Below are 144,179 nucleotides of genomic sequence, written 5' to 3' on the forward strand. Positions count from 1 at the left end.
ACTGCTCTCAAATAAATAACTGGAGAATGGACAGTAGCCCCCTCTTCATATCATAATACCAAACTGCGATCGTCAACCCGCGTGCCAAGCGTGGTGATTATGGTTTATCACCTCACAGATATATCTGGGGGAGTTCTATGCCTAGTATTGGGCGTCTATGGGCTGAAACGACAGGTACATTGATATACAAGGTCAATATAAAATACTCGCGTAAAAAGTAATCTTTGTATAAACTGATCACACTTAAGTATGAAATATTTCTATTGGTATGTGATAGAATAATAACTTCTGGCTGTAGAAGTTTTACAGGGAATAGATAGTAAAAGCAATATAATAAAGTTTCATGAGATATCTCAGAATTTCCTTTTCTTAGTTTTAAATCTAAAATTAATAATTTATTATTAAATAAATGTTATTATAGCACTAAAGAGATTTTAGTTGATCGAAATGTATGGAACTTGGTTTCTTCACTCATTTGCTGGGTTAACAGCATTAAATTTCATTTAAAACGAGCTACTGATATTTTAATCCGCTTTTCTCAGCAGATCAACTTTTTGAGTCAGTGATATATACATATATATATATACACACACATATATATGTATGTGTGTGTATGTAGTTGCCAAACAATAAAGGCGACGGTCCCGAACACAAGTCTTTATTGTAAGCGTAAGCATTTTTTCATCTATATTTCTCGTACGTTTATAAACTCGTAAGTAATAAGTAAATAAAAACTTAAAATTTATTTAAACTTTAACCAATATGTTTACATTTATACATATATATATAAATACACGGTACATATACAAATTTTTTTTTAATTTTTTCTGTTTGATTTTTCAGATTAATCAAAGGAATATTCTCGTGCTCTCTCTTATCTTTTAAAAAACAATTTCGTTCCAAATTACTGAGTACATACAAGCCAATTTAAACCATAATATAAATATATAAACAAACATAATATAGATGTATAAACCGTAGTCTTTGATCCCTGTCTAGTAATGTTTTTATTTTTATTTGTTTTTTTCATTGTTTGACCATAAATCATTATGTGTTCTCAATGAGATAGTTATAAAGTAACAACTGTAACTAATTTTATATTTCTAAGCTTCTAAGTTTGTACTTTCTTACTGCCTTTTGTAACTGTCTGTCTCCTATAAAGTAAATAAATAGAAAATAAATAAATAATTGATGGACTGACTTTGTCATTACATATACAGGCAGGTAGCTCATGTAATAAGAAGTAACTTGGCTACTTTTTATTTTAGAAAAATTACTGAACAAAAAAAAAAAAACTAGATATAGTAATATGTATCTATGTGTAATAATTGACAGTTCAAAAGCATGTAAATGAATACTTCAATAAAGACATTTTTAATTTCGATGTAAAAGGTTACTCTAAGAAAAACTGCGGTGTCGACCAAAATTTTTATTTAAAGTATTAAGTTGTAAATTTTTTTCAGCGCTTGTAATATTAGGCAAACTTGCATGTATATGGAATAGAATACTTTAATGTGAAACAAATGAATGTAACAATTAATTACAACGGTGTTTCTAAACAAAGGATTGCGGTGTCGTCCGGTAGTAGAGACGAACAAGTGCGGACTTCTTAAACGTCACGCGTTTTGTGTATTTTGTACTTGAATCCTAATTGGTGTACGTACATTGTATATCTACTGAAAATATTTACGATCTTTTATATTCTTCACTTATATACACACATAAAAAGTATTTTTTAATTTAGTTTTTTTTTTTTTGGTTTAAAATTTTTTAAAACAAAAGTTGCCTAATTTACTCCTTATTTCATCAGCTACCTGTCAGTATAAGTCTTGTCTAAATCGGTTCAGCCATTTCCGAGATTAGCCGGAACAAACAGACAGACAGGAAGACTATAATTTATGTATGTAATTTTGGTATATGTACTGTATATATATTCATATGTAGTAAATAGCGTAAAATTTATGTTACAAATAGATACTTCGATTTTATTTATTTGTGTAGATGTAAATATTAGATGTTTATTTAATATATTTATATAAACAGCTTATGTGGAAATTTAAATATAAATGTTATAGTATGTTTATGAATAATTATAGTACGATTATTTACCCTCTCAATTTAATTTAACATTTTAATTAATTTTTTGTTTTTTATTAACTTGTTTCACCAACCTTTAATAATTTATTTCTGCATCGCCTATCGGTTTACTAGTAGAGAATGACTTTGGCATTGAATTTACTGTTACATATAAAAGTATTTTAAATAAATAAATATTTACGTCAAAGAGGTGAGGTTTTCAAAGTCGTTACATCTGTACGGGCAGTTTTAGCAGACTCGTTAAGGCTGTAACATTTTTTCTCTCAGTGTTTAGGGCTTTGTTAATTAAAAATCTGTCTAACGGTGTGACGTCAAATTTCGAAGCCTTTTTTCGTAAAACTAATTATTTAAATATCTTTACGATTTAATAGACACTTAGAGTAAAATATTCAACTGTATTATAAATCTTTTAGAGTTTCTTGAAAAGTAAATCAGAAAGGAAGACATGGCCTAATCGTAGCAGTTCACGCGGAAAATGACAGCGAAAGTTTTCCACTCAGCTTCGCCGGGTGAAGGGTTGCTCGTAAATCGACGGCAGGTGCTTTCAAAGTTTTTAACAGACGAACTTATTGAATGCGTAATCCTCTTTTATTACTTTCGTGTTATAAAAGGTCTAGGTAATTGTCCGGCGGCGCCCTCCGCCAATTGATTATTAATCTCTACTTATTTTCTCTCTCTTATTTTCACTTCTCTATTTTTATCAGCTGACAATGGAACTGGAAAGTTTTTCGCTAAGGTTCGAATTTTAAACAGAGGTATATTTAACCGCGTATTTTACATTTATTTAGAAAGAGTACATTATTGGAAATACCCGTAGATCTAGACAACCTACCTCATGGGTGGATTTTGTGATCAAGAAGTAAGGTGAAATCTAATATATAAAATTCTCGTGTCACGGTGTTCGAACTTGAACTCCTCTGAAACGGCTTGTCTGATTTTTACCAAATTTAATATGCGTATTCAGTAGGTCTGAGAATCGGCTACTATCTATTTTCTATACCCCTAAGTGATAAAGGTTGTTCACACTTAAAATTTTTTTTTTCAACAAAATTTTTTGTTTTTATTTTTTTATGATACAGCATACAAGAATACATACAACCATAAATTTTCACCCCTCTACGATCAACCCTTATTTTTTATTTGTAAATTAAAATATCAATTTTTTTTTGCAAAACAACGTTTGCGGGATTAGCTAGTTGTCATATAAAATTCCCGGGCATTAGGAGGGCCGGTACTTTTTTATCTTATATTGGTAGGACTGTTTATAACATTTGCCAAGAATCTGTTTATCAAAAGCTGGAATATCATGTTTTTATATAAATAAGAACATTACTATTTAGTAATACACCAGATGATTGGTTAGAAGTTTAAAAGCTGCAAAAACTGAATGTATAAATAATTTGCCTGCAAATATTTTATAGTTTTTACATACATTTCCAATCAACATGTATAAAGTTATTACCATGACATATATTGCGATTAAAAAGTGAGATGAAATAGTAATTTTAAACTCCGGGACATTAAGAAGACATGTAGGTTTTTTCCAAGGTTGGTAGAACTGTCTATAACATTTTCCAAGCATCTGTTTGTCAAAAGTTTGAATATTATTCGACTCAACCTACACCATTTTGAATTTTTTGTGTCTTATGCGTCAAGTGTCGATTATTCGGTGTCATACTGTATTTATCCTTTGCACCTTTTTTACCAAAAACTGTACTGATATCGTTCCTAGTGCCCCGAGGTAAGTCAGTTCGTTCAAGCTGATCTACCTTTTATAATGACATTAAGAAATCTAATTATTATATAAACATTAGTATTAATATATAAACATTAGTAGAAAGATAATTTTTGAATGCTGGTAATTGTTCTTATTGGAAGTTTATGAGACCGATTTCTGCCTAGCCATGGACGTCCTATGGCTAATTTATATTTTCTTTGTAAGTAAAAACTGATTAATACTACGTATTATAATTTTACGTTATAAAAATTTGAACAAAAAGAATAATTTGAACGTAGTTTATTCTCTCTTCATTTTTGCGTTCAAATCATTGGAAAACGTTTACCTCACCTGTCGTTCGCTTTGTTTGTCGGGGGGGCAACCGGGTGGCGATTGGGGGGGATAGCGGAAAAATGAGCGAGCGGTCCAATCAATGGGGGGGAATAAGAAAAAAACGATCGGATTCGCATCACGTGCGAACGTCCGGCAAAAAAATGTAGGTGTTTCCCTCCGCCCGTGTGTGTTTGCGAAATTACGGCCGCCGCGGCTGTTTTGGTCCGGACTTTTATTGATGTGTCCGGTTATTTGGTTTTGTTCGAGCGTTTAACGCGGATGCGAATCGTTGTTAACGGAACTAATATAAGAGAGGCCTCCGGCATTTTTTTCTCTATTGTAATAATCATAGATATACAACATATTTAGTATAGTTGGAAAAACTACAAAGGGTTAAATGTATAGTTTGTCAACAAAATGTTTTAAAGTTATTAGATCTATTTCCGATCGTTTTATGTAAAGTGATGCTTTTGAAATATGTTATATTAAATTAAACTCACACGTACAAATTCTGCAGGGCCAGATAGTAAAAAATAATTAATTTTTATAGTTAGTAATACGCATTTTAAAAGGTTTTATTTTTATGTTATTCTTTTTTTGTAATGATTGATTTTTGGATGGAGTGTTCATCACATTGATTTACAGAAAATGAGCTATATATCGACCTATTTAAAGTCTTTACGTATGTAACAAATAATCCGATACATGAATGTTATTGGTTTCAAATTATAAGACAGTTTTTTTTTTAATTATAAAGGAATTGGAAAGATGTACAATGTAAATACTATGGTTAAAATGATTAATTTTAGCTGTATTAAAAGGTACAGTTGAGATTCTAGAATATGTTTAAAGACACGGCGGTCGGATTTGCATTTGGGAGGTCCGTCGCGACTGCTAGCGGTGTAGAGCGGCGATGTGTAGCTGCAATTCTCAAAGGATAAAATTTTAATTAAAACCCTCTCCATTGGAGTTATTACTCTGGCCGGATTCAAAGTTCCGTGGAGTCGCTGATATTTGCGCCCTCGTTTAGTATTCTATCCGCGCCGGCAAGTAATACTAGCCGTCTTAGTGCTTTAAAACGTTGGACCTTTTTTAAAAGAATTACACCCTTAGACTGGACCTCTATTTAGAACTGTTCATATCATTTCACACTTTTAGTCTACTGTCTTAGTGCTTTAAAATGATAGACCTTTTAATAAAGAATTATTAAACATGTAGACTGGACCTTGTTTTAAAATTATTTGTTGACGCAACAACTAGCATATACTACAGATTTCTGCTTGCTACAAAACTAGTAGCGTTCTTATTTATATATTTTTCTCTATCTAACACCTTGCAGAAACGCTACGTGTGGTTGCAAAGTAGTGATTAAAGATAAAAGAAAATTATTTATTCAAAATTGGAACTTTTAACAGAACTGTTATTGATTGTCAACTTATTATTATCATTTTTTAAACTTATTTTGACTCCACTCTCCTTCGCAAGATGTTACAGTTATGGTGCAGAAGCAAAGAGAATATCTACAGCCTTTCTTTCTAAATCCTTTTATAAAGTTTAACAATACAGATTTCTACATATATACTTAATCAGATACAGCCTAAATTAAATCAAAATAACATCATCAATGCCAAGGATTCTTGTAATTTAAATATTCGTTTATTGAATAATAAGCTTTTTCCATCAATTTACGTTTGGAATTTTGTAAATGGTAGTCCAATTACGTTTCGCGGAATTTAATTGAATTAACAATTTATTACTAATGAATTAGAAACTTTTTGCAGTCGAAACTTTGGTACAGACAGTTTTTTTCGATACCTAGTCAATACACTATGGATATGATATGTAAACGTACAAAATGATATTACAAATATATTGTGGGACTTTGGGAAAATATTATTTGATTGTGATTGCTTGTATAAATAAAGTTAGTTCTAGGATTCGTTAACATAGTTCGAAATTCAATATGCACTTTGCACTCGAGTTTTACTTTTAACTTTAAGAAACAATCATTTAAATATTCGTATTATTTTCGCTATTAGGTCATTTATAGAGGTCACTTATTTACATCCAAATATGTGAAGACTTTATTTATTCATGTTGTAGTCACTTTAAAATCATTAATGATATAAACTATACTTTAACTAAAATACACGGTTATGAGGGTTCAAAACGGTTTTGATCTGGGCAGAAACCACAACAGACCTTTTTTTTGTTATCTCTCACGAGTCTTTGTTCCAGCTCAAAGACACCTACTATAAGGCATAGCCCCCCTTCCAAAGTTATCTATAGGGGGATAATACACAATAGCAACGCTTGGCAAGCGAATTGACAATTGCATATCAAAACTTGTTTGTAAGTGGCAATTCTATATAATTAATGCACAAAGTGTGATTTATATAAGATTTTATTCCTGGAATCGAATCCGCGACTTACTATCACAAGTCTCGGTCTTCTACCGCTGGTAACCAGTGCTATAGTATCCTTAAATGATCTACTTAATAAAGAAGTAAGAGTAATTCTTTCCTATGCTTTATTAACAATTAATCATTGACACTGTAGTAAGAATTTTTTACTAGTTTTAAGAAAAGGACTAATATTTAACCACTTCCGCACATGCAGTAGTAGTCGTACAACAAAGTGCGCCGCTCGTCAGCCCGCTGATAAATGCGTATGCGGCAAACAATGCGAATCATACAAATGCCATCGCCAAATCACTCAACACGTGTTTCACCCCTCCACGGGGCATCTTCAGGAGTTTTGTTACACCGATTAGTGCCAAACACAGAGTCACTAATGCAGCAGGCTGGCGGGCGGTGTACTTTGTTGCACGACTACTACTGCATGTACGGAAGTGGCTAAATATTGGTCCTTTTCTTATTTAAGATGGACTTCCGCAAGGTAACGCCTGATTCCATTAAATAAATAAGATTGTATTCCGGGAATCGAAACCGCGACCTGATGATCCCCAATCTTAGTCTTCTACCTATGGGCTACCTGGGAGTAATCTATCTAAAGATATTCACAAAAGAGAACCTTGTGTTTGTTTTATAGTCTATAGTAAGGTATAATAAATCAGTTTCTAATGATCCTTTATGTACTTCGGTGTTTTAGTAGGCCGTATGGAAGCCACGATCGTGTTTTGAAGTGATGAATTCCTTAGTAAAATAAAAAAAAATTAAGACTAATTGAAGGTGAGTCCAGTGGTTTTGTGTACAACTAGACGTAGGGAACACGATAAGCAAGTGCAGGCGTGTCGTAGTGCGTTCACCTGCGTCGGACGGCGCCGCGGAAATCGGAAACAAATCATTTGCTCCCCTGAGTCCGATATAAGGGCCCGGTCGCACTGTGAGTTTCAACAATTGATTTTATTTCGATCCGTAAAAAAATGATTTTGTCAGTAGATAAGAAAGTAATTTGTAAACATTTGTATGTTTAGATATGATTGTTGTAAGATTGGTGTTCCAAAAAAAATTGCGATATTTATACATTTATTTGACAATTGTACTTTAAAATTAAATCATAAAAGACAGCTATACTTGTAAGCTATAACATATATTTTTACGTTAGTAAATTATTAAGCCTATAGACACTTACTGTAAAGCATAGACCTCTCTTAAAGGTCTAGATTTGACTATGATGTTGGACCACCTAACAGGGGGCCTACGCCACGTCTACCTCCATGCATCTAAGTTCGCCATTATGTATTTAAGTTTTCAGACTTCAAAAAATTTAATTAATTAGGCTAAGATAAAACTAATTCATTCAAAATTGGAACTTTTATCAGCACCGTTATTGAACGTCAACTTTTTTTAACTCTATTTTATATCTGTCTCTACTCTACTTCGCAAGTTGTTATAGTTGTGGAGAAGAAGCAGAAAAAATCTTATAACAACAAATCTTTTATAAAAAGAATTAACAATATTGAAAATTAATATAGATTTTAAGAAAGACTGGTAAAAATCGATGAAACTGTTAAAGGAACATCGAAATATTAAATTAAATTGGGTCTCTCGTGATACTCTATGCTTTTAATGTTCAAGTGATCATTATCAATGACCCAAAGACGAAAATGGTATGAAATAATAAATGGAATATTTTTACTGTGTTATATTTATGAGTGGCGTTCAAACCGTCAAGTGCGGTCCGCCCTATCGATATAAAAGCTCGTCACGTAGCTCATGGCAGAAGGTAGAGCGGCCAATAAAAATGTATAGAGGGATTTGTACGGGGAATAAAGTCGGCGGTCGCCGAAACATCGACAATTACTCCATTTTTATCGATTGACAACTTTTCACGCACTATGAAACACTATCGTGGAATACTTAGATTAGTTAGATTTATTCTTCTACTTTTTTCATCTGATAGAGGCATACTGCAAGGAATAGGCCTCTCCAAGGATCAACGATGATCGGTCTTGATCGCGTCTACCTGCTCGTGGTCGCCACTCAACAACCTGTCGAACTCAATGACCATCGGCTGCATGAGCGATGCGCTCCGCCCACTGTCAGGTAACCTTCGTTCTTCTGCGGATCTTCTCCTTTCTGATTCTCGCAGCAATACTCAGAGCATAGCCATCTTCATTGCTTTCTGAATGTCTTTGAGCGTTATAAGGCCTGGTCAAAAATCTTCGTCTTTAAACATTGCAGTATTTTGGACAAGAAGTTTCGAAGATTCTCGAACGGTGCCCACCACTGGATATGGTTGCAAACACTCATTGTAACAATAGAACCAAGTTTTGTCATCTGTAACATGTCAAATTTCGAGAATTGACAAGATTACATGTATCATGGTGGTATTTAAATGTCATTTTGTTAAATTCACAACACTGTTACGTAATTTTTAATTAGCTATATTTTTCTTAAAATAGACGACACAATGGTGATATGTGAAATGATTACAAAGGCGTTCTATTATCGAATTTAAAAATAATTTTATAGTTGCAATTATATTTTCTAGTCAGTTCTAAAAACTTTCAGTTTTATTTACGTAATTTATAATGCTAAGAATATATTACATACATACATACATACTTACACATACTATCTTTATTATATATATTTTGATATGATTATAATGAAACGACATTTTGAAAGTTTCAGATAATTGTCGAACTAATCCGCTTCGATTTATTGTATTTATTGTTTATGTGAATTACAAGGTAAATATATATTAATTCAGTTGTACATTTTTGCTTTGTCGGCTTTCCGTGACGTCAGATTAAGGGGGGGTTGTGTTCGTTAGGGGCATGAGCGCTCAGGTGATGCGGCGTCCAATTTACAGGATTATTTATTTAATCGTATAGCGGACTCGTGTCGTATTAATTCACCCTAAACAATACAGAGCCGATGTAACATCCGTTCATTAAGAGCATTTAAAAATAATAATAAAGGAGAAGTCTATGTCCAGAAGTGGAAATAGAAATGTCCAGAAGTGGGAAATCTTACGACTGAATTGATGATAATGATCAAGTAACGTGAGTGCTTGTGATGAAGATCTACGACCAACGCGTGTTACCAATGATGACTTGGTGACGCGGCGTTTGTACATTGTGTCTTAATCTAGGCTTTTTATACGGTATTGTAAATAAATAAAAATAACTTACTTAGGCAAGTGGTTTGGCAAGTTAGCTACGAAGTGAACAAAACGAATTGCAACATAATATATATATATATATATATATATATACTGTTATTCGCTATATATATGTATATATATATATATATATATATATATATATATATACTGTTATTCGCTATATATATATATATATATATATATATAGCGAATAACTTCCACCTACAAGGTGAACAGACTGATGAATTTGATGTTAATATCGTAGAAAGATGCTGTACGCAGGCTTATAACTGGTCCTATTGGAAATCTATAAATAAGGTCTATGTCCAGCTGTGGGCGCCCTACCCAATAATGACGATGATGTGATATTTTTCAAAATTTGCCACATTTAATTATGAAAGAAATAACTTAACTCAACTCAACCAAACTCAACTCAACTCATATGTACGAAATATTTACGATTGTATTTGATTGGTACAGAAAAGTATGATAGAGTCTTATTAATTCACAGTATCAGTCTCGAAGAAGAATGCGCGCAGGAGGAACATTTTTAAATTAAGAACTGTTTTGATATCTATAGTCATAAGCCAGATGTTTCCTCTTACGTGCGATCACTTCTCTCTTCTTATTTAATTAATTTTGATGTGGTCTGATCTTTATGCAATGTCATATAAACTTTTAATTTTGTCACCTATAAAGGAACACAACAGAACCTTTATTTATACGGTAACATTGAATTTAATTTTAATTAACGTGTACTGCAAGTGCACCTGAATAAAATAATAAATGATTGGTTTATTGTTGTTTAATTGCATGCTAAAATCTCAACAGGCAGACATCTAACATGACTCTTTAGTTTCAGCCTACGCTAAAAACGCATCTCTTGGCTAAAAATTACATAAGATGGTTCTAGATGAGTATGAGAGCGTTTTTCAGGGCAGCAGCGGAAAAGATCATTAAATAAATATCTATTTTGTGAACAACCTACGCTTTTACAATACTGCTCTCATATAATGTTTCTAAATTATGTAGTAAAGTGACCAAGACTAGCTTTGGGTTTGCAAACCTTGAGAGAGGAGACCATTGTGATTCTTCACCTACCTAAAAGAATATCCAACCAATGAACACGTTACTGTGATATATTTTATCATCATCATCCTAATGTCAACCAGTTGATGCTCAAAGCAAGATATGAACCTCCCACAAAGATCGACATGATGATCAGTATGCTCTACCCGCATCTAACGACATTTCTTGACCTTGATAATATCGTTCGTCTACCTAGTAAGGGTCTACCTACATTGTCTACCGTGGTCATGATTTGGGCAACCTTTCGGTTCCAATGTGCAACATCCACTGCAACCGCAGACGAGCAATTCTTCGAACTCCTTCCGTGATGTGAATTCTCTGTAATGTTTGGTTTAAAGCCAGCAAAAGTAAATTTAGTGGGTAGGATTTCCACAACCCAATCTTCTCCCCAGACAGAGTAACTTCTGCACAAAAGATTTGCAAATAAAAAAGCAGTCAATCAAAACACGTAAAACTAATGTATAAATCATATTGAATGCCATTGAACTCGCATTATCACAATAATAACTGCTATAGAGGTATAATGATTCGACATTTTGAAGGTATTCCATTTTCAAAACCTTATCAATCAGCTGAGTCGGATTCGAAGGGCTGATCTTATAAACCAAATTAACTTTTCCACCTTCAATATTCTTATGTTTATTAAAATAAGGTGGAAATTTCCGTGGCAAAAGCAGTTTATACTTGGCGCTTGGTTGTCAGTACAATTCGGTATGAATAGCCAAGTTGAATCAATCAACGTCTCCGCAATATCTTCGTATCCTCGATCCCTGATGCGGGCGGATAATCCATGCACCTTGAAAGGTGCCACGGTTATCATTGTATGTATTTTTGGTTTGGCAAGTTATACAGGGTGATTGGTTATGTGTCAAAGCATGAAATGAATGAATGTATATCTATCAGTCACATAATTTATGGTTCACCCGGCCTAAAAAGAGTTTCCGAAATTCCTATTAATACATTTTAAAATTAATTACTTTCTGTTCCTATTTACTTTGCTCTGCTCTATCGTATTCTAATAAAAAAGTGATATATAATCAGAGTGATCACTTTATACAGGTTGATTGGAATTGGGTACTAAGACTTTAACGAGTTTTTATTATAGTTGGACGCGGTCAACTGATAAAGCAATGGTAATGGACAAAATAAACTGGACGGAGTTGGTAAAAATGAAGCTATCCAGAAGAAGAAAGGTGAAATATTTATTGGAATCAGGCGTTATTTTGCCGAAGTCCATCCTAAGTAAAAAAAGGACCAATATATAGCTACTTCCGCTATGTAGCAGTAGTCGTGAAATAAAGTGCGCTATATATGCGCATGCGATAATCCACAGAGTCTGTGTTTGGCACTAATCGGTGTAACATAACTCCTGAAGATGCCCCGTGGAGTGGTGAAAAACGTGTTGAGTGATTTAACGGTGGCAGTTGTGTAATTCGCATTGTTTGCTGCATGGGCATTTATCAGCGGACTCGTGGGCGGTGCACTTTGTTGCACGACTACCACTGCATGTGCGGAAGTGGCTAAATTTTGGTCCTTTTCTTACTTAGAAAGATGAAAGTTAATACACCGAAAAAACGATAATAAATTGTTGTGTCAAGTAAGGGTAAAGGGCTCGCTTTAAACCAACTTGATGATGTGAGAAAAAATCACGCTGTGAGTGTAGGTTGAAGTGGCAAAAAGAAATACATAAAGCGTGCATATGACCGATGGTGGTTTAAAATTCTGAACATTCAACGACGGATGGACAAACGTCCTTGTTCAGTATTTAATGGAATCAGGCGTTACCTTGCGGAAGTCCATCCTAAGTAAGAAAAGGACCAATATTTAACCACTTCCGCACATGCAGTAGTAGTCGTGCAACAAAGTGCACCGTCCACCCGCTGATAAATGCGTATGCGGCAAACAATGCGAATTACACAACTGCCACCGTTAAATCACTCAACACGTGTTTCATCCCGCCACGGGGCATCTTCAGGAGTTATGTTACACCGATTAGTGTCAAACACAGAGTCCTTGTTCAGGTCGTGGGAAGACGCTGAATGAAGGCGTCATCATGCCGGTCTTATAGGAACTCTAAAGAAAAAGCCATTTTAATTTGATTTATGGTCTTGACGAACGGAGATCATATCTAATTGTTTAGGGAGAATTTATACCACCGCAGTGAATGTTCTGCGACCGAAATTATGATGAAGACTTTACTTAAAAACTTTTAAGTGAACATGCTTGGCAGAAACCATCTTTAAATCAACCACAACAAATGAACAGCATCGACATTGCAACACAAACTAACCACGATTCTTCAGCATCTAGTTAATCCAGGCAGATGTAATTAGATCACACGCTCATTCCGCCACCGACCGAAGCAAGTCTGTCGCAGCCTACTGAATTATTCATGACGCGATAAGCACTGCCTCAGGTAAAGTTTCTTAGATACACTTGTTTACATTTCATCTAATTGTTCCTTTAACACCTCGGAATGTTTTCCAATGTACCTATATTACTTTTTAGATATAAATAGATTTGTTTGTTTATTTATTAAAAAGTGTTATATAACAAATACAGAGTTCATAGACATTGGCCAAACCATACAGCTATTCAGCTCAATGAACAAAGGTCCACTGGTGCTTTTAGGTTCTCCTGTGGAGACCATCCACTAGTAAGACAGGCACCAGTAAGGCAGTACAGAGTGGTGTACAACCACAAGGTGAGCAGACGATATTGTTAAAGTAGTTAGAGGAAGCAGGATGGAGGACTCTTCCAACTGGTCGTATTATTTTAATGGCTTCCGTTATGGAGGTTTCTCTTTCTCCTATTTTATTTTTTGATCATGGATATATTTACAATAATTTTTTCACATACTTTCCTATTTTCAACCACTATCTCTTATCTTTCACAATTTCTCTCTTTCTTCCTTCTTCCATTACCGATCCTATTGGACTTCTATTGGGAGGCCCATGTCAAGTTGAAAACTTATGAAAATGATGATGGTGATGATAGTATTTTTAAGGTAACTTAACATCAATGTAGAAGTAAAAGGCGGTTTTATCGTATTCGAACTTTTTTGGTACAGGAAAACTGAAAGAATTTTTTTTAAATATAGACCACTGTTGACTGATCCGGTATTTAAGATACGATATTGATACGTGTAAAGAATGATGATATAGCTACTAATGTAACATTAACTGATGATATCTACTTCTTATTTTTAGCCGATGCTGTGATGACTGGTCCAGCGCTGTCCGTTTCCAGAACATTTTGTTATTTTAACTGTCTTCGTTCCACCTGGTGAGGAACCTACCCACGCTACCAGCTCGTGGTCGACAATAGAGAACCTTTCGGACCCAATGGCCATCGATTCGACGAGCGATGTGCCTTATCTACTGCCACTTCAGATGAGCAATTTTTCGAGAGTTGGTGATCTTGGTTCTTTTGCAGATCTCTTTATTTCTGATACGATGGTATATAACTAACACAGTTTATAATATCATTTAAATATTGCTATTTATAGATATGGCAGATTATATTTACGTAGAAATAATCACAAACGTAGGTAGAAGTTGTCGCGAAAATTTAAAGGTTAACAGACGAACTTGGATACTTCTGTCCACGATTTCCCGGAAAGATAACACGGAAACGTATTTTATTACGTCTCCCAAAGTCTTTCAGTGGAGTGATCATCAAAACTTTCGTGAAACTCGGGGAAAATTTTAAAAAGAAGTATGCTCAATTAATTAAACATGAAGTATAAAAATCTGCAGACGAATAAGAGGAAAAAGTAGCGGTCAATGTAAAACAGAAAGGTTATTGTAATTGAATCGATTGGTTTCCGCGAGACTGAAGCTGTTAGGTCCTCAAACGGGGCCCGGACATCTCGCCGCAATATAAATGTAAATGTACTGGAGGTGTGGTCAAAGATTATGAGATTTGTAGACTAGCAAATAAGTAGAAAAAGTTTTTAATTTTTATATACGTACAACTTATTTTTTTGTACACCTTCATATCTCTACCGTTGTACCTTTACAGTGCCAGAGACTATTTATATATAAAATATTTTTTTTTTGCTTTTTTTACGTGTAGAGCAATGGTCTATGCCATAAAGAATTGTAATTGCCTGGCACTGGCAGTAAAATTATGCACTCAAATAAGGTCGAATGGTAGTAAAACTACTTTCTCAGATTCCCTAAGGTATACCACCACCAGACACTATTGAAAACCAGTTTTTGGATAGTAAAAACTAATATCTCTAATGATGACTATTGCCATATCATTAAAGATATAGATAATTTGGTTTTTAGGTTAAAAGAATGTATTTTCATAAAATTTATACATATTGGGGGGACCGGAAAGTAATGTCGTTTTTGCTGACATGTTTTACAGAAAAACTGATTAATTTTTACCGCTCAGGCATTAAAATTTGTGTACTAGACGGCAAAAGGTTGTAGATAACGAAGGTGAATATATTGTTGATGAGAAATAAAAACTTGTTAAAAAGTTAGCCTTGTTAATTTAACTTAAGAAAGGAACATTACTTTCTTGTCTCTCTAATAGGTACTTAAAATAAGAAATATTATATTATATTCCTTGTTTTAGTCCATTGACACCCACAGAAATTTTTAGGCCTCTTTCAAAGATACATATGGGAGGATATACCATAATCATCATCGCTTAATATCAGGCAGGACAGACGTCAAATGTTTCGCACATAAAGGGAAAAAAAACCTATATTTCAACAGTGGGACACAAGACTGAGATTGTCGCGGACTCTTCACGGATCACGACGTGTTTGAGACTTTTTTGGTAATGACTTTATTATAAGGCAGATTCTATGAAATTGAGCTCTTCTAGAGTTATTCATATGACGTATATAAATAATCTATAAATTGATAAATGGAAAATAATTTTTATTAATGTCTCTCTGAGGCCAGTTGAAAATAACATTTATTCATTTCGTGTCCAGTCTACCTTACATCTACTAATCTATGACGACACATGTCCGCGAGTTACGTTCAGAATCACGAGAGATCTCATGCATAAAGGAAGTTGGCCTCGCCGCGCGCCGCCACCTGCCTGCCGTCCGACTGAATATTTCATCACCACTCGACTTCCGAACATCCTGTATATTTTATACGCTAGCCTATAGATTGCATGTGAGTTTTCAATAGTAAGTAATTTTCAATTAAATAAATTAAAAAAAAAAACGACGGTGCGACGCCTCTTGTATTGTTTTGACTAATTGATATTTATTCGGTTTACGAGGAAATTTGTGAAAATTTTCTAGCTGAATCGATATGAGAGAGAGAGAGATCGGTTAATAAATGAATAAATGAAATAAATGTTTCGGTTGGCGCGCCGAGAGACTTAAGCGAGCAAGAGGAGATAAAAGACTACCAGGGCGATCACATACTTTCTGGTCTGATCAAGTGAAATTAATAAATGAATTTTCCATTGTTACAGCCGTGCGGAAAGTATAGGATAGGATAGTATGGAAGAAACTTGTCTTCGATTTTGTTAAGCCGTTTGAAGACCGGCAAAACCTTCAGTACAAATAGGTTAGAATGGAAAGTACTTCTAGTCAAAAGTCTTCGATTCCGTCAAGGCGTTTGAAGACTGACAAGATCTTCAGTACTGATAGCATAGTATGGAAAATGCTTTTCTTTGATTCCATTAAGCTGTTAGAACACAGACAAAACCTTCCGTACTGTTAGGATAGTATGGAATGTGCTTTCCTTTGATTCCGTCAAGCTGTAGAAGACAGACAAGACCTTAAGTACTTTTAGGATAGTTTGGAAAGTGCTTTTCTTTGATTCCGTCAAGCTGTTAGAACACAGACAAAACCTTCCGTACTGTTAGGTTAGTATGGAAAGTGCTTTTTATTTATTCCGTCAAGCTGTACAAGACAGACAAGACCCTAAGTACTTTTAGGATAGTATAGAAAGAACTTGTTTTCAATTCTTTCAAAGCGTGGGGAAACGTATCCGACCTTCTGTAACGAAGGGATGATTAAGGTTTTATTAATGTAGGCTTTGTTTAATTATGAAGAATTTGTGATATTTGTGTGTTGCTTTAAATGAGGTAATTTATTTTAAATTTATTTACCTTTAAACATATTTTAGAATATCTACTGTGCCTTTTATAACCGCTAAAATTAATAATTTTAACCATAGCATTTACAGAGTGTGTGAGTACAATATACCATAATTAAAAAATAAATTCTTGAAATAGGTCGATTAATGGCTAATTAGGCTTTGTACTGATGTTAGCTTTTGACCTATCCCATTTCTTCAAAATAATAAATAAATGTAACATATTTCATAGCGTAATCACTATTATTACTTTTAATACTAGAGCAATTGAAAATAGGTTGATAATTTGCGGACAAATGTGCTATAAAAACACCTCTCAAAGCTTAAATTTTTACAACTATATCCAATCAACGTATGTGCGTTATCATATATCTTAGAGTTGATGAATTATTAATTATAAATTTATATAAAATCTCATCGGTACAAGAAAGAAAATGAACCCCGCTAAGACATTTTAAAGTTTCAAACCTTGTTTTTAATTCGAACGCCGTCCCAGACCCCACCTGACCCGAGGAACTTCTGCCCACTTTTAATAAATACTTTATTCGATCGTCCAACTTTGTGAGTTTCCATGATTTTTATATTGCAAAGTTTCTTGCCCATTACCTATGCATTGTATCTCCGAGGCGCCGTATATACTTGTTACGTTTTATGTTCGGAATGAGATGTCTGTTCGTCGAAGTTTTCTTGAACTTTATTTTTGTTTGTAATTTTATATATTCATTTGTTTTATATATTTTTTTATATCACTGTTAATATTATTTTAATCTCAAATATTTTTGGGACACGTTCTTTTAACAAAATGCAAACAAGTGTGATGTAGTTACCTATATCAAAACGATTTCATCTAAATAACTAGCTTCCTGAACAAACTTCAAACAGTTTAAATGTGTTCATGATTAACAAGATTTATTTATTAATTTAGTACACTGCAAATTTTAAGACTAAAATAACTTTTTTTATTTTGATTGACGTGAAATATATAACTTGGAATGAGTGTTATAATATATGCTGTTGTTTGTATGACACTTATTAAATATAACACGTTGGATGCAGGCTGCTTCCTATTGGTCCTATAAGAAAACTATGGAGAAGGCTTTTGTCCAGCTGTGGAAGTCATAAATGACCATCAATAAATTAGTATAAAAAATTGTTTTGAAAACGAATGTTTTATATTCTATTGACATATTCAAGATTGCGTTCGCTGGATGCTAGCAGTACAAGACAGGTCATCGTGGCGATCATTGGTTGAGGCCTATCCGTGCACGTGGGACGATTGAAATGAATATAATAGTTAAAGATTAAAAGGAGTATTGTATTTTTTAATTTGGCCCTCGTTTTTAGAAACCTCTCGTTTTCCCTACAAGTAGAATAGGGACTTTGTTTGATTTATGGCGTTTTCAATTAACCAATTCGACCAATGCTTATTATGTCGCATTGCGTCATCTTTTATTCCTATGTCTCCAAGATGGGGCAGATGGCGTCCACAGTACATCGCCATCCTGAGCGGTCTTGAGCCTCGCGCTTTACTTCGCTCCACGTCATTCCAACTGCCTTTGGGCGGCTACGGCTTCACCTTCGTAGTAGTCGCGTAGCGAAGTAGTAATTTATTCAGATGACACATGGGCGGTAAAAATTTCTAAATTTCACTCCGCCCCCTGATCTGGCCTAAGTACCTTACTTTTTATAATTTCTCTTTCTTCTTTCCCTTTCTTATTTCCTTTTTTAGTAGACTGTATATCTTATTTTCAGGTCCTGAACTTCTGTTCTAATTGTCGAGATTTTCACGTTTTTGTATATATATGCCAATTTCAGGCGATCTGGATACAGTTGTGATCTTTCCATTCATCATTATTTTAAAAGCTTTCTCAGTACTCTCGATTACGTGGAACGGAGTATGGATGATGAGCTTCTCGAACCGTGTCGTCTGTTACGAAGACGTGACTTGTATTTGCAAGATCTTTAAAAATTGCGAAGTGTTTATATATTCAAAAGATATGTAGGTTGTCCACAGATTGAATGTTTTTTTCATTTTACTTTCTTCTTTCATGCTTCTTAAGTTCTTTTATGATTCTTCTATCTCTCCTCACAATATCTCTCATTCTTATCATTTCTTTCAAACATCGTCGTCCATCCCTCGTCTCCATTCCCATGTTGTTACTTATTTTATTATGACAGTACATTATCATTACTTAACCTATTTTCTAGTTTAATTTCTTTCTCGTAAAAAGAGTATGGAAAGTTGATGGTATATCTTCAGTAATTTTAGAGGCGATACTAGAACGGTTATAGGCTCTGACAAGGTTATCAGCAATAGGTTAGACTAAACATCGCGAACAGGCGCAGAGCGTGCTCATCTGAAATGAATCTTTTAATATCGGCAGCGTCGGGCAGAGCTCAAATATTGGTAGCACACGTAACAAAAGGTCGATCGCTTTATTGAAATCCGCAGTTCGGAGCTCGCTCGGCCCGATCATACCTAATAACGCCGCCATTCGCTAACTATGGAGTCGGCTTTGTTATAAATCCTTAATTAACGCTTATTAACAACATAGAAGAGATGTTCTCGGATCTCAGCTGCGAGTTACAATTAGAGATGAGAATATTTGTAATACCTGTCCCTGACGTAGTTCGAAACTTATTCTCTGAAGTGGCTGAGGGCGGGTATCATTGCATTTGGTTTCCGAGTGGCAAACATTGTATTATAATTATAATATGTATTAAACCTTATTTATTATAAGTATATATATTATATACATATGTATGTATGTTTAAGTATGTATACCCATGTATGTTTATGTTCGTTTGTTTGTAAATATGTATTTTTTGTACACGTAAACTACCCATTATTAGTACTTCTATATTTTCCATAGTATGGTTGTCTGTAAGAGATTGCCTTGTGTGATAAGACCGCCCATTGTACTCTTTTGTAAATTATTATAAAACTTATTAAATGTATCTTAACGTGTACAATAAAGAATATTAAATAAATAAATAAAACGAACACAAGCCGGTAGAAAAGTTGTAGACACGCCCCAAGATGTAGTCAAGTTGCTGAATGAGCATCGGCTATTTTGGCTATTTTACGATAGGAGTACACCTTGCAGTGAACTTCTATCATCTGATACGATGACGGTGATGAATATCATGATATGCACTGATCAGCAGGAGTCCAGGCATCCAGCGTCTTCTGGTCTTAACAAAGTCGTCTGGACGCCATGATTGGACGTTTTACGCTGCGATCGCCGGTTTGTGATCCCCACTCAATTTTAAGTCCAAAGTGGTCGTCTGTTCTATGCGCTATATAGTTCATTGCTTTATTCAGCTTGCCAGTTATTGGTATATTTTATTTACAGTCACTTTAAATCTTTACCCTAGAATGGCAGAGACCTGGTACTACTTGATTATAGTTTTTATTTCTTTCTTAATTTCCTTTTTACTATATCAAATTAAATCTAGCTCTTATGATTGTTATATGTGGATTTTAATTTTAATGTTATAACTATACATGCATGCCATCTATAAGGTTTATAGATTTAGCATGATGGCTTGCTTGCCTTGTTGTTTTCTGCTGTTTCATTTGTCTCCTTATTTTTTCAGCCGATGAACGCCCAGAGCAAGGTATAGGCCACCCCCCAAAGATTGCTTTAATGCTCGATGCCGCGCCGCCCGTATCCAGCGACCCTTGTCACGTATACCAGCTCGCGGTCTTCATTCTTTCGGCCCCATCAACATTGTAAAAGGTATCAAATACAAAAAGAAATGTGATTGAAAATGTTTCTTCCTTAACACGTTCACTGTGGCTTGAGGCCGATTCAGCCTCATGGTAGACTTTGCACTGGTGCGGCGCGTAAAACTCGTGTTTTCTCTCTAGTGCGGCGGCTGTTTACACTCAACCGTATGAGATATGACAAAGGCAAATATAGCTTTCTTTAGGTCTGCGAAGCATTGACTCAATATTGTAAAAAAAATGATTGAAACATGAGGCAGAAAAGGCCTCAACCGCATTACTAGGAAGTTCAGCTTGAGGCTGATTCGACCTCAGCCGCACCAGCTGAAAGTTCTTCAAAATTGGGCCTGCAGTGAACGTGTTAACTTAAAAATACTCAATGAAAAATCTTTTTTGGACACCGTGATTTATTAAGATAGTTAGGTAAGACTATAAAAGACGCGAAAGGTATCTATGATAGGCAATGGTCAAACTAGTCTGTTATAATAAATATAAATATTCCATCTCCACAGTTAGCAAGCCGTCGACTTATCGTTAGAAAAAAAGTAACATGGGTACCAGGAAATGAAACAAAGGTGGGAGGCGGTGTCATCGGCGCTGGCGGCGCTCATCGCGGCCCCGACGGGGAACACCCGCAATATCGAACATTTGCTTTCAAATTACAGAAACACCAGCCAGTTAGCAATCAGCTACCGACACGCCTAAACATACCTTTTTATACATAAATACAATATTTATTTAAAGCAAATTTACTGTGAAAAGGAAAATTAAAACATGACGTCTTAATTCAAGTGAAAAAATTTAAATATTCTAATTAAAAATAATTACTTTGATCATATTTTTAATTCGTGTTACTAAGCATTCCTCTACCTCTTAATAAGCCGATTGTAAAAGCTTTAAAAACATAGCAGACATTTGTACTAATTTTAAAAAAAAGTTACAATTCGAAAATCAAAAATCGATATAATTATTTTAATTACTAGGTATAATATATTAAAGTGAAAATAACGAAGAAGCTTGTAAAACATTGTATATATAAACAAACATCAAAATTAGCGACAAAGATGGCCACATAAAATGGCGACACGTTCCCGCCACAATTCTAGCGAGCAACTAAAATTAAACATGGCGGCAATAAAATGAGCTGAATTCGCGAATTCCGAATGCAACGGCCACGATAATTTCCGAGAGGGGCACGGCTGCATAAATACGATGCACACTTTTCACCCGCGCTTTCCACGTGGAAATTGCTTACGAATTTCCAAAATTCTATTTCCACTAAATATTCGCTTTTGACTTCAAGACATTAAATCCAGCCATTGTGGTTATGGAGGGAAATTGATTTCGTACTATATTGATACAGCATAATATAAATAAGGATTTGATAAAAGAAATATGTACCGGATATACTATGATATATAGAAATAAAGCTTATTAAAGTAAAAAGTTTCGTCTCATGCCTTGCAAAAATAAAAAAAATACAGTATTATACACATATGTGAAAGTGGTTCCAATTAATGACGCAGTTTGTTCTAGACTCTATATAGGGCGTATCTGAAAACCCTAGGCTTTTTTAGCTAGAGAGTGCGATTGTAGAGAAATGAATAATTGATTTTTTTCTATTAAATCGAGCTCTACTGGAATATATTATAACATACATAAGTGGACATTATAAAAATGTTAATTTATTATTTCAAAAGTACCAGCAAAGTCGACACAATTTTGTTATAAAAATAACCCATTAAAGTTCCATATACTAATTCATAAGATGTGCCAATAACGTCATGTCTTCAAAAAATAAATACTTATGTAACGTTACAAATTGTTTGGTTTTACCACAAGAGCTTTTCATCTAAAGCCATCAGGAATTTATAAAAGAGATTCCTAAACGAAACGTAATCGTTTTTAGCGTACGTAATAAATCACCGGCGCATCGCCGTGCGTCGAGCACAAGCGAGATCTCTCCATTCGGCTGAGTTAACAGGCGCATTATGCCCCGTTTACAGGGAAAACGGCCCGCTCGCAATAACTCATTCCCTTCGCTGTATTAATGATGGACATCTGCCTGACTTACCTTGCCTGTACCTTACATGGCGTAATTCATAAGCGACAGCGGTTAACTAAATCGCCCTTTTACATTCTACTAGAACCAACATTATTTAACATTATTTCCATCGTAGAATGGCCACAGTTGGACATAGGCACACAGATTTCCAGTAAGACCCTTTGCCATCATCACCTACATCTCCATCACCACTCCAGAACCTTCAGGCTTCAGAACACATCAGTTCTGCTCGCTATATGGTCACTTCTGCTTGAACTTGCACATCCACGGAACTTTACCTGTTACTTCCGTTCTTCTGTAGATCTCCTCATTCGATATGGGAAATACCAAGCACAGCCTGTTTTTAAGACTTTAGGTTAGTATCAAGAAGAATATCATACATCTTCTCGAACTGTATCCCGTCTTGTCGTGAAGGAGGCTTAGCAGTCGTTTTATTACCAATGGTAAAGCTAAAAGGTTCTATAAGGCTGCACCGAGGTGCAGGGTGACCGCAGGCGGCAGCTTTCAGTGAGTTCAAAAAGCAGTTGTGCTGTGAAGCAGAGGTAGTGTCGATCTCTGCTTTCGAAACTTAAAAACTAGGTCGCTGAAGGAGATTAGTGTAGGTTTAGAGGTTAGTCTGTTGCAAATTAAAGTTTACAGTATAAAATACGATATGATTTGGAATTATACAAGAGATAGTTACGAAAAGCGATTTAAAGACAAGATTGTCAATTATATGGGTATATTTTTGAATTGTCAATAGATTTACTGCTGTATCATCAGATCTAGAAGATTCTAGAGCCGAACTTTGTTAATAGAAAAGTCAAAGACCAGACCAGAGACAGAGAGCTGGTCCTGTACATGGGTAATTGTTTTCTGGGTTCCTTTTGCTTTTGACTGATTGATGGACAGGAAGTCCATTGACCATAGGGTAAGTAGGTATTTTCCTGTCTGTCTTTACTAAGGGGAAGAAGATGAGATTTTTTCTTAAAGACAGGGTATATCGCAATTAAAAGAATACAGAAATAATTGCAATTTGGACGAAAACATACGCTGAAATAAGATTTTTTTTAAATTAAAATCCCGGTAAACTATATGTAATTATTATTTATTAATAAACTATTTATTAATTATTTATCTTATCATCAATTTGTTCTAGAACATTATGTTAGAATGAAGATAGAGAAAAGGATTGGTTATAGAGAGCTGATAAAAGGGCTTCAGATTTACTGTATCATTGTAAAAACAAAAATTTGTATCGCTCGTCTCCTAACATATAAAAATCTAAATACATTAAGAAATTATACACGATATTTAACCGTGTCGTGAGTGCATTAGAGCTCATTTTTAAATAGATTACACCGTCTGTTGCTCTTAAAGGCCGTTGAAGGGCCCCACTCAATTCGTTGCAATTTTTCTTTGTCACGGGGAGACGGATTTAGGCGGCGTTCCTTTCCAAAGGAAATTTTATTAAGTGGCGTTCAAGGTATTCTTTACTCATGATTAATGATACGTGAGCTTAATTGAGCCAATCCGTGATCGGTCGTGGCGTGTGGGAAGACCTTTTGATAGAATTGAAATAAATGTATATACATCTTTATTCTAGACCGAAGATATAAATAAGGTTGCTGGATGTAGACTACTTAATCCTGTTTATCGTCAAGATTGGCGCCTATCAGCTTTTTCTTCTTTCATTTCTCCTGAATTCTACAGACATTAGCATCCAGACCTTTATTTTTACATTCACGATTATTTCTTGCTCGCTTTTCTGCGTGTTAGTATAAATACTAAGTCTAATAAGTCTCTTAAAGTATTTCTTAACTTAAATCATAGGTTCTTAAATCATTGAATCGCTCTGAGCTACTAAAATTGACGCAGTCCTGAGGGGTCCGCCAGTGAAGACGAGTTGAAGCCTGATTTTTTCGTTTTGAAATGCCTGTCTTGACCCTGGTTCTCATATACGACCTTTTCGTATTTGGAAGCCGCCTATGTGCATTCCAAATAGTCCACCTCCTCTGTCTTATCGTACCCTACCGCTATTGCATCCACATTCATCACTGTGGTGTCTAACGGCTTATATAATGGTGATGATGACCTTCATACTAGTAAATAATACTTGGATGTGGTGTAAAGACCAGTAATTTTACTAGTTCCTTTTAATTCTTCTTCTAGTAGTAGTAGTAGACCGTGATATCCTTTTCGTCTGCCATCTCTTTCTCTCCGAGGCAATTCACATAAACAGATTCCTAGGCTACTTTGTCAAGGTCCGCACTTGACCCGTCCATCGCAAAGCTGAGCGATTTACGGCTCCCTGAACCAGTCAATCTTCCGTGGAAAAAATCTTTATTCGTATCATCATCTTTCTTTAGATTTTTAAACTTGTTACATTATTCAAAACTTAAGTTTGTAGCCACAGCAACTAGCTACATAGATAACTGAGCGCTTCAAACTAGAAGTGCAATTATATCTTTCCCTGTCACACACATCTTCCGTCGCCCTCACACAAACGACACATATGATTGGTTGAAAAGTAAGGATTGTGATTGGTTGTGTAAATAAAATTAGTTCTACGGTTCGTTAACGTAGTTGTATGGTTTGGTATAAGTATAGGGTTTTGGCAAATAATTTCAGTCTTTTCTCTGTTTATCTGTGCTCGTGTTTTACTTACAACTTCAACAGAGAGTCTCCTAAAAGTTCACTTCTTGGATAAATGTTTCTACGTGAATTTCCACACTCTTTCATTGAGTACTAGCTTTCGTCTTTATTTTTTTTTCTCACATACAATAACTAAAATAACTTATTTGCTTGTCATTTGAATTTGAAATATTACTTCCAGAAGAGATTTTGGCAATTTTTCCTTTTTTTAAAGCGAAATATTTTGGAAGACATTTATTTTGAAATAGGACTAAAAAGAGATTTTTCTCTGACTCTTTTTTTGTTTTTTTTTTTTACCTGTCTTTGTAGACTAGTTACTCTAATCAGTGTAACGAATCGGGAAGAGATTTATTGAGAGGTAGAGTTCAACTAGAGTTTCTCTTAATATTACGAAAAGTCTCTCCTATCTCCTATCACCTTGGTCCTTACAGTTTTAACAATAGATGGATAGTCATTTATTTACCACCACATTTTAACATATAAAACAATAACAAAAATGGAAATAAACAAAAAAATACATTTAAACAAAACACAACAAAAATAAACAATTACTTAAATAATATTAATATAGGTGTATTTGATGTATATCGCAGTATGTTATTTAATACGGAAAATTATATTTGTTACAAAAATATTTAAATTTCTTAATATTATATTAATAAATGAATTAATCTAAGGCATATCTAATGATAATAAATAATATAAGTGATATATAGTAATGTTAAAAATATTTTAAAAACCTAACCTTAAAAATGTAAAAGTTTTTCCGAATTATTAATTATACAAGTACGGCCCTGCGCAGGTTACGGAAACGGTTAATAGTGGACCCGGATTAGCCCGAAGAGTAATGCCGTTGAGAAACTTGCAGACGTATACAAATGTCCAAAGAATATTGGTTAGTAGGCTAACAGGGGGCTTTGTGGAAGGGTCCGGTGTTTTACATCACATACAGAAGCTTTTTGTGTTATAAATTGACTTAAAAAGTACTTGTTACACCTGGTACGAATGGCATTCCATATTAATTCAAATTATTTTTATCTGTAGATCATTTATAGTTTACTTGATTTAATGGATGTTTAAATCAAATTGCGTTTTGCTGTGATGAAAATTTTCAACGTGAAATGAAGTTAGGAAGGTTTTGAACGCGTATTGATATAGCAAACTCATTATCGTTGACAGTTCACAAAGATATCTATAGAAAGATATTCTAAAATCGGCTTGCTTTATTGGTGGGTTGGAGATCGGAATATTTCGGTTTTATGGTTCGTAGAGGACGCTGCTGATCATCGTCTGGAAATCTATTTGTGATCAGTGGCAATCTCGTATTATTAATGTAAGGGATACTTTATCCCTTACATTAATAATACGCGAAATATACTGCGGCTGAAAGGTCGTGGGCTACATCAACACGAAATCCGAAATAGAAGTATGTATTTATTTAAAATTAGCCCATATTTATACCGATTTAAAACAATGTTCAATCATATTTAATGGAATCAGGCGTTACCTTTCGGAAGTCCATCCTAAGTAAAAAAAGGACCAATATTTAGCCACTTCCGCACATGCAGTTTAGTGCACGCATTAGTGCCAAACACAGAGATCACAGACACTGTGTTTGGCACTAATCGGTGTAACATAACTCCTGAAGATGCCCCGTGGAGGGGTGAAACACGTGTTGAGTAATTTGGCGTTGACGGTTGTGTGATTCGCATTGTTTGCCGCATACGCATTCATCAGCGTGCTGGCGGGCGGTGCACTTTGTTGCACGGCTACCACTGCATGTGCGGAAGTGGCTAAATATTGGTCCTTTTCTTACTAATGTTCAATCAATAAAAATCGACAGCCAATCACAAGAAGAGAGGTATATAGTATATTGAAGAGCGCTCTATTTCGCCCGATTTATATAAAGAATTATATTTCTATGGAGTTCCCATTTTCTATCACCACTGACGGTGATGTAATGGTGCTCTTATAAATGTATAAAGTGTGAATTATGTAGGACTGTATCCCGGGAATCGAACACACGACTTATAATCGTAAGTCTCAGTCTATAACCGCTGAGCTACCGTCGCTCAATATTCAAGATGCGGTGTAAAAATAAAGTTCTAGCTTATTGTGTCTCTCCCAATTTCATTGACGGTGTCGAAATAAAAATGCCGTCTCGTTAGAACCGCGTCTGGTGAGACAGGTGAGGTCTTGAATAGACAATTAATTTTATTTACAGCAGCCTTGTTTGTCGCCGCTGCCTCGCAACGGGAATACGAAATTAGCTGTTAAGGTAAAATTCTTAATTTTCCACAGACTTTCGCGGCTGAATTAGTAATTGGCCGTGCGATGGGGGAGTGCGCCGGTAAACTTGGGTCTCGGCTGCGTTATTAGAATTATAAAGCCAACAAATGACTCGCTTGATGCGGTGCGAAACAAATTTCTGATTCTCTCTAGAGAAAAGTAATCTTAAAATTCTGAAAAATTGTAAATTGTGTTCTACACAATGATTTTTAACTCTTTTTAAATAAAATACAGTCATTTAAAACAATTGACTATCAACTTTTGACGACTACTAAAAGTTATGAATGATATATCGTCAGAATTTCGCCCCAAGACGTCGACTCCTGGGCATAAATTTTCCCTATAGATTTATAATAAGTCTAATCAAAAGCGACCAATGACATATAACTAAACTATGCATCAAAATATCAAAAATTATTATCATTATAACCAAAAGAATTAAAAAAAAAGTAAATGTAGAAACAGTGGGAATCCACACTTAGTTACATATTGTAGTAAAATTTAATCCATCAGCAATGATTTTTATTTACTGCATGCAATCTGGGATTTAGGGAGAAAAAATGAATTTACATAAAAATAAAAAAGGAATATATATAAATACATTTAAAAAACTTTAAAGTTAAACAGTTTTTTGATACCCATAGTGTGGTGGTTATGGAAAAATATGTACCTAGTCCGCCATATTGGAACGGCGTCCATCTTGAATTTAAAATTTTAATATAATCATCGTGTTTTACTAGTGTAGCTCTTTCATTTGATACCCACTGAGGGGGTTAAGGGAAAATATGTAATCCGCCATTTTGTATCGGCGGCCATCATAGATATATAATGTTATTATATTGTATTGTCATCTAAATTAAATGTGTTTACTAAATTTCAGATCAATATGACAACGGGAAGGTGCTAATATTTCAATTTCTAATTTTGACCCAAATAAATAAACAAATAAATTCCGTACGGGTCGAACTAAATAAAACCGTTTAATAAATGAAAATATATAATTTTCGCCTTTTGATTATAAGTTTCAGGTAAAAATATAAATATTTTTGTCTGTAAATTGTAATAAATAAAGTTTATATTGAAATTCAAAGCTCAGTTTTATGATTTTACTTCGACACGGCGATGGGATGTTCCTGTAGCGAGTGGTATATTTGTAAGATCCTTTATACGCAGTGGTCCTGTGTTTTGGTATCACTAAAGGTTTCGTTGCACGTATACTTTATGACTATCTTAGAATGTCGGCATCTCGGTCAAATAACATGTGTCATATGTGTATTATGAAATATGTATATGTAATGCCCTTGCCTTGGAGTTCACTTCTATCAGATGAAAAGACGACGACCATGAGTTTGCTATATAAGTACGTATCTCAAAACCTCGCAACTTCATTTCAAGTTGAAAATTTTCCTTACAGGGAGCGCAAAATGATCTAAGCTTATATTAAATCAAGTAGTATCTATAAATGATCTACGCATGACTACACTTGGCAGGCATTACTACACGCAGAGAACACTACTGCCTATACTATAGAAACTTGTTTATAAGCAGAGGAAATTCTATGTAATTAATGCATGAAGTGTGAATTATATAACATTGTATCTCGGAAATCGAACTTGCGAACTTTGATTGCAAGTCTCAATCTTCTATTGCCGGGCTAACACTGCACAATATATAGAAAACTATATTCAAAATTCAATAGTTTAAAAACTAAAAATAAAAATGATCAGAAAAAATTTCTTTTAAAAATTAGATGACTACGTATTAAAATAAATTATTGTTTGCTATCTGTTTCTATAAATTTTGTACTGAAAGAAATAACCAGCATCTCGTATTCATATATAAAAAATAAATTAATATATCAATGAGATATATCACTTTATATTTGTAAATGAAAACAGATATAAATTTTTTAAATCTTTTTGCTGAATAAGAGGCTATTCATTTAGTCGTTAAAAGTTTTAACATCTATAACCAATTACCCTGTTTGAGACATTCTCTAAAAAAATACTTGGTGTATATGAGGACCAATGTACTTTATAATATGATAGTTCTCAATTAATGATGTCATCAAAAGAAAAAAGTACATATTTTTAAAGTTATTTAAATATACAGAGTTATTAGATATAATACAATGAAATTTCCTAATTTTTTTTTAATATCATAAGGATATATCGCAATTCGAGTAGAGCAATGTCTACTAAATCCTATCTCCTATCACCCCCCTCCATCCAAACCAGCATATGTCTATCGGACTCAATTTAATGATCCATCATGAAGATGTATCGGTCGCGCTCTCCTTAATCCCGGTCCGCCCACCTGTGGGATTACCGCGGACTTGCCCGGGACGATCATCCCGTGTCACATCGCTTACCCGGACTGTAATCAAAGGTGAGCTTAGCCGGACTTATTCTTTGATAAGAATTTCCGGTCGTACGTCTGATATTTCGGAGTTAATCTTCGAAAATTTATCACGTGAAAACAATATCAAATATAATTGCAATTCTTAAGTTATTTTAAAAGAATATAAGAAAGTAAACTAGATTATATATCGAATTACACATGACATCCGTAGATCGTTCGTACAACTGACAGCCGTTGAGGAATGCTGAGGGGTCAGAGCTTTGATGTGAATTCAAATCAACGAGGAGATACTCAGAAGAACCAGGGGTATTTATGTAACTAGAACAATTGTCCTTTTCTTACTTAGGATGGACTTCCGCAAAGTAACGCCTGAATCTATTAGATATCGAACTTTTGCTCGCCTAGTGGGCGGGGAATATCGCTCGTGCAACAGAAACCCGAAGATTTCTGAGTAGCCACCAGGAGCCGGTAGACGTGGTCCGACCAGGTCTTCCACTAAGAGGATCAAAGACTTAATCAAGGTTGCAAAAAGTCTCTGGTTATGAGTGTACTAAAACTGGTCATCACCGTATTTTGGGGGGAACCCAAGGGTTGCAGTCAGTTGACATGATGATAAACGCAGCGTGAGTAGACCATCCACTACGTAGATGGATGACATTGTCAAGGTTGCGGCAAGTTACTTGATGAAGGCAGCACAAGATCCATATGCCTTGTAGTAGGCGTCTCCCTAAATATCATCTTCACCATTCATAATCATCACAGCTACATTATCTCTTTCCTCATATTTATTATAGGAGATGTTAGAAGGTCTGTAACGACATTTGCAAAAACTTAATACTTTTCCATATTTTTAAAATTTAAGTTGAAATAAAAATTATAAATTTTATGAAAAAAAAATATGTCATCAAAAGTCCAACGCGAAGTGAAATTTCGCCACAAATTGGACACTTAAAAAACTTCACCTGAAAGCACGAATTCCCGGTTTTTAATGAAAGAAATAATTTCAATTTTCAGAAGTCGCGTAACTTCGGGTCGGAGCCTCGGCTGACGTCATTACCTTCGCATATTTGAGCGGTCCTTTGAAAATATTACCCATCCCGTGTACTTTTATTTTCTTTTCAAAGAATAATCATTTTATTGGAAACAATTCTTTTAAAGTCATTACTTACACATCTACGGGGCTTGTCTTTTATTTGTAAGGAAGTTATACTCTACTACGAGTATATGTAACTTCAGTTTATCTGGAAGTTTCGATTGATTTGATTGATGCTACGCGGGGTTAAAACACTGCGTTATTTTGTCTCTAAAACTGCGACAAAGCGCTTTTGCGCTGCAAGTTTCAATATGTCTTTGTTGCTCCGTAGTTGTACATAAACGGATTCTGGCCACACAAGTACATCGTATTTTATCACCCATTATTGCCAGCCATCGAGTCCTGACCGAGCAGTGGTAGCTCAGCGGTAGTAAACTGAAACTTGCGATCGTACGTCGCGGTTCGATTCCCGGGATACAATCTTATATAATTCAAACGTTGCTTTAATTATGTGTCCCCTGCGTACCATTACACAACACTGCAATCGATAACCCGGCTGCCAAGAGTGGTGATAATGATATATCCACCCGTAAATATCTTTGGGGGAGGCCTATACCTTGTAATAACGAAACGGGTATAATATTGCACATAATTATTGAAAACATATTTACTAATAATTTAAACTTGTTAATAAAATACGACGAAAGCTGTCTATAATATATATACATATTTAAAACTGAAGAGTTTCATAAGGAATGTATTGTTATATAGATTTTATAACGTTAGTTGTGTACTAAAAATATAATTAAAAAAGCCTCGTGTACCTCTATATGAATTGTTCATTTTTTAATTAATATCTATGGTTTACAATAAAGTGTAAATAAATAAATAAAATAAAAATAAACTTAAGTGATGGTCGAATCGCTATCAGATGCGAATATTACAAATGAGCAAAAATATAGCAATTTCGGGACAAACTGAAGTTGTTTCCAATCTCACCGTGCAGGTGCCAATGTACGCGTTTCATCGAAATTTCGGAGAGAACTCCAAAACTTCTGACACGTCCGCCCCCGGCTGACGGATGATAAAGACGATGTTGCTTCCCGCACCGAAATACCTCGCTTTTTACCAATTTTTTAATCAATAACGCGAAGGAAAGTTTTTTTGTACCGTTCTAAACTTATTTACGCGTCAACTAACATTAGATACCTTCTGCAGTATTCTACGGAAGCGCTTTCACTTTAAAGTTTAGTGGACTGTAACGTGAAATATGGTAAGAAAAGGACCAATATTTAGCCACTTCCGCACATGCAGTGGTAGTCGTGCAATAAAATGCATCGCCCGCCAACCCGCTGATAAATGCGTATGCGGCAAACAATGCGAATCACACAACCGCCACCGCCAAATTACTCAACACGTGTTTCACCCCTCCACGGGGCATCTTCAGGAGTTATGTTACACCGTTTAGTGCCAAACACAGAGAAGTGAGAGAGCTAAATATTGGTCCTTTTCTTACTTAGGATGGACTTCCGCGAGGTAACGCCTGATTCCATTAAATATGTGAAATATGGTGTTAACAATTAAAAGAAAGTCACTTTTAAGTTAAACGGTTTTTTGATACCATATTGTGGTGGTTGTGGAAAAATATGTCCTAGTCCGCCATATTGGAACGGCGTCCATCTTGAATTTTAAATTTTGACATAATCATCGTGTTTTACTAGTGTAGCCCTTTCATTTAATACCCATATTGAGGGGGATAAGGAAAAATATGTAATCCGCCATTTTGTATCGGCGGCCATCTTAGATTTATAATTTTATTGATTTTATATATTGTATTGTCATCTAAATTAAATGTGTGTACTAAATTTCAGATCAATCTGACAACGGGAAGGTGCTTAAATTTCAATTTCTAATTTTGATCCAAACATATTCTGTACGGGTCGAACTAAATAAAACCGTTTAAAAACAAAACATGCAAAGATGAAACGTGACAGTGACATAATCAATTACGTATGGAGGCATTTACAAAACTTATCTATTTACTTAACCGTTGGCAGTTGATCCGTCCCTATCCATTACCTATATCTCGAGCTGCCGTACTCCGTAAGTCTAAAATCGTGTAGGATCCGGTTCGAGCCGCACTGAACCGGAATAATCCGCTTCACCTGATCCGGTGCGAGGCGGACGGGGCTTGCGGTGCCGTCGGTGCTTTGCGCCGAGCGGACAAAGTTCTACGTAACTATTGTTTGCAAACTTAGCTCCCTTCTTTGGATAATCCAAACGCATTGTTTAACGTTATACGTAGGTTAACTCGAATGTCTTAAGTTACCAGTGTTTGTGTTTTGCTTGGGTCAAGTTGAATTCTCGAACGGCTAAAAACGAAACCATTTCTTATCTAACAATTACGTAGACATTATTTTTTCAAAATTAGCTTATACAATGGCCTTCATAAATAATTATCGTATCATAATTTCAAAATCGACTCCTCGGTTTTTCCAGATACGCTACCTTCACTTGTACTAGTAACTTCAAAATCAACAACAGCAAGCGGACTTAATGGTATGACTACCCCTTCTCCTTATTCTTCTTAAATCTAAGTAAAGCATATAGCTTTACAGTCATATTGTATGGAATAGACTAATTCATTTATATAGTAAACGAAATTGAGAATATCACAGCATGCAAATCAAAGTTACGGATGTATGGAGTTGCAGTTGCTTTAAACGAGTCCTATTTGGAGTAGGAGAATGTAGAATCTTGTAACATATTGATACTACTATAGAAGGTAAGAAGAACTGGGAATATAAAGACTATACTATTTAATAAATTCGTAGAAGCAAGATAGATAGCAACAAATGTCAGCTATAGACATAAGATAATCACAAAAATTAGTGTTCCTATCATAATATCGCATCATATAAGAAAAAGAAACACCAGTCGTTGAAAACGACGAACAAAGGTTTATTAAAAACTAAAAGTTATTTCTGTAAATAATTTAAGATATTTTATACATTTTTAAAACAAGGAATTTAAGCAGAAATCAATTTAGTGAACATTTTTTTATACTATGCGTTTTAAACTATTAATATCAAGTACATGTTGGTGGTATTAAATAATTTATTAAGGTTTGGTATTTATTTAATATGAAAAAAATACTGCATTTGTGAAACCATTGATTTTTAAATAATGTGTACTATACATTAATTAAAAGTACATGAGCAATACATTCACTCTTTTAAAACTTTTGTATCTATAACCAATCACCCTGTATAGAAGTCACTATGGATAAATAAAAAAAAAAATAATCGGAGATCTCCTAAAAATTGTGATAATCTCTTTCTGTAGAAAAAAAAAATAATTTATTACATACATAAATGGAGCTCTAATAGCATCCTCTAGTTTAAAATAAAGTCATTATGTGTGATCGTTGTTGGAGCCACTTTTGTGACTAAAGAGACATTATTCCAAATAAAATAGAATTCCATAAAAACACAACTTCACGTACAATTGAATAAAATACAATAAAAATTATGAATAGCTCTTAACTAGATAAAGCAAAGGAAGGAATTTTTTTTTTCAAAATCAAAGGGGTGTCCCCCGTACCTGAGTAATTAATGCAAACGAATGCAAGCCAATTAATTAAGAGCAGTCGGTCTGCGTTCGGAAATCTACTGGCGTCGCTGAAAACTGCGGACGTAAAGGTGGGTACACACTAGAGCTGTGGCTGGAATTATTTGTGTAAAAAATCTTTCGAGCAACTAAAATAAGAAATTGTATTTTACGAGGACATGTGTACTATAAAATAATCTCTTTTATTTAGATTTTATGTGAAACGTTATGCTTCTTGTTATTAACCGTCTTTAAAATATTTTGGATGTTCAAAAGAAAGAAGACGAAAGTTCAAAGAAAAAGTAGACAGAGCTTAAAAAGGACAATATGTAATGATAAAAACCATAGAGGAGAGAATATACATGGTTAAGATCGGGGGAAGTCTAGGATGCTTGCGCAAGACCGGTCATTGCTTTGCAGAGAGAGTTTATCGACAAAAAGAAGAAGAAGAAGAAGGGTACTATAATAATACACTGTGCAAGTATGTACTTGATACATTTATAACACAAACATGAATAAGTGATAAATGGTTATCAATATCGTGCGGTTCTATTTGAGATGCGAAGGAAACGCAGCATTCCTCTCCTGTGACTTAGCTTCCAAGGTTGTATATCTTGGAAATAAGGAGCTTTCTTCTTTTTATTTACAGGCAATGAACGCCCACTGCAAGGCATATGCCACCAGCGACTTCCCGCAACCTTAACTATACTGTCGGTCACCCAGTCGGGAGTCTACCCACGCAGTGCTTGGCATTCGAGAACCTTTCGCCCCCAATGTCCATTGGTTGCATGAGCATTGATTTTGGTTCTTCGTCGGATCTACTTATTTCTAATTCGATCTCGTAACGAAACGCTGAGCAAAGCCATCTCCATTGATATCTGGTCGACCTTGAGCCTTCTTATGAGGTTCATCGTCAGTGACCACGTCTCGGATCCGTAATTCATCACCAGCAACACACATTAACATCACGAGGTGCTTTATCCAACCTTTATTGTGTCTTTAAGAAAATTTTAATTATTTTTAAATTCTTCACTCGCCCCAATGTGTGGTAGCCCTTATTCAACTAATTAATATTGCAGAATCTCATCTTACAACGGCTGGATTTCGTAAAGATTAAGGTGTTTTGTAACTCAATTTTTCGTCCGCTTTGACTTATTTACGAAACGTAAAGATTAAAGCGAATTAGCTTTTTTAATTTTGTTAATTATAATTCTTTCTTTAAAGTCTAAAACTTTTCGTTACTACATTGCTTTTACTTCCCGTTGAAAGCTTTCTGCATGGGCCCTATTATTGGACAAATGTCAGTTTTATCACAGAATATTTTAATTATTCCCTGCCATTGATACCTTTCACGGCTTTTATAGTCTTTAAGAACAACTTGAATTGAATAATAATATTTTTGTACACTCCCATTGATGAAAATTGTGCGCGAAACTTTTTCATATTAAAAGCTTTTTTGGTGTCTAAAGTCATAAGTCTGACGTTTCTTCTTACTTCCTATTTCTTCTTTTTCTTTGTACTTGTTGTTCTTTCTTTAAATTGTAATAGATTATAAAGAGAAATCACATACGAATCGCTAATGTACAAAATCTAATATATAAAATTCTCGTGTCACGGTGTTCGAACTTGAACTCCTCTGAAACGGCCTAACCGATTTTTACCAAATTTTATATGCATATTTAGTAGGTTTGAGAATCGGCTACTATCTATTTTTCATACCCCTAAGTGATAAGGGTTGTTCACCCTCAAAATTTTTTTTTTATTTTTTTGACGAAATTTTTTGTTTTTATTTTTTTATGATACAACATACAAAAATGCATACAACCCTAAATTTTCACCCCTCTACGATTAACCCTTATTTTTAAATTGAAAATTAAAAATATTTTTTTTGCCAAACAACGTTTGCGGGATCAGCTAGTAATATATAAAACAAGGTTTCATTTTAAACATGTCCGTGTAGATAAAGCAATAAATCTCTCCATGTACAGACAAAGGGATGCCAAAGTCACGATATATTTATATACACCACGGGAACAAACGGTAAGACAAAGGACGTATATTATTCAAGGTACAGAAAGGTATCATCTCGGCTCGCAGCCTCCGAAAATGGCCGTAACGCGGGACATTAGTTTTCGGAATAAGAGTGAAATTGTGTGTTTAGAGACAATCTGAAGCCGCTCGGGTCCAGCGACTCCGTGGCATTTGTCACATTCCTTAGCGCAGTTCTAGTGTTGTACTCTACCTTATCGATAAACTGATTATTTTTCTATTTAAATACTAGCTGATCCCGAAAACGTTGATTTGCAAAAAAAAAATTTTAATTTTCAATTTAAAAATAAGGGTTGATCGTAGAGGGGTGAAAATTTAGGGTTGTATGTATTTTTGTATGTTGTGTCATGAAAAAATAAAAACAAAAAATTTCGTCAAAAGAAAAAGAAAATTAAGGGTGAACAACCCTTATCACTTAGGGGTATGAAAAATAGATAGTAGCCGATTCTCAGACCTACTAAATACGCATATAAAATTTGGTAAAAATTGGTCAAGTCGTTTCAGAGGAGTTCAAGTTCGAACACTGTGACACGAGAATTTTATATATTAGATAGAACACATAGTAATATTACTGCAAAATTGGGACATATGTCCCATTTAAAGAAACGTCAAATTTTAGATATGTAATTTTATATCCTACAGTTCAAAACAGATTTTTAATATTTAGAATGCAATATGACTGTTTTTGAAGACATTAGATCACTGATTTACGTAAAGTATCGAAAAGGGGAATCCCGCAGAAAAATGTAAGGTGTATAAAAGTAAAGATATATATACCTATTTAGTTGATATACTTAGTTCAAGCTTATTAAAATACACGCTATATATTAATATGAACCTGCTATTTTAACTGAAATAATGAGACTTCACAAGCCCAGCGGTGGGAGATAGAGTTCAGTAGAGTGCTCGGAGGATTCCCCGAGTGCCTTCATAGGTTTGGTTAGGTTGTCTTAAATAGAGTTCCTCGTTTACCTGTGACCCTGCAGTAGACAAGATCGTGGTGCAACTGACCGCCGGCTGTCAGGAAAGAATAGAGTAGGGCAACATCATCATGCTGGTAGAAGACGAAGCAAGACGCCGTATCTTCTTCGAGCACTGAAGAAGTAAGTCCTAGTTGGGAAAGAGTAGAAAGTGGTACATATGGTGAGAGTACGGGAGGTAGAACTAAACAAAATAAAAAAGAAAAAATTAAAAAAAAAACTGAAATAAAAATTTTAAAAGTAGTATTCTGGACGGGAAGGCGATATAAGAAAGGAAAATAAAGTATAAAAAGGAATGATAGATTATGTGACGAATAAAAGATAGATATAAGGATGAAATTTAAAAGGAAAAAAGATGAGGATAAAAATAAAATTGTTAAGTGGAAAATTTACTAAGAAAAATAATGTCCCCATGTACCTAAAAGGTGGGATGTACGGGAGGCCCCCACTTAAAAAATGGAGATAGCAGAAGCGGGTAGCGTAATGGCTGTCTTAAATATTTTCTCTATAGGTCGAGACATATTATTTTTATTTAAATAACAGCGCATATTCGCACAAATGATGAAGTGCACATTAAATAATATCGATAAAACATATCGATAGTTTATTAGCCGCACGTCACACATTGAGTTATGCAGTCGGGGCTCCAGCGAATATCGATGAATTATTGTGCTATTTACATCACATCACTAGCCCGAGCAAGCCAACGTATTCCGGGAGTTTTACAAGTGGATATATATTCTGTAGGGTGATCTAGTGATGTGCAATTTCAATGCGCTTATGGAACATTCAGTTTGAAATTTTCATACTGATTCAGAGTTTTTAATGTTACAATCTAGTGACTCTCTCTAGTTCGATATACCAAAATATGATACAAAAGTGTTTAAGTATGTCTGAAGACGAAGGTATATGACTAATGTGTTGTTGGTGATGATATACGGATCCGAGATGCGATCACTTACGACGGACTTTATAAGAAAGCTGAAGGTCAGAGAGTAATGTAGTGTAGTGGGATCAAATCAAAAATCAAGAGACCCCCAGAAGAACCAAGATCACTGTCGTAGTGCGAAGAATTGCTTAACAGTAACAGTAGGTAGTGGTCGCTCATGCAACCGAAGGCTATTTGGGCTGATAGGTTTTCGAGTGGCAACAGCGACCAGGTAGATGCGACGTTGGTAAGCCTTCCACTCAGTGAACCCACGACATAGTTGAAGTCGCGGGATGTTCTTGGATGGAGGCAGTGAAAAACCGGACATTGTAGCGATCTTGGGGCGAGGTTCCCTTGCAGTGGGCGTCCATCTGCTGAAAAGAAGAAGAAGCAGATTAGAACAAACTTGCCAAACATCAGTTCAAGTATCAACTCTTACTTGTCTTTTCGTTATTTACATCCAATTTTTGGTATTTTGTATCTTATTTTTATATCTTAACTTATTTGTCAATGTTATCTGTAATGTTATTCACAATTTCTTTGCAAGACGTCTATTACTCAAATAGATTAAGGCATAGTTCCTCTTTATAGTTCTTAATGAAAATTTTCTATGTTTATACTCTAAGGCAGTGATTCACAAAGTGGTCTATATCGACCCCTGGGGGTCTATGACAACCTGCAAGGGGTCTACGTCAGCGAAAAAAAATTTGGGGGTCCATTAAATGAACTGATAGTACCTATTTACTTATATCATACTATCTTATAATATCAAAACATTTATATTATTTATTAAAGTACTTATGAAGTTTATATTTAATGTTATTTTATTTATAGTTTATTTTGGGTTTATTTAAAGTTACGTATATTTTACATAACAGATACAAAATTTTATTTTGAGTAGTTTTAATTTAAATTCAATTAATAAATGTATAAATTAACATGTGTTTTTACTTCAAGTTTTTAACACTAAACTTCACTTCAGTTAGATATTTAGTAGATTTAGTAGAGAAGAAATATAAAAAATATATTAAAGTTTTTATAAGACGTTGGACGTTCTAATTATAAAAGAAACAAAAAATAAATGGAGATATATCACGACGAGAAAAATTTCTCTTTTATATTTCGAACCCCTTATGCTGTTATCAGATGGCTATTCCACCTTGCAGTTTCGTTATCGGAAAGGATCATCTTGACACCCATCGGTCTCCATCACAATGTTTTTACGGAGGGACCCCCGTATACTTTGTTTTCTAAACAAATGCTATACATTGCAGGATATCGTAGCTATATGATGATATATATGTTACTAATAATTACTATGCAAGTCGTGCTATTATAAGCAGTAGAATTAATTCAGGAAAACAAACAAATAAATGAAAGATATTAAGACAGATCAAGAAATAGAGGGAAAATAATAATTATTATGTGAATATTAATAATAAAATATTGTCACTGTCCAACAATGTAAGGGAAAGTATGAGAGGCTCCAAAAATGAAACTATAAAATGTCATACTCTTGTGTTTGGTTCTAGATTTATTGTAATAACTTATGACGAAGAAATAATCTTAAAAGTGTTTTTTTTGATACAAATATGGTGTTAAAAACAAAGTTTGAATACAATAATATTTCAAAGAATTGTCTTGAGTTTATTTTAATAGGATAACAATGTCTAGAGAGATTCGAAGACTGGGGCGTTTCGTTGATCCTACGAAGTGGGTATTAATAACCAGAAATATTGCACTGTATATAAATATTATAAAACTAAAGTCTACCTTGATATATCTAAACTCGCTTTTTTGGAGGCTAAAATAGATGATGTCTGGTAAAAAGATTTGAAAAGTGAATGATTAGATTTTCTTTTTCATTTTAGCGTATAGATTTTCACTGTAAGCTTCAAAGGCTTCGACCTTATGCAAGTCATCTATCCATCTAGTGAGGAGTTGTCTCTTACTAATTCGCTGTCAATTAGTATCTGGCATAACACATCAAATAATCAACGGTTTCAGATATTATAGATATCGTAATAACAATACAGCAAGAAAAAGTGTTTTTTTTTTTAATTAGAATAACGTCTTTGTGCTACACAAATAAAATAATTTCAAAGTGATCACATTATACAGAGTGATTGAAATAAAGCGTAAAAGCTTTAATAGCTATAAATACATCCCCTTAATATTGCACTTATAACCAATCATCCTGTATATAAGTTACAACCTGAATTTTAGGTGGTCAGTATTAACGTTCTCCACCCTACTGGACAGAAGCTCACGTAGCCCATTACGTACAAACTAAACGATCACCGGACCTCATTACAGGCGTCTAAGACCTCCCCCGCCCTCCTCCCAGTGGGGAGGAGGAGGGGAAGACGGGCTAAGTGACTCCGAACGGAAATAAAGGTGCACGCGACTGGAGGTAATGTTAATTGAATTTCTGCAGACGCGTGACTAGTGATGTTCCACGTATCGATAATTTACAAATTAATAATTAATATTTAACTTTTATCGATATCAATATTATGATCGTGGGATTCCCACTAGTGTAGCCGAATAGATAATGAAAGATTTATTTATATGAATAATGAAAATTAATCCTATGGCTTTTCTTCACAACATATAGCTCCATAGATTCATAGTAAAATAATTTTTATCTCTGCCCATTACCAACCTAACACGATACAGTTCCCTTGGAGGAGTACAAAGGTTTTAGATTTTACGTTTATGTTCCGCTATACCCGAGTATGGAACAATCTGTCGGCTTCTTTGTTTGTTGAGAAATATTACCTAGGTCTATTGAAAGTCAATGAGATTAAGTAGAATTAAATTTTGTGTAGTACAGAATTCGAAATATTACTTATTATTTTAACTAGTTTAATAAAAAAAGAAAAAGTATTTACCAAGTCTGCGTGTTTATCTTCGATCACATCATCGCTTTCTTTGATTGGTATTAGGTTGGTGATCAAAGGCAGATTAGTAAGCGATAAATAAAAATATCTCCAGTGTCCGATTGCAAAGTATTTTTCAATTTCATTAAATACTTTTCATATTGGGCCTGGAAAGTAATGTCGTTTCTTTCGACATTTTTTACAGAAAACCTAATGATTTTACCTCTCCGGCATTGAAAGTTTGTATACTAGATACCACAAGGTTATTGATAAAGAAGCTGAATATATTGTTTTATTAGAAATAAAAAACATGCTGAAAACGGAGTCGTGTTAATTTAAATTAAGTAATCGATATGACTTTCCGGTCCCCTTAATATATAAATACACTATAAAATTATTACCTGTATATTAATATTCCAAAAAAAAAAAAACAAAAAGGCCCTTTTTAATAACACTAATAATTGGGTTCTTTATACATACACAACACAGCGTAAAAGCCTTTTTAGTGATAACGTTTACAAATGTACAAAGCTTTACCTCAATGTAAGTAAATCCAAGAACAGGAGACTCAGTTGGATTAATTTGTGGTCGACTTTTCAGCCCATAGACACCCACTGCAAGTCAGGCTTCCCCCAAAAATATCTATGGAGGGATATAATACAATCGCACTCGCTTGATAGTCGTGTTGGCGATTACTGTGTGGTATTATGGAATGCAGAGGACGCTGTTGCCAATTCTCTAGAAATTTGTTTTGTGAGCAGTCGCAATCTTATGTAATTAATGCATACTTTGTAAATTACATATAAGGTGAGCCCTAAATTTTTGCACTTTTGAAACAAAAGTACAGTAGAAATAAAAGTACAAATGCTATCTTGTTTATGATTTATTTACCGTAATTATCATTTATTAAAATTTATTTTTAAAAAATTATATCGTCGAGATGTGCTCCGTCTCGCCGTTGGCACTCCTGTAATCGACTACGTAAACCTTTTGTAGAAATTAAGTGTTGCTATTTGCAAAAATTTTGGCCCAACCTGTATAAGACTGTATCCTGGGAATCAAACCTACAACCTAGGATTATTATAAGTAAAATATCGATAGGTACATCACTAGAGACGGACTGCGAATGCTACCTCCGCTCGGCCGGCGCGCACGCGAGATTAAACGTCACCAACCGTCAGATATTTCCACCAGAGAGGAAACGAACTCCAGTAACATCAATTAACAACTCTACCAACACCTAATACAGTTCAAATTACCTTAACACCGTTATAAGCTCGAGTAAGTCTTAAACAGACACCTGCAGGGAACAACTTTTAAATAGGTAATATGACATCAGACCCAGTTTTAACGACCAATTCACTCGCAATGATATTTAGATGAGAATTTCGGCTTATTGTTGGAATTTAAATATAACTTCGCAATGGCTTTAATAAGTTTTAATTGTATTTTATTGTTTGTGTTACTGCATACAATATGCAGCAGAAACATAATGAGGAAAAAACATAAAAGTAAATATGAAACTAAACAAACTATTAGACTTATCTAAGTAAAAAAACTAAGCCAGAGTGATCACACATGCACACAAAAGCACACACATATATGTCACCCGATAGACGCCCAATGCACTAATTATATCACTATATATTAAGTAAGTAATTAGCAATTAGATATATCATTATAAAATAAATGAATTGGGATTTTTGAGCAGTGGTAGTCCAGTGGTAGAGAGCTGAGATATTTAATCGTAGATCACTGGTTTGATTCTCGGATTACAATCTTAAATAACTCATATTTCGTGCATTTATTAAACAGGATTGCTAAGGTTGACAAAAGAAGATTGCAGAGAATTGGCAGCAGTATCCTCTGCGTAATAAAGCACTACACTATGATTGGCAACCGCTTGCCAAGCGTAGCGATTGTGGTATTTCCTCATAGATATCTATGGAATAAGCTTATGCCTTGCAGTGGGCGTATATATGCTGAAAGGACTTTATTAATTATTATATATACTATTATAAAGAATTTGATACAACTAAAAATCCGAAACACATGTGAAATCCTCTAAGACCGACCAGGTGATTTATACCTGGGACTTATAGTGGAATGACAAGGCTTATGCAGCCTGGTTGTACTACTGTATATATAACCATAAGTTAAAGGTAACTAACTAACTATAATGTTAACTACTATGTTATGATTTGGTTAAAATGATCATTTAAAATAATTTAACTTAGTCTGCTCTAAGCACATCTCAAGTCAGGACGAATTTGGAATTCTGCTTGTTTTATTTTAAGTTGCGGCATTAAAAATCATGTAAATAATTAAATGAATACTGTAAAAACACTAATTAATTATTTGAAAGTGAACCTTAACAACACGTAGTGAAATTTCGATTAATCCTCTATGATTTATTTAGAAATATCTATCCAAAAATTATAACATAAATATATATGTTGTGATTTAACCACAGCGTTGGTCGAACTTTATTGTAAGTGTTAGGATCACCTGCTATTACGAACAGCGTACGTGACTTCCGATCGACACCTCTGCTTATGCCGGCGGGAATCGTCGTCTATGCCGTAGCGATAGAAAATAATCGACCTGAGAATACCTCCCTGCGGTACGCCTGAAAATAATTGAAAGAAGTGTATATGAATTTGTATTATGATTATACTGTTATTTATACTACGATTTTTTTTATTGTTTAATAAAAATAGGTGGCCATTCAAAGCAATAGACGGAGTAGTTTAACACGTTCACTGCGGCTTGAGGCCGATTCAGCCTCATGGTAGACTTTGCACTGGTGCGGCGCGTAAAACTTGTGTTTTCTCTCTAGTGCGGCGGCTGTTACTGTACACTCAACCGAAACATGAGGCAGAAAAGGCCTCAACCGCACTACTAGGAAGTTCAACTTGAGGCTGATTCGAACTCAGCCGCACCAGCTGAAAGATCTTCAAAATTGGGCCCGCAGTGAACGTGTTAAAGAAAAAGAAGTTTAAGGTCATGTGGTCGAATGTGGGTTAAGAATATTTTTCGCGGTATAAGTGGAGTGTATTAGTGGGGTGGTTATACATATTACGCGATACGAAAAATTATGTAGCTTCAGTTTGTTACAATAGGACACAGAGTAAAAGAAAGCCAGTGGCCAAGGAACTCACCATATCAGCATCGATTATTTATCCTCAGAGTCTTGAGAGTGACGCAGATCTTGATCTCCGTTGTAGTATTATCCGATACACTTTCAATGAACAGTTTATATCTATAATTTATCGTCTTATGTCTGTTACAACTAAAACACACACGGCGGGGATGCGGTCAGTAACAAGGTTTGCGAACAATGCTAAGCAGAAGCAAGTTTATTCACAAGGTTCACAGTTTTAACCTCTGCGTCAATGTTGCCACTTCACATCTTATTTTTTGTCTTGTTTCTTCGGCGTATTGATACGTGAGTGGAAAAAGGATAGGAATACAGGAAATGACAACTGACAGCTGCATTAGTTATTTAATAAATTTCGATTTTTTTATTGTAAATATATATCACGGCGTAAACATTATGTATGTTAATATGAACACGAAATTAACATGAATTGTATAATATAAAGGTCACTGATATGACAGGCTATGTTTAAATTTTGTTAGACTGTTAGATAGGATCAGAGTCAAGGCACACGGGCCCGAAATTTGCAAGCTAATAAATAAAAAAAGACGCAAGTGAATCTGAGGTAGCTCATTTGATATCTATTCGATATTCAGGTTAAGGCCGAAGGCTGACGGCTATCTCTATTCTTGTTCATGGATCGACAGCCTTGATTGAACGACTTGTTTAACATTGTCCATCATGCGGTGGTAGCGATATCACGTCACACGAACTCATGCGTGTACGGCATGGAGGAGGCTTAAGATGAGATCGCAAGGTCGATGCGGTGAATACGGCAACCGCCGCGCAGATACTAGCGCACAACCTGCGGGTGGCAATATAAAGCAGAGATGGGAAGGTGGTTGTGTGGTGGATGAACCGTAATGTTTAAATCTGGACATTGTCAGAGCGTCGTGCAAAAAAAAAGACACCGGTGGTTTAAGGGCCAAAGAAATATTTTAAACACAGTAAAGACTGTTACATGTAAAAACGTGAGCAAAAATTAAATATTAGAGGAGGAAATATTAGAGGTATATAAAAACAAAGGCACGGACGCTAATGTGAAATACTTTAAAACTTGTAATGTAAAAATTAGGACATATCCCATCGATTAATGACAACTACTATGTATTTAATGGAATCAGGCGTTACCTTGCGGAAGTCCATCCTAAGTAACTCTGTGTTTGGCACTAATCGGTGTAACGTAACTCCTGAAGATGCCCCGTGGAAGGGTGAAACACGTGTTGAGTGATTTGACGGTGGAAGTTGTGTAATTCGCATTGTTTGCCGCATGTGCATTTATCAGCGGGCTGGCGGGCGGTGGACTTTGTTGCACGACTACCATTGCATGTGCGGAAGTGGCAAAATATTGGTCCTTTTTTAAACTACTATGTAACTGCATTATAAATCTTATAGTATAGTGACTTTTGGTGCCACTTGTAAAAATAAACAGTTATGATGATTTTCTGTCAACAACCCTCGAACCTTTTTAAACATGTACTGCTTTACTAACTCTCTACCGCTGAGAGAAATGATCATACGAAACCTCCAGAAAAAGGTACAGTATGTCCTTTCATCTTTGCCTTGGTATTGTCGACGTTTCAGCCCATAGACCCCCACCGCAATGCATAGGCTTTCCATAAAGATATTTATAGGGAACATACCATATTCACCACTCTTGACAGGCGAGTTATTTGTTTACTTTTTTGGAGATAAACAGTAACAAAAGGCAGTAAGAAAGTACAAATTTAGAAAATTAGAAATATAAAATTAGTTGCAATTGTTACCTTATAACTATCTCACTAAGAATATTTAATGATTTATAGTCAAACAATGACAAAACAAATAAAAACACTACTAAACAGGGATCTAAGATCCAGTGCATTCTGCAGATCACACCGCAATAATTACGAGTCACAGCAAGCCGTCACGTTCCAATGAGGTTTAAATTGTATTGTGTGTACACAATAATTTCAAACGAAGTTGTCTTTTAAAAGATACGAAAGAACACGAAAATTTATCAATATCACTGATATATAAATTGTGGAGGTCACACATCTGTATAAGGGTGCACGTTTACCGATATTTGTCTTAGCCGTTGATAAAAAAGAGGAATCTAGAACGCGTTCTTGCTGCAGGATTTCGAATGTTTACCTCGGACAACAGTTCCGAACAGTTAACATTGCCACCACAAATATTTTTAAGTGTAGTGACGTCCATTAGAGAACGTCGATCCTTCAATGATAATATTTGGTATCTGTTTAAAAACATTTTATAAGAATCCCGGGTTGGTGATCATAGTGTGGTATTATGGTATACAGTGGACGCTACTGCTCATCCTCTTGAAACATATTTGTGAGCTGTGGAAATCCTATATAATTATTGCACATAGTGTGATCATACGCGCGATAATCTGTATGTTATAATTGTATATATTAGATCGTCTGTTTAGATGAAGGGAGGATAGAATGGTGTAAACAGAGAAATAATTTAATTTTAGAACTTTGAATTTGAAATTGAAACTCAAACATCGTTTAAAAATAATGCGAAGCGAAATAATGGATAGGCAATCAGATTTCTCCCTGTATAAATAATATACCCTCAACAAACGCCCCCGCTGCCCGAGCACCTGAACTGCTGTTTGTTCGGAGTAAAAGGTGTATCGGATTGCAGACATCTCAGTTTACCATTAAACAATGAGACCTCGGCAAATACACGTAAAATAAACTAAAGCAAACAACACACTATCAAATTCAAGTCATTGAAAATGCGAGTGTAAAGACCTATGTGTAAACAGAATATTTACAATCATATTCACCTACTGGACGTAATAATAGACTTTGTAGTATAACAGTTCAAAATATATATATATATATATATATATATATATATATATATATATATATTACATTTAATTTATGTATATATTTCATAGCAATATATTTTATTGATTTTGAACATATAGTTCCCCTCAATACACCCTTTTGTATTCACTAGATACTCCTATAAAAATGTAGAGATTTTTTTTTTACGAAAAAAACTAAGAAAAACATTTTATGGACCACAAGTTATATATGATGATGTACTACGAGTATATACATATTATGCAGTATGTATATTATAGGCATCCATGATAAACTAGATTTAAAGAACGGTAAGATATATCTAAATAACTAATTGAGTTAAAATGACATAGCAAATCTCATAAAAAACGTAGCGCATTGCTACGAAAACGTAGAACTGCTACGAGAGTGGAGTACATCGTAACCACCGTAGCCAACTTCCTGTATTAACGAATAAACTCTAATGAAGGTAGTTAAACTATTTCATCAATCAAGCGTCGACATTGATTGAGTGATAGCTGTTTTTCTCGATTTCGGTTTCTCGATGATATCAATAAACGTCATTGGCTTAAATGCCTTTTTTTGGTATCCTAGGATGCTCTAAACATGTACCGGGAAATTATTATATATGCGGTAATGATCACGAAAAAGTGTACAGTCATAAACCAAATGTTACATGTTACGTATAAAAAATTATTATAGTAATCAAGCTATATTTGATTATCTATGTTTTATGTTATCTATATAATTCGTTTCTTATAGATCTGGGGTGGCCAAGTTCTTCAAAAATATGTATTTCTTTGCGAGCCGCAATAAAATACTTATTTATAAGATATGCTAAAAATGTATTAAAATATTATGGGAGCCCGAAAGTAATGTCGTTCTTAAATTAAATTCACACAACTACACTTCTAACAAGTTATTATTACTAATCAACAATATATTCACCTCCGTTATCAATAACCTTTTGCCATCTAGTATACAAAATCAATGCCGTAGCGGTAACAAATCAATCGGTTTTTCTGTAAAATATAAGGAGGATAGGAAAGTAATGTCGACGGAAACGACATTACTTTCTGGTCCCCCTAATATTATGGAAATTGTATTTATTGAAAACATAAACAAAAGTATAAATTATAAAAAATAAAATAAGGAATAAAATGAAACCAAAAAATTTAGTAAAAACGGTAATAATGTAGCAAATTGTGGTCTAGGAACGAAGATGAGGGTAGGAAAATGAGGCACGGGAGAAGGTTTTAATGTGAAGAAAGATAGAGATTGTGAAGGACAGAAAGAAAATTGTAATATTAGAGATTATGCCGTATGAAAGGAGAAAGTGAAATAAAAGAATATTACCAAAAAAAGTTTACTTGTGTTGTAACGTCTTTACCCCGCACATCGCTTACATGACAAGTGGTCTCAAAGCCATAAATCTACTAGTTTCGACTTTAGTTCCAACTTTAATTAAGGAGTCTTCAAGTCAAGATTGAAAAGCATAGTAGACCTCAATAAAGTTTAATATCAGACGAGACAGAGGTCAAATGTAAAAAAAAATTCGAACGAGACCAATCCAACATTAGCTCGTTATAAAATCTTACCACCAAACTGTACTTAATGTAACATCCACTTCTTACAGTCGTTTAGTTAAGAGGTCCTTTTACTTAATGCATTGTTAAAATTAGCATGCAGATTGGAGGAGCCGACTCAATAATTGGGTCTCAATTCGTCGAGATGCAATTAAGTTTCGACCTCCGTCGCGTCTTAGTCGAACCGAGTATTAAAACGATAAAGTAAATTTAAGGTGAAGGAAATATTTTACATCTTTGTTCTAATAAATTGGATGATTAGATTTAGATGTAAAAGATTTAAAAGTATATATGCACATCTCATTTTATGGAAATTAATAAATGGTATATTATGGTATATGCTTCCGTGGAAATGATAGCTTCGTATTGAGAGACATTTATTAGTGTTACAACACAAGAGAGTTCGGTTGATAGTTCATTATGCGATGCTATGAGTCCTGCTTTTATATTCGCAGCATAGACTGCGAGGGTAAAGTAGAAGTGAAGAAATCTAAAATTGCCCCAATCAAACCCATGTCTCTCCCGCTGTGTTTTGCTGACCAAACTCGTTTTCCTTGTCGTGCAAAATTTTAAAGGTATAGACTTAAAATTTTGCTTTTAATGACTCTAGTGTGGTCCTGTCTTGGATATATACTCCACCTAACAAACTTAAAACGTTTGTGGTGAATCGAGTAAGCGAAATCACTAATGTAGTTCTTCCGAACTATTGGCTACAATATCAGTAAATAACGTAGTGGTAATATAGCAAGAGAAATATTTTTTTTAGTATTGGGATTACAACATTTTTCAATTAATTCTTTGTCTTCTTTTCAGTCTATAAATGTCTCTCTCCAAACGATAGCAGATAACTGTTTTGCGCTTAAATTAATTATTGTTAACTATTTGTACATAAAGACTGTACCTGTCGCATTCCAATAGAAAAACTAAATTAATGAGACACATTCGAAATTTATCACTTTACATAGGTTAATTGGAAATACGTGTAAAATCTTCACAGTTGTTTGTTGACAAATGGGCTATAAATTCACCCCTTTAAAGTTTTCATACCTTTAGAGAATCATCCTGTGTAATTTATGCCAAATAATGCACCTGCAACGTTTGAAACTCTCGTTGGGAATATAAGCGTGTATTATTTTTAACACTGTTCTTTATTTTTTTACCAATAATTTACTATTCACTATTCATCATCATCTACGTAGCTCGAAGAATTTCTCGTCTGAGGAGACAGCGGGCCGGGTACTCAAAAGGCGACCACGATCCGGTAGACGCGGCATAAATAGGCCCCTCACTGGGAGGACCGACGACATAGGTAAGTCGCTAGATGCAGCGCCTTTGCCTTGCAGTTAGCGTCTATTACCTAAAAACATGAAGAAGCATCTTACGAAATTACATTAATATTATATTTTCAAAAGGGTAGTAAAACTTCACTACTCAAGCAGAGGTAGTGCAGCGGTAGAAGATTGAGACGTAAGATAGTAGATCGCGCGTTTGGTTTACGGAACACAATTTTATATAATTCACACTTTGTGCATTACTTTTATAGGATTGCCACTGGTCATTTACAAGTTTGTACACACTGCAATCACCAACCTACCTGCCTGGCGTGGAAATTGTGGTATATACTCCCCATAGATATCCTTGGGGAGGCCTCTGCCTTGCAGTGGGTGTCTATGGGCTAAAAAGACTTATCACTGTAATATTTTATATGTGCATTTCTATATATCACTAAATATTCATAGGAAAGAACTAATATATAGATACTTCCGCTATGTAGCAGTAGTCGTGCAATACGTACTAATACATAGCGGAAGTAGCTATATCTTAGTCCTTTTCTTACTTCGGATGGACTTCCGCAAAGTATCGCCTGAATCTATTAGATATTTAAATATGCATACTATTTTAATTACAAAATTTATGTATGACAGTATGTTGTTTTTATGGTATATGTTCAATAAGTTCTATATTAACCAAACCCTTCTAGTATTTGACCTCTCGCTCTTTTTCTCGTTGATGAAAGTCAATTCAATGGTTGCCAAGAATTCGCCGTTTGCGATAAGACCACTGTTTGAACTTCATCTTTTGCCATTGGTTTACAATAAAGAGCGAAATAAATTAACGTATTTATAAATGTTGTTAAAAAGTATTCTGTAATAAAGAACAATGGCTATCTATAGTAACGTTGCAGTAAATCCTCACTTATATCGGTGAATTTCTCTTGGCAATAAACGCCAAGTCCGTTACACACTTTGATCAGGTCCGGCGGTAATTGGAGCTATCAGAGTCTCGGGCACGCGGCCATAAAGAGGTGAAGCGAGGTGGGCACCCCATCGACCGTGAAAGAACTCCCTGCCGGACACACGGCACGAAAGAAAATTGTGATAAATTTTAGGAGCTACGATTCTATGACGTCATCTTCAGCAACGTATTGAAAAGGGGAATTCCACAGAAATATAATTCTTTATATACATCGGTCGATAGATGGCGTTCTACAATGCTTATCGACTTGTGATTGGCTGGCGATTTTTTTGGGATGAACATTGTTTTCATAGTTTTAAATCACCATAAATATGGGCTAAGCTTAATGGGAATATACATACTACTACTACTACTTCGGACTTTATTTATATATATTATCACGAAGACTTATCGGTTCTAAGAAGAATCCCGCATGTTCAAATTAAAAACAGCTTCGCCAGTCACAGGACTTGTGAATTGGAGACCCGGGAGCTAACTAAATTTTCTCCTACTACTAGTTCTACCTGTTCTTGGGCGTCAATTGGATGTTAACTGTCATCTGTGTGACAGTTACACTGTTTCAGTGTAACTGTCACACAGTCAGTAGAAACAGTGTAACTGACACTGTTTCTTTGTCTTTCGGGTGGTGTTTGGGGGAGCAGTCCACGTTCCTTAACTGTTGCCAACGCATAATTTGGCTGCTTCTTTAGCTCTCTGAGTTGAAGTTTCTATCTGACTTAGGCTTTTTTTTCTGGCAGTCTTCTAGCGTGGTAGAGGCATTAAGAAACCACGTATATTTACTTCATGTTTCAGGATGTCTAAGCTAAAAGGTTGTAATTAAGTTCGGGAAACTCCAGAACCTCTTCTCGGCCAAAATACCGTAATGTTGAAAGACGAAGGTCTTTGACCAACGTGTGTTTCCGGTTATGACATTTGGATCCGAGATGAGGTCACTTACGACGGTCTCAAGGATAATCAGAGAGCGTTAGAGAGTGCTATACTTTGAGTTTCGCTGCGATATAGAATCATAAATAAGGTGATCTTGATCTTGATCACCGACGTATCTTAAAGAAAGTCTCGTCTAAAGTGGCAGTGATAGGGACAAGTGATGGCCGTTGGAGTCGAGAGGTTCTTGAGCGACGACCACAAAATGAACTGATGACATAATTAAGGTCGCAGGAAGTCGCTGAATGTGGCACACGAACAGTCATCGAGACGATATTTAGAGAAGCCTTATGCCTTGCAGGGGGCGTTTATCAGCTGAAAAGAACAGTAAGTTATTAATGTTCGTTAATATAGTTACTTTCCTGGATCTCATTTAGAGCTTATCCAGAAATAAAATCATTCTTTGATTTTTCAATATGGATTTTTTTATTTGATTTTTCTATTTACGTAAACAAATATTTAAAACGAAAATTCAATTAGAAAAACAAATACATTTAAAAAACTTTTAAGTTAAACGGTTTTTTGATACCCATATTGTGGTGGTTGTGGAAAAATATGTACCTAGTCCGCCATATTGGAACGGCGTCCATTTTGAATTTTAAATTTTGACATAATCATCGTGTTTTACTAGTGTAGCCCTTTCATTTGATACCTATATTGAGGAGGTTAAGGAAAAATATGTAATCCGCCATTTTGTATCGGCGGCCATCTTAGATTTATTATTGATTTTATTATATTGTGTTGTCATCTAAATTAAATGTGTCTACCAAATTTCAAATCAATCTGACAACGGGAAGGTGCTTAAATATCAATTTCTAATTTTGACCCAAATAAATAAACAAATTCCGTACGGGTCGAACTAAATAAAATCGTTTTATAATAATAAAAAAATATGCTTACAATATTACTTCGTTCTTTTGTACATTAAAATGTTGATGTAAATCTATGTGTCCGTGTGTCAGCGGTTTAAGAAAAACTGTTCCCGACCTGCGGCTAATATACCGGACCCTTCCAGCTCCGCTAAAAGGTTGTCGTTTAAGGCCGCCAGCACGATTTGTAGGCCCAATTGACTGTCAATGAATAGATGGGAGCCCGTTTAATGCGACCCTGCGCAGTCTACCCCTGGACCCGTTCCTTACGTGGTCACTTCGTCGAGTTATCGGATTTATTCATGTCAGTTGAATAAATCGAATAAGTTATTCTTTATTCTTCTCCAGAGGTGCATTTCATTATGATTCATAAATGACAACTTGAAGGTGACATATTCAGATGGTGAAGACTTGGAGTAGTTTTCCATCACGACCGGTTTACGGCGTGTCATTGGATTCGACTATTTCAGAGGTTTAGCATTGTGATAAACGGAGCAAACGAAGGTCCTCGCAAAATATCATCTAAATTTATGAGATAGGAAAAGGGGGAAGGGGGAAGATGGGAGACTGTGTGAAAAGGCGCATAAGTTCCAAAGTCCCTCAAAATCACACATTTTGATGGAATTTAGTCCAGGATGTACAGTTATGAAGATTTCTTTTCTTAGAATCGAATGCACATTGAATACCACCTTCTTTTTTCTGTACTTTATCACATCGTAGATATGTATATTCTCGTCATCATCGTTCTGTGAGTTTATGGTGATAACATTTCATTCATCATGCGTTGAATACTACAATTTGATGATAAAAATATATCGTGTTTGCCTAATTAAGACTTTAATTTTTTTTTTGCAACCTTGTTAGTTTCTAGAATGTTCATAGTGGATATATCTAGAGGAGGTTTCTCTCTGCAGTGGATATCGGGAACAAAAGGCGCCCGGGGAACTCCCCGAAGCACCCCGGAGCACCCGGGAGCGGTGAGCGATGTACTTAATAATATTTTTCACCTTGTTTCGCTTTCCAATTTTCCGCAAGTCACTCTCGTGGGTAACGGGCCGTGTTTTGATTTAGAAATGCGCATCGCGATTCTTTAGCACTCACGACACGATTACGGCTTTTGGTTTTTATTGTTAACGATTTAATTCTTTCTGGAAAAATAATTAAATACATATTTATCCTAAATTAAGGGTTTTTATAAAGCATTAAAAGTTTTATTAAACCACAACTCTAAGGCCGCTTCCCACTTGTGGAGTTCGACTTATCCCGTGGTGGGGAAGGTTTATGTCCAGCCTCGGATGACCTACGGCTGAAATTATGACGGTGATGATGAGATTTAATATACAAATATATAATACAATAATAATTCTTATTAAGTACAAAACTTACATGACATATAACGATAGATACAAACTTCGATACTTCTGAAAAAAAAAATGTCACACCATAATATACTTACTGTATCAAAGTTTCTACCGCAAAAAGTTTTTAATTCATTTGTAATAAATGAAACCAGATTTTGGAATATTGTTTACAAAATTCATAATAAAAACAGAATGACGGAAAAGGCATGACAGAAAGAAATCTTTGGCAATGATGTAGCTTGATCATTTTGATTTCATTTAGGCTATATCTCATAAAGTGTATATGTATCGATCTGTATTGGTAAACTTTATTAAAAAATGTCTTTATTGTGGAGTTTCTTTCTGCTTCTTCTTCTCAACTATAACACCTTGCAAGAGTAGAGTAATAAATAACCTAAAATAATGTACATAGTACATCTATCTTTATCTTAATAAAAAGTATGTCTGTGTGTCAATGCGTGAGGAATAATAAAAATATTCGTATCACTGATGAGCTTCTCTATATCATATAACCTTTGTACATTTACCATATGGCTTAACGTGTGTACAGGTTGATTATTTAATGGAATCAGGCGTTATTTTGCGGAAGTCCACCCTGAGTAAGAAAAGGACCAATATTTAGCCACTTCCGCAATGCAGTAGTAAAGAAAGTGCGGCGACGGACTAAGCTCACTCTGTGTTTGGTACTAATCGGTGTAACATAACTCCTGAAGATGCCCCGTGGATGGATGAAAAACGTGTTGAGTGATTTAGCGGTGGCGGATGTGTAATTCACATTTTTTGCCGCATACGCATTTATCAGCGGGCTGGCGGGCGGTGCACTTTGTTGCACGGCTACCATTGCATGTGCGGAAGTGGCTAGATATTGGTCCTTTTCTTACAGGATGATTAGTTATAGATGTAAAAGTTATATGGGAGTGAATGTACAGCTCGTCTGTCATAATTTTTTTAAACATTAATGATTTTTAAAACGGGAGTATAATACATTAATTTGACAGAAAATGAGATATATATTCTTATTCTTTTTCCTTTTTTTTCAGCTGATGAACGTCCATTGCAAGGTATAAGTCTTCCTCAAAAATGCCACGATGATTGCGGCCTTACCTATATCATAGGTCTACCTAGTTGGGGTTTCCCATGCCACGTCTACCAGATCGTGATCACCACACCAGAATATTTCGATCCTAATGACCATCGCTTGCTCGTGTGGTGTTCTCCACCCTCTGCCACTTTACACAATAATTTATACAAGGTATGTTATGCATTCACCCATTTAAAACATTTACACCTATAACCTATCATCCTGTACACTGTTTGAAAAACGAATTAAAATGTGGTTATCGAAAAACATACTAACTTTAAAACTATTGGTTTAAACTTTACGGTTAAGCAGTGAAATGTCTAAACAATCGTAACGTATAAAGAACGAGAACATAATAATATTATTTTAAAAATCGGATTTGTTAAATTGGGTTTGCACTAACCAACAAGCAAGGAATGTGGATTCAGGAACGTAACCCCGGTTGGGTGGGTTTTTACGAGGGGCTATTTTAAGAAAGCGATTCTCATATATCGCTACTGTTTTGATAAGCAAGCCAGATATCATTTCAACATTTCCCCTCGACGCCATTGTCCATTTCGCGGGACTGACGCCTGACCCCACTTGTAGCAATCTAATTTGGTGTCTCCCGTCCCTTGAGTTGGTTCGATATAGCCAACACAGCCAATGTTGGCTCAAACACTTTCTTATACAAATGTTTGTTATATTTGTTATTTAGTTTATATTATTAACTTATTTACACTTTATTGTACATCATAGATTATAACTAAAAAGAAAAGGAAAAAATTATGTAGAGGTACAGGTAGATCTTATCTGTCGAGGCGGTCCCTACCAGACAACCTTTGGTTGGAGATGAGAAACACGAAGAAGAGGGCAGTTTGGACGTACATACATACAAATACATACATTACTATAAATACATATATATAGAAAAATACTTATTTTTTACTATTTATAACGTAATTAACTTGCATATCTATTATGACACACTATCACTGTATAATTTATAAGCTTAACAATTATAATATATATACATATATCGTTTAATCGTTTCAATTAAAAACATTCGTTCATTAATCGTTTTTTTTTGTATTGGAAGGCAATGGATCGATAACTTCTGTCAGTACTAACTCTGTCGAAAAAGCTTGTATTAATAAAAATAGATTTCATTTATAGACACGTAATTGTAACACGATTAATTCTATGGGATATTTTACATTGAGTATTGTAAGTTTCTCTTGATTTTCTTGTTAAATAATATTAGTTGCTTCTAAAATTTGTTTCAATGTAAAATATTTTCAATAATCTAACAAGAACTAAAGAAATTTTTTATTTGAAGTTGCTAAAAAAGCTATCGACACTACTTGTGTCTATTCTTTCGCCTGAAGCCTGCAGCGCAAATGCCTCGTGGTTTTCTAGACAAAATAACGCAGCTTTTTTGCGCCGCGTAGCAGTCAAACTGTTAATTGTATATGAATAAGGGAATTGTAGAAAGTTTACGTGTATTTGAATACTTTCTAAAATGGACAGAATGATATAAAAAATCAATAAGAAAGTGCACTTTCTGGGCCTATAAAAAATATTGGGTAGTATATGTTATTTATTCTTATTTATGTAATATCCTCTTTACGTAAATATATACGTACAATAAGTATTTTTGTTTACATGTATATGCGTTTAGTAAGTAATGTATGTATTAGTATGTATGTTTACATGTATATGTGTACGTATTTATGTAATTATGTTCGTATATATGTATGTGTATGTGTGTATGCAAAACCTAAACCGCTCTCTACTTCATGTCTTTCATCTCCATCCAAAGGTTGTCAGATAGAGATCGTATCAAGCGATAAGACCGTCTCTTGAACTATTGTTAGCTATTGTTTCTTTTTATTATTTATTATCTATGACATATCAAAGTGTAAATAAATACATAAATACAAAAAAAAATGGGTAATATTCTCATTGTTTAAAGTCTAAGCTATTTTGGAAGGATTAAAAGACACGCCAAAAGAAAACATAATAGTTTACATTAGTTTGGTATGACAGCGTACAAAATTACATATCTCTGCCTATTGTAGGTGTATAATACTCTGGTACTAACAGTGCTAGTTTATATCTAAATGTTTTTATATAAATGAAAGGTTTATTTAAGAAAATATTGACAGTTAATTTTGACCAAGCGTTGGACAAACATTGGAGATTGGTCATAACTTTCATTTCAGTATCAACGCGACGTGAAGGGGCGAAGACGCAGGTAACTCGACGGAAAATCTAATTTACTAAATTGAATTACACCGTCCACTAACTCCGCGATATATTTCCGTCCAGTTTCAGTGACGTCCATTGTATGAAATACGAGACATATCGTGATGGATACGAAAAGAAATATCCGTAAATAATACTATTGGATAACATTTTAATATCGGAGAGATACAGCTATTATTATATATTTAATACACACAAACAAACACTCTATTGTCTATTGTTTCAAAATATGTTAATGCTGTTAGCCCTAAGGTATTTTGTTTAATGAAATCAGGCGTTACCTCACGGAAGTCCATCCTAAGTAAGAAAGAGACCAATATTTAGCCACTTCCGCACATGCAGTGGTAGTCGTGCAATAAAGTGCACCGCCCGCCAGCCCGCTGATAAATGCGTATGCGGCAAATAATGCGAATCACACAACCGCCACCGCCAAATTACTCAACACGTGTTTCACCCCTCCTCGGGGCATCTTCAGGAGTTATGTTGCATCGATTAGTGCCAAACACAGAGTGCCTTTCAGGTGTCTCGGGGATTCCCCCATTACGTAGACAGATGTCAAGGACACTGGTCACTATATCGATTTTGGGGTCGATCTACGCTTATCAGGGTGTCTATACTAAAAAGAAGATTCATAAAAGTCGCAATATAAGCACATATAGATGCTTGACTGCATTTACTACATGGAGTGATACGAAAAAATATATTTAAACGCTATTTTTGTATACCATTATTTTTCTTTATGAAACTATTTGAGATCACGGAAATAATCACTTTTTCATTTGACAGTACTTTTGTCTTTTTATAGTTTTTATATGTATCTGCTGACATAACACCGATTAGTGCCAAACACAGAGTGAGCTCAGTCCATCGTATAAATAACAAGCGGCGACGATATTGGTCCTTTCCTTACTAAGGCTTTTTTACAGCTTCATCGGTACTGAGTTCAATGAGCGGAAGGGTCCCTAAACTAGACACACACACACACACACACATATATATTTATATTAATTATCTTTTTTATCATATTAAGAGCAAAGAATGCAACCGACATAGTTTAGCAATTGCCAGGTCGCCAAGCACAGAACAGACCGGAGGGCCACTAAGGTTTGAAGAGGAGAACACAGCCTGACAGCGTAGAACATGTAACCTCAGAGTGGAGAGAATACCCTTGTCAAGGTCTACAAAAGCTAGATGCAGGCTGCTTCCAATAGACCAGACCAGACCAGAAGTCTTACACCTGATGATAACTACGCAAGTGCAATGACACTATTGTGTATGGAAAAAGGCACGTTTAGTGCTTGCATTTATTCATATCAGCCGATACACGCCTCCTAAAACAGTCTCTCCCAAAAATCTTTATACTGTTCGCAGCCAGCGATTTCTCGCAACCTTGATCATCGTTGGTTCACCTAGTGGGGGGGAGCCTATCCACGCCATGTCTACCAGCTCGTGGTTCCCAAGTCTGTTGCACGAAGTACCCAATGCCTCTTCAGACCAGGAATTTTTCCACTTACATCAGTGACTTTAGTTCTAGGACGAACAAGGCTACCAGAACCCAAAGGTATATGAGCCGATATAAATTGACAAGATCTAGTTTTTATATTATAAAAAACGCAAATGTTTTAAGTGTATGCACAGATAAAATATATCTCGAAATAAAATTAAACAAGTTTTTTTTTAAATTGTAAGTGAACAAAGGTCGCTCGGCGCGCAGCGGCCGCTGGAGTGCGGTTACAGCAGTTAAAAGTAAGAGACGCCACGTGAGTTAGCAACAATTTATATGTAAATCAGAATGGGGGTTGGAATAGTCGAAGAGCTAACACTAAATAATTTCACTAAATTTTAATTGCGAATGATTTTTTACAGGGGGAAAACGTTCTGTACAAAAGGACAAAAACAAGTCTAAAGATGGTATTCATTGATCGCTTAGCGTAAAATTGACACCAACATATGTTACAGCAGTACCAACAATGAGAACCTTTAGCTATGTACTGAAAATGGTCTTGTTATTTTTAATTAATTTTATATAAAAACGAACCTCGATTTTAATTCATAGCTTATTCCGCTGATATTTAAAAATATAATAGGGATTGTAGAAGGTTTCTATGCATAGTTACTATGTAGGTATGCGCAGAGAAAAGCCTGAAAAAATTATTACAAAACAAATGTTACGGTCTTTGTATCAAAGAAATGAAAGAAAAATATAGAGTAATTAATATACTAATAATTAGAACGTTAATATCATTAAGCGTTATTAAATTAGCGTATTACCAGATGTCCTCTGGTCTTATCTAGAATGAATTCGACAAGTTTTTTAAATATAGGTTTTGTTAGGTAACAACCAACAACAAATTTCACGGAACGAGTCATGCGAATAGTTCACACTTTATGTGTTCCCCGGTTTTTGACTTGTTTACTTCTCCTTCTTGACTAGTTTATCTTCATTGCTGAAGGTCGTATCCTTCCCGAAAAGCCTTAATCGAGAATCCTACGAGTTGTCTCCCCAGGTCTCTATGATCTACCTTTTCTAAGTGCTACCGTTAGTACATAATTATGAAATATATATATATATATATATATATATATATGTATATATATATATATATATTATATATATGTAAATATATTCTACTAGTTAATAACACAAATAGTCTGTAGAGAAGACACATCCATATCTTCAGATGTGTTAGCGTTACATATCCCCTCCTTCTGGGTCAAATTTATACCTATTTTATACCATGTTTTGAGTGGATCATAAATATATCCTGTCTCCTAGACTAGCCGCGGCCGCCGCGTCAGTCTCTCGAGACGAATCTAATTGCGTTTTCGCTGAGGTGTGCGCCGTTCACTTCACTTACTTTTTACCGCCATCTGCGCCAGATAATCAGATAATTTCTCTTGTCTATCGCTCTACCAGCGCGTTTACTTCAACGTTATTAAATGTTTGGGAGACATGCATTTATATTCATGGCCAGGGGTTCTGGAACATTCATTGGTGCTTGTAAACCAAGGAGATTTATTAAGGCAAAATTTTTAACTAAAGGCCAAAAGCGTAGCCGAAAACGTGAAAACTAGATTCCAACCTATACTCAGTGGTGAGCTGGTCAGAGGTGGAGCTCTGTGTTAGTGGCTGAAAGCGAAAAATAGAAACCAGATACAAATGATTTAAGAACCTATGATTAAAGTTAGTCTTAGAGACTTAGTGAACGCTATTATATGCAAGCAAAAAAAAATTCAAATATTTTACATTTAATTATTTAAACAAAGGCACGAAAGGTTATGTTTGTTAAATAAAGAAAAAAAGGACTGTCAAATTGAACGGTTTTACAAAAAAATACTGGTTTAATATAGTTTAAATAATCAATGTATTACAAAACAAATAATATTAATTTTTGTTGATGTTTTATGTGAAGCAATGTTGGCAAATGACTAGTTGGGCGGACGACGCAGGAAAGGTTTCGAAAGATCATCATCATTACTCGTCTACATCTATTACTGAATTGTCTGTCGGCTGGCATGGTGATGATCGTGACAACAACATCCCAGCATTGGGCTTTTGAATTTTCTAAAAAGTCAGAACTCTCATGGAGCAGAAAATGGTGGTAGCTGAACGACATGAGTCGAGCTTTTTGGCGTTTTATTTTTCAATAATTTCGCGATTTTGGCACCAATTGAGACTTGACGCGTTCTTCAAATTGGTTAGGGCTATGTCAAATAATATTCCAACTCTTGATAAATAGACGCTTGGTAAATGTTATAAACAACGGTTGAGCTACACCTGCTAAGTATTTCTAAAATTCAATTTATTTATCGGTTTTCTCTCGTCAATATCTAATATATAAAATTCTCGTGTCACGGTGTTCGAACTTGAACTCCTCTGAAACGGCTTGACCGATTTTTCCCAAATTTTATATGCGTATTCAGTAGGTCTGAGAATCGGCTACTATCTATTTTTCATACCCTTAAGTGATAAGGGTTGTTCACCCTTAAATTTTTTTTTTTGACGAAGTTTTTTGTTTTTATTTTTATATGATACAACATACGAAAATACATACAACCATAAATTTTCACCCCTCTACAATCAACTCTTATTTTTAAATTGAAAATTAAAAATATTTTTTTTGCAAAACAACGTTTGCGGGATCAGCTAGTATTGTTATAAAATTGCTTATATTAGAATGCTAGTATATTCTTAACGGAAACATGTGCTCCACTCCATGAGGTAGCTTCACGTACATATCTTGCAAGTTGCCTCATTAATTCCGTCTTATATTAATCAGATGGTATTCTGAAAAGAATAAAGAACTTCTTATTAAAAAATTCAAGTAATTTAGAATCTTTTCTATTCTTCCTTCTGTTATTAGCTCGCATGATTTTACATTTTTCTTTAAAATATGTATGTGAAATTATACCTTTGTTTTTTTTTTAAATTCTTATGTATATTATAAATAAAGTTTTGTAAATTATTATATATACTTTATGCGCGGTACGGCAAAAAAATCTAAAATTTTAAATTTTGGCCTGTTGAATAAAAAGGTTACTCCTTTAGTTCTACGAATCAAGGAAAAAAATTACACACCTTCATAATGCCAGTGAGTTTTAAATGTACATTTTCATTTTACTTTCTGATTAAAGTATTTGTCATAATAATAACTTTATATAAGTTGATTAGAAATAGTACTGACAAAGCCTTTTGCTGGCAAATGACTTATACATTCAGTTTTTATATTTATAACCAATCAACATGTGTATTTCTGAATGGTAATGTTTTTTTATTACAATAAAACTAAAAATGTTTTTCTATTACATTATATACATATATAATGTAATAGAAAAACATTTTTAGTTTTATTTAAGTAATCTAATTTTATATTAATGTCGTCTTAGTAAGCCTTTCAAACAAGTTTAATCCGGTCATAGGCCGAAATTCTATTTCACGCGAACAGACATGTGTCACTTTAAACTGCTCTGCTTAATCCTGACTAGTTTTTGTAACATAAACAGTTTTACTACCATGTACGTTTTGTTTAATAAGCTACATAACAGACTTTGTAATATCTAAAGTTATTAATTTGTTGTATGTAATAAATAATTAGACTCACTATGTAAATACACCTATCCCCCGATTTACACGGTAGATACGTTCCTGAGAAAAACGTGTAAATCGAAAATCAAAAATTTTCAAGTCAAAACCGTGTAAATCGAAAAACTCGCAAAAAACGCATAATTTTGCTATTTAACAGTTTTCAATAATTTTAGGTGTACACAAATAAAAATAGAATGCTTTGACAAGTTGAAATATTTAATATATTACGGAAAAACTGTTCTTTTTTTTTAAATTTAATTACAATATACATTAAACAGAAGAACAAAAAGTAAATTACTCTCATTCTTTTTTTCGGAATCGAAGGTTCGAATTCACTTTCATCACTCGAAGTTATTTGTGCCGATTCGATGTTTGAAGCAGAAATATTTACATTATGAGAGATGTTAATAAGATCGGTTATTAAAACAAAAAAAAACTTTTTTGGAAAACCTTGTAAAAGCGAAAACGTGTAAAACGAGTACCGTCTAAATCGAGGGATAGGTGTAGTGATAAACATGCGATAAATACAATATTTAAATAAGTCTAATCAGATAAACTAGTGGGCGTATATATAATAAAGTTCCACAAGATATCTTAGACTTTTAGTTTCTTAGTTATAAATATAAAATTAAAAGTATAATAAATCTTATTATAGCATTCAAGAGTTTTTAGTAAATCGAAATGTGTGGAACATAGTTTGTTAGTTCATTTATATAGTTTATGTTATAATGTGTATATCAAATAGTGTTCAATTTTATTTAAAATAAGCAACTGTTGAGTTTCTGGTCGGCTTTTCGCAGATTAGCGTTCCGAGCACGTGGTAGCATATTTTTAATGTTAAAATAATTGACAATTCAAAAATGAGTGTAAACGCCAATTTGAATAAACATGTTTTGAATTTGAAATATAAAAAATGTTTACGTAAAAATTGTAAGTTTAGTCAAGTGTCTTTTAATTTGTTTAGTTTCTCTTAATTTTATTATAATAAATTTAATTTTATACTCATTTATTTCATAATATATTTGATATCAAATATTTTTACATAATACATGCAGTAACTAGCCGTGTCCACGACTTCGCCTGCGTTTAATGTGACATTTTTTTTTTGTTGAAGATTTTTTCTAAAATAAAAGTAGCCTAAGTTTCTCATTATTGCATTAGCTATTTATTTACTATATTATTTTTATGTGAATCGTATGTCTATCGCAATTTTCATGTATTATATTAAAGAAAATATGTATACATATACATACATATGTATAGATATTGTACGCATTGTATATATATTATGTACATATTATATTAGATATTCTTTACGCAATAGTAAATGATATAAAATAGAAAATAATTTAAATTAATTGAGCATTGTACACAACAAAGAAAAACGGGGACCACCGCTCTGACTGCGAACACCGTCACAGTAAAGTTTAATTCGCGTTCAAACATTACAAACAACGTTGGCTATAAATCGCCTCCTCTCTTCGGCCAAATTAAACATTATTCTTTTCCATCGAAATTCCGAAGCACTTTTATTGGAATTTTTGCCTATCCCGTACGTGCCAATAAATACTGGGTGCTAAGCGTTTCAAACGATCCAGGCCCCAGCATTTAGCTCCTTTATGTCAATCGGCACACACACGCGTGCGCTCTCTCCGTGGCCGATGCACACATAGCGAACGAGGCATGCAAATCGCAAAGATAGAACACGGAATCCAACGTGTATTCTATTTACTGTTGCTTCTGTAGCGCGCTCTGTACTTCTTAGTCCTTATATTTATTAAAAATTTTATTTATAATTACATGTAACTTATGATTAAAACGTAAGGATAAATTGTCGTGGATGTACGAGATCCAACTCTGGGGAAGCGCTTGTAACTCCAATATAACCATCATACGTCTACGTCTGCAAAATGGCATACTGCGTACCATAACAAACGCTCCATGGTTCCTCACAAACTCTGAAGTCCACGTAGCTTTGGAGATCAAAACAGTAATGGAGGAGATCCAGTAGTCATCCATTAATTATAAAAATCGGCTAGACAAATACCTAAATGACTTGGCTTCCGAATTCACTTGCATCCAGCACAGGTACAGTACAGACGTTCGATGGATGAACTAGAAGTGTCTCCCGTCGGGGAGATCCCTTCCAAAGTTATAACCTCTCAACAAATCCGCTTATAGTCCTGGGACTAATCGCAGATGAAATAAGGAACAAAAAAAATTGTCGTTTAAAACCGACGAGGACCATGTTAAAAAAAATCAAGGATATGGTGATTGAAATACATCGATTAGTATTTAGAGACATCGCTACTTGCTGATAGTGTTGGAACAAACTATTTTGAAGTACGTTTTATGTCTCAAATGCAGTCTTCGTTGGTAGATGTCATCCTGCATTGGCTCTTTACGACATTTTCGCCAAGAACTCAACACATTACGTTCCGTAACCATCGATTTGACTCCATATATCCTCTGGCAAAATTTGTGGCAGAAAACTCCAAAGGCCACTTAACCACGGATTGCGAGAAGTACCACATCGAAGCAGAAACAAACAGGATATATTTTCCCACTACCCACGTTTGTCTTGCAGTCTTCATTAAATAATATGTTTCTTGACTTGGTGTTTCATTTAGATGTCCAAGATCACAAGAGAAAAAATTTACGGAGCCTGCAGCCCAATAAACACTAAAACACTCCCGCAAGAGATTTGGTCATTCAATATTTTATGCAAATGGTATAATATTGTAACAAAAAACCGTTGTTCTATCGATGGAAGTTGTATTATTTCTTCTACAGCCTTTTAAAAATTAAAAACTTTCTGGCTTTAGTAAAAGACATAACATAATTATATTAAAAGTTTTCCATAAAAAAGCCACTCATTTCCTTTTAACATGCACGCTAGTTACTGTTTTAATACTTTGTTTCTTTAAAACAGATTTGCAAGGAAAAATTTTAGCGTTAAGTTCGCTCGTTTAGTGTAATGTTTTTTTATCTGTTATTACGTACATTTCCACAAAAAATCCTTTTTTGTTATCTATAATATTGTTATATTTTTTTCTCACACGGATGTGTTTTTAGTATTTATTCTTACAATAAATATAATTTTGATATAAATAAAAATCGTCAAGTATCAAAACCTATCATTCGCACTACACGTGCTAGATCCCAGAATTGTCCCTTTAACACGGCGCAGAGGCGAATAACAAAATAAAATACAATACAAAAAGCGTAAAAGAGATCGTATTGATTCACAGGAATTTTTATTAGGAGGTGTTCACCTCGCAGGAGGCAATTTGCGTGCGACTTATTGCTTCCCTCTCTGCGGGGCGGGCTTCTGAAATGTTCCTCGCGGAGATATCGGCGCCCATGTTGGGGCGGATTTAGACACGTGGTTATTCACTATGATTGATTATAAAACGTGCACTTAAGGCTTTCAAGGTGTTAAGTTCACGCATATTTAATGATAAAAATTAGTATCGTATAGTCGAATTGTCTACCACATTCAACAATGCAGACCGCTAACAAGCGCTTCTATTGGATATGTATTGGCTTGCATATATTAAGTATTCCTAGCAGTGGAATGTCTATGGCAAAAGATTACTGCCTTATAAAGCAAGCCTTTTTGGTAACGTGTAAACATTTCAACAGCCTGAGACATTTTACTGCACTCACTGGACTTTCTAAAAGAAGAAATTGCTCATTATGCAAAAAAATAGTTTTTTTATTTTCTAGCAGCCCAATAGCGAGAAGAACTAATAGCGATGGAATTATAAGGTTTTTGGAGTGGAAATTACGAACCAGCTAACTCAGCGTAAGGCTTCTTTTACCTAGATGACCTTATTTAGGTCATCAAAATAATGTAAGTCACTTCCAACTATTCCTATTGTAAATTTATGAAGGACCCCGGTATTCAGCTGTGGAATACCTTCTTAATAAAATGAACGCTGGTATAAAATTTTTCATAGTCTTACATGATCTATTATTATTTTTGAAGCTTCCTTATTTTTTATGTTAATAAACTATTAATATTTATTTAAAGATTAGCGTGATTTCAGCCAGGACAATAGGCTAAAAACGTACAATGTTATACGAAACTTATGTAATTAAGTAAATACATAAGTAATATTCAAGTAAATTTAGTTCATTATGTTAAATTATATAAAGGAACACCCAAATTGAAATTTAAAGACAACGACAGTGTAAATGGTATGTTATTAAAATAGGACACGAAGTTCTTTGTTGATAATGTTGGAATATTATAAATTCGCGAGCGTTCGAATAGGACGCCGTACAAACACTTCGGTAACTCAATTAAACTGGAGAATCCGGATTGTGTAATCGCCGATGGAGATGTTGGCGCTGAGACGAAGCGCCCGCTGTAAGGCCGTGTTTACACTAAACAAAGCGCAAAAGGTACGGATTTGTAAGCGCGTAAATCAAACTGAATGTTTTATTAAACACTCAGTTGTGCCGGATATTCAAATTAAGTGGCGGTGGAGGCGATCGAGAAGAATGGAGTCGACTTCGTTTATAATTATTTTCTGTAAAAAAAACATGAAGGCTACTCCGGAACTTTTAGACTAGCCGCCATAAGTGACTTGCTATGTCAGTTACTTTTGTTCATTGAAGGATCTAATCGTTTACCTCATGTATTTCAAATACGTAATCAATTATTTGATTTCGTTTTTTATTAATAAATTTAATATGTATTAAAAAGTATCTATTTAATATTTATTCTAAAATTGTCTTTAAAATCTAAAATAAAATGTTTGCAATTCGTATTATTTCGGAGTTTCGCTGCGAGATCGAATCAGAAGTGAGAAGATCCGTAGAATATTTAACATCATCGTCGTAGCTTGAAGAATTGCTCGTATAAAGTTGCAGTTGGCGGGGCACATTGCTCGTGCAACCGATGGATGTACGAGCTGAAAGGTACTCGTGTGATGACCCTGGGCCTGCAGACGCTGCGTGGGCAGGTCCACCACATGAACCGATGACATAGTCAAGGTAGCGGTCATCCTGACGATCTTTGTGTGAGATCTATGTCTTGCAGTGGGCGTCCATTGGCTAAAAAGAAGAAGAAGGTGAGTTAAAAGAGTTACAAGATTTAATTTATTTTTTGAAATTTGTAAAAAAATATGACCGTTTTGTTAAGGCTTTTATTTTTAATAATCCTGCACAGAGCAGCGTGAGACATCCACGCGCAAGATGAATAGATACGGGCCGCTTCCAAAATCTAAATGTGGGGCAGGAAAATGTCTACCAGTGGACAACGTTCAGTTGAAATGGTGTTAACGGTGATGAATCTGGTACAGAAATTCTGGTTTCATTTGTTACTTTATTGTGTTACTGTGTTATTAGTGTTTTTAAACGGTTTTATTTAGTTCGACCCGTACGGAATTTTTGGACCAAATTAGAAATTGAAATTTAAGCACCTTCCCGTTGTCAGATTGATCTGAAATTTGGTACACACATTTAATTTAGATGACAATACAATATAATAAAATCAATAACATTATAAATCTAAGATGGCCGCCGATACGAAATGGCGGATTACGTATTTTCCCTTAACCCCCTCAATATGGGTATCAAATGAAAGGGCTACACTAGTAAAATACGATGATTATGTCAAAATTTAAAATTCAACATGGACGCCGTTCCAATATGGCGGACTAGCTACATATTTTTCCACAACCACCACAATATGGGTATCAAAAAACCGTTTAACTTAAAGTTTTTTTAATGTATTTATTGTTACTAAATTCACGTAAAGAGATTTGACCATTTTTATATAAAATGATACTCCAATTCCAAGTGTTTTAGATATTATGTATTAGTAGTGTCAAGTTTTATAGGCAGTGTTCACAAATGTTGAAGGAGATCAATCTAATGAAGGGACAATCTTTGAAGATTAAACTAAATTTTTTTCAAAGAAGATTACGATTTTCAGCAGGAAGTGATGCAAATGAGGGTTACTGAATTTTTGAAAAGTTAACCCTTAATAGCCTGATTTACGAAAGCGATTTTTTTTAATATTACTGTGTTTGCTTGAGGGTCCAGATGAAGGGAAAAAAAGATTTTTTTTTTATTTTCGTTGGAAAGAATATTATACAACAGTAAAATACGTATAGCCAATCTATAAAAAAACTAATAGTAATGTGAACATTCGGTTTAAAGGATTGGTATCAAAATTGAAACTCTAGGCTATTAAGGGTTAATTGCATTTTGTTACGCCATCCGTGCTGGTCTTCGTCAGTGTGTATCGGTCCTGTTCGGACCAGTTATCAAAGGTTAATATTATACATAAGTTTAAAAGATTGAATAATATTATGCTAACAGAAGCCGTCTCCATATTAAGAAGCAACTCTTGAAAACTTCCCCCACGACTCCGCACAATATTTGCCCGTTACTTTCTGTACACATTCTTCAGGCACATCGCGAGTACAACTCGTACAAGGAAATTAAGCTTGTTAATTATATACCCCCCCTTACCCCCTTGCTTGTGGTACATGCAGGTCAGGGCGAGCTTGTACACCTCTGGTTGTACAATATTTACTTTTTACCATCTTTAACAAGGAAATAGATATTTGTAATTTAAATTAATGTAAAGAATCCTATATACTATATGGATTCTTTACAATTCCACCTATCTTCAAATACGCAACCACATGCTTTGAACATAGCTTCGCTAACTAGCGTGCCATTCACAGACTGTGACAGTCGTGCATAAGATCACGGGCGCGCTGTAGTACATATGCAATAAAGACCTGCTTGACCAGGAACAGCCAACAATCGCCCAGTTCCTAAAACTATACATTACTTCGACTCTACCTTTTAACACTCAAATTGAATACAATCACACCTTGTACACCCAAAGCTCTGTCTCCGAGATACATATCCGAACAAAGCGACGGCTATAAGTTGTATATACACTGCACACTTTAATTATCAACTGGTTTCAGTTGCAAGAAGTCGAAAAAGGAACATCGCATCACTTATGGACTACGAGAAGAGTCGTTAAACCTTTCTAGAGTACTGCAGAAGGTTGAAAGGAGATACCATTAAAAGGAACAAGTAAGCAAAAAATTAAAGTGTATAAAACCTACAAGATAAATACTTAAATCTGTAATAAATGTAAAGAAAATAAGAAAGTTATAAATAAATTATAAAGGAATGTAAATGTAGGAATAAGGCAAAATAAATTAACATATAAAAATGAAGCAAAACAGAACAAAATGTAAACCTGTAGTATTTTGGTGGGAAGGAGATGAAAGGGAGGCCATAAATGAAAAGAGTTAGTAAGAAATAAAGGAAAAAATTATCTTAGTTCAAATTTGTAGTTATCATAAGTGTCTCTTCGAATCATCACCAACATTATCATCATCATCATAACATCATCATATGAGCCATTAAACGTCCACTGTTGGATATAGGTTTTCTATAGATTTCCAAAAAGACCGATTGATGACAATCCTGCGTTTTCTGAAGGTTTTAATACAGACCATATTCCACCATTTGAGTGGATCTAGTCTCCACTGCAGAAACTTTAGACTCCAGAAGCTATGTTTTCTGACTATGTGGCCTGCTATACTTTTACTTTCAAAATGGCTTTGCTCTGTCGAATACGATATTTTAATTGTCTACGAATCTTCTCAACCATTATTCGATCATGTTAAAAATCCTTGAATAGGCTTCTCCGTGGGTCAAGCCAGGAGTGAGAGAGGTTTCAGCACAGAAAGTCAGTGGTAACACACTTTCAGTAAAAACCTACCATCGAACAAAGTTTGAAGGTTAATAGAATTTCTACCAAAATTAAGCGTAAATTAAAAACACCGAACCAAGTAATTAATTGTTAAATAAATGTAATTGTCAAATGACGGAGACAGAACCGATTTCATTTTCAATTACCGAAATCAAATAACCAGAAATTTTCCGGGCGAGAAAAAAAAAACGAATTCGTGTAAAAGGTAAACAGGCTGAAATCTTACCTACCGAAGGAAGCCGTAGTAAAGTCTAATAATTTCCGAAGTGTCATGTCCCCGGGAAATAAATGAAGTGGAGAAAATAAATTTCATTTAAAAATCACGGTGGACCATTATTTTCTCCGGCTTCCCCTAATTAATTTCTTGTCACCGTCTAGATCGGCCGTTGTGGCTGTGACAGCGACAGTGAAAGGGACGGACTAACTTGCGTTCTACTCGTGCGAAAGAGACGTACGTATAAAAGGTAAGTGTGCTTCATTAACATCTTTCTGTAGTTAGCGGAAAGCAAGATACGAAGTTTGCTCCGGTCGAGTTCTGGGAGCCTGGTACTTTTTTTATTAATGACCGTTAAGAAATTTTCTCTTCAGTATTTTTAAATAATACTTTCGAAAAAAACATGAATTAGGGGAGAAAAATCTTAATAAACACGCGGAAAACGATAAAAAAGTAAAAGAGGATTTCACATTTAATTAAATTTAATAATTAAAATTTTCACTTTGTTATAATTAATATAAGGGAAATAAATAAATAATAGATCAAATTACAGTTTTAGAACAATCAACATTACTTTTACTACATGAACGAATATCAGACTATTTATGTAATATGTTCGAGATATATTTCTGTAGGTGATATTTAATATTATAAAAGATATTACAGACTTAAAATGAATTAGAATTTTTTTAACAAGTATTTTTTCTTATTAGATCGTTATTCCAAAAACATTAGCGTCCATGCCTTTATTTTTATAATTACGTTTAATATTTCTAATTATTTTTTGCATGTTAATGCTTACTAAGTCTCTTAATCTATTTTAACGACGCCCTAACAATTTTCAAGTTTTTAATATCACGTTTCGTGTGACCACTTTTACTACTACTCTATCTACTCCATTTGCCATACTTTTTTTTTTATATTATGGCCCCCGTTATTAGGGGCCTCTCGTACCCCTAACTTATTGTGATCAGGGACTTTATTATTCAATAATTTTTTCAGTATTTTTCTTTATTAATCAGTCTCTTTGACGCGTCACAATATCTTCCATTCTTTACTTTCGTCCTTCACAATATCTTTCGTTTTGCTCTTTTATACCTTCTTTTTTTCCTCGCCTTTCTTCCATCATCTTCTTACTCTAAAGTGGCTAGGTACATTTTTTTATATTTATTTATTTTGTTCTTACATATTGTATTACATTTGCATTACATTTTGCCATCCTTAGGTTGTATCTGCTATAACGACGAATCTTGCGATCGCATCTTGAGTCTCATCCTTCCTCCACCGTATGACGCGTCCAGCGCCTTTTATGTACTATGATATCAAACTGCGATCGCCAACTTGTCTGACAAGCGTGGCAATTTTAGTATAACTCCCATAGTCATCTATTGGGAGAGGCATGTGCCTTGCAGTGGGTTCATATGCTGAAACTACGTAACTCTATCTGAATGTTCTAATGTTGTGTAGATAACACCGCAATCGACTCTACATGTCACAAAATGTAAAATACATTACGTCAAAATTCTGAACAAACCAACAAACTGACGAAAATTGGAAGTTATGTATATTATTGTACTTTTCAAATCAAGATAATAAAATACTTGAAATTGACGAATGTAACAAATAGCGGCTCATTAATATGGATGCGACAGCAACACAGGTAGTTCAACACTTACTTTAATGCAAGCAAAAATAATTCATATTAGTCTAATTTTAAAATATAGTTTAGTGTAGCAGTCAATAATATAGACGGTTTTGTGTTACAAACACAAGCATGAACTGATTCAAACGATAGCGATGTAATAGGTTTGTAATAGGCAAATGTCACGACAGGTTGTATTTTTAATGACTATTCATTTGATACTTTATTGTCAGATTCTCGGATTGACACACACAGTTTTGTGATTTAAGTCAATAGTAAATGATTTAAACAGGACCTGGCAGCGTTTTTCGCAGTACATTTGATTATATATTGTATAATAATTTCATCATAATTCAATGATTTCTGAACAAATCTAATCACTATTAGGTTTTTGCATTTGCCTTAATTATTAGCTGTTTTCTAGATAATTCCATGATAGTCTGAACCAAGTAAGATTAACTTCGATTTTGAAATGTACCCAATTTCATAATTAACGACATTTGCACTCTTCTTGACTTTATTAACCATATTTCTGTCAAAATCTATTTTAGCTTATTAAAAAAAATCAGTTTTTTAAATCTATCTTAAGTTTTTCCACTAAGACATCAAAATGTCAATACTGGTAAAATTGAACATAAGTTTAATAGTATGTGTTTTGTTTTAGGATGTTTTCCGAGAAACCTTACCAGTCACAGATCATAGAAGAAGAATTGAAGATGAGAAAGAGTCTTCAGAGAAAAAAAGATTACTCAAAAAGTAAAAAACAGATTCCTGTAAATTCGTTTCTTGTTAAATCAAAATCATATCTACATCTGTTTCTTGAAACATCTTCTATTCACGGACTTAATCACTTCGTTGCTTCTAGAAGACATTCTTGTGAAATGTTAGTATTTATTTTTGCATGCCAATTCTGTCTAGCTTCACCTTTGGTCATTGTACTTCTTTAATCCTAAGTCTCTTTTCTTCTTTTCAAATCGCTTCTTTATCATACTTTAAATTTGTTTTTTTTTCTTTTAGAAACTAAAAATAGATCGGTATATGATCCTTCAATAAGTAATTGATATAGCACAGTGGATAAAAAAGTTGAAGTGGCACTGGGACAGGCCACAGACCACACGAAAAAGATTTCCGCTTAGGCCTTAAGTTTCTGAAATGGTGACCACCGATGGGAAAACGCAGCATTGAACGTGGACCGAGAGGACATATGATATCCCTAACGACGTTGAAAGAAGCCGTCAAATAATATCCCATCGTTGAGATGATGATGAAAATCTAAAATATCACTACTAGCTTCATCAAAGTTAATTAAATGTAGTTTTTTTTATGGCCCCCGCTATTGGAGGCCTCTCGTACCCCTAATTAGTTGGGATCAGGGTCTTTGTTTACAAATAAGTTTTTCAGATTTTTTTTTATTGTTATTTAATTAAATGTAGTTTTATTGTGTAGATATTTATTAAATGTTACATCAATTCCAGATTCCTTTGGTTATCTGTAGTATGTCTCTCCGTGTTCGGCGCCATGTACCTTTCGCAAACCACCTGGATTCGTTATCAATCTTCGCCTACCGTTGTATCAATGGAACGAGATATGTTCGCATGGAATACAACATTTCCGTGCATAACCATATGTCCAGAAAAAAAGATTGATGAAGCTAAATTGGAAAATTACCTCGAGTGAGTATTACGAGTATTTTCTGATAATTTTTTTGCTTGTCTTCTATTTTTATGTTTTCCCTAGCATTTCTAATAACATATTCTGGTAGAGTTTCTTTCTTTTTGAATACTTCTCTAGGGTCCAACAACAATATGATGGCTTTCATTCATTTACTTTCAGACATGGATCTTTCATAAAGCCTTTAACACAGTCATCAGATTTGCTCGTCCATCCATTTATTTATGTACAAGCGATGACTCGTTAGTAAAAGCTTTAAATGGTCAAAAAATAAATCGGTTTCATAATTATAACCAAACTTATTAAATATAATTATTATTTACTATCTGTTCCTGCATACTGTTAATATTTTGCAAACATTTTCAACATGGTAATTATAGTACATCCTATTCGAAAATTAATGGATTCAGAAATAATAAATAGCGTTATGATAATAATGATTCCCGATAAGAAGAAGGTAAGATGAGGTATAAGACAAATCAAGACAAAAGATTAAAAGACAGTGATCCTTCAATGTTTATGAGAATATAGATGCATCTCATAAGGAGTTGCGACGAGTAAAGAAACATAAATAATATACTCCATATTTATGTATTTAGCGAGCATTAACAGATATATATATACATATACATTTAGATTGGAAATAGATATAGCTTTAAAGGGGTGAATGTATAGCATCTTCTTGTTGATGCACTCTTGTAAAAGTGATCGTGGTCATGTCCTGGTTGGTTCTGGTGCCCCCACTGCTCTCGCTATACGTTCCCGTGTAGCTCGGTGTTGGGCGGAGTGAGATCATTCTTTTACTGACTTATTAGTGACAGTGTTGATGATGTCTGTACATCTCATTGAAGAGAGTCGTCGATGGCTTACCTTGCACCACCAAACGTTACACCGAATCCTTATCACGAGTGTAATGTCCAAAGAACTTGAATTTAGTTCTTAGAAAATTGAAATTAGTTCGATGCGCCGTCCACGGGATTCTGGGCATCCGTTTCTAGCGCCACAATAATTCTGATTACCACCGATTAAAATTGATCATTGTTTATTATTTGTCCATGCAGATTTTGTATTGCCAGAACTAATTGTTGTGTCGCATTTGCATATGAAATTGAATTAATTTAACATATTTCAGAGTGATCACTATATACAGGGTGAGAGGAAATAGGTGAAAAAGGTTAAAAACTCTTTGCTGATCAATGAGCTACACATTCACCTCTTTAGAGCTTTTGCTAGTGTAACCAATTATCTCGTATAACCATTTTTAACGTAATCTAAAGTACTATTTACACTGTGAGAAGAAAGATTCGTATCAAATTCATTCAAGCATTACCTCTTCCAACAGCAAAAAAATAACTATACATTATAAGCAATGAACCCTATGGATACTAATAACGAATAATAAATAATAACATAATTTACATTGATCTTTTATATAAAAAGTTTAGTGATACAAAGTCTGGATCAAATGTTTTATGACCATTCAGATTTAATATCTGACCTAATCTGGGTAAACGTAGAATAATTTGTATTAAAATATCGATTCTTTTGTCATTATCAGAAATTCTGATGATCCCGATAAATCGAAATTAAAAGAATTTATTACGGCTCTGACATACGCAACTTACGAAACGTTAGATTCGGTGCCTAAGTATGAGGGCATACTGGCTAACGACTACATGGATGTAATTCTAAATGTCGCACCTGATTTTAAGCCGGACATCAACATCGGTGCTCTTGGAGTCAGTTTGAGACTTGTACCAACTGTCACTGAAATGGGATTATGTTATTCTGTGAATTCAAAGGTCGCCGTGTACAATTCGCCATCGTAAGTATCTCTATTTAGTTAATTTTTTAGATTACTAGTTGTAAAGAAATTGATCTGCTACAAATAGAATGTTATAATGAAGAACTAGAGGACCACTCTGTTCTTCTCTGGTCTGATCAACATATCCTTCATGATACACATGAAAGGCCTTTGAGATTATCATAGAATCTGAAATTAAAAATGGCGGCGCATTCTTCTTTGTTTATGGTCAATTTTTACCACATTTCAGGGAATTTCTATTGCTACATCTTTCATTCATCACATTTTCTTTTTTCCGTTCTTTTCATTCATAATCCTTACACGCATAGCCTTTCTTCCTTTGCCACATTCTTTGATATCTTTAAGTTGAAAATCTAAAATTCATTTTTCCTGTTTTTTTTTATTTTTTAACATTAATTCTTTAAATATACCCACAATTGCAATTTTGGATTATGTCTTCAGTTTCGCTATGTTCTCTCTTATCAAAAGGGAATCAATATATTAACAACGATAACAATATAAATCCTATAATAATATCAACCTCTTCAGATTTTACATAATGAACTTTGATTAACAATGGTGATGTAAAAATTTAAAACAAGGAATAAATATATAAAATGGCATTGTTTGCAGCGAAGTGCTAGAACAAGGTGAATTATATAGACACTCCGGATGCCCAAATTCTGATAATCCACTTTATTTTTTATGATCACCAATATCATAAAACGTCCACAGTTGGACAGCCTCATAAGTTGGAAATAAATTGCCAAGGAACTTTGTTAAGACAAATTTCTATAAAAGCTAAAATGTAAAGTACCCGTTCTATTTTTAGATATAGAGCAAATGACAAATGGGATTTAATTAAAGAAGAAAACGATACGTTTTTCGTTCATCCTCTGGATGGAGAGGTTTTTGCCCAGCTCCTCAATATATCTTCATCCTACATTGTAAGTGAACATTTTTTTTTATAATTCACATTAAATAGCAAACAATGAAATAAAAATAAAACAAAACTGAACCAAATGTAAACCGTTATATTCCAGTGGAAAGGCGAAGTAAGTGAGGTGATGAATAAAAGTACCAGAAAAATTTAACAAAATGATGGAATTGGCGAAGAATAAAAGATGATTGAATAAAAAGATGAGTACGTAAATTATACAGTAAAAAAAATATTTTGTAAAAAATAGTCCCTGTGTATCCAAGACAGAGGAAGTACGAGTGAACCCACAAAAAGGGGGCTATAGTAAAAAAATACACATCAGCAAGACCCAACAAGTTCACTGTCAATGAACTCACGAACATTATTTGGTTTTTAACAATATGTTATCAATAAGTCTTAAGTTAATTTGGCAAAATAGCACAAAGACAACGAGATAACGACAAAGTGCTCGTAAGATTCTTCCTAGAGCTGGCAGTTCTTGAAGGTGATAACAACACGTAGTCCAAAGTAGAAGTGTGTACATTCATTTTAGCTTTATCCGTATTTATTCCGATGTAAATGAAAAATTATGTTTCTGTGGAATTCCCCATTTTGATGCGCCGCTGATAATGACGTAATAAAGCTCCTATTTGCTAATTAAAAGGAGAAGTAAGAAGTTAAATAATAGAAGCCCACCAGACCACTTGCAGGCTCACTCACATGCTGATCTGATCGTTTCAAAATGAGACTCCCTATTACTACTGCTCTAAATATAGCAAGAGATTGGTTGGCAAAGAAGCAGTTATCATTGATTCAGTGCAGAAGTTAAGTTAGCTTTGATATAGGTCATCATTTTATCATCATTAGGTAGACACTCAGCAATGAACTATTGAGAGGGATAATAAAATAAGTGATATTTTTAATTTTATTTTTTATTTATTTGGATTACTCTCAATCAAATACCATGCAATGTAATATGCAAAGAATTTAAAAGAATGAAAGAGAAGTTTAACCAAACAAACAAATGCCAAGTTACAATGAATAACAGAAAAAATATTACAAGTAATAAATATGACAAGTAATGTATGACTTTTTCAGGTTTATGTCCATGGACCTTTGGAGGTTCCAGATATAGCAACGAAACATCAACATTCTTCAAAGAATTTCTACATGAAGATATATGTAACGGCGGTGACAGTTTACACATCATCAGAAGCGGCCAGGTATTAATTTTTCTGTTATTGATCATAACTATCAAAGTCTTGGACTCTAGAGAAGTATCCCCTACTAGATAGTCCGATGACTTAGACCTATGCCTTGCAGTAGGCCTTCATCGACTGAAAAGAAGAAGATGGAGTCACTGAATAATTAAACCAATATCGGAAATCAATTAAAAATCTCGTTTATTTTTATTTAATGGAATCAGGCGTTACCTTGCGGAAGTCCATCCTAAGTAAGAAAAGGATCAATATTAAGCCACTTTCGCACATGCAGTGGTAGTCGTGCAACAAAGTGCACCGCCCGCCAGTCCGCTGATAAATGCGTATGCGGCAGACAATTCGAATTACACAAATGTCACCGTTAAACCACTCAAGACGTGTTTCACCCCTCCACGGGGCATCTTCAGGAGTTATATTACACCGATTAGTGCCTTTCGACACTCTGTGTTTGACTTATTTATCAGCGGGCTGGCGGGCGGTGCACTTTGTTGCACGACTACCACTACATCTGCGGAAGTGGCTAAATATTGATCCTTTAAATATTGGTCCTTTTTCTTACTCGTTTATTTTTGTCATTCAGACTCAGCGTCGGCCAAAGACGTTGCAGATTTCCACATGAGAACATCCTTAAACACAACGCCGTGTATTCTTACACTCTGTGCCGGATGGAATGTCGTATAAAGCTTTGCCTAAAATATTGCAATTGCGTGCCGCACTTTTACAGGAGTATTCGTAAGTTCAATAAAGTTATCTTTGGTTTATTCACCTTTTATAGACGTAGCTATTTCTATGTTTAAAACTGTAGCATAAACAAATAAAAACTCCTAATTACACACTTGTACAGTCACACGAGCATATAGTTTAAGCTGTTATCATATATATAATAATTATTGTATCATTATCAATATTTCAACTATAGGACTTCTACGTATACATAGGCTATTGCCTAGATTTTCAATAATGTCGTTTGAAAGAGGTCTGCAACAAGGTTCATACCTAAAGGCCCCAGCGGCTTTCTGTTTTGCAGCTTATATAGCCTGATCACTGATTTAAATTTTTCAACTCTCTGGGTAAATTAGTTTCTGATTTTATCCCCTAAATAAATCCCATATTTTATGGAATCAGACGTTACCTTGCAGAAGTCCATCCTAAGTAAGAAAAGAACCAATAGTTAGCCACTTCCGCACATGCAGTGGTAGTTATGCAACAAAGTGCACCGCCCGCTGCTAAATGCGTATGCGGCAAACAATGCGAATCACACAACCGCCACCGTCAAATCACTCAACACATGTTTCGCCCCTCCACGGGGCATCTTCAGGAGTTATGTTACACCGATTAGTGCCAAACACAGAAATCCCATACACCACCATCATGGCCGTTTGGGCAACTGTGACTATTTATATATTAACTTCGTAATTATTACTGGTAGAAAGATCCATGGTAGAAATTTAAGGCCCTAGCAGCCACATGTTCCGAGCTATTTGACCTACCCAATTCCACTTAACTTGCCAAACCGTTCAATGATTTAGTCATTCCTGATTTGATATTTAAAGAAACCCTAAGAATCAATGAGTCCAGAAGTGTTTAAAGTGTTATTTAATTTTATTAATAAAATTGCAGGTGGCGAAAAAATTTGCGACGTAAATGGCTTGCATTGTTTGGTTAAACACAGAGGTGAGTTCAATTTGAACTGAATATCGATAATGTTTTACACGGAAAACGGGTAATCATTTTTAATTTATCTCCTTGTTAAACCTTCACCGTAATCCCTTTAATGGGATACAATAGGCGGAATTAATTCCGCTTTGCAAACAACAAAGAAGGGGAACAGTTTTAGGTGACTTTTATGATTCTTTTTTTAAACACCATTATTAATATATCAATACAAACATTTTATACATGATGAACCCTTAAATAAGTATAGCTTACATATGTGAATAAATGTGCAGACAATTAATGTATCGAAAGCTCTATATAAAATCAATGGTTTTACCGTAATGACAATATAGCAAAAAAAGCGTTTTCAAAATTTACAATTTTATTACAATTACAAAATTATCAAATGTAATTATTGTTTGCTATTTGTCATTACAGATTTTATAATGTTAGAAGCTGTCAGCGTGTTCGCTTTCCGTTATAAAAAAAATGTTCCAGAGTGATCACTATATAGGATGATTTAATGTAGAATAAAAGCTATAAAGATAATGCTAATATGCATATAACTAACCACCATGTCGAGTAAATTTTAAAGGTTCAAAATTATGGTTTTAATAAAGGGTGTTCTACAACAGAGTTATGGGCCGAAAACATCGATCAGTTGAACAAAATTTTAAAAACACAAGAATTAAAAACAATTTTCTGTGAATCGACCCCCAATCGATGATTGGTATATCATACTAGTCTTAAGTATTATATTTTGAAAATACATAAGTCAGAGCTTATATAGCTCGCTTTGTAATACCTATGTAGCATTAATGATGTTAAATAATTAATTCTTAATTTTTTTATTTACTTTCAACTTATCCTATAGGAAATATATGAGATGCCCAGCTGTGGACTTTGTATCTCAAATGACCATGTTGATAATGATAATTAATTTTATAGTAATCTGAAAATAATATAGCATTCAAAGATTTAAAAGTAACGTGTAGTCGAATTCTTCGCGGAGTAGAAGAGAGAATGATCGCTGTGATCGGGGCTGACGACCCGCGTAACTAAAGAAAGTCTCCTTTTAATACCGACAAGACAAATCTCATTACCTAACCGAATTTTGAATGATCCTTTAATTGCTGATCGAGAAGGCTTTTCTATAAATGAAGTGATGTTTGTTTCTGCTGGCATAAATCCTTCAGCACTTTATACAGAGATTCAACTGTCTCTCTCTCACATTTTCTTCGCATAGAAATTAACTATTCAGTTGACTAGATCGTAACATTTGCTCACCTTAGTTGTGTAGCCTTTGGGTGTTTTTGTTTTTTTGGAACAGTAAGTTCTCAAAATAATAAAAATTTTACATCAAAACTAGCTTGATTCTTCTTTTTAGCGAATGGACTTCCACTGTACGGAATAGGCCTCTCCTAAACATTGCCAAGATGGCCGGTCTAGCTTTGCCTATGTTCAGCTACTTCCAGCCTTAGTTGCACGAGCGATGTACCCTGCCCACTGTTCGCCAGACGAGCAATTCTTTAAGTTACATCGGTGATTTTGCTTCTTTTGTGGATCTTCTCATATCTGATCCACATTGAATATTATTTTAACTTAATTTATTATTTTACTGTAGAATAGGAGGAGGAGAGCGTATATTAACCTAAACTAGTGTTTTAACTTATAGATGTGCTTTATAAGCTGCGCGACGGCTCCGGGAAGAAGGTGAAGTGCGAATGTTTTCCTCTGTGCGACGATATCAATTACGTCATACAATCAAATGTACGTTAAATTTACGTTTGAATTCATTAGATAAACCCAAGTTTAGTTTTGTTTATTTTAATGTCTCCATGCCGAGGACAGGGATTTATTTCAGTTTGTGTTTTCTTATCACTCCTCTCTTTGGTTCTTCACAATCTCTGTTGCTCTTTTTCTTCCATTCTTCACATTTAATTTAATTCTCCTACCATTTATTTACATCTGATTCACACCTCTCTTGCATGGTCACACTCTTTTGGTATATCACAGTGCAGTTTCAATTATGATTTTTATTTATTTCTTTTATGATTTTGCTATGTCTTGGCTTTTTTAATTTATTTTATTTTAAAATACTTTTGTTATATTATGTCTATATTTTGTTTGTTCTTGTTAACAATTTGTTATTTTGTCCTTATTCTTACTAGAACTACGTTGAATTTTTACTTATCACCTCCTTTATACTTCTTCAGCAATGTCTCAAAAGGTTGTGGCTACACTCTTTGTCTCCCATTGGGGAAGCGATGGTGGGATTCTAATAAGGAACTAGCTATTCTATCTGACCTACCAATGCCAAAAGTCAGTACTTGTCGCATTGTAATAGAAAAAAAAAATAAGTATTGTTTTCAAAAAGATCACTTTATTTATTGATTAAATGTGAAATACATAGATTAAATAAGAAACAACAAAAACAATTTATCTATTTTAAAATGTAAGCTAGCTAGAAAAACAAGATATAAAAACATTATTAAATTGAAGGAAAATAAAATTGCCAGGAGTTACTTTTTTTGAAAAAAAAAAAATCGTATTCTCTTACAGGCGCTACAAGAATGGTATCTAGGCACAAACCTGCAATGGGGCATTGTCACATACCCACGTATGAGATACAGGCGGGATATTATTTTTGGGTTCACCGATGTCCTCGGTAAGCTGTTTACATATAATTCTGTATAATATTAACGATTCTGTGTTTAATCCCAGTAGTGGGCTTCTTTACCATTAAATATTAAATAAATGTCTTAAAAAAACTTGCGGGTTTTAAACCCTCGGGCTTTAGATTTAAAGATATAATTATCTCTTCTTTTCAGCCGATGGACGCACACTGCAATTTTTTTTCTTTCCCTAAAGATCGCCATAATGATCGGTTCTGCGACACGAGCAACCAGCGATCTTAAGTATGTCGTTGGTTAATCTAGTGGGGTCTACCTACGCAACGTTTACCGGCTCATGATCGCCACTTTTGTAAAAACACTTTTTCCAGTCTTTGATACAGTTGGAATAGTCTTTTTCCGGTACAGCCTTCAAGACGTTCTTCGATTAGGATTTTGTCTCCTCAACTGTATCCAAACAGCGTCTCTGCATTGACCTATCGAGTTTTCTGGAAAGCCAAAACTCTCATCAGGCGAATACGGTGATTGTGGGACGATATGAGTTAAGATTTTAGCAAAAAAACTCGCGAAGGACCAATGTAGTATGACATCGTCCAATCTAGACTTGACGAGTTTGAGACACAAAACATTCTTCAAAATGGATTAAGGCTGAGCCAAATGATATTCCAACACTGTCAGCGAGCTGTAATTGTCAATCAGTTTCAAGCACTATCTTTGATTTTATGGACGTCGCCACCGACGGTTGTTACTGAGAATTTTACTTACTTTTTAACCACAGAGTATATAGAAGATAATATACCAGCTATCTTGTCTACCTGAAAATCGCTGCACTTTACTATATCTGTCTATAATGAAATCATTATGAAAGAGATGTGCTGAAACTGAGTTAAATATGGCGAACTTGAGTAATGTTTTGCTTGCAGTGGCAGTTGGTGGAATGGCCGGACTCTTCCTGGGATGCAGTGTCTTAAGTTTTATGGAAATAGTTTACTTTCTCACACTTCGTCTTTTTTGGTACTTTCGCGGACGTTAATTTTGACTCCACAATTTTTAATGTCAAAAATTTATGTCCAGTTCATTAACAATATATTAGTTCACTTAGATAACTTTTTATTTTTGTACTAACTGACAAGACATACTTCTTACTATCAAAAGCCTTCGTCGGGTCTTTAAAATTTATTACGTATTTCACCGCGTGTAACAATAATTATTGATAAGAAAACAGAGTCTGTTTGGCACTAATCGGTGTAACATAACTCCTGAATATGCCCGGTGGAGTGGTGAAACACGTGTTGAGTGATTTGACGGTGGCAGTTGTGTAATTCGCATTGTTTGCCGCATACGCATTTATCAGCGGGCTGACGGGCGGTGCACTTTGTTGCACGACTACCACTGCATTTGCCGAAGTGGCTAAATATTGGTCCTTTTCTTACTCAGGATGGACTTTCGCAAGGTAACGCCTGATTCCATTAAACAATAATTATTGATTTAAGTTATGAATAAATAATCTTCGATAACTGAAGCATTCTTTTTCGGACGATAGACACCCACTACAAGGTATAGGACTCCTCAAAGATCATCACGATGACCGATATTGTGTTGACTTTACCTTAATTATGTCGTCCATATACTTAGTAGAGCGCCTAACCACGTCACGTCTACCTAAACGGCGATCGCTTGCACAAACGAGATGCCCATTCGTCACTTCAGACAACCAATTCTTCGTGATAATTAGACGATCTTGGTTCTTCTGTGGATCAAGCACAGCCCTCTCCATTACTCTCTGGTGATCACAGCTCGGGTCCGTATGTCACCACTGACAACACACATCCATCCAAGACCTTAGTCTTCAGACATTGCAATATTTTACTGTAATATTAATTTCAATTAAGCCTTCATGAATATGGGTGTACGCATGTAAAGTTCCACAAGATATGTTAGACCTTTCATTTCTTACCTAAAAAAATCTTATTATAGATTTCAAGAGTTTTTAGTTGATCGAAATGTGTGGAACTTGGTATGTTGACTCATTTACATGGTTGATATTATAATAATAAGTTTCTGGGCGGCTCTTTTTAATAGATCCGCTTTCCTATACAGATGTAGCATACTACTTATAATGTTAAAATTATCAATTCAAAAGCACATCAGCAAGAAAAGGACCCGTGGAGGGGTGAAACACGTGTTGAGTGATTTGACCGTGGCAGTTGTGTAATTCGCATTATTTGCCGCATACGCATTTATCAGCGGGCTGACGGGCGGTGCATTTTATTGCACGACTACCACTACACGTGCGAAAGTAGCTAAATATTAGTACTTTTCTTGCTTAGGATGGACTTCCGCGAGGTAACGCCTGATTCCAAATCAAAAGCATATGTCAATAACTACTTGAATAAAGATATTTTGAATTTGAATTTTATATTGTTTGATAAAACAGTATCAGATTTAGACAAAAGTTAAATATAATTAATTTTAAAACACATGTTACATTTCAATGAGTTAATAATGGGTATTATTTTACAAATTAAGTACGGTTCGTGGATGTTAATATAAATGTTTACATAACGCCATGAAACTGAGTGTATTAGGCTATGGGGTACCCGCAGGTAGATTTAATTTAGGGTCTGGAGCAATTGGTCGCGACGCGCACCGTCTCATATTAACACATCGTAAATTCAACCCCTAAGCACCTTGCTAATAATTAAGATAGTTGGCCCTTTTGGATCGTTTGCCCAATTAAGCAATTCAAATATGGCTGCGGTTGGGTTAAGTGACAGGCCCGGGGCACCTTTGTTTGTATAGATCACTTTCAATAAGCCATTCAGGTTGTTAAGTGATTAACATAATTGGACATTAACTTTTTAACCATTTGTATTAGTATTTTTATTAATGCCTCCATTCTTTTTTGGATTTCATAAAGTTTTTTAGTGTAATCTCATTTATTTTTCTTCTTTCGTCCATCACAACATCTGACATTCTATTTTCTTCCCTTCTTCACATTTTCTTTCATTCTTATTGCTTTTATTTACATGCCTTATGTTCATTAATTATTTTATACAGTTTATTTTACATTTTGTTTTACAATTGTCATTTGATGTCTTCTTTCTATCTGTGACTGTTATTTTTGTATTCATTTTTATTTTTTTCTTTTTGAATACATACTCTATATCAATTTTTGCATGGGGTTCAAGGTAGCGATGCTGCCCCTATCTATTTTGATTTCCAATTCTATTTCCAGATCTATTTTCATGTCGCTGAATAAGGGACAGTATTTGCATGCACCACGTTCTATTCCACCCGAGGGTCATAGATATACAAGGGACAGTCTATGACTTTAAATCTGTGCAGATACTCGGATATTATCCCGTACACCATAGATTTTACGATTTCACCATAATTATTTCATTTATAGTACGTACAGGGCTGGACATAGGCTTATAGATTCCCAATAACATATATCCATTACGATCTGCAACCAGCGTGTTCACTATCACTTCAACATGGCAATCATCACCAGCGGAGACACTCGGCTTCAGATTCGAAGTCTGTACTACAGATCTGATTGTTTGTACTGGAGACTCAAATACTGAGTGAGTGATAGGTACTGGTCATTGGTGTCGGATTCATAGTGGCAATGTAGTCAACTCCAGATGTTGTACATGTTGGTTTGACTGGTTTGATGTGTGGTAGGGCGCGATAAGAAGCGACAGTTAGTGGTAGAATTCTGGATGGTAACCAGCGAGTTACCGCAGCTTGAGCAGCCTGCTAACTAAGAGACTTATGCTAGATAATACCGGAATATGGAAACAAGTGTGTCAGCAACTTCGGTACCATAGCCGGATAATATTAGAGCCAGCTTATCTGGCTTATCAAGTGATGATCAAATGGTTAGTGTGTTCTTGGCAATGTACGGGAAGTGGTGATGGAGTTGTAAAGGTCCCACACCATCACAACTCCATTATTGGCTTGAATAGTCAGGATATGAGTTCGCACCCGGGGTGATCACGTTAAAGAGTACTGCTGTCAAAGACGGAGGAGGTAATATTTGGCGTAAATAGGTGCCAGCATGCCTTCGAACAGGTGTACTGTACCTATTGGTATATAATAAAGGTTTGTAATTTTGGGTACAGTATAATTAACAAATTAGGAATAAATTAGAGAGGATATACCAATCATCTGGGATATATTACTTTGTCGTCTATGGATCATTTCATTTTTGATTCAATCTCGTAGGGAAATTTCGACCACATGTATATTCGTTAAGTGACTTTGCCAACGAGGCCCGAAGTGAGAGACCACGTTTCAGTGCCGTTCCATATTTGTACAGCTCTACCTTTGTGAAGCAGTGGTAGCGCAGCGGTAGAAGACTGCGACTTGCGTTCGCGGGTCGCGGGGTTCGAATCCTTGGATACAATCTTATATAATTCACACTTTGTGTAATAATTACATAGAATTGCTACGACTGACAAACAACTGCCCGAAGGATAGGCAGCACCGTCCTCTGCATACCACAATACCACACTGCGATGCTGTATATCTCCTTTAGATATTTTTGACGTAGGCTTATCCCTTGCAGTGAGTGTCTATGAGCTAAAACGAAGTTTTATTTGAATTTCTAATTACAGATGGACACAATTTGATTAAATTATATTAAAATATAGTTCAGCTGTACTAGATAAGTGTTTGGAAAATACACCAAGTTCCGCAAATTACTGGTTTACGTGTTGTGTAATCTTTGCGAGATAATTCCATTTTAAATAAGGTTGCTTCACCGTAAATATACTATTATAAAATAAATAGCGGAGATAGATGGCGTCCGGGAGTAGGAGTAGCATCACAGTTTAATTTATTTAAAATATTCGAGTTATTAATGTCATTATTAGATAAACACGAACAATGACATTAGTAACTCCTTTGAAGGCATAATTTTATTAATCTGTGGCAATTCCATAAGATACATTGAAAAGTATATCTAACAATCTAATAATAAAGCGTGTGAAGAAATTGTGTTAATACTCGTATATTTTGACTCGTAGAAAAATGTTGGTCTTTTCCAATCTGTCTCCTAAATCCAAGAGTTCACATCCTATGACAGGAATGATTGATGATAATGATAAAATTGTTATGATGATGATTAACAGATTGATGGCATTTAAACAAACTCTACATATATCACATTACATTCAGAGCACAGTGTACTGTGTAGTTTCATTAGATAAGTCTGTCGTGTACTTAAGTTAAGCCAAGTAATTAGCAAGTACGTTAAGTTATCTCGGTGCTAATAGTGCGTCATACACCTTAAAACATAAAACGCGCTGTTATCACGTTATCTTTAGTCGGCAAGCCGTTTCTACACATCGTCTTAAGGAGCCCCGTTAGAGGGATCGGCCGGGGTGGAAGGGTGGGATATGTTAAAGATTATTGTTTGGAGTTAGCGAGGTGTAATTTAATTCAAAGACGTTCTACCTCTCCCTTAATGATGTTTGTTAAATCTAGTGATGGGGTTTCTCCATGTTCTTATATATATCTGTACTGGATCAAAGCAATCTACGTCCAAAGGCTTTCGACAACCTTCACAAGGTTTGCGGACGTTCTTCTGTGTCTATAGGTTCGTCATCCTCACTCCACAACCTTAAAACTTCAAAGGATATTTAATATAAAGCCATCCGAATGCCACTTGAACTATACCATCCACGATAGACCACGTTTCTATATCTTAATTTATCATTTCTGTTTTACACAAGTTATTTTTTTTTAATAGCCCCCACTATTAGGAGCCTCTCGTATTCCATATCTGGTGTGGGACTTTTTGTTTTAATTTATTTAGTTTTTCACAATCTTTTTTATTCTTACTCTTCATTTATACATGTTAAGATCTTTCGTTTGGTTTTCTTCAACATTTCTTCTTTTATTCTCTTTCGCTCTGTAACCTTTGTAACCTTTTATTTACATTTGTATTAATTTTCTTTAACCTTTATTTTTGTTAATTACTTTTATAATTATTTCTTTGCAGTATGAGAGGAAGTCGTCTTTGGTCTCTTTTTCGCTTATCAGGGAGGCTTTTACACAAGTTAAGGTACTGAAGGATAACATAGGCAAAACAAAAATCCAGTTTCATCCTTTCATTACCGGATGTTAAAACGCACGATTGTCGTCAAATGTCTAGTATAAACATTGCGTGAGAACGAACCGTTACTTTTCTTTTTAAGTGCGTTAGGTAGTTGAATGGTAAGTGCTTCCGTACAAATATGATGTGACGTCCTTTAACAAGAGAATGATTAGACCATTGCGTTGTTGATACTAAAAGTTTTTAGGACTGGCCGGTTTATACGTAATTTGAAAAAAAAATTGAATATAGAATTGTTTTTAAGAAGCTTTTCTGAAGTTGTATTAGATGTATATTGTATTATCCAAATTTAAAAAAAGCCTATATATAGAATATAGGCTTAAATGATGATGGTGAAGCAAAATCTAGCTTGTCAGTTTTGAAACATAAAATCTTACACTGTGACAGTTTATACATGGGGTTGTAAAAATAAATAACGAATATCAATAAATATCCTGATTGGTTATAGATATAATAGCTGTCAATTGATGTATGGTACAGGATGTACCAAAAATCAATGATTTCAGAGATAATACATAACATACTGAAACGTAAGGAAATGAATATGATATATTTACTAAACCATTGATTATTTATTCTTTAATTATTTTTTTATTATTTCTGTTTCTTTATTATTTCTAAGACAAAAGTGATCTGAGACAGTTTCTTTTATTTATTATCGTATTTATATTTATATATTATACTGTGTTTATAAGTATATATGAATAAATGTATACTTTACATATATGCATTTATGTGTATAAATGTTCGTATATATGAATGTTTTGTCTATATTAACACATTAACTTCTCAATATTTATTCCTATACTGTTTCCATACTATGTTTATCTGTAATAAATTGAATATTTACTATAATGCACTTGTTTATACATATATTTTCTAACGTTTACTAAAGTTTTGTATATATATATATATAATAATGGCAGCCGTAAGATATACATGTAGCCTTTTTACTATCACGAGATAAGAAAGTGCCACATTCTATAAAAATATATATTAATATTATGTATTTCAGATTGATCACTTTATACATAAATGATTGGATATAGCGTTTTAATGTGACCAGTCACTCTTTATAAATATATAAATGAATCGATATCGATATTTCTAAAAGGTATCACATCACTATTCAAGGTGGTGTTTATTAATCCTATATGTTAAGATTTTAATTGCGGGCATCAAGTGGCTTTGTATTTGAATGAGTAAAGCTGGGGGTTGTCTTTGTTTTATCTCTAACGCTCCGCTTGTGGTAATTACGTGCGATTGCTCGAATATCTCTCTACTTCGTGCGTACGAATTTGTTTTGATACTAAAAATTCACATGAATGAGGCAGCCAGGTAGGTTTTATTTATTTATTTATTTACTTTATTGGAGGTAGACAGTAACAAAAGACAGTAAGAAAGTACAAACTTAGAAGCATAGAAATATAAAATTAGTTACAGTTGTTACCTTATAACTATCTCACTGAGAACTTATAATGATTTATAGTCAAACAATTAAAAAACAAATAAAAACATTACTAAACAGGGATCAGACTATGGTTTATATATTTATATTATGTTTGTTTATATATTTATATTTTATTTATATTATGTTTTAAATTGCATTGTATGTACTCAATAATTTCGAACGAAGTTGTTTTTTTAAAAGATACGAGAGAGCACGAGAATATATCTATATCACTAACATATGAATTGTGGTGGTCACACATTCTGTATAAGGGTGCACGTTTACCGATATTTGTCCTAGCCGTTGATAAAAAAAGAGAGATGTAGAACGCGTTCTTGCTGCAGGAATTCGAAAGTTTACCTCGGACAACAGTTCCGAACAGTTAACATTGCCACCACAAATATTCTTAAATGTAGTGGCGTCTATTTTTCTCATTATATACTTGAGTAGACATCTAGCAAGGTGTCCTTAATGGCTATTTCAGTAAATAATTTGTAAAACTTACTGTATCCTAGTTGAAGAGAAGCATTGGTTAGTGTTATTGGGAAGTCACGAGATGCGGGTGATTTTTGAGGCACGCCTGTGACTTTTTTTATTAATATTAGAATCTATATTCCGTGGACATTAGCTTTCATGTCTTTGTTCTTATGTTCAATATTTCCGATATAATTTTTTCTTACATTTTTGAATGTTAAAGTGTTTACTAAGTCTCTTAACATATTTTAAGGACGTTCTAACAATTAACATTTTTAAAATTAAGTTTCGTGTGACCACTTCCTTGTTACTATTCTATATTGCCATCCACTAAATACAGTTTTTATGTGTCAGCCACACGCATATGCCTTTTTTGTTTATACGTCAAATGTTTATTATGTAGAACACGTGCTTTTAATTACTCTGTGTTTTCTCCAGCATTGTTTAACCTTTTGTTCTTGTGTAAACAAATTCAAATTGTGTTATTATTGTTTTATACAGGATGAATATAAGGCTTGATGTAGAATTTATATAATGCCAATTTATACATAGTAGGCCTAATACAAAAATAAATAGTTTCAGAAATAGTAACGAAATGAAAATTTAGTAAGAAAAAATGTGTTCAAAATTTGTATTATTACGCTATAAAATTGATTATTGTTTAGTATATACTACTGTAGATCTTATTTTGTCAATGTTAGCCAATTGTATTCAAGTAGAAAAAGTAGATGAACATATTTTAGAGTGATCACTGTATACAGAGAGATAGGAAATATATGTAAAAACTTTCTACACGTGTAAATGTGTATAATAAGTGTTTTATAGTAAGAATAATTTACCGCAAAACATATCATGCACGTCAATGTGTTGAATAGCAGGTTTATGTTCTCCCCTACCCTACTTTCGAGAAGTGGTCTCACCTCACCTCTGAAGCCTCCAGAGACCGCTAGATAGAGAACAACAATGATTTATGAAATGTTTTTTTACGGCGATAAATAGTTGTTTTAGGCCTCGGGGTGGGTCGCGTTCATTTTTCCGAAGGTGGATATTGCTTGCCTTTTTTTCGCTGATAAAGAAATGACGAATGAAGTACATGTGGCACGGTTATGGGAGTAGATTTATGGGGTGATTTATTATTGTTTCCGGCGCGCGGTTAAATTGCAATCTATGGGGTTTTAAGGAAGCGAAAAGGTATTTCTATCGACGTCACTTTCGTTTGAGGGGAGATAGGGGGCCGTGTTTTGTGTACTGTTTATATAACAATTATTCTGAGATAATGTTCAAAAAGTTTCTATTTTTAGATTTACAAACATTGTCAAAGAAACAGCAAGACCGCCCTTCGGATTTTATTAAATATTTATTTTTAAACTATATATAATAATATAAAAACACTGACTTTTTTTCGTCTGTTTTTCTCGAATCTAACATATTTATCATCCGAATGCCTCATCGAAAGATATATATATATATATCTTTCGATGAGGTATGATTTATATATATATATATATATATATATATATATATATATATATATATATTTATATATATATTATAAATTGATATTAATACTGCCAACTCAGAGGCTTTCAAAGCCTTATCTAAACTGTAGAAAAAAATATGTACTGAATCGTATTTCGAATAAAGAATGTTCGAATTCATCGGGTGAGATTTTCGTTATATGATATTTTTAATTCATAAACGTAACGTATATACATAATTTAAAGGTATTTTATTATATTTTTAAGCAAGTAAACGACTCTAAATATATATATATACAAATGTATGTGAGTTCTCCACGCGTTATTGTCATAGATAAGTTGTAGATAAGTATTATAAAGTCAGCGATGTGATGACTAGAAGGTTTTTACAAAAAAGACACTTGATAACTTGTTCATTGTATGTTATAATAGGAGTAATTAATAATTAATGGTTGAATATACAATATAGATAATGTTAAGTTAGGGGAAGGGTGCTTGTTAAAAAGTTACGCGAGTAAGCCACCGCTCCTCAGCGGCTACGAACAATAGCGCGAGGTGAGTTACACAGGGTGTTATAATTTTAAATATTTATTTTATTGTCTCATATTTTTCGTTATTTGATATAAAATAAAATAAAATTGGGCTTCCACCTATTAACACCCATTTCAAAACATATTCCTCCCCATAATATTTATGTGATGATATATGGTGATGATAATAGCCATGATTGACAGGCGAGTTGGCAATCGCAGAGGAATGAAGCAGAGGTCGCTGCTGCGCATTCTCTTGAAAATTATTTGTGAAGAGTGACAGTCATATATAATTAATGCACAAAGTGAGAATTATATAAGATTAGCTAGAAATCGAACCCGGGACCTACTCCCAACTTATCTGTAATGACATCTGTCAACTTATAATAAACCTACAAGGGTTCTATATGCGTACTGATTTGAAAATAACCCGCAATACAATTAGAATTTTTTTATGATCGCTTAAGAAATTCCTACATTATACTCAATTTTACTTTTTTGAATAGTTTTTGATATATGACCTTTTAAAATTAACTTGTGATTTTATTGTTAAAGTAGATATATTTGAACACAGTGTCAGTTATTTTGAAGTCTTAAGAAATAAAATAGTAATGAAATAAAGCTTGCTTGTTTTTCTAGTACTAACCTTGTGTAAATTATTACTTTTATTACATATACGATACATTATTTATGTCCGAGTTAAGCGTGTTTTTGTCAAATGTTAAATTTTGTCAAACGTGTCAAATCTCGATTGGTCGATGATTCTTCGCGACCTGTTTGCCAAAAATTTGACTCATATCGTTTCGCAACTACCGTAATTTATATATATATATACATCAACGTGTATATATATATTTTTATATATATATATATATATATATACACATATACATATATGTAAAAGTATATTGACTTTGTTTAGTTTTAAGTTTTATTTCATCAAAATTATCTATAACAGAAATAACTATATTTACATATGTACCACTTATATAGCCCTTTGCAGTAAATAAATTTACAAATATAGTCAAAAGTAGCACGAAACCGTGTATATTTATGACGTATATTGAAATAGAACATGAAATTTCTGTATCTTAAAATAAGGTATATACTATGTTATTAACAAAGTGTATCCAATTAATGGAACAGCCTGTATATACAAATAGGTAACAACCTTAAGTAAGCATGTTTTGTCTCTTAGTTAAGTCTTCGCTCGCGGTGATCCGTTAGAAGTGCCCCCCTAACGACCTCCCCCCCTTGCCTTTCCTGTCACTTGTGACATCAAACGTGCTCCATAGTGACAGGAAGTCAACCGCCTATTGTAGAATTTCTTGACACTTAAGCGATTCGGTAACGGAGAAGACTTCCGAAAAGTTTTCGCTTACGAGCGCCGTGATGATTTAATTGTTGTCCGATATGGGGTAGACAGAGTAAGAAGTTGTTATATTGTTGGCTGTTTCAGAAGGAAAATATTAAAGACATCGCTACACTCTGGATCAACCTATAACGCAACCTTGGTGGCATATTCATGTTGATACACCACATCTCCGTAATTAAAAAAATAGGTAGGAAGGTAGAAAGGTAGGAAGGTAGGAAGGTAGGAAGGTAGGAAGGTAGGAAGGTAGGAAGGTAGGAAGGTAGGAAGGTAGGAAGGTAGGAAGGTAGGAAGGTAGGAAGGTAGGAAGGTAGGAAGGTAGGAAGGTAGGAAGGTAGGAAGGTAGGAAGGTAGGAAGGTAGGAAGGTAGGAAGGTAGGAAGGTAGGAAGGTAGGAAGGTAGGAAGGTAGCAAGGTAGGAAGGTAGGAAGGTAGAAAGGTAGGAAGATAGGAAGGTAGGAAGATAGGAAGGTAGGAAGGTAGGAAGGTAGGAAGGTAGAAAGGTAGGACGGTAGGAATGTAGGACGGTAGGAAGGTAGGACGGTAGGAATGTAGGACGGTAGGAAGGTAGGACGGTAGGAATGTAGGACGGTAGGAAGGTAGGAAGGTAGGAAGGAAGTTATTTTTCAACCTAAGCTTTAACTTTTATAATAAGTTCATATTTGGTCTGCACAAATATTACTTTGTTTTTGAATTTTCGTAATAAGCTCAACTGGTTGCCAGTTGCCCTTTCTGTAATACCCGCATCTTTTCCCTTCTCTGTAGTATTTTATTTACTTCCTCTTACCTTAAATTTACATTTCTTTTCTCAGATGACTCACATTGTAAGTTGCTTAGATCATCGGAGAACTTGAAATTGATTACGCCTACTCATTCTACATATTTATAGAGAAATCTTTGACTGTTATTGCTGTCAGGTTATGGAATAAGCTACCAGAACCAATTAGATGCACTAAATCGCTGTCAACTTTTAAAAAGATGGTAAAAGAGCAATTCCTTCGCCTCTAAAATAGGAAATTGTAGCATTGTTGTAGCATTTGTTAGTTATTTGCTTTTATGTTGTACCTATTTAAATATATTAAAAACATATATGTACGTGTGTATAATAAAGTATGTATTTGTATATTAACACGATAAAATGCCGTCTCCTTCATGTCTCTCATCTCTGTCCAAAGGTTGTATGCTAGACATCGCTTTGAGCGATAAGACTGCATTTTGTACATTTATATAAATTGTCTCATTTTTTTAGTTATTATTAGTAGTGTACAATAATGTGTAAATAAATAAATAGGACTGTATATAACATTTGCCAAGCGACATATTCATTTTCTCGCTAGGCGATAAATGAAGCAAGCTATTAATTAGTGTTTAAATTTAGTCTCGCTGTTCGATTTCGTGAACGCAGACCGTGTTTAATTTCTCAATTCACTTCTTTTTAAGTGTTGCTAATTGTGTTTATTGGGTACCATAGCAACGGATTGCAGCATTCAATTTGTACGATTGGATAGGGTTAGATACTTCATTAGTACATATTGTTGTATTTTTGGGTTATCATTTTGTAGTTACAAATTTGGACTACAAAATCATTTTATCCTAACATTTCCTGTGAGCTTTCGTATTGTATATGGATATACAGATAAGAAATAGTATTAAACGTAGAATTCACATATAAGTATTGATTAATAAAAACATGTAAATAGCTTAAGAAAATAACAAGTATAATATAAATAAGAGTTAATACTATAGGGATATTAGAAAAAAGGCAAAATCATTAGAAACTTAACTTGTAACAGAGCCGACGGTGGGGGGTTTTAGTCAGTAAAAGTCTGACACTGCCTGGGCCCTCTATTCCCAGACGTCCATTTGAGGATTTCCCCCTCCGTCTAGAAATTGTAATTTAGAAATAAAAGGCTCTTACTATGTTAGAGGAAAACCTTGTAAGAACTAAAAAAAAAACCTTTCCTGTGTCATGCTCCACCTTAGCCTTTTTTAAAATTACGCCCCCTATGTAATATAAGTAACTCTTATATTAAAGCGTAAGTGTTAAACTCGTATCGAGTCCACTTTCGAAATGTCCACCTGTGGGGCGTGCGTCCACGGGAAACATTGATATAGGTACTGTTGACTTAAACCACTTTTTTTTTTCAAAAAAAGTCGTTTTCTGTCTAAAGCCATAAATAAATACAACAATTTCCGTATTTTGCTTCAATTTAACTAGATTAATGAATTTTTAATACCATTTGTGTATGAAGTGGCAGACGCGCCCATCGCTCATGCAACCGATGGCCGCTTGGACCGAATGGTACTCGAGTGGCGACCACGAGCCGGTAGGCGCGGCGTGGGCAGGTCCCCCACTAGGTGGACAAACGATATCGTTAAGGTTGCCAGAAGTCGTTGGATGCGGGCAGGGATGCCCTACAGTGGGCATCCATCATTTAACAAGATGGTAATAATAAACATGTAACTGCCTCGACATTATTACTGATGTCAAAAGCGATTGGTCTGTCGCAGTTCAATAGAACACATTAATAATTATAGTGTTCTCACTACTGATCATCTTATTTATTGCTTTTATATCTGAAATTAAACTTAAAGTTTTCTTATGGTTGAATTTATATAAATACTAGCTGATCCCGCAAACGTTGTTTTGCAAAAAAAATATTTTTAATTTTCAATTTAAAAATAAGGGTTGATCGTAGAGGGGTGAAAATTTAGGTTTGGATGTATTTTTGTGTGTTGTATCATAAAAAAATAAAAACCAAAAATTTCGTTAAAAAAATAAAAAAAATTTTTAAGGGTGAACAACCCTTATTATCACTTAGGGGTATGAAAAATAGATAGTAGCCGATTCTCAGATCTACTGAATACGCATATTAAATTTGGTAAAAATCAGTCAAGCCGTTTCAGAGGAGTTCAAGTTCGAACACCGTGACACGAGAATTTTATATATTAGATATAACTGATAGAACTGGTGACTTTGTTTCTTTTGCTTATCTTCTCATCTCTGAATTGATTCCACAGCGAAGCTTCTGAAGGTACAGATAAAATTAATTTATTTATCTTTGTAACTTTTAACAGAATCCATTGATCGTCAATTGATTGTTTATTTTTTAAACTATATTATTATTGACTCTATTCTGTTTCACGTGGTGTAATATTTCTATAGAAGAAGCAGGAAGAAACTCAGCGATAATAAATCTTTTAATAAAGTTTATCAATACAGATTTATACATTTTCACTTTATCAGATATGGCCTAAATGAAATCAAAATAATCAAGCGACATTACTGCCAAGAATTCCTGTCATTTGAATATTCGTTTATTGGATAACGTTTTGAATTTTGCAATATTGTTTTGAATAATTATGTTAAAAATTTGTGGATAGTTACATTTTTATACAAATTTGCTACACTGCTACATAATGGTAGCGTAGAAGGAAAAATCTAATTTGCATATCACTCATCTTAATTAGAACATAAAACCAATTTACTGAAATACCATAACAAAATCTGAGAAGAATTATTGCCAATCAATTTTTTTTTAATTACACTAAAAATGCAACTAATCAATTTTTCGGATGTCATTAACAGGTTGTTTGTAATGTATGAAATTTTAAATCGATACTGTTGTATCGCTAAGGGCTAACAAGTGAATTGTTTTGACTTTTGATATCAATGGCTAATTAAAAAATACATCATCATTATCGTTTTAGTCGCAGAACGTTCACAACTGTCCAGTAGAATGATTTAAAAATGGCTCCGCCTCTTTGGAGAGCTCACATTTGCTCAACGAGTCATGAGATTTCTCTAGGACATCGAATCAATACAACTTACAAGTTGACGCTGCAATTTGCAGGTTACTTAGGCACAAGATGGCTGTTAGATCTTTAAAGCTCTATGAGAAAGGACACCAGGAAATCGCAGCGTGGGATGTCTGCCCACAAGGTGTACAGCCTACTTCATAAACATACCTTACAAAGTGTCCAAACGTACAAATTTATGAGCAGTCATATCTCAGCGGTAGAGGGCTGAAACTTGTGGTCGTAAGTCGCGGGTTCGATTCCGGGGATACAGTCTTATATATGATTCACACTGTGCTATATTTATGTAAGATTGCTACTGCACACAAACACATTTCCAGAAGATGGACAGCAGCATCCTTGCGTACTATAATACCACACTACATTTTCAAACCCACCTGCCTAGCGTGACGATGGTATATCCTCCGATAGATATCTTTGGATTAGGTCTACTCCTTACAATGAGTGTCTATGAGCTGAGACGAGACGCGACTAAATTTAATTGCGAAACGTACCTCTTAATCTGGTAAAAGGCTACATAGTTTTATTTAGGTAAATAATTAATGTGATGACCTAAAACCAAGCTTGTAAGAGATCTGTTGAGATTTATTGCAATAAAACAATTAAACTTAGTCTGTTCTAAACTTAAACTGTCCGTCTATAAATGTTACTGGAAAAATATCAAACTACAATAACAAAAAGAAACACAACTCAATTATACTACAAATATATTTCATGCAACACTATAATTATATGAGTATTTCGAACACTGTCTTTAGCCTTTCAATAAAAGTTGTATTGGTAAGTGTTGCATGTATTTCGGATTTGCTTTGTAATTTACCGAATATGGTGAAAGCAAGGAATATATTCATACTAAATTTGTATATGGTCAACACAGAAGCTATGGGCATATTAGCCAAATTTCTCTATAACTTTCGTAATAAAATCCAAAGTAATAAATAACAATAAAAACATTTTGTACACATAATACACATAACATAAAATAAATAAAAAAATAATAGTAAAAACAAAAAAAAATTATGGTGACGATTTAATTCAAAGTAAAAAACTGATCTAATAATAATAAAGTACGATGTTAAAACAAAAGGGTAAATACGTAGTGGCCGTGTGTGAGTGCATTGTGACTGCATCAGTGTGAGTATGTGCATTTGAGATGCGCGAAATGCGGACGCTGGTCTTCTATAGGTCGGCTATGTTCATTGCGTACAGTCAAGTTTCTTTTGTTTAATACATACTAACTGTCCCTCATCAAAACGCACATAATATAAAATAATATCTCAGTTTCACATTAACCACTGCTTGCCATTAATTAGTTCAAATTAAAGTTCATTTAAAAAATCAAATTTGTGACAATGGTCAGTCGAATTCAAATCAACTGGACAGCGTTTGGAAAACTATGAAATCGGTTACCATCCAATATACCTCAAATAAAAGCCTGCGACCATCAACACGTGTTACAACTAAAAACTTACAATATTTAAAATTGGGCTCTCGCTCTTGGCCTCATTAGCAAGTTCATTGTCGCTTAACGAGTCCCGGAGAACCTTTTCATGTTCGGGATTTTTTTAGATCGAATCAAGAGTTAAGAGATTATCAAGTAGTAATGGCGATGAGCAGGTTCCGTATAGTGCAGTTTCGAAATGGAGACAGACCGAAAGAAACAGCGTAGGATCTTGCCACACAAGAACAGATGAGTTTTCCAGTAAGCCTTGGATAAAGGCCGCTCCCAACCAATTTTATTGGAAATTTATAGTGAATGCCCACGTCTAGCGGTGGACGTCTTATTGCTGAAATGATGATGAAAATGATTAAAAAAGTGTAATCAAACTTTCATATATAAGTTGTCGGAGATGCTGCGCTCGAAGTTGTAGACGAATTTATATTTCTGGCACAAACCATCCAGCTTGTTACGTCCAACTAAGAGAAAGAGATCACTCACCGAATCGATCTCGGATGGGCAGCTTTCGTGAAGTTGCGAAACCACACAAAATACCGCAAAGTCTGAAGACGAATGTCTTTGACCAATGTGTGTTGTCGGTGATGACACTTATGACGGGCCTCATAGATAGGCTTACGGTCACCAGAGAAAAATAGAGGGCTATGCTCGGAGTTTCGCCGGGAGGTCAAATCAATAATGAGGAGATTCGTAGAAACGTTTGTAGAAACCAAAATCACCGACGTCGCTTGAAGAATTGCTCGTCTGAAGTTGTCGTTGGATCTAAAGGTTCTCGATTGCGCGAGCGATCCTTGGTAAAAGCCTAAGTCTTGCAAGTAAAGTATTGCACTTCACTTGCAAGACTTAGGCTTGAAAGAATTTAGACTTTAGACTTTGACTGAAAAGATGGAAAAGTAGATATAAGTAACATTTATTTTATATCTTAAGTTTGCTCACCTGATTGACTCGCAAGTCGTTACGATTTTCGATACTGTCTTACATCTTACATTGTCAGTTATCTCACATGCATTTTTAATTATGATGATATCTTTAATCGATTACCGAGCGAAAAATTATCTGTAATTGCTTATTACCTATGTAATACCCAATTAAAATAAAAATAATTACGAAAGCTACGGATATATATACGCGATATCCGTAAGATATTAAAGGATGTTCAACATGAAGGCAACAATTTTAGCCCTAGTCGCATTGGCTGGAGTTTGCTTCGCCGATATGGGACATCCTGTACCTGTTCACAACAGCTTTCCTATTTCAAGTAAGACCTAATTATGAATTGTATTTATAATTTTATATTTTAATTAAATATTCATTTACCATATTAGCCCAATATAAAATCTATCGAATCAGAAATGACAAAATTCGTGGACGACGAAAGTAACCTAACGAATAGGCAAATTCAAATGACAGTGGGATAGCATGCATAGCATAGCATGTAGGATAAATAGCCGCTAGAGCCTTAAGGTTCTGTTGTGGAGACCACCGATCAGCAAAAGCCATGTAGGACACCCACCCACGAGATGTTGATAAGCATGTTGAGAGAAGCAGAATGATTGTCGCTTCCAAATAGGCTTATTGTAAAACTTCGAGGGGGTAATATATATAGAAATAGACATCCAACGTCTGAAATGATGATTACGGTGATGAATCATTTTTGTCCCTGATGTGATGAGTTTAAAGATGGCACTATACTATTGTGAACAGGCAATTTTAATCATCATTAGTTAAGAGTTTATTGTACACGTGAAAAAATACGTAGATTAATCATAACTAAAAATGTACAATTGTCTTATCAGAAATGAAAATTTCTTTAAAGACGAGCATATTAGGCTAATTAAAGGACGAATATTGCGTAGTCGTGGACACAACACTGGCTAAAAATACTTCATACATTCATGACAGTCGATAGACTTCCACTGTAAGGAATATGCCTCCCCCAAAGATCGCCAATGTCTGGTTTTGCACTGCCAGATTTCCTGTGACCTTATTTATAACACTTTCTGTCTTAAAATAACTTATTATCTTACCAGGAAGAAGGACGAAGCATTTATTTATTAAATTTATTCCAGCACCGTTCCATATGGCTCCATGTTCATCTCCCGAGCAATGCAAAGATAGCTGCGACCGAATGTGTCCGAACGCGAATGTCGCCAACTGTATCAATGGACAATGCAACTGCGGCATTTAATCGACTCTGCGTGTAATCACCACTGTACATACCTGACAGAATGAAAGCATTATTTGCTTTCTCAGATCGCGTACGACTGATTCGTTTGTTTTATTAGTTCCAAATAAAATAAACGTGCTATATATTTCATAGTTTTGTCATTGACTAAATATTTTTTGTTATAAGTATAATATATTAATAATAAATGAAACTTCCTTATTTATTTTACAATAAACAATATGTAGGAATACATCATCGTCATTGTTAATATAGTCATCATTTTGTCTAGTAATGATCATAGATCTTTTACGATACGTTCTACCATATTGTCCTCATGTTTTACAGTTGTACAGTTCTACACACTTTCTTCACACTATCTACTTCATCCCTGTTCGTATCGTTTATCTTATACACTACCTTTCCTTCAAGGTCTTTCCACCGGCGTATAAGTTTTATACACACAGCCGATAGATGCGGAAACCGGTATTTCGATGCTCGAATGCAACGATTTCCCTCAACCTTTATTGTGTCGTTGGCCCACTTAGTGCTGGAGGTGGTGGTGAGGGAAATTTTCACAGGAATATCACCAATTATATATCTTAAATGTATTAATAATTCTGATGATGAGATGTATAACGTAATTTTCCTTCATCCGTTACGTCATATTTTTCTAGTAAGCATAAGGATAGAGTCCTTGTCGAAGGCTAGAGGTTAAAGACATTATTTTAAGGAGTCGTGGTATGAGGCTCACCCTTGCTAGGAGACGAAGCGTAGTAGACTCCCCGCTAGGCACCACGCGTGGTTAAATGTCACGATTATTTCTGAAAGGTACACCTTGTTTATTTTTATGAGATGGTTGAAACTCAGACAAAGATGGAAATGGCTATGATCGAAGCTTGGCTACGAGAACGAATAATAAATAAGAGGATCTACAAATGAATCAAGGTCACCGACGTAGCTCGAAGAATTTCTCTTCTTCTGTTCGAAGTGGCAGTAACCGAAACGTTCTCGTGTGGTGAGCCGGTAAACGCGTTACAAGTATCCCCTCTGCTAGGTAAATCGATGACTTTGGGAATGTCACGGAAAATTTCTGGATGCGGGTCGCGTAAGATTCGTCATCATGGCGATTTTTCAGGATGCCTACGCCTTTCAGAGAGTGTCTATCGGCTAAAATGTTCGAGTCGTGGAGTTAAGAGAAGGGTATGATCTATCATCCTCCCGTATCCAGTTCTCCACTGCGTATGGAGCTCTGATGGATAGAGAAAGAGATTTATTAAAATAAACAATAAGAACTTTTCGTATTCAGTTACGCTTAAATATCGCATTACAAGGCAGGCGAGTTGATAACGAACCGTTACGAATGCTGATGGCCGAAGCGTTTAAATACAGCTCGCAAAGCTCAGCCGGCACACTCGTCGCCCAGGCAGCAGACATGAAGTTCCTCGTGTTCCTCACCGCTCTATTGGCAGCCGCGTTCGCTTACGACAACAATGCGGACGTGTTGCGGGGGCAACCGCACTCTGTCTCCTTGATTAAAGGTAACGATTGTCTTTTTTAATCTAATGTTTCTATAGATGTTATAGATCAGAACAATCCTTTGGGCTACTGAATTTCAAAATAGTCGAGGATTTTTTTTCTGCAACTAGTTGACCTGATCCTGTGATTTTAATGCAACAAATATTAGTCAAACTCCAAGTTAATGATCGTAGATTTGTTGCTGAGGGTCGTGACCGAATGCTTCCATACGGAAGGTTTCCAAGGAAATTATTAAGCGATGTGTTAAGGCTAGCTCCTCTGGGTTCCAGTAGCCGCTTCGTAACTAAGTGATCGGGTTACTACTACTGCTACTTAATTGCCGTTCGATGATCGGGGTCAACTGTTTTACTTCCTGGTTTATTCTCCTCCCGACCAACCATCATCATTTTGCATTTGTGTATTGGTTCTGTATGCCTTTTATGATAACCCAGGAAGAGCGGGAATGGTTTTGTTCTTCAAGTCGGGCCCGGACTCTTAGTGCCACCATTTGTAAGAAGTTAATTTTTATAAATACTTTACAGATCCTGCTGAGACAATTCCATGCCGATCAGATGCGGACTGCAGATCTCCGTGCTTATGGAACTGCGTTTATTCTGAAAGTTCTATTTGCTACAATAATATCTGCTTCTGCCTCGCTTCAGCATCATAAGCTTTAGTCAAATTATCATTTGGCAAAACATAAAATAAAAAATGATAAATAATTCCCCTGTGTTTTTTTTTTCATTTAATTTTTAAGTTAGAATTTTTATTTCAATGACTTTAAGATATTGCGATGTACGATCAAAGGCACCAGGTATTCCCAGGCATTATACACTGGGTTTGAATTTTACGTACATTCTGGTCACGTAGTTACGAGAACCTTTTTTTTTTTTTTTTTTTTTTTTTTTTTTTATGACCCCCGCTATTGGGGGCCTCTCGTACCCCTATCTTGAGTGGGACAGGGACTTAATCTTTTAATATAATTTTTTCACAGAATTTTTATTGTCTTTCTCTTCTATCGTTCTTCACATAATCTTTCAGTCTTGTCTATCTTTCATGTTACATTTCGTCTTTCTTTCTCATTCGCTCTATTCGTCTGACATTCTTCCCTTTTTTCTCCTTTTTACATTTATAATTTTAATTTTATTTAACATTGTTTAACATTGATCTTATACTATTATTTTACATTTTTGTTCTTCTAGCTTTTTATTTTGTTTTATATTTTTTACACAATGTTTGTTTTGTTTCTGTCGATGGCTTTTTTTGCGATTTCTCGACATCGGGATAAAAATGTCTTTTTATTTTCGCCACTGATCAGGGAGGGTATTGTCTCCTCCCTGACTTGAATTCCAGACCGGCACTCGAAGCCGAACCGGAGTCCCCCGAATGCGGGACACCGGGCCACAAGGTGGATCACGGTCTGGTCCACGCCCGGTTCACAGAAGCACGAGGGGTCCTCCTTGAGCTTAAACCTATGAAGGTACTCAGAGAACTCCCCGTGCCTCGTGAAGAGCTGGGCCGAGACCGCGTCCACCTCGATGCTGCGGAGCACGCGGTAGGCTGAGACGGCGTCCGGGAAAAACATCCTCGTTACCGAAGCCGTCGTTCCTTCCACATACCTCCTGTTCCATTCGTCGAGCGACTCCAGTCTCAGTTGCCGCTTGACGCGCCGAGAGAAACTTGCCGCGAGAAACGACCACCATAAAAAATAAAGCGAAACACCATGAGAAAGTATGCACTATCGCAGGATCAAATGTCCAGTAGGAGACATAGAACAATTCGCGTGGAATCCGTGAGATGCATTAAAGCCCTCGCATTTACTTTGAGAGAGGGCTTAGGTACCTCATTTTTGATTCGGAGAGGGGGGTGAGAATTTTCTGGATAGTAACAGGATGTACCTTTCGTTCCTACCAAAAACCTTCTTAGTGGTCGTCCTCGGTACCTTTGGGGAACTGCTAGATTTACAACGGAACTTACAAGTGCCACTCAGTACTGTGCCAAGACACTTGAGGTGGGGAGGGAGGAAGCTGAGCCTCCCCCAGCAGGTTTGTGTACCTGCATTACATTTCAGCACTGAGTTGTAGCTCTTTTAATCAAGTTTATATCAAGTTTAAGTCGCGTGACTGAGCGGGAAAATGTTTCATGTTCATTAAAACATGTCTCAAGATAAATAGTTTCCGCCTCTGCTAAATCAGAACTTATTTTCAGCTGGTCTTCAGTAGAAGAACGAATTCTTTTTTAAGACAAAAATAAACTCGTCATCTATATTAAAAGTGAAGTATATCACAGCCAAAATTTGTATGTTTGATTCAAATCCCTATTACCATTTTACAAATAATATCTCAATGGAAATATAACGTACTAATAACTGATAGAAATATTTTATTAAAAGAAATGACACTTTGAAGTAAAAGATAAAGATTGTCAACATCTTACAGCTCATCAGTTTTTTCTGTCTAACGCCAGTCGGAGACTTTCTTCATCCAATCAGGTCTAACTGAAAATATTTCAAGTCATGTACCAAGCAGAAATGTTTTTCATGATAGGTTATGATCGTCAAACTTTTTTATGCTCAAAAATAAAATAAATGGAATAAACCAGATAGGAGATGTTATACAAAAGATACTAAAAAACTGTATTGTGATATATAGAGTAAGAAAGGTGGTGTGTATTAAGAGATAAATAAGCAAGGAAAATGTAAGATATTGGGAAGAAAAATAGATGATGAATGAATAAACTGATAAAGGAGGATCTCAATTTTTTCTACTTTTGCCACTGTTCTAGGTGAATATTTCCCCATATGCTACCTTCTCAGGGAAGACCTAGGAAAGCTATCGGCTACTTAGCCAATCTGGGTGTTCCTGTATCGATCAGTGAGAGTAGGCAAGGTGGTTAGCCCCCGTCGTGGGATACGGAAACGTCGGGAAAATGCGATTTTTAGAAACAGAACAGTTTGACCCTACGTTTAATTAACTAAATGATCGCGCACATATATATCAATCATGTTATTGAGTCAAAAACCAATTTTCACAAATTACGATTCCTTGAATGCTAGAATAGCATTTATGCATATTACGTATAATTATAGTATTAAAACTACGAAACGAGGGGTCTGGGATATCCTGTGGAATTTATGTATGCGTGCAACCATACCAATGAAGGTTTTGATAACTTTTTAATACTACCACTGAAGCTTCAAGCCCAAGATGACCGTTAAATCAGTCAGATCTAACACTTGATTGTTAGTACGTAAGCCACAATGTTGACTTCTTGGCATCTAAGTCTAAATTATTAGTTACTGACCAATGAACACAGTACATTGTTCACTTCATCATGATTACTCTTATAACGTTTATTTTTAACAATAACAGAAATATCTCGAGGAAACGATAAATCATCAATATAAAGTAGAAACAGAGAAGGGCATAATATAGACCCTTGTAGAATACCCATCATTAGATGAGCAGAACCGATTTACAATTATTTACATTGATCATCTGGAGTATCTGATTCGGATAAGGAAAGGATATATCGCCAAAATCGATTCTGACAAGAAAGAGATCTGTTACAAAAATCTATCTCATTGGAGTTGGAGACGTACATGGTGTATTCTCCTTCGGCATCCAGTTCCTGAGTTTCGAACAATAGGCTTTAATAATCAGAAGAAGTTTCAGTTAAGAGCCGCACACGGTAAGACAATGGTCTAACAACAATTTTAATGGGAAAATATTCCATAATTGCCACACTTGGCAGGCGGGTTGGCGATCGCAGTGTGGTTTAATGGTACACAGAGGACGCTGTAACACACCTTTTGGAAACTTGTTTATGAGTAGTGGCGATCCTGTATAATAAATGCACAAATTGTGAATATGAACAAAAGTAGAAAAGTCTAAGTCCTCTACCGCTGTCCCATCAGTGAGAGACCCTAATACAAATAAAGATTTAAAAATTTATGACCAATTAAGCTTCAATGCGCGCAATACAAGACTGGCGGATCGATAAGGTGAATATATTAGGCGTTAAAATCAAAATTAATATCCGTGCAGCTCCGATAACGAACCGTTTCGAATGACGCGGCGTCATCGAGTGGAACTCCGACGAAGCGCTTAAATACAGCGCCCGAAGCTCAGTGGGCACACTCGTCGCAAAGGCAAGCAACATGAAGTTCCTCGTGATCATCTCAGCGCTATTCGCGGCTGCACTTGTCAGCGGCAACAACGCGAACATGTTGCGGGTGCGGCCGAACTCGGGCCCTGCGGCTGGTGGTAAGAATTAGCTTTCTACCGAACTGTTTGTATATCTTATGTAGTTCAGAAAGTTTTCTGCAGCTGGAAAATATCGATGACAAAATGATTTTTAGCAACAGACTCTTTATACGATATTTACTGCAGCGTCTCTTTATATTTGGATGGTTTTTATGCTCTTTAACCTGTTGGACTTTAACCCGTGCTAATGTAGCAAACTTTGGTCTAGAAACTTAGATGAGGGTAGGAAGTTGAAGCTTGGGAGACGGTAATGAGCCCGCGATAACATGAGGTCATTCGCACGAAGAGGGACTATACCCGTGTAGGTGTATAGTCTGGTGACTGTAGCGTAGTGTGCCGACCCTGGTTATTCTCGCTTGATCGCGGCTGCCGATGTCTTATGTATTTCTGTGATGCGTGTTTGGTGCATCGCGCCCGGCGAAGCTCTGTGTGGTAGCGCTGTTATCCCTGGCAGACTCGTATGGTAAACAGCGATTGTAGTAATCACACTGGACACAGCAAGTACTTTATTATGACGTCAGCACGGTTCGACTTTAGTTTAATGTTGCTTTAAGTATAACCTGAATTTTAAAACATTTGTGTAAATTAAAAACGTAACTTTAATAATGATTTTACAGGTGCACTACCAGTAAGATGCATCACCACTGAAGCTTGCTTCACTCCGTGCCTTGCAGCTTGCAGATCACCAGAATATGCGGCATGCATAGAAAACCTTTGCTATTGCAGTGCTTAAGTGTCACTTGATCATTCGTCATTTTTGAAAGAAATAATAAAGGGAGTTACTGATTGATTTCTCTGCGTTTATTTTTTTACCCATTGGCACATCGCATTAGTGTTAATGTCTCTGTCAAATTTTTTCGTATCTATTATATATATATGTTACCTTCATTTATATAAAGATACCGTCTGAGTTTGTTGTGGATTTCTTTCAATTTAGAGCGGAACCGTGGTTGCTTTAAATTGTAAAATTCCATTACATTTGATTGTAATTTCTAACAATTTTATTTCCTTTGGTATTCTTGTTATAAGTCACTCAAGTGAACAATATATATAATCTGTTGTAATAGTAATACGAAGAAGGGTATTAAATAAATGAAAATGTTTATTAGGCTGAATGTTTAGAATTGTCAAAAAAAAAAAACAAATGTCTCTATTCTAATCAAAGTACTTTGAGAAAGCGTTGTTTGTTCTCATATCTGAATATTGACTTATTTTACCTATGAATAGTCAAATGCGACAAGTAAAAATAGCTGTTTTATTTTTTTTAAGTTTAATAAATTAATGAAATCGGTGTATACATATACATATATACATGTACATAAGTAAATATATATTTATAACAATTTTTAACCAATCGTCCAAACAGTAAGCCAATCACAAGCCGAGAAGTATTGCACAGCGCCCTCTATCGCCCGATGTATATATATGTAATATTTCTGTGGAATTCCCCTTTTAGATGTGCCGCTGACGATGATGTAATGTAGCTCCTACAATAGGATTGTTTACTGTCAGAATGGTGTTACAAGCTTTAAAGAATCATAAAACGTAAACAGAAAAAATAAAAAAAAGTATTTTAAATATAATTAAATAATGGAATTATGGACACAGGTTAAACATTAAAATTTTAACAGAAATATTCGCATTATTCTGTGATAAAGTATCTAACATAGCTTTCCGTCGTAATCCTATCCAATGGAAAGAGTCCTTGTCGTCACACTTGAGGTCACGGTCAGTGGCAGGCACTGATTAAAAACATTATTTTAAGGCGTCGTGGTATTTGTATCGTGAGCATGTCACGGATTTTCCCAAACGCTGCGCAGCCGAGTCGAGTGCGTTTGTTTATCTTGAAGAAATTTCCGCTGTCAAGCTTTATGTAAATTGGACAGTGTCTTTAACTACTTTGGTACATTAAGAGTTCTGACTACTATAGAGTTCCAATTGATTTACAAATAGAATTAAATATTGACAAACTAATTAGACATACATTGAGTATAGATAGGAAGATATTGTATTATATGTTATATGCCTGGAATAAGTAGGAAAGTTTTCAAATTTATAAATTAGGTATAACAGCAGACCTGAGTTCAGTAACTAAGTTCTAGAACCAAATATATTTCTATATGCATAAATGTCTCTGAATATCCCACTGAATACGTCAGAGAAGTATAAAAAGGAACTGCTTTTATACTTACTACTTTAGATGGTAACTAAAGGAATACGATTGGTAAAGTCCCTGAACACGATATAGGTATTGTTAAAATCTTTAAGCCAGCAAATGAAGAAGCTGCTTCGGTAGGAAAAATCGTACACCAAAAAAGTTTTTGCTATTAACCCTAAAGTCAAATTCTGCTAAACGAATGGAACATGTCTTCGAGATATCTATAGGCATTTTCTGGTGCATCACGTCAAAGATATAGATTGTCATCAGAGACGCAAAGTCTGAACAGACTTATAAAGTTTAAAAAATCTCAAAGAGACGTTTTGCTGATTTCACTCCTGGTCTTGGATACTTACAGTGTTCTAGTATAAAAAAGAATTTCTTCATTCAAAACTCAACCGTATCTCAATTTTCAAAAGATCCATCTTTTTCTGTGATGATCAGATTCGGCTTGAATGGTGCGGATTGCGATACCATGCACAAGTTGCTTTACGCTGTATCTTCCATGAAAATTGCCACTTTTATGAAGATTTAGACACGAACTATAATTTGGATACCAGAATTATGGTACAGCTGAAGGTACTCATTTATCAATTTAAATACATGCAACATCTTTCATCTTCATTACGTCTTACATATGGTACCAATTGGCGTGGTAATTTTTTATCAATGGGGAGATGAACGACCTATCCTTGATAGGAGTCGAAATATAGTAAGCCCCCTATTAGGTGACATGTATGGTCGAAGGTCACGATTATTTCTGAAAGGTTCACCTTGTTTATTTTTATAAGAAGGCTCAAACTCACACAGACACGGCGAAGGCTGTGCTTGGAGCTTAGTTGCGAGATAGAATCAGAAATAAGGGGATCTACAAATGAATCAAGGTCACCGACGTAGCTCGAAGAATTTCTTCCTCCTCCCTCCGTTGTCCGAAGTGGTAGTGGCCGAAATGTACTCAAGTGACGAGTACGCGTTCCGCGTATCCACTCCACTAGGTAGATCGATGACATTAGGAATGTCACGGGAAGTTACTGGATGCGGGTAGCGCAAGATTCGTCATCATGGCGATTTTTGAGGATGCCTACGCCTTTCAGTGAGTGTCTATCGGCAAAAATGATCAAGTCGTGGTGTTAAGAGTAGAGTATGATTTATCATCCTCCCGCATCCAGTTCTACACTGGATACGGAGCTCTGATGGTTAGAGAAAGAGATTTATTAAAATAAACATTAAGAACTTTTCAAACTCAGTTACGCTTAAATATCGCATTACAAGGCTGGCGAGTTGATAACGAACCGTTACGAATGCTGATGGCCGCAGCGTTTAAATACAGCTCGCAAAGCTCAGCCGGCACACTCGTCGCCCAGGCAGCAGACATGAAGTTCCTCGTGTTCCTCACCGCTCTATTGGTAGCCGCGTTCGCTTACGACAACAATGCGGACGTGCTGCGGATGCAACCGAGCTCGGTCTTGATTAGAGGTAACGATGGTTTTTTTTTATTCTAATGTTTCTATAGATGTTACAGATCAGAACAATCCTTTGGGCTACTGAATTTCAAAATAGTCGAGGAATTTTTTTACTGCAACTACTTGACCTGTTCCTGTGCTTTTAAAGCACCAAATATTAGTCAAACTCCAAGCTAATGATCGCAGATTTGTTACACATTTTACTGTTAAGTAAAACACCTCATTTGCCTATAGCCTGTGAGTGAGGTTGTGTTGTGACTTAAGGCATCCACTTGCGCTTACGATGGTGTACCTCAAGTCTTCGCGGTTTAAAGTCAGCACAATCTCAAATATAACCCAAAACTTTAGTAACATTTTCACCACTTAATGATTTTATGTGACATCTTTGTGACATTAGAGAGTGAATTTTAACAGCTAGCTAATCTTAAATGGCAGGTCCTCACTGAAATAATTTAAGCACACTTTGACTATGATGCCTGTAGCAGTCTCACATGTAAGAAGAATCCTTGCATTTATTGAGTAGTTACTTGCCAGCCCAGATTACTGAGGGTCGTGACAGAATGCTTCCATACGGAAGGTTTCCAAGGAAATTATTAAGCGATGTGTTAAGGCTAGTTCCTCTGGGTTCCAGTATACACTTCGTACCTAAGTGATCGGGCTGCTTATGATAGTGCTACCATTTGTTAGAAGTTAATTTTTATAAATACTTTACAGATCCAGCTAAGACAATTCAATGCCGATTTGATACGGACTGCGGGGGTGCGTGCTCATTGAACTGCCCGAGTGCTGAAAGTGCTATTTGCTACACTAATACCTGCTTCTGCCTCGCTTCAGCATGAGCTTGAGTCAGATTATCATTTGGCAAAACATAAAATAAAAAGTGATAAATAATTCCCCTGTGTTTTTTTTTTCATTTAATTTTTAAGTTAGAATTTTTATTTCAATGACTTTAAGATATTGCGATGTACGATCAAAGGTACCAGGTATTCCCAGGCATTAAACACTTGGTTTGAATTTTACGTACATTCTGGTCACGTAGTTACGAGAAGCTTTAACGACTGAAAAGGTGATGGAAGGCAATCAGGAGGCTGCAGCCAAAAGCTCTGGTCCAATCCAGGCTCATCACCACAACAGCCGAAGCATAATACACCGCTAAAAGCCGGCGCAGATGAAGACTCTTATTGTGCGAGAAATGGTCACCGTAAGGAATGAAGCGAAACATCGAGAGAAAGTATGCACTATCGCAGGATCAAATGTCCAGTAGGAGACTTAGAACAATTCGCGTGGTATCCGTGAGATGCATTAAAGCCCTCGCATTTACTTTGAGAGAGGGCTTAGGTACCTCGTTTTGTTTCGGAGAGGGGGGTGAGAATTTTCTGGATAGTAACAGGATGTACCTTTCGTTCCTACCAAAAACCTTCTTAGTGGTCGTCCTCGGTACCTTTGGGGAACTGCTAGATTTACAACGGAACTTACAAGTGCCACTCAGTACTGTGCCAAGACACTTGAGGGGGGGGGGAGGCTGAGCCTCCCCCGGCAGGTTTGTGTACCTGCATTATATTTCAGCACTGAGTTGTAGCTCTTTTAATCAAGTTTAAGTCGCGTGACTGACCGGGAAAATGTTTCATGTTCATTAAAACATGTCTAAAGATAACTAGTTTCCACCTCTGCTAAATCAGAACTTGTTTTCAGCTGGTCCTCAGTAGAAGAACGAATTCTTCTTTAAGACAAAAATAAACTCGTCATCTATATTAAAAGTGAAGTATATCACAGCTAAAATTTGTATGTTTGATTCAAATTCCTATTACCATTTTACAAATATTATCTCAATGGAAATATAACATAGTAATAACAGATAGAAATATTTTATTAAAAGAAATGACACTTTGAAGTAAAAGGTAAAGATTGTCAACATCTTACAGCTCATCAGTTTTTTCTGTCTAACGCCAGTCGGAGACTTTCTTCTTCCAATCAGGTCTAACTGAAAACATTTCAAGTCATGTACGAAGCAGAAATGTTTTGAATGATAGATTGTAGTCATCAAACTATTATTATGCTAAATGAAAACAAATAGATCAATTAGGATAGGAGAAAAAATACCAAAGACATAACAAAATACTTTATTGTGACATAAAGAAGCGACCTACTGTGAAAGTTTAGGAGTAGGTTAGTAGGAGTCAGAGAAGTAAGAAAGGTGTTGTGTATATGGAGATAAATAAGCCAGGAAAATGTGAGAATTTTGGTCGAAAAACAGAAGATGAATAAATAAAATGTGTAAAGGATGTAAGCAGGGAAAGAAACAATAAAACAAGGACGTGAAAAAAATATTTGACACAATAAAAAGACTTTGTCCCTCCCTAGTGAGTGGTGAACCAGAGTCGATCATTATGCTCATTTCAATTTTTTCTACTCTCTGAGATTCCCTTCTTGTGCCCACGTTTTGCCACTGTTCTAGGTTAATATTTCCCAATATGTTACCTACTCAGGTAAGACCTGGGAAAGCTATCGACTACTTAGCCAATCTGAGTGTTCCTGTATCGACAAAGTCGATTGGCAAAGATTTTTAGAAACAGAACAGCTTGACCCTACGTTTAATTAACTAAATGATAGCGCATGCATGTATCAATCATATTATCGAGTAAACAAACCAATTTTCACAAATTACGATTCCTTGAATGCTATATTAAGATTTATTCATATTACGTATAATTATAGTATTAAAGCTAAGAAACGAGAGGTCTGGGATATCCTGTGGAATTTATGTATGCGTACACCCATATTATTGAAGGTTTTGTTAACTTTTTAGTACCACCACTGAAGCTTCAAGCCCAAGATATCCGTTAAGTCAGATCTAACACTTAATTGTTGATACGTAGGCCACAATTTTGACTTCCAAGCATCTAGGACTAAATTTTTAATTACTGACCAATGAACACAGTACATTACTTACTTCATCATGATTACTCCTATAACGTTTAACTTTAAAAATAACTTATATATCTAGGGAAAACGGAAAGTCATTAATATAAAGTAGAAACAGAAAGGGACCAAGAAGAGAACCCTGTGGAACACCCATCTTTATATGAGAAGAACCGATTTACAATCATTTACATTAACCGTCTAGAGTCCCTGATTCTGATAACAAAGAGATGTGGTGCAAAAATCTATCTCATTGGAGTTGGAAACGTACATGGTGTATCCTTCTTCGGCATACAGTTCCTCAGTTTCGAACAATAAGCTCGTATAATCAGTAGTAGTTTCAGCTAACAGCTGCATACGGTAAGACATAGGTTAGGAGGATATACCATAATCGCCACGCTTGGCAGGCGGGTTGGCGATTGTAGTGCGGGTTTATGGTACACAGAGGACGCTGTAACACACCTTTGGAAACTTGTTTGTGTGCAGTGGAGATTCTGTATAATTAATGCATATAGTGTGAATATGAACAAAAGTAGAAAATTCTAAGTCCTCTACCGCTGTCCCATCAGTGAGAGACCCTAATACAAATAAAGATTTAAAAATTTATGACCAATTAAGCTTCAATGCGCGCAATACAAGACTGGCGGATCGATAAGGTGAATATATTAGGCGTTAAAATCAAAATTAATATGCGTGCAGCTCCGATAACGAACCGTTTCGAATGATGCGGCGTCATCGAGTGGAACTCCGACGAAGCGCTTAAATACAGCGCCCGAAGCTCAGTGGGCACACTCGTCGCAAAGGCAAGCAACATGAAGTTCCTCGTGATCATCTCGGCGCTATTCGCGGCTGCACTTGTCAGCAGCAACAACGCGAACATGTTGCGGGTGCGTCCGAACTCGGGCCCTGCGGCTGGTGGTAAGAATTAGCTTTCTACCGAACTGTTTGTACAGCTTATGTAATTCAAAAAGTTCTCTGCAGCTGGGAAATATCGATGGCAAAATGATTTTTAGCAACAGACTCTTTATACGATATTTACTGCAGAGTCTCTTTATATTTGGTTGATTTATATGCTCTTTAGCCTGTTGGACTTTAACCCGTGTTAATGTAGCAAACTTTGGTCTAGAAACTTAGATGAGGGTAGGAAGTTGAAGCTTGGGAGACGGTAATGAGCCCGCGAAAACATGAGGTCATTCGCACGAAGAGGGACTATACCCGTGTAGGTGTATAGTCTGGTGACTGTAGCGTAGTGTGCCGACCCTGATTACCCTCGCTTGATCGCGGCTGCCGATGTCTTATGTATTTCTGTGATGCGTGTTTGGTGCATCGCGCCCGGCGAGGCCCTGTGTGGTAGCGCTGTTGTCCCTGGCAGACTCGTATGGTATACAGCGATTGTAGTAATCACACTGGACAGAGCAAGTGCTTTATCATGACGTCAGCACGGTTCGACTTTAGTTTTAAGATGTTTTAAGCATAACCTGAATTTTAAAACATTTGTGTAAATTAAAAACGTAACTTTTATAATAATTTTACAGCTGCACTACCAGTAAGATGCTACACCACTGAAGCTTGCTTCAACCCGTGCCTTGCAGCTTGCAGATCACCAGAATATGCATTATGCCTAGAAAACTTTTGCTATTGCAGTGCTTGAGTTCTATTTGATCACTTGGTATTTTTGAGAAAAATAAAAATGGGGGTTACAAAATGATTTCTCTGCGTTTTTTTTTTTGGCCCATAAGCATCGAATTGATTTTAAGATATCTCTGTTAAATATTATCTGTACCTAATTTATCTATATATTGCCTTTATGTATATAAAGATACCGTTTTAGTGTGTTAGGGACTTCTTCGAGATTAGAACGGAACAGTGGTTGCTTTAAATTGAAGGGTTCTATTGCGTTTAATTGTACTTTCTTTCAAAATTTTGTTCCTTCTGTTATTCTTTTTAGAAAACACACAACAACATAAATCATCTATTGTGATAGTAATACGAACAAGGGTATAAAATAAATGAAAATGTTTATTTGGTTGAATGTAAATATTCAGTTGTCAAAAAAAAAAAAAACAATTGTCTCTATGCTTATTAAAGTACTTTGAGAAAGCGTTGTTTGTTCTCTTATCTGAATACCGACTTGTTTTGTATGAACACAATGGGCAAAAAAAAATTAAATCGTATTTCATCATCAACATTACAGTTTGTCCACTGCTGAACGTGGGCCTATCCCAAAGAAAGACCAGTTGGAAATGGTATTAGTGGATTTTTTATCACTAACTAGATGTTACAATCCCTTTATTGTTATATATATACAAAAGCATGTAGTAAAAATAGCTGTTTTTAAATAAAAAAAGAAAAGTTTTTTTTACTTAAAAAGTCGAATGTAATCGGTTTTATAGTTTTAAGCTTAATACGGATTACTAATCCAGTAAGCTTTCATATTACACTATCGATAAACTTACGGAATACGACTTCTTTACATTACAACTAAATAAAATATATACACTATACACAAACTACACTTAATTATTATAAGCTATGTTATGTTATGGGGTACTGTTTCCGAGAGAGAGTGCGGTTGGTTACGATACCCGGGTCCCTACTTTGAACTACTTGGTCCTACGCGTTGGTGGAAGTGATCTTGGGATGCGAGACACGTGGCGGGGTCGCGCGTACGTACGCTTAGCGCAGGCCCTCTAGATGCGAGGCGGAGGGGAGAGGCTTCGCGTATGGTCACACTGCGAAATGCCAGCAACCTTGGTTTGGTCCAAATCTATGTTTAGTCGTTCATTGATTTGTATGTCGGTACGCTGCCCAGGATTGTGGTAAGGTAAACAAAACAGAGAACTCGGCAACGAAATAAAAGCATATTTTAAATAAAAAGACTTTGAACTACAGGTCGGTATTCCCCTGATTATGGTGGTAGGCAGCCGAGAGATTTCCCGCGACTATTCAGACGGCAGCAGGTCGGAGCAGGAGCGCTGGTAGACAAATGCGCTCGAGCTGGTGCAGAAGCAGATTCGGTTTCAATAACCGTTTTTAATATTAAAACACGCACCCGTGAATAGATGTCACAGCTATAAATGTATATTGGATCTGCCCCGCCGACTTTTAATACCGAGATGGCTTGCGACAAGAGAAAGGGAGAAGCCAGAGGTAGTTGATGGTTTGAAATTCTTACTAGGTCCGGTAGGTCTTGAAGGTAATAACAACACGAAGTCCGGAGTAAAAGTGTTTATATTGATGCAATCTTAACCATTTTGGCGAATCTCTTGGAACGCGGGACATGGGGTACGTACGCATCCATGCAATACCAGCTGATTGTAACACTTTTTGTCAGACTTCTACGTCAAATCTGATCATTATCCCCGCTGCTGATTCTCATAATTCAGCCAAGTATCTTCTATCCAATCCGCTGGATTAAGTAACCTTTATAGCCCAACGGATTGGCAGAGAAGTGGCAGTGGGCGACCACTGTGCGCAGTTCACATGGCCGCAGGAGCCTTAAGGTTCTAGCTAATGGAGGTCGCGCACCGGCAAGCGCACCCAAGAATTGAATAAATGACCTTGTTAAGGTTGTAAGAGTTAACAGAGGATGTACTATAGCTGAAATGATGGTCATAAACCACTACAGTCCAACTCCCATCAAATACAAAGAGAAGAAAGAGTGCAGCTGACATCCCTGTCCATTCGTCTCTATAACAAAAGAATAAACAGACTTACCTACCTAAGTTAGTAACTCTAATAACCAATGAAAATCTCACAAATTGACATTTTAATTTTTCATGTACAGTTACGCTTAAAATCGTTTACAAGTCTGGCGGGTTGATAAGGTAAATAAAATAGATGTTTAAATCAATGCTAATATGCGTTATCAAGCGTTCCGCCGCAGCGCTTAAATACAGCGCGCAAAGCCCATTCTTGCTGACAGATACGTCACTCAAGAAGGAGACATGAAATTCCTCGTGATCCTCTCGGCTCTATTCGCGACTGCTCTTGCCATTAACGACTATAGACAATCTGTGCCGCTGCACCCAGCTTCCCCCTCGTTTGAGAGGTTTAGGTAAGGATTAGTACTTTTCGGATAAGAGTTACAAGTCAATTTCCGCTCTCCGGTAAAAGAAAAGTTTTAAAAATAAAAATCATAAAGCAGAAATGTTAGAAAATATAGATTAAATTATAAAACAAATATTATAATTAAACAGTTCAGAAGTAAATGGAGAAGGAAAAGGGGTGATGTACGAATGATATTGGAATGAAAATGAATGAGAGATTATATGAGAGGAGAAAAGAGGAACGAGTGAAATGAATTAAGAAAGATGGAAGAAGAGCGAAGAAATAAAATTCGAAAAAGAATAAATTATTTGAAAAGTTATCCTTGCGTACCCAAGACTGGGGAACTTACGAGAGGCCCCAAATAACGGAGGCCGAATAAAAAAAATTGATCGATCGTTAACCTATTTATCTTTGCTACGGATACCTTTACCGCCAAATAGTGACAAACTGGGGCACCGTGCTCGACAAATTCCTGACCCATTGACACTTACACAAAACACCATTGTTATAAGTCATGGGAAAAAAATACACGAAAATCAAAAGGTACCAAGCCTTGCCTCAATTTGACAAGCGCAGATTGGTGTGATATAATGCTTATTGCCTGGATCATCAGAACACTGCGAAACCGAAGTCGTATTGTCTGTTTGTAAATTCGATACCATTGTCCTTAGTTTTGTTCGTAAAGCAATAAGTGTTATTGGACTGAGACTTGCGATCATATGTCGCGGGTTCGATTCCGAGATACAATCTTATATAATTGAGACTTTTTAGAGTAATATAGAATTGCCACTGCTCACAAAAAAGTTCAACGATAATGAACAGCAGCATCCTTTGCGTACCATAATACCACACTGTGATCGATAACACGTCTGCCAAGCGTGAATTAGGGTATTTCCTTCCATAAAAATCGTTGGTTGACCTATGCCTAGCAGTGTGCGGCTCTGAGCTACTCCTGATTATCAGGACTTAATATTCGAAACTGAGGAACTGAATACCGACGGAGGATACACCATGTATGTCTCCAACACCCATAAGTTATATTTAATGGAATCAGGCGTTACCTTGCGGAAGTCCATCCTAAGTAAGAAAAGGACCAATATTTAGCCACTACCGCACCTGCAGTGATAGTCGTGCAACAAAGTGCACCGCCCGCCAGCCCGCTGATAAATGCGTATGCGGCAAACAATGCGAATCACACAACCGCCACCGCCAAATTACTCAACACGTGTTTCACCCCTACACGGGGCATCTTCAGGAGTTATATTACACCGATGATCCGATGTGATGATCTCTGTGTTTGGCACTAATGCGTGCACTAAACTGCATGTGCGGAAGTGGCTAAATATTGGTCCTTTTCTTACCCATAAGATAGATTTTGGCGACAGATCTCTTTCTTATGAGAATCAGAGACTGCGGACCTGTTAATGTTAATAATTGTAAATCGGCGCCAAGTGTAGTAATTACGTTATATCTCCTCAGATATAATTTGAGGTGGCTTATGCCTTACAGTGCACATCTATGGGCTGTAATCCCAGCAAAAACTCGAATTAATGTTGGCACTGTTTGGCTGTACAATTTAAAGTCATGCTCCTCATCTCAGTATCGTTTTGTTGAATAGTATTATTTTTTTATGATCCAAAATCACAATTAATTTCTTAATGACATAATATTAATAACAATTTCACAGGTTAAGCTGAGACGACTCTGCGCTGGAGACATTACGATTGCAAAGGACCCTGCATTAAGTCTTGCTCCTGGTCCCTTTACTCCTTGTGTATTTAGGGCGTATGCTACTGCAGTGTTTGATTGACATAAGCTCTCAGATTCATATTATCATTTATGACAGTGTAAGAAATAAAAGATACGTTACAAAATATCATCACTCTTTGTTTTTTAAACGGTTTTATTTAGTTCGACCCGTACGGAATTTGTTTATTTGAGTCAAAATTAGAAATTGAAATTTAAGCACCTTCCCGTTGTCAGATTGATCTGAAATTTGGTACACACATTTAATTTAGATGACAATACAATATAATAAAATCAATAACATTATAAATCTAAGATGGCCGCCGATACAAAATGGCGGATAACATATTTTTCCTCAACCTCCTCAATATAGGTATCAAATGAAAGGGCTACACTAGTAAAACACGATGATTATGACAAAATTTAAAATTCAAGATGGACGCCGTTTCAATATGGCGGAATAGGTACATATTTCTCCACAACCACCACAATATGGGTATCAAAAACCCGTTTAACTTAAAAGTTTTTTAAATGTATTTATTTATTGTGTACTATATTAGTTTTAAATGGTTAAATTAGGGTTAGTTCTATAAGGGAATGCCATGTATGGTCAAAACTCGCTTACTTATTTTTATAAAAAAGGTGAAACTGACCAAGAGATGGAGAGGTTTATGCTCGATACTTGGCTGAGAATCAAGGTGACAGACGTAGCACCCAAAACTGCACGTCTGAAGTGGTTGGGATACATGCTTGTTCAACCGAAAAACGTTGAAGCTGAGAGGTTTTTGAGTGGTGAACATGCGCCTGCAGACGCGTGGGTATTATTCCACTAGTTGGATCGATGACATTGAGTAGGTCACGGGAAGTTCTTGGATGCGTGTAACTCAAGACTTGTCATCTGGTAGTTTTTGAGAGAAGGTTATGCCTTGCAGTAGATATCTATCGAAATGAATGTGATTTCTCTTAGCAGCAAGACTAAACATCGTAAAAAACCAGCACTATCATCGGATCAAATATCAAGTAAGAGACTGCAATGAGACACTTGTCTGTGCAGAGCTCCTGTCTTCTCTCTTAAAGGCTTATGTCCTTGTAAGTACATTTAAAATAAATTTCAGTGTTATATAGAAATAACAAAGAAATATCATTAGTACAGATTTGAGAAGAAAAAAAGATTAAGTAATCAAACAAGTCCAGCTTGGGCAGTTACTCGCTCTGTGCCAAAATGTTGAGACCTTTGTTACTTGATAAATAAATTTAAAAAGTTGAAACTTCAAATCGAAACTTAATTTCTACTCTATTTCTGCTAAAAAAAGTATAAAATGTTATAAAAGATCATTTACCAATAAATAAAATGCTTTATAGCTGTAAGTCTTAGAAATAATTTCATTCAGTGCAGGTAAAGCATAGGTGTATAAGATTGGGATTGACTTTAGTGGACTGTATTTAATTAAAAGGCCTTGGTCCAGAGAATGAATTAATTTATTAAGAATTAATTCTACAAGGAAAGGAAAACACGTGTGCTCGGTGGCGGTAGGGAGCAGAGAGAGAGCACAGATAAAAACATATTTTACCGATTCGCCAAACCATAGATAAAATCTTAACTAAAACATTTTTTGTTGGTACTATTGCCAACAATAGGTATAGGTAAAGTTTTGTATCCGAGGTATCAGTCTACGCTAGGCGCCGCATAGGCGTAGACGTTGAAGAAGAAAAAGAAAGATCGATATCCTTCTTTTTCACAAGGTGCGTGTGAGAGTGTACCCATCTCTAACAATTTGCTGATTTTTTATTTTGCCGCCTTATATTTATCAGGCGCAAAAGAACATCGGTGAATGATGAGCGAGGAGCTTGAAGTTTGTATGTGGTAAACAACGCCGTGTTTCAGCAGTAGTTTTAGTGACATAGGTCGTAAAAGATCCTCATGCTGTATTAAGATGGCCTGGTATACTTAGTCATAGTTAATAATATGTTATGTTCCTTTGCAGTTATTTATTTCAAAGGCGTAGATTCGAGAAGAGTGAAGATATATTAACAGCTTGTTGTTACGAAAAAGGTCGGCTTTCAAAACGAAGGTTTAACGTCGTCAATAACGAAAGTCCAAGACATTTTGCGCCAAAAATCCAAATTAAGCTTGTGCATCTTCTTGTCGTATTTTGTTTAATTTAGGATTTTTAACTATATATAAATAAGATTAATAATTATGGTAAATTACGCAATCAACAACATTATCCACTGAACAATGTTAAAAAAGCAATACAATGATTAAAAAAACAGCGGTTACAATTATAGGAAAAACAAAAACATTTTATTAAAATTTAAAGGCAGACGTATTTTTAGTCCTCATATAATCTATGCAGAAAAGCTTTTTTTTTAATATATTTAAGTAACAAATAGCACTTGGTATTTGGCACTGGTCGGTGTAACATCTGAGGAAACCCCGTGGAGGGGTGAAACACGTGTAGAGTGAATTAACGGTGGTAGTTGTGTTTCGCATTGTCTGCCGCACGCGCATTTATCAACGGGCTGTCGGGCGGTGCACTTCATTGCACGACTACTGCTGCATAGCGGAAGTAGCTATACATTAGTCCCTTTCTTAGTTAGAATTGACTTCCGCAAGGTAACGCCTGAATCTATTAGATATAACAATTAGGTTCATTACATAGATGATCATTGTATGATTTGATAATAAAGCGCAAAGTAGCTTGCCCTCTGACACTGTTTGAACGATGATATTGGTACGCATTAAGAATGCGTTTCGTACAATTTAAACTGCATAGTCAGTTCATTAAAATCAATGTAGTTTCGACACAACCTATATAACAGTATTTAATAGTAAACGCCTGTTACTTAAGTAAGGCAAAGAAATTTTTTTCAGAGATTAAGATACGAAAACCAGGAGCCGAGGCATTTATAATAAACATATCGAAGGAACTTTATTTAAACTGGCGCCTGCTGTACTCTTGTTTCATGGGTCCTTTTAACATATTTTGTGATTACCACTCGGACCCGAGTGGGATGGGGCTGAAGCAAGAGTGCCTTCCACTCGTATCCGAGCAAGTCCTATTCATTTTAAAGTAATCAGTGTAGCGCCGGCGTTTTTGTCGATGAAGCGTTATTTCTCGTGGTTACTCTGGTAATATCGTGAACTTACAAAAAGGGGTATTGAAATCATTGTCACAGTGTATTAGTGATTTGTATAAACCATCGTATATAAGACGTGCTAGTAATATTGCTATGTTATATTGTTTATGCTAGTTATGCTATATTTTATTATGCTATATTATATTATGTTAATTATGCTAGTAATACGCAAGATCAAGCTAGTAATATTGTCTTGAAATTCCTGTAAAAGAGACTAAGTTGTAGCCACCATGTAAACATGGATAATAATTATAACTATTATGATTTAGCTGTGAAATTGCAAGATCGATAGATGTACAGAAACTTCGAGAAAAAATCGTGAGTATATCTTATTGAAATTGAGATAACCTTATTGAAAAAAGGAGAAAACAAATATATGTTCCTGAACGGTGTTGGTAATGAAATTGGTAAAGGGGGGTGAAAGTTATGAACTGTATTTATCCACAGAACATGGTGATGAGATGAAAACTACTTCGAAAATGGATTCCATAGTAGTTAAACCAAGCAACAGTATATTCCTATAGATTTATGTCGGATGTAGATCTTCAAAATCAGATGTTGTCTTATTATCCAGTCCAAAGAAAGACGCTGCGCTGTTACAAATATCTATTTTATTTTAATTCACTCAAGGTGTCCAAGAAGGCCAGACCTTGACTTGGTCGGTTGTTATTGGCTGGCTAACGTTGGACCTCTTGTAAATTCCCCCGCCTTAAATACACAGGAACAGTTTTAGTTTGATAATATTTCCAAGTTCTTTTTTATTTACTCACTCTTCTTTACAGTATCTCTCACTTCTATTCATTCCTTCGCCTTTCATACATCTCCTCTTTTCCTACACCATTCCTTTTGGACTGTTACTTTACAATATCTATTTTGTTTCCTACATTTGTTTAACATTTTACAATTCTTTATACAAGACGCTGTTTGTTCACATCCTGCAAATGGGAGTAATACATTTATTTATAAAAATATGCATTGAATTATAAAATGAATTTGTATGATTTCGAACATGAACTCATTAAAATTGAAAAGACCCGCGCCAGACAAAAGAAGATAGATAGTGTCCGCAAAAAATGCAAAGGTTGCAAAAGATAGAAAAAGAGTGTGCAAACAATCCATGAATGTAACCAATGTGAAGGTTCTCCTTGTATTTGCACAAAACGATTATGCCTGGCGCACTCACATGGTGTTTTAGTTTTTTTTCTTACATTTTTCAATGTAAATAAATACTATAATAATCATTTTAGCCAGTGACAATTATTTCTAAATTTGGAATTTGCATAATTTTTTTTATTCAATCTTTGAGTAGCTCATAGTGATTTTTATTTATTAAAGGTGTTTTGATTTGATTTTCGATATGTTTTATTACATTGTTACTTGGCTCAGATTTACTTATGTCTTTCATAATAAAGAATTCTCTAAATGCATGTGTTTTATTTACAATTTTTTAAGACTGACAACTCACGATGTATGTTTCAAATGACGATGAGGCATCTAAACTATAAGTCGTATGTGTGCGTGTGTGTGTCTCTGTATGCGAGCGTATGCACGTGCGTGTCGGAAATCGCGCGCGCGTTTTTTGTGTGTCTATGTGTGCGTGTGTTTGTTTGTATGTACCTAAGTAACAAAATCGTTTTTAATAATTTCCCTAGATAATTTGATTCAAGACCATAAATTTGGTAAAAATCCAAACCAAAACACACTTGCGATACAATTCCCCGTGATATTGGTGAATGATCCATTCTTGTTTCTACTCGGATCCGAGTATTTGGCACCACGTGTGTACCGACCACATGAATCTCAAAAATTATTATTATTATCAAAATAATAACAATAACTGTATAAATTTTTACATATTATCAATTATTCATTCATAATTTATCGATATTCACTTTAAAATATAGGTTCCTTGCTATTTTTATTTACTTTGATAGCAGCAAATGTGTTCAAAGAGGCACAATACACAACAACAAGGCCTTACAACAGAAACTCTTTGTATGTAACATTGGCGACAAATGCAGCAACGTGAAGACATGAATCAAATGTAATGCAGAGATCTTTAATGAGAGAAACAGATTATATAGGACAACCGCGGTTGCTTTAGGTGTATTGAATATTATATTTCTGTGTAAAAAAACTTATAGATTTGCATTTTGAAGTTTGTTTGACTGTAATCAGATGCAAAGTTTATCAAAGTTACATATATTTCTATTAATTCAGAAAATTTAAGAGCGTCTAGATACGTTAAGGAGTATGTTTACATATCATTGATTTATATAATTTCTAAAAATAATCAAAACAAGTGGACACAGAATGGTAGTCTGCGGTAAACCGAATAGCCTAACACGATGACCCATTGTGTTTAATTAGTGATATACGAGATTTACCATCTTAATATCTTTCCCCAAATACCATAGTATGCTGGTTTTTTAATAAATATTTCGTTTTTGACTTTATCGATAGCTTTACACAGTTTTAAATAAACAAAATGTATATAGTTTATTATCGATGTTTTCAAAGAGAAAAAATTTGTTTGACTCTCTAGGAATCCAACGAAGTCCTCAGTGGATTTTAGTTGTTTTCAGAATAACAATGCTTTGTTGATATCACTCTCCGACTTAACAGAACCTGTCGAAAAAATTTATTAAGTAATTAAGTTATTGAGGAGGTCAATGAAGAATACAGAAGATAGAGAAGATTTATGTCAGAATAAGAATATAATATTCTTACATCTAACTTAAAAGGATATAACGACCGTATTGCGAAGGTGGAAATCGATATAAAAGAACTAGATGCTATTATTTCTGGTTTTCCAAATTTAAAGTATTAATGATGGATACATGTATGCTGGTTTTTCAATAAGTATTTTGTAATGAATTTGTCGGCAGCGTTTTCAAAGTCTGTACTTACAAAATCTATCTTTCCTATTTCAGTCTGGTATAAATGTTTTCAAAGAGAATTTTTGTGTAAATAGCATTATGTATTTGTTATTCTAATACTTCCAACGAAGTATATTGAAGTGGATCGATTATTGGTATATTCATTTCTTTCACTGCTTTTAAAAGTTGTAGTAATTTTTCGCAGATTTATATTTTCCGAAGTATCATACCTTCACACAGGACGTCCTATATATGCTTGAGAGAGAATGGTGTGCCATTCGACTCTGGTTCCATGTTCACGTCACAGGGTATAAGTTCAATAAAAATGCTATTTTTAGAAAGTGAAATTACAGCTATTATTAATAAATGATATGTTAACTGAAAAAAAAAAATCTTCTAAAATTAATATCAAGGCAGTGACTTTTTTCATAAACATAAAAAAACATTCTGATTAAAAAATAAAAAATAAGCTTTCTCAAGTTTTATTAGAAGTTATATAATTGATAGATAATGTAGTCGATCTTTGGAACTGTCGACCTACAATCAAAATTAGTTTGTCAGCTTGTACAACAGATTTTACTGAGTTTATATATAAATTAAAGCAAACAAGTGTTGATGTAATTAAATTAAAATCTTTATTATAATATAATTGCATGGTAGTGTAATACATGAATGTAATTGCACTTATTTTCGCCCTCAAAACTGTGTATAGTTTGGCGATGTTTTATTTACATTTTTTTTGTCAATTAAATATGCGCAAATATTAATATTTTTAAGTTACTTACCTTTTTAAGTAGGTGATAACCTTTGAAGCAGGGAGAGGCTATATATTCTAAATGAAATAAAGCACGACTACTTGACTGTTCCATACGGAACACCAAAGTTATATAGTTATTTATACACATAATATATATATTTATGAAATGAATAATAATGGAGAACGCGGGGCTAGAAAGCGGTTAGTAAAATATGATTATGGTTCAAGTGGCAGTCACACCTTCATAGTTTCGTATCATATCATGTTTATAAACTGTAATAAAAAGTTAATTAATTTTTTGTCGTAGATGCACAAAGCGCTCGCTATTGATATAAAAAGTCACTTTATCTCTCTACCGTCTGGAACATTGTATCTATAGCAGCTGTAAATACTTACAGAGATTTCTATTCGCACGAGGCTTACAAATAAATAGACTTTTATTTTTATAGGCTACAACTCAGGATCTATCGATTCTCCTGTCTTGTGTGTGGCAGGGAAGTTCATGTTCATCTTGTAGAACCTAAATGTGCATGAAACAAATCATCGTCAAATAATAATGTATCGCCTTGGAAGTCATCTAAATACATTAATTGTTATAATCAATTACATTTTTAATATTCTGTAACGCTTCAAGATGCGTAACAACAATTTACTAGTCGATAAGGTAAATACAACAGGCGTTTAAATCAAAAGTAATATGCGTAGAGTTCCGTTGACAAACCGTATATAATAACGATACGGTGTCGTCGAGCAGGGTCCAGCCGGAGCGCTTAAATAGAGCGTGCAAAGCGCATAAGGCACACTCGTCGCTCAGGCTGCAGACATGAAGTTCCTCTTGATCCTCTCGGCTTTATTCGCGGTTGCGCTCGCCCTCGGCAACCATGGGCGACCATTGTCAGGGCATTCAGGATCAGGCTCCGCGGATAACGAAGGTAAAGATTAGCTTTTCGTCATATTTTTGTATAAACATTGCATATGAAGATATCTCTCTGGGATGGGAAATTTCGGACTAAATTTTTTTTCGTAAAAAGTTGTTAAACTGCTAGCAATAGGCGCTCTAGGTAAAGAATCTCTGTCTGTAGCTCGTGAGTAAGAAAAGGACCAATATTTAGCCACTTCCGCACATGCAGTGGTAGTCGTGCAATAAAATGCACCGCCCGCCAGCCCGCTGATAAATGCGTATGCGGCTAACAATGCGAATCACAAAACCGCCACCGCCAAATTACTCAACACGTGTTTCACCCCTCCACGGGGCATCTTCAGGAGTTATGTTACACCGATTAGTGCCAAACACAGAGACTCTGTGTGGGCGGTGCATTTCATTGCACGACTACCAATGCATGTGCGAAAGTGGCTAAATGTTGGTCCGTTTCTTACTTAGGATGGACTTCCGCGAGGTAACGCCTGAATCCATTAAATATATAGCTCGAGAGACTGTTTGATTTTTCGCTGCGCTGCATTTGTCTCATACCAAAAAGTAGCATGTGGATGGTATGCCCGGCAAATTCCGATGGTATTAGGTGGTAAGTGAAACACGTGGGATGTTGCATGGATACGTGCTTGTATCTGCGCATACGCTGGATTTCCAGAGACAACACATCTACGCGGTAGTTTGTTTGCCACTCGAAAGGAACTCCTGCGCAGTTTCATTAGCGAATGCTTGTACTAGCTATCTACGTTGTAGAAGTATATTCTACGCCATTAAACAAGTCTTCAACAACAAATACTACAATCATTTTGACATCTCGAAATACGACACAATTGGACTTAACAGTTTTACAGGAATAACCAGGTAATATCTAGATCTGATGAGTGTCAAGTACTGAAATTGCGGAAATTCCTTTTCTAGTAAATTTTGTAAGTTAATCATATCAATTCTTTTGATCTCTTTCTGTAAATCAAACGACTGTATCTGATCTGACATTGCCTGATGGAGTGCCGATGCATCTGATATCTTACCACAAACAAGTTCACGTAAAGGTGTTATTGCTGCTTGGTTAAAACCCATAATGATTCCACGAGATTGTTAATTATATAATAATTTTACAGATCGAGCTGAAACGGTTTTCTGTACGGTGAATGAAGATTGCAATTATGCGTGCAATAACATTTGCGGAATTAGTGAGCAGCCTCTTTGCTTTTTAGGCGCATGTTACTGCGATGTTTGAGTGTAAGCACTCTGATTAACATCATTGTTCGGCATTTAGTAAAACATGAAAAATAAACGTCAAAAATAATTTATATGTTTTTTATTGTATTTCATATTGATTATGATGATTGATATAACAATTTTTACCTACTTATTTTTTTATATAAAAACTGCTAAAGGACTGCATGGAGAAAAAAAAAGTTGCTCTGTGATTAGAGAAACGAAACTCAACGTTTGTTATTCAAGAATTTTTCCATCACTACAAATTTATTAAAATATATCTTTGCACACACCTTCATGAAAACTTAATGAAATAAGTTAAAGATACCCAATTATCTCTTCGATTGTCTGAAAAGAGTTTTTTCATCTTAATTTTCTATGTCGTTGACTTTGTTATTCTCTAAGTTCTTGTTTATTGGTTCACCGATTCGATAAATCATATAAGCTTTTAATTTGGAATCAAATACTTGCTATCAAGGTAAATATCGAGTGATCTAAATTGCAACATTTGGATCATTTCCTCCATAGCGTTTGTGAACACTGACGAGAACACTACTTATAATACATCAGGGTAGGCATAGACTGCTTACCACAGAGTATTAAAATCAAAGTTGCCGTGATAAAACACGATAAGGATCGGACCAATATTTACCCACTTCCGCACATGCAGTGGTAGTCGTGCAATAAAATGCACTGCCCGCCAGCCCGCTGATAATGCCAAACACAGTGAAACACGTGTTGACTGAATTAACGGTGGCGGTTGTGTGGTTCGCATTGTTTGTCGTATACGCATTTATCAGCGGGCTGGCGGGCGGTGCATTTTATTGCACGACTACCACTGCATGTGCGGAAGTGGCTAAATATTGGTCCTTTTCTTACTTAGAATAGACTTCCGCGAGGTAACGTTTGATTCCATTAAAAAACGATAAGGATCTTAAAAACACTATAGGGTGATAGATCATTAACAAGTTATCACCCTATCAAGAAGATAAAACCACGATGCATTCAGTTCATTTCGAATAAATTGGTGCAAACTTCAGAGTTTTTCAAACTCGAGATATCCGACCTTCATGCAGGCGATTAAATAAATAAAACAATGAAAAGCCAATGGTGTCTGCCGTATGCTTGGAATAGAACTGTGGTACGCCATCGGGCCCTGGTCCTTTGTTCACGTCCAAAATTTGTGTTGTCACTATCTTTAGAAAGAGAGATTTTAGTAATAATTTAACTGTTGTCTCAGATATAATCGGAATTAACATTTAAATACAGATTTTACCTTTTTTAATAAATCGTATTGAAATATTTCGAGAATAACCTATAAAGTTCCTCTGGGTTACTAGACGTCATATTATGGTAAGATATTGTACCGTACTGAGCTGAAATCACAAACCTATTTTTGCAATTATTGATATAACACCAAAATTTATTTATCAGTTTATAAAGAAAATTTTGCCGTGTGTATGTATATATAGAATCCAACAAAAATTGATGTAAATAAATCGATTATTTTATTCATAATATAATATTACTGCACGGTAGAGTAATACAAGTGTATCTCAGTTCTAATAATTGTTAACAGCATCTACACCAAAAGAACTTTGTGTACAGCTGGGCGATATTGGATGTACTTTTTTGTAAATTATGTGGAAGAAAAAACTATAAGACAAGTAACGTGAGATGGGATCATTTGGTCCAAAACTCTATGCTATGAAATTTAGGATAACACAGTGAGTTATTATGACTTTATATAATATTTACGTCAACTGTCTAGTTCAACTAATGATATGAAATTTGAGGCTGTATGTACAAAGCGCTTCTAAGTTACTTTTTAAAGAGTCGATAACCTTAGCAGTAAGGAGGAACCTGTACGCTTTTTGAGACTTTCACACTCGTCTGGTAAGGTTGTTGAGTTCTCCTTCCTTGGGGAAGGTGAGGAAGTAGCCCGATTTTCCGGCGCAGCTGCCGTATAGAGGATACAAGCTGGGTCCGGTGATTTGCGTCATGCGAGACCCACAGTTGTACGGTAAGAACCTCAAGTTGGGCAACTTCTGCACTGCATACCAGGCAGAGCTGCTGGCATTAGCAGAAACGATAGAGTACGCGGCCAAGGTGTTAGCACAGACGTGCTTTATCTTGAGTGACTCATAGTTCAACCTCTAGACCAGTGATTCCCAAAGTGGTCTATATCGACGCCTAAGGGTCTATGTCAGCGAAAAACAATTTGGGGGTCCGTGAAATGTAAATGGGGGTCCACGATAGTGGATCTCAACACATACACTGATAGTACCTATTTACTTACATCATACTATCTTATAATATCAAAACATTTAAATTATTTATAAAAGTACCTATGAAGTAAAAAATTGTTTATTTAATGTTACGTATATTTTACATAACAGATAAAAAATTTTATTTTGAGTATTTTTAATTTAAATTCAATTAATAAATGTATAAATTAACACGTGTTTTTACTTTAAGTTTTTAACACTAAGCTTCACTACAGTTAGAAATTTACAGGAAATCAATATCAGGTAAGTAGGGGGTCTACCCAACACGGAAAAACATGGCAAGGGGTCTACGAAACCAAAAAGTTTGGGGAACTCTGCTCTAGACTGTCGCAACATACGACTGTTATATTAATTAATTACTTTTTGGAGGAGCACAACTTCGACTATTTTTCATTTGATAATAAGTTTTATAACTGTCAAAGCATCGCTATGTCGCCATATTCGCAAGAGAACGCGTTGCCGTAGAGCGTCAAAGTATATTTCTCTTACTCGTCTATGCTGCGTTCATAGACATACATTACAACGACATTGTCCATCCCTTAGAAGACCAACAGCCTATTGAGAGTGAAAGAGAATATTATGACAGCAAGAGCAAAAGGGAAGGATGGATAGGTATATTGGTAATAGCACACGCGTGGGCGGAAGGCATCAAGAGTACGACCAGTTGTGGAAGCCCCTTGTAAAAGTGTAAAATAGACCAGAATACGAGAGCTGCACCATCTCTTTCATCATATTACAGTTCAAGCTGTACACACTTGACCAATGGAATAGGAGATAGATTGAAGGTATGACGGCATTCTTACCGAGAAATTTCTTCCTGGATGCCGTATCAGTCTACTAGGTACTCCGGAAAGTTTAAATACGTGTCTGGTCGCGATATTAACGCAGTATAGGGCAGAAAGAAGATGTCCCGTAGAAGAGAGGACATTAAAAAAACCTTAGAAGTAGAGAAATGTTGTCTACCCTACACCTGCATAACTATTCCATACGGAACGCCATCACGGAACGCTTTTATTTCATAAAGTTGCATAACTAGATACACACCTACGGGTATACTAACATAGAATGTATCTCCAACCGCGCGGCGCATAAGTAATAGCCCTATTGCAATTCAGCCATTGCTCGAAGTCCATCGTTAAATAGAGAAAAACATTCAAGCCTCCCTCGGGGACGACAAATGTCACCCTGACTTCCTGGAGTTCTGTGTATAGGTGGAACAGGGTCGTTAAGGTCCACGGACAATTAATTTATAATAAAAATAGTTCTACTTGTAAGAATATTATTAGATTAAATAAAATGTAAATAAAAGTTGTATATGTCTCAAATAAACTGTGATACTGTTATAATCTGTGACCCAGGAATGAGAACTAAATTGTGTGAAAGAAGATTTGAAAGAGAAGGGAAGAAAGAGATTGTAAATGACAGAAGGAAAGTATATAATAAATTGAAAAGAATGAAAGGATGAAGATAAATAAAATTAACATAAGGAAAAAACTATCTATCCGTTAATTTAGGGTCCCTGTCCCAAGCACGTTAGTCATTAAGACGAATGTTTTGTCATCGATCGGGAATAGCGGATTAGCAAGTGGCATATAAAATGCAAATATGGTTCAAGTAGCAGCCACCTTGATAGATTCAAATCATATTATATTTACAAACTGAAATTAAATGTAAGTATATTTTTCTGTCGTTGAAGCTACTAGCACACGATCTTGAAATAAAAATTCACATTTTCTCGAGTGACAAATTTTCGCAGACGACAATGAGTCAATCGTGAAGATAACTTTTGAAAACATCTTATGTATATGTTAAAGAGTTAGGGTAATTTAAACTTATCAAAACTAAGATAACACCACTCTTGGCATACTACTCGGGTATTCGTTTTATTTTACTTAATATATAAACTTGCATTGCTAATATTTGATGTTGCGGAGGCAAGGAAAGACATCGTTTTTACAACTACTAAAATCTTCATGATAATCCTCAATCACTTCGATGTTCTATTCTAGAAGCGCTTAATCCATAGCGCCATCAGCAGATACCACCCACGCAGCTACTGCTAATCAAACCTTCTCGCCTGATGCAAGCAACGGCCTCCCAGAAGTCCAAGACCCGGACTCCTGGAGACCAAATATCTGTACAAACAAGTATACACAAGTGAAACTTCTTCTCTCTGTTAGATTCCTTCAAACTCAACCTTGACTGACCAGCCCATTTCACTTGTTGTTACAATGCCATAAGTACACAGTGTTTGCTATCCGTGACACCATTAGTTACTAGTTAAAAGAACTAAGTTGTCAACGTCTCTTTTATCTGGATACAACAATCATGTGGGATTCTTCCCAGGCCGGTAAAACTTGTAGGTAATAACAACACGAATTCCGAATTCGAAGTGTATATTCATCAAGCTTAGCCCGTATTTAGGCCAATTCTTAAAGTTATGAAAACAATGTTCAACAAATCACCATCTATATATATCGCCCGATTTATGTAAAGAATTTTATTTCTGTGGGATTCCCCTTTTCTATGCGCCGCTGACTGACGTAATGAAGCTCTTTCAAGCAACTCCCGTGTTGTTTCTATTACGCAAATTTTTAGTTTCTAGAAGTCGAGAATAGGCAAAATTCATTCCACGATATGGTACAGTGCAAAAATCATCTTCTACATCGGAACATAAAGAAAAGCATCCAAAGAATCATCATCAAAACCTACGTATAGAAGTGATAAAAAATCCATCTAGATCTTGCTGTTGCGCCGGAGCCTTGGCAGTCAACAATGAGCCTAATTGTTTTAATCAATTAGATTTTTATATTCAGTTACGCTTAAAGGCGCGTAACTTGTAGATCGATAAGGTAAATATAACAGGCGTTTAAATCAAAAGTAATATGCATAGAGTTCCGATAATGAACCGTTTAGAATAACGATTCGGTGTCGTCGAGCAGGGTCCAGCCGGAGCGCTTAAATACAGCGTGCAAGGCACAGAAGGCACACTCGTCGCTTAGGCTGCAGACATGAAGTTCCTCGTGATCCTCTTGGCTCTATTCGCGGCTGCGCTCGCCATCGGCAACTATGGGCGACCGTTGTCGATTCGTCCGAGATCAGGCGATGTGGCCGACGAAGGTAAAGACTAGCTTTTCGTCATATTTTTTCTATTAAAATTGCATATAAAGATATCCTTCTGGGATAGTAAATTTCGGACTAAAAGAATTTTCGTAAAAAGTTGTGAAACTGTTTGCAACAGACGCCCTAGGTCTTTTTTGTGTTATACCCCACCTAAGGTTTTTTAAAATATTTACGTTTCCATTTGTAACATAAATAACTTTTATGTTAAATTGAAAGGGTTAAGCCCCTCTCAAGTTCATTTTCGGATTGCTCCAATTAAAAAACAAATTGCCCCTTCTCGGGCGTGGGGCCCACGTTGGGAAACACTGCTCTGGGTAAGTAGTGCGACATCTTTCTGTATTCGATTTATCTTTGTTGCTTCTTAGTTTATTTGATGTTTCGCCAAATAGAGATACAGGTGGTAAGCGAAACACTTGGGATGTTGTATGGAGATGTGCTTACATCTGCGCCTACGCTGGACTTCCAGAAACAACACGTATACGTTGTACTTGAGAAAGTTGATGGAACTTCTCCGCGGTTTCATTGAGTGCTTAAGCGAGCTATCTATGTCGTAAAAGGAATTTCACCACAAACCTTTTATCATCTCGAAATACTACACTATTGTATTTGCCAGTTTTACAGGAAAAACGAGCGTTGGACCTTTAATCTCACTACAAATAGGTTCTTATAAACATGTTTGTACTGAGTAAGAAAAGGACCAATATTTAGCCACTTCCGCACATGCAGTAGTAGTCGTGCATTTAAATGCACCGCCCGCCAACCCGCTGATAAATGCTTATGCAGTAAACAATGCGAATCACACAACCGCCACCGCCAAATTACTCAACGCGTGTTTCACCCCTCCACGGGGCATCTTCAGGAGTTATGTTACACCGATTAGTGCCAAACACAGAGTCAGTGGCGGTGCATTTTATTGCACGACTACCACTGCATGTGCGGAAGTGGCTAAATATTGGTCCTTTTCTTACTTACGATGGACTTCCGCGAGGTAACGCCTGATTCTATTAAATATGTTTGTACTGCTTGCGTGTAAAATTTGTTAAGTGATTTATCGATAGATGATTCTTAGCACAAACTCATTTGAATGTTATGAGAAGGTTAATTTAACATTAATTTTACAGGTTCTGAAAGGACATCTTACTGTACTAGTCATGAAGATTGCGTGACACCCTGCTATAATCAATGCTATAGAAACGAGCAGGCTTTGTGCGTTGGATACGTATGCTACTGCCGTGTTTGAGAGTCGCAAGCCCTCTGATTATAATGATCATACGGTATTTAACAGAATATACAAAATAAACGTCTCAAAATAAAATTCAGTGTTTTTTTTTGGTTTTCTATTCTTAACTTATAACAATATAAAATTGTTCTTTTAACTGCGTTTGGAAATCTACACTCTGTGTCTGGCACTAATCGGTGTAAGATAACGTCTGAAGATGCCCCGTGGAGGGGTGAAACATATGTTGAGTAATTTGGCGGTGGCGGTTGTGTGATTCGCATTGTTTGCCGCATACGCATTTATCAGCGGGCTGGCGGGCAGTGCACTTTATTGCACGACTACCACTGTATATGCGGAAGTGGCTAAATATTGGTCCTTTTCTTACTTGGAAATTTACTTTCTTAAATCTATCTTATTGAGATTTTTTATATCTCATCACTCAATATAAGCAAATGAAAAGTTTCCTTACCTGAATGAAATAAGGTAAAGAAAAGTAATTATGCCTTTATTTATCTTCTTACTGGATCACACAAGTTTTATTTTAAACTAAACATTCAATAAAACCAGAAAGATTCAGTTCTTTTTTCCGTTAGATCTGTTTCTGCCACTATAAATACTTTAGACAATTTATTTTCAGATGACAAAAGTATAATTACGAAGTTTTAGTTATTAGTTCTACATTTAAATATTTCATCACAAATGCAGATGCACATCTATAGGATGTTACATTGAATCACTCTTCCTTTAACAATCCTATCCTGGAAACAATTCCGATGAATTTCTTTATCGTTTATATGCAGGGTTTATATGACGGGATTTATGAAGGTGCATGCCTAGAAGATACCAATACACTCTTGTCTTGCAAACTTCTGGAAACAATGACGCTGGTAAGTTGTTCCACTGTTTGGCTGTTCGAACTATAAAGGTATTTAAGAAAAGGACCAATATTTAGCCACTTCCGCACATACAGTGGTAGTCGTGCAATAAAGTGTACCGCCCCCCAGCCCGCTGATAAATGCGTATGCGGCAAACAATGCGAATCATACAACCGCCACCGCCAAATTACTCAACACGTGTTCCATACCTCCACGGGGATCTTCAGGAGTTATGTTACACCGATTAGTGTCAAACACCGAGATAAATTTTGGTCCTTTTCTTCCTAAGGATGGACTTCCGCGAGGTAACGCCTGATTCCATTAAATATAAAGGTATTGACAAAACGCTCAGTGCGGATGGAAGGATTTTAAACCGAGTACGGATTCATGAATCCGTGCGTCTTGTCGTCGGATAGAAGAAAGATAGATGAAATTATTTGGTGTAATTCTGACGCATACTCTCCAAAATGCAGTCTACAGAAACTGGTAAACTGGAAACTTTTCGCCAATGCTCAAAGTTCTGAAGTTTAGCGCTTACCAAAGCATCGTTACCGATCAGACTCTTGGCTTGTTCTGCATCGAGTCCATAGCTTCAACCTACTATTTTGACGATATATGTATATCAACTTTATTGTACGCGAAAATAGAACTAGTAGTGGTACCCCCGTGGTAGAGGGCTGTGACTTGAGATCGTAGGTTCCGGGTTCGATTACCGTTACACAATCTTACATAATCCACACTTTGTGCATCAATTATAAAGGAGTGCCACACAAACAATTTTCTAGAGGACGAGTAGAAACATTCGCTAACGATTTTACAAAGTGTAAATAAATTAAAACTTTTATATTATAACTGCATAGTAAAATATAAATGGCAATGTTGTATGTACTTTGTCAATATGGAAAATAAAAAAAATATCTCCAACCCGCCTGTTAAGCATGGAGAGCATAGTATATCCTACTATAGATATATTTGGGGGACGCTTATGCCTTACAGTGGACGTCTATGGGCCAGCGACTATGACAAGAAACAGAGCGATAGTCATCAACTAGCTCTTTTGTTTTCTTATTATTATCTGTATTTTATCTTTATCTTGAATTCCTTTTTCAAATTTGTAGCGTTCACACTCGTGTTGTTGGCCACTACAGTCAGAAAACTTTTATGTAAGAACATTCTTGGGTATTCAAATTAAATTTGGAATGCCGTTTTGGATTCGGGCGCCATAAGTGATGTGTTCGACTATGGCTATACTTTTAAAGTAAATATATATATAACATGATTTTGTTCAAATTATTATTTAGTCGTTCATAAATTCCTGAAATCAAAGACAACTCAGTACTTGTATATGGCATTGAATTATTTAATATAAAGTACAACATCTAGAACATTCCTTTTATAGCAGTTGTGAACACTCCCGAGGATATTGAATCTTGTAATCTTACACAAGTGGATAGGTCCAGACTGACCGTGTTGGTTTGCTTTGCTTGCATTTTTACTTAGACTGTCACCTTTGAAAACATTTTAAAAACACGAAAAGAAAGGTAAATGAAACAAACTTGTTATAGATAATAAGGAACGTGGTATAGATAATAAACGTGGTATAGATAATAAGGAAACAAAATAATGTTAATATTAAACTAATGCTAATAAACGTAGAAACAAAAATAAACGATCAAAAATAATAAAAAGTGTCAATGTAGGATAATGCAGAGAAGGCGATGAAAGTATGGCAATGTACGAAAGGAAACGTAAGAAAAGAGATGCAAGATATTATGAAGGGAAAAAATAACTGGAAGATATTTACAAGGATGAGAGAGGAACACGACAATAATAACATAGTGTCAAATAATTAATTGCATAAATGTCTCTATTCTACCACGGTATGGAAAAACGAGAAGTGTCCAAAAACCCATATTGAAGTAAAAATTACTGGAGTTGGGTTTAATGAGTTGGCTCAAAGAGTTCACTGAAGACATGCGCAGGTGGGCTGAGAAGGAACAGGGTACTCTTGTCGCAGCTACCACAGTGGAGGATGAGTATTAGAGAGAGAGGAATGTAGGTATCACTGTATCCGTATAGTTGCTAAGGCTCTCCTAACCTCTGCAATTATATGGGGCCGCACAGCCTATGCATCGACGGTGAGGCTTTGGATACTCTAAGACTGGAATAGGATGGGCGGCGGAGTCAAACTAGAAATACGAGATAAGGGAAGATAGGCAATAGATGCGATAATATTGCACGGCTTGGCATGGTTCATTGGTTTTGTTGTGTTATTTTTTCTCTGTTTTTTTTGTTTGTTTAACAGCAATCAATATACACACTAATGATCCCATATAATTGGTAGCTTGTAAACTTTGTTATTAGTCTGTAAGCTTTCTGTAAAATAAAGCAATTAAATAAATAGATATTTATGTTAACCAATTCAATATTTACTTGTAAAGGGAAAGAAAAATATTCTCCCTCGAGAGTTAATTGACCAGTCAGCCGTCGCTGATATCTATGGTGGTATGAAAGCATTTTCTTGACCCCACCAAGTAACGATTATGGAGAAAACTTAAGGTAAATCTTAGTGGGTTCAACTTCAACATACTACACTTAGTCAAATTAATTTCGCCCATTGCAAAAATTTAAGAAAGAAAAGGACCAATATATAGATACTTCCGCTATGTAGCAATAGTTGTGCAATATGTTCATGTAATATTACTCCTGAGGACGCCCCGTGGAAGGGTGAAACACGTGTTGAGTGATTTAAGGGTGGTAGTTGAGCGGGCTGGCGGGCGGTGCACTTTATTGCACAACTACTGCTACATAGCGGAAGTAGCTATATATTAGTTCTTTTCTTACTTAGGATGGATTTCCGCAAAGTAAAACCTAAATCTATTAAATAAAAGTGCCAAAACTCAAGGTAAAGCTGAAGCTCTCTTTCCCTCTCTCTTTTCAGCCGATGAGCGCCCACTGCAAGGCATCCAGTGTCTTCTCAAGATCTTCACTATGTCATCGGTCAATCTAATGAGGTGGCATACCTACGCCGTTGAAGCTCTTCATCTTCCACTTCCAACATGACCCGTACGGCATCTAGATCAACTACTTCCAATAAAGTACACAAATTTGCATGTACAGTTCTGCCTAAATGCATGTTACAAAGCTGCGGATTGTTGATGTGCTTACAATAAACGTTTAAATTAAAATTAATTTTCGTTGAGTTCTGATAACGTAAACGTTTAGAATTAAGATGATGTTGTTAAGCAGCATCGTTGCAGGACTTAAATACAGCCTGCAAATCGCATTTGAATAACACGTCGCTCGGGTAACATGACGTTTCTCGAGATCCTCTCGGCTTTATTCGCGGCTGCGATCGCTTACAGCAGTTATAGGCGACCAGTGTCAATGCAATCAAGTTCAGTTCCCTTGACCCGCGGAGGTATGGACTTACTTTTCTTTGTACTTGATTTGACTTTGAATTGACTTGTTACTTGATTAAAAAAATATGATGGGATATTTCTATCAGGCGTTTTTTGTAGCAACTACATACTGAATAGCTTATTTGCCTATTTAGCTTTATCCGGAGTCGCGTTTGTTTAGCAACAAATAGTATTTCTTTTAATGGCCCATATTTTTGGGGGCCTGTCGTTATCTTTCTCTTATACTGGATTTATTTTGCATTCCACTTCTCATATGCATATCAATTTCTTACGCTTTCTTTTCTTGTATTCTTCATAATTACTTTCAATGTCGCAGATTTTATTCACTCATATATCGCCTCCCATCTTTCTCCACATGAGCAGTAGTAGCCCAGTGGTAGAAGACTAAGACCTGCGATCGTAGGTCGCGGATTCGTTTCCCGGGATACACTTGTCACACCGTTTGGCCACTGTTACTTCAGAAGAGCAATGTTTCGAGCTACATCGGTAATCTTGATTCTTCTTTGAATCTGGTCATTTATTATTCAATCTCGCAGCGAAACTTCGAGCATAGCCATCTCCGTTGTTTTCTTGGTGACTTTGAGCATTTTTATGAAGCCCGTCGCAAATGACCACGTCTCGGATCCGTATTCCATCATCATAAATTTTTACGGTGTACTTCAAAAAATTAATTTGAATTTGGAAAATTCTTATATCCGCCGAAGGCAATTTCGTGCGACCTTGGTCTGGACTGCAAGAGTGCATGCTTTTTACCTTATTCGAAAAGTGAAATAACTTGGTGTATAAAAAACTTATGCTACTGTGGTATTTGAATAAAAACACTCTGATCCTTCTTATTGCTCATTTTGCAGAACGTGGAATTATGTATTAAAGTCCTATAATATTTTCTCTGTGTTTGTTTTATAATGATCAATTATAATTATTATTATTAATCAAAGATTTATTTCTTTCTCTTAAACCAGAGTTTCCCAACCTATTTTGTGCAATGCTCCACCACAGCCTTTCTAAAATCCTTATGCACCCCTTTAAACCATTTACCATTATTTAAGGTTTTATTTTTAATGTTAAATTTGACAATGAAATCTTGCGTTGCATTTAAATGGCCCGGAACGAAAGGGTTAAACTCCTGTCTGTGAGCGTTATCTCTGTCGCACGAAATATGACTAACAAAACGTCACACAGGCAGTGTGGGACAGGGATAGTGCTCTACGAAGCCGAAATTAGCCGATTGTCTCTTTCCAAAGGTCGATGTGCAATATTTATCGCCGGGTACTGTAGATATTTGATCATACATTATGGTATATTTATATATAATTATAGTAAGTAGTAGCCATTTTCACATTTATATAATATGTTTAAATTTGATTATTTTCCTTTCAATTTAATTTTACTTTTTTATGTTTTTTTCGTGATATTAACGTGTTTCAACCACCTTTATTAATTTACCTCTGTACTACCTAACAGGTTGAAAATGCCTTAGGCAATAATTTCTCTGTTATATATAAAATGTGCAAAAAGTATTTTCAGAAAATAGAATAAAAATAAGAATATTGAATCAAAGGATATTTAGTGGACTGCAACGGGTAACGTTGTGTTAGCTCTCAAAACTCGTTAGACGATAAAATAAAAAAACTCTTTTATTGATACTGATTTATACACAAAAACTATTGGAAATGGTTGACACATAAACTAAAACTAATTTATACAAAGCAACTACGCTATATGAGGTACCGTATCTGAGAGATAGTGCGCGTGGAAACACGCGCTGGTAGGAGAGATCGCCTTTGGTCATTTCGACGAATGTATCGAGACACTTGACGCAGGGTGATGTTCCGCGAATGCACGCTTGACGCAGGCCATCTAGGTGCGAGGGTAACATATACATGCATACCCCGGGACGGGCTATCGAAAAATAGCACGGCGCGAGGGAAGACCGCGTGGCGATCCCTGATCGGGAGATACCGCGGTGCCCCGTATAGCGCAGAGGACGACGACGGGGGGGGGGGGGGGGTTAGTGGGTAGGAATCCCACATACCCCTGTCCTCCCCCCAGAGGCAGGGCATCTTGAACACTGGAAGATTTCACCCACTGAAACAAAAAAAAAAGGCCATCTAGGTGCAGGCCGAGGGGTGCAGGGGTGTGAGTTCACATTTACCCACTTAGCGCAACGCTAACAGTCCGTAACAAAAAATAATTTTACTATCTATTCCTGTAGACTTTATTGCGGCAATAGTTTTTGGCATGTCGCATTCCTGTAAAAATTAATACTAGGCATATTTCAGTAATTAGTTTATACAGATTGATTGGAAATATTTCTAAAAACTTTTACATATATAACAATCATGTATACTTGTCAGTGTTCTTCTATTTACTGTTAAGCATATAGCTGTACTATATTGTTTCGAAGATGTTTGTGCTGTTAATCCTAAGGCTTTTACAGCTCCGTCGGAAATGAGTTTACGAAGCGGAAGGATTCCTGAACAACTAAGGATGGAATTATAGTTCCTTTTTAGAAACTTCAAATATAATAACTCTTGGAAGTCTCAGTGAGAATGCTCATTTCAATTTCACACTCGAATTCGACTTGACTTTGGACGTGAAGTATTCGTAACGACGTAAATGTAATAATTAAAAATGACGTAAGTTATTTTGAATTAAATTTATACTAGGTCCAACACTTATCCGTCAAATACCGAAATTTAAACAATAATAATAATAATATCAAAGGGCAGTTGTATAATAACCATAACTCTTTAAAAATATCTCCATAGCGAAAGTGCAATGCTTACTCGACCACAGCAACATCGTAACTGAAAAATGTACACGGTCAATAATTCCAACGGCACTAACCTGTCCAAGAAATGTATGTTACTTTTTGAAATAATCATATTTAAAAACGTAAATTTTTTTGCTTTACAAACTAACACATGTAACAGTGATATATATTTTATATAAAAAGTATAGAATTTTCCCTGCAAAAACATTTATGGCTTATGGTAGCTGTGAGGGTAATAAAAGGTCATACTTTATTGCAGGACTACAAAAATACCTTCATACATCCGTTGATCCCCGCGAAGCGGATTGTTTACGCAGCCAGGTCTCTAATGAGAAAAATATAACCTTATCTACCCTAAACGAAAGGAAGCAAAACCACCTCTTTACCTAACGAAGTCGACTTTAGAGCAACTACCCTTTCTCCGATCCCTGCGACAGTACTGGAGTTTTTTTACGGTGCACCTCCTTTTTCACCTACACCACTTACGCAGTTACATTTAAAACAGAATAAGAAGCTCTACGCCTCGCAATACTTCCACTCCTTTCTCGACCTCGCCTCCGTTTCTGAGAGAGAGAGGCAGACGCATCCCCTCTTTCCCCACAACCCTCCTACTTACCTTCGAAATGGGCTCAACGAACCTACTCGGAGCGCCTCCATTAGACTCCTGTAAGGCTCTCTTTAGATGACCAGACTATGACTACTGAGGACTTTCTCCATGTCAAAACCAATACCGGTTGCACGCCTAGCCTTATGTGACAACACCATAGTTTCGCGTTAAAATACTCGATTCTGTACATGCGCCTTCCATATAGGTTCTCTATACCCTGCCATTTTAAATCCGGAATCAAATTATTTTATTTGGGCAGAAACAACAATCCAGTCCAAAAATAACAGAAAAATATTTCGGTCCTAGAGGCCAAGATCTTATGTTCAATACAATCATCTTTGAGTCTATCGCCAAAGCCTACGTGCTCCTCCCATGGCGTGGCAGCACATAAAGAACCCTGATAGTCAGCAAAAGACCCTAATTGAAATAAACAATTAAAATGTTCATGTACAGCTATGATTAAAATCATGTTACAATTCTTGCGGCTTGATAAGGTGGAATTATTAGGCGTTTAAATCAAAATTAATATGCGTAAAGTTCCGATAACGAACCGTTACTAATGACGGTGTGGCGTTGCGCTTGTATCCTGTTGCGCTTAAAAACAGCACGCAAAGCGCAATCGGCACACACGTCGCTCAAGCAGAAGACATGAAGTTCCTAGTAATCCTATCGGCTCTGTTCGCGGCTGCGCTCGCCCTCGGCAACAATGTGCAGCCGATACCGGTACATTCGGCCTCGGTTCCTGTGTCTGGCTTAAGTAAGGACTAGCATTTTGTTATATTTTTTATATCATCATCATTATTATTTCAGTATTTCCCTTATATGTAAGAAAAAGACCAATATTTAGCCACTTCCGCTCATGCAGTGGTGGTCGTGCAACAAAGTGTCAACACGTGTTTCACCCCTCCACGGGGCATCTTCAGGAGTTATGTTACACCAATTAGTACCACACACAAAGAGTGGTTTGGCGGTGGCGGCTAAATATTGGTCCTTTTCGTACTTAAGATGGACTTCCGCAAGAGAACGCCTGATTCCATTAAATATTTCCCATATATTTCCAATAGGCCCGGTGAAAACCGACCTGCATCCACCTTTTGGACATCCTATGCTGCGTTTGCTGGTCCATGTGTCCACAGTTGAATCTTAACGCCCAGCAGCCATTTGTTCTTCATGCTCAGTGGTCTTTCCATTGTCACTTCGACTTGCAAATCCCCTAGCCTCGTTACACTACGAATCTCCCCGTTTTTGATCTCGTCAAGAAATTTCCTGCATATCTCTCTATGTTCCTTTAATGTATGTGAGCTTCTTGTATAAATGGTGTAGAATAAATATTTCTTTGGGGTTGTATAACATCCGCGTTTACTAGGTTTTCTAAGAATCTTTTAGGACTTTTTGCAGTAGACGGTGTTATGAAAGTGAGAAGCTCTATATTATGACATTTAGCTGACGAGTGCAGATTTGTTTTGCGCTGCATTGTTAGTGTGAGGTTTTTAAATTCAATTTTTTTCCAATATTTTAATTTTATTCATCATCATTCGTTCATCTTCCTTAATTTCTTATATACTTTCATTCTGTCTCTAAATTATTTTTTT

The 144,179-nt window shown here is 35.4% G+C and overlaps 1 protein-coding gene and 5 long non-coding RNA genes across 6 annotated transcripts in view; all 6 read left to right on the top strand.

Annotated features, from left to right (window-relative positions):
* The first annotated feature begins 8,551 nt into the window (after window positions 1-8,551).
* Window positions 8,552-86,136, top strand: LOC137931859 (sodium channel protein Nach-like). The gene is made up of 13 exons (XM_068775370.1): window positions 8,552-8,655; window positions 73,125-73,343; window positions 73,936-74,133; window positions 75,690-75,956; window positions 76,768-76,882; window positions 77,953-78,077; window positions 78,655-78,806; window positions 79,695-79,748; window positions 81,406-81,500; window positions 82,293-82,398; window positions 83,287-83,391; window positions 84,970-85,032; window positions 86,054-86,136. The coding sequence occupies exons 1-13, from the start codon at window positions 8,552-8,554 to the stop codon at window positions 86,134-86,136; spliced, it is 1,686 nt and encodes a 561-aa protein (XP_068631471.1).
* A 16,516-nt stretch (window positions 86,137-102,652) lies between these two features.
* LOC137931772 (uncharacterized) lies at window positions 102,653-103,474 on the top strand. Its single transcript, XR_011109056.1, has 2 exons — window positions 102,653-102,773; window positions 103,293-103,474. It is a non-coding gene; the product is annotated as an uncharacterized lncRNA (long non-coding RNA).
* A 3,330-nt stretch (window positions 103,475-106,804) lies between these two features.
* On the top strand, window positions 106,805-107,772 carry LOC137931678 (uncharacterized). The gene is made up of 2 exons (XR_011109052.1): window positions 106,805-107,015; window positions 107,633-107,772. It is a non-coding gene; the product is annotated as an uncharacterized lncRNA (long non-coding RNA).
* A 2,746-nt stretch (window positions 107,773-110,518) lies between these two features.
* LOC137931767 (uncharacterized) lies at window positions 110,519-111,529 on the top strand. The gene is made up of 2 exons (XR_011109055.1): window positions 110,519-110,649; window positions 111,351-111,529. It is a non-coding gene; the product is annotated as an uncharacterized lncRNA (long non-coding RNA).
* Window positions 111,530-114,275: 2,746 nt separating this feature from the next.
* Window positions 114,276-115,259, top strand: LOC137931677 (uncharacterized). The gene is made up of 2 exons (XR_011109051.1): window positions 114,276-114,473; window positions 115,091-115,259. It is a non-coding gene; the product is annotated as an uncharacterized lncRNA (long non-coding RNA).
* Window positions 115,260-143,157: 27,898 nt separating this feature from the next.
* Window positions 143,158-144,179, top strand: part of LOC137931695 (uncharacterized) — a 1,723-nt gene continuing 701 nt past the window's right edge. Inside the window, exon 1 of the long non-coding RNA XR_011109053.1 lies at window positions 143,158-143,344. This is a non-coding gene — a long non-coding RNA (uncharacterized lncRNA). The remainder of the gene's footprint in view (window positions 143,345-144,179) is intronic.

This window comes from Battus philenor, unplaced genomic scaffold (genome assembly GCF_028537555.1).
Source record: "Battus philenor isolate CCGP_79_NKW_IND1 unplaced genomic scaffold, ilBatPhil1.0.hap1 SCAF_8, whole genome shotgun sequence".
NCBI classification, from domain to species: Eukaryota; Metazoa; Arthropoda; class Insecta; order Lepidoptera; family Papilionidae; genus Battus; species Battus philenor.

Coding starts and splice junctions, on each gene's coding strand:
- LOC137931859 (XM_068775370.1), top strand. CDS start 8,552: ATGATCGGTCTTGATCGCGTCTACCTGCTCGTGGTCGCCACTCAACAA. Junction 73,344..73,935: donor AGAAGACATTCTTGTGAAAT/GTTAGTATTTAT, acceptor CATCAATTCCAG/ATTCCTTTGGTTATCTGTAG. Junction 82,399..83,286: donor TGGGTTCACCGATGTCCTCG/GTAAGCTGTTTA, acceptor TTTTGCTTGCAG/TGGCAGTTGGTGGAATGGCC.